The 144179-nt window shown below is 32.4% G+C and overlaps 9 protein-coding genes, 4 long non-coding RNA genes, 1 other non-coding gene and 1 pseudogene across 22 annotated transcripts; 4 read left to right on the forward strand and 11 right to left on the reverse strand.

Moving 5' to 3' along the window:
* The first annotated feature begins 3739 nt into the window (after positions 1–3739).
* Positions 3740–5061, forward strand: LOC101267973 (short chain aldehyde dehydrogenase 1-like). Its single transcript, XM_004252550.4, has 2 exons — positions 3740–3875; positions 3956–5061. The coding sequence occupies exons 1-2, from the start codon at positions 3838–3840 to the stop codon at positions 4761–4763; spliced, it is 846 nt and encodes a 281-aa protein (XP_004252598.2). The 5' UTR covers positions 3740–3837; the 3' UTR covers positions 4764–5061.
* Positions 5062–7096: 2035 nt separating this feature from the next.
* LOC138340653 (uncharacterized) lies at positions 7097–7662 on the reverse strand. Its single transcript, XR_011213373.1, has 2 exons — positions 7532–7662; positions 7097–7407 (listed from the first exon to the last, which is right to left on the reverse strand). It is a non-coding gene; the product is annotated as an uncharacterized lncRNA (long non-coding RNA).
* A 2595-nt stretch (positions 7663–10257) lies between these two features.
* On the reverse strand, positions 10258–14115 carry LOC101259223 (light-harvesting complex-like protein OHP2, chloroplastic). The gene is made up of 2 exons (XM_004252521.5): positions 11944–14115; positions 10258–10679 (listed from the first exon to the last, which is right to left on the reverse strand). The coding sequence occupies exons 1-2, from the start codon at positions 12297–12299 to the stop codon at positions 10565–10567; spliced, it is 471 nt and encodes a 156-aa protein (XP_004252569.2). The 5' UTR covers positions 12300–14115; the 3' UTR covers positions 10258–10564.
* Positions 14116–21545: 7430 nt separating this feature from the next.
* Positions 21546–27518, reverse strand: LOC112940432 (uncharacterized). 2 transcript variants are annotated; one of them, XR_003244619.2, is made up of 2 exons: positions 26912–27497; positions 21546–22230 (listed from the first exon to the last, which is right to left on the reverse strand). It is a non-coding gene; the product is annotated as an uncharacterized lncRNA (long non-coding RNA). The 2 variants fall into 2 exon arrangements; XR_003244621.2 differs by lacking the exon at positions 21546–22230 and adding an exon at positions 26577–26813 and having other exon boundaries at positions 26912–27518.
* A 1096-nt stretch (positions 27519–28614) lies between these two features.
* Positions 28615–36428, reverse strand: LOC101258927 (uncharacterized). Its single transcript, XM_004252520.5, has 3 exons — positions 35958–36428; positions 32984–33064; positions 28615–29465 (listed from the first exon to the last, which is right to left on the reverse strand). Exons 1-3 carry the CDS (start codon positions 36114–36116, stop codon positions 29073–29075), a joined length of 633 nt encoding a protein of 210 aa, XP_004252568.2. The 5' UTR covers positions 36117–36428; the 3' UTR covers positions 28615–29072.
* Positions 34446–34592, reverse strand: LOC112940544 (small nucleolar RNA snoR135). The gene has a single exon (XR_003244877.1). It is a non-coding gene; the product is annotated as a small nucleolar RNA snoR135 (small nucleolar RNA).
* A 3853-nt stretch (positions 36429–40281) lies between the features above and the next one.
* Positions 40282–45395, forward strand: LOC101258633 (UDP-rhamnose/UDP-galactose transporter 6). The gene is made up of 6 exons (XM_004252519.5): positions 40282–40847; positions 41708–41945; positions 42444–42628; positions 42712–42912; positions 43925–44086; positions 44780–45395. Exons 2-6 carry the CDS (start codon positions 41816–41818, stop codon positions 45083–45085), a joined length of 984 nt encoding a protein of 327 aa, XP_004252567.1. The 5' UTR covers positions 40282–40847; positions 41708–41815; the 3' UTR covers positions 45086–45395.
* A 934-nt stretch (positions 45396–46329) lies between these two features.
* Positions 46330–60416, reverse strand: LOC101258346 (protein GIGANTEA-like). 5 transcript variants are annotated; one of them, XM_004252518.5, is made up of 16 exons: positions 60187–60416; positions 59470–59574; positions 59091–59181; positions 57050–57121; positions 56891–56945; positions 56645–56787; positions 56245–56516; positions 55613–55668; positions 54525–54765; positions 54296–54446; positions 52506–52703; positions 50842–52386; positions 49442–49510; positions 48527–48745; positions 48234–48326; positions 46330–46967 (listed from the first exon to the last, which is right to left on the reverse strand). In XM_004252518.5, the coding sequence occupies exons 3-16, from the start codon at positions 59175–59177 to the stop codon at positions 46665–46667; spliced, it is 3504 nt and encodes a 1167-aa protein (XP_004252566.2). In that variant the 5' UTR covers positions 59178–59181; positions 59470–59574; positions 60187–60416; the 3' UTR covers positions 46330–46664. The 5 variants fall into 5 exon arrangements, with proteins under 5 accessions (XP_004252566.2, XP_069148621.1, XP_025884281.2 ...); XM_069292520.1 differs by having other exon boundaries at positions 56245–56513; positions 60187–60367; XM_026028496.2 differs by having other exon boundaries at positions 59416–59574; positions 60187–60351.
* Positions 60417–76786: 16370 nt separating this feature from the next.
* On the reverse strand, positions 76787–82583 carry LOC101258046 (S-adenosylmethionine carrier 1, chloroplastic/mitochondrial-like). 3 transcript variants are annotated; one of them, XM_010316169.3, is made up of 13 exons: positions 82510–82583; positions 82265–82304; positions 81209–81310; positions 80462–80548; positions 80107–80179; positions 79525–79615; positions 79098–79151; positions 78929–79024; positions 78730–78819; positions 78337–78388; positions 77739–77800; positions 77573–77653; positions 76787–77151 (listed from the first exon to the last, which is right to left on the reverse strand). In XM_010316169.3, the coding sequence occupies exons 2-13, from the start codon at positions 82293–82295 to the stop codon at positions 77047–77049; spliced, it is 924 nt and encodes a 307-aa protein (XP_010314471.2). In that variant the 5' UTR covers positions 82296–82304; positions 82510–82583; the 3' UTR covers positions 76787–77046. The 3 variants fall into 3 exon arrangements, with proteins under 3 accessions (XP_010314471.2, XP_004252565.2, XP_019067219.2); XM_004252517.4 differs by having other exon boundaries at positions 81209–81313; XM_019211674.3 differs by lacking the exon at positions 82510–82583 and having other exon boundaries at positions 82265–82440.
* Positions 82584–84374: 1791 nt separating this feature from the next.
* On the forward strand, positions 84375–111713 carry LOC109119107 (short chain aldehyde dehydrogenase 1-like; annotated as a pseudogene).
* LOC101256750 (uncharacterized) lies at positions 88950–94528 on the forward strand. 2 transcript variants are annotated; one of them, XR_739001.4, is made up of 3 exons: positions 88950–89220; positions 89384–89479; positions 94265–94528. It is a non-coding gene; the product is annotated as an uncharacterized lncRNA (long non-coding RNA). The 2 variants fall into 2 exon arrangements; XR_011213443.1 differs by having other exon boundaries at positions 89384–94528.
* LOC109119047 (uncharacterized) lies at positions 94985–99423 on the reverse strand. The gene is made up of 2 exons (XR_011213444.1): positions 99075–99423; positions 94985–95524 (listed from the first exon to the last, which is right to left on the reverse strand). It is a non-coding gene; the product is annotated as an uncharacterized lncRNA (long non-coding RNA).
* Positions 103963–107836, reverse strand: LOC104645140 (uncharacterized). The gene is made up of 4 exons (XM_010316218.4): positions 106291–107836; positions 105494–106148; positions 105334–105408; positions 103963–104160 (listed from the first exon to the last, which is right to left on the reverse strand). Exons 1-3 carry the CDS (start codon positions 106804–106806, stop codon positions 105368–105370), a joined length of 1212 nt encoding a protein of 403 aa, XP_010314520.3. The 5' UTR covers positions 106807–107836; the 3' UTR covers positions 103963–104160; positions 105334–105367.
* LOC138340521 (uncharacterized) lies at positions 111569–114097 on the reverse strand. Its single transcript, XM_069292249.1, has 2 exons — positions 112581–114097; positions 111569–112175 (listed from the first exon to the last, which is right to left on the reverse strand). The coding sequence occupies exons 1-2, from the start codon at positions 114095–114097 to the stop codon at positions 111569–111571; spliced, it is 2124 nt and encodes a 707-aa protein (XP_069148350.1).
* Positions 114098–128891: 14794 nt separating this feature from the next.
* On the reverse strand, positions 128892–130887 carry LOC138340707 (probable carboxylesterase 120). The gene is made up of 2 exons (XM_069292645.1): positions 130074–130887; positions 128892–129490 (listed from the first exon to the last, which is right to left on the reverse strand). Exons 1-2 carry the CDS (start codon positions 130591–130593, stop codon positions 129027–129029), a joined length of 984 nt encoding a protein of 327 aa, XP_069148746.1. The 5' UTR covers positions 130594–130887; the 3' UTR covers positions 128892–129026.
* Between the last annotated feature and the right edge of the window lie 13292 nt (positions 130888–144179).

A 144179-nucleotide genomic window follows, 5' to 3' on the forward strand; every position in this document is an offset into this window, starting at 1 on the left:
GTTGGGTTGACTTACCTTTTGGTAGGGAACATAGGTGCCATCACGACTTGCAAAATTTGGGTCGTGACAGTATGAGGACCAATATCATACAAAGATCTTTTGAGTGTAAATGGAGAGAGAGCCCTGTAGTACTTTCAGAGAATCGGTTGAGAAAAGAGGATTGTTACATTGTGATAGTAGTTTGATAGAGTGTCTGTCTAAAGCCGCATGGTATTGGATGCATGTAGTTTGAGACATTTATTTGCTACCTTGAAAATGAACCATTTTCGTTGTTAGGGTCAAGTTGCTTCATAGTTAAGGTCTTAACTGACATCTATGAAAAATTTCGGTAAAAAGTCAGAATTCTTGATCACAAAAAAAAAATGGTAGACATAGTATATGAAAATTGACAAAATAAGAGTTTATCTGCTCTAGGCTCGTTTGATCTTGAAAATGGATCGTTTCGACCGTCAGGGCCGACTGGCTCCGTAGCTAAGGTCATAACGGATATTCATGAAAAAATTTCAGCAAAAATGACGTCGACATTCTGGATAACCAAAAAATATGGTAAACTATAGCACACGAAAATTGGAAAAAGGGGGTTTACCTGCTCTGGGCTCGTTTGACCTTGAAAATGATCTGTTTTGGACGTCAAGGCCAACTAGCTCAATAGTCAAGGTTTTAATGGACGTCCATGAACAATTTCGGCAAAAATGACACCAAAAAAGATGATGAACTATAGCACACGAAAATTAAAAAAAATTTGGGTATTACCTACTCTGAGGCTCGCTTGACCTTGAAAATGAGTCGTTTTTGTCATCAGGGTAACTAGCTCCAAAACTAAGGTCTTAATGGATGTCCATGAAAAACTCTGCCAAAAATGACATCGGAATTCCGGATCACCAAAAGAGATGATAGACTATAGCACACAAAAATCGACAAAATAGGGGGTTGACTTGCTCTAGGCTCGTTTAACCTTGAAAGTATGCAATTTTGACCGTCAAGGACAGTTGACTCCATAACTAAAGTCTTAATAAATGTCTTTAAAAATTTATCCCATGACTTTTTTATCTCAAAACTATTTATTCTTATCTTTGACACGAAACAAACTCTTAACTTCTTATCTATCAAGACAATGGATTCCAACCGCCAAGATTGATAGTGATAGAAATCGCTAAATTAATAACTCATTATCCATGAACCAACCTTTTTTTCTATTCAATTTTGGACAAAACTATCATATATGTTCAATACTAGCTAATAAGTCTAATTTTCAAAGGTTTAATAATTAGCACCCTACACCAATATCCATTTTAGTATGAAGCCCAATATGAAATAACACATGGGCAACGACTTATTAGGTAGATTAAGGTTATTAATTGTTATAATTGGCCTAAAAGCTAAGACTTAAAAGTCAAAATAGAATATTTAAAATATTCAAACCGATTAATACAGTTTAACCTAAAAAATCTAAATCAATCCAAGTTTATTTTTATTGGATTATAATTTTTCTAATTAGAAAATCAAAAAATTAAAACTGAAATTTTCATATTCAATTGGAAAACAATCTCCTACACTTTAAACAAATTGGAAGTGATCGAAAATTAACACATACACAATAAAGTATTCTTTTTTTTTTCTATAAAACACTTTTTTTAAATAAAAAAAATAATACCCAAACACCTCAATTCTCAAAAATAAATCTTTTATTCATCGCAAATTAATAAAAAAGAAATTATGTAATAAATTATGATTTCTTAAATTTATTTTTGTTGAACCAAATTCATTGGAAAAATCACGTTAACGCACATAAATTCACATTTTAATACATAAGAAAATTGAAAAATTATTTTGTTCTAATTAATTTTGAATTATCATAAGAGATCATTTGTATGAAAAATTTTAACCTTACGTCTGTAGGCTATAGCCACCAAATTCACGTGCTTTTTTAGTTCCCAAGTTTATAAATATGACAATAATATACTAAAAGAACTTAACATAATACTCAAATCATAAATACATTTTATATTATTAAGGAAAATGTACTAGTTAATTAAAAAAAGTAAAGTAAATTATAATATAATTAATTATACTTTGTTGCTAATGGTGTATTAATTATATTTTATGGAAATTAGTAAACTTTGGTGTCCCTAACTATTGCATAGCTAGACGAAAAATATAAAATCATTCATTGCATATATGTTGCAAATACATAAACATAATTTAACCTAGAAGAGAAATTATTAGATATACAAATTATATTCAAGTTTGTTAAATTCATGTAATGGATAATAAAAAGTAACCAATAGAAATAAGGCTCAGAAATCATGAAAATTCAATGAATTTTGAAAGATAAAAAATTGATCATATGTATCATATTCTTTTAAGACATTTTCTTTTTCTTTATTTGATTTCACTAGATTTCATATCGTTTGTCATTTTCTATATTATTTAGGGAAAATATCCAAGTACTTCCTCAATCTATGCTCGAAATTCCAGAGACACACTTATACTATGCTAAGGTCCTATTACCCCCATGAACTTATTTTATGTGTAATTTTCTACCCCTTTTTAGCCAACGTGACACTAGTTCAAAAGAAAAAGTCAACCATCGTTGGGCCCAAAAGATAGTGCCACGTAAGCTAAAGAGGGGTAAAAAATTATTAATAAAATAAGTTCAGAAGGTAATAGAACCTTAGTATAGTATAAATGTGTCTCTGAGATTTCGGGCATAGGTTGAGGAGGTACTTGGGCATTATCCCTATTATTTAGCTTGATTTTTCAATAAAATCTCTGTTTTAGAAAATGTTAGAATAATTATAATTAAATAATCTTATTAAAATAATCCATGAGTACTTCCTACGTTTGTGGACCTCCATTTTATTACCAATCACAAACCATCAAATATTTTCATCTTTTCATCATAAAAAATATTTTATAGTAACTTCGATATACAGATTATGTAAAGAAAGTTCATGAGGAGAAAAAAGGGAACAAAAACAAAATATAATCACACTCCTTCCGTCTATTTTACTTATTCACTGTACTAAAATTAGATGTCCAACAATACCTGTTCAATTTTAAAAATTACTAAATAATTAATTATTTTTATATCTATTTTATCTTCTCTATTAAATATTATTCAATAATATCTAATATATTTCCCAAAGCTTAAATTTAATATATTATAAGCATATTTGGATGCAAATAGGGGTAGTTATTCGGGTTAATCAAATTAAATATAAAAAATTTAATTTGAATTTTCAGTTTTCAAATTGAAGAAATTAGAATTCAAATAAGTTTGGTTAACATATTTGAATTTTAGACTTTAAGCAGCTCTATTTTATAACCAACCACAAACCATCAAATGTTTTCATACTCATTGTCTAACTCTAGAAGAAATAAAATTAATTGTTTTTTTTCTTTCTTTTTTGTAAAAAAAAAAAGGATAATGCACAATACCCCTCAACTTATGCCCGAAATCTCAGAGACACATTTAAACTCTATTAAGGTCCTATTACTCCCTAAACTTATTTTATTAATAATTTTCTATCCCTTTTCAGCCTAAGTGACACTATTTTGTGGGCCCAAGTTGGTTGACTTTTTTTTTTCAAGCTAGTGCCACGTGGGGCGAAAAGGGGTAGAAAATTACTTATAAAATAAGTTCAGGGGTAATAGGACCTTAATATAGTATAAGTGTGTCTCTGGAATTTCAGGCATAGGTTGAGGGGGTACTTGTTCATTTTCCCTAAAACTAAAATAATGGGGTTAAGTGCAAACGCACACTAAATAATTTTCGTATAAATAGAGACTCTAAATTATGTGAAAAATACACAAAGAGCTTTCTAGTTTGAGAAAATGGCCAACTCTTCTTTTCAATCTCCAATAGCCAAAAAGTTATGTTCTTTTCTTTTGCCTATTCATATTATTGTTGTTTGAAAATAGCAATAATTTACATTTGAACTTATTTTTGCAGGCTAGAAGGTAAGGTAGCAATTATAACTGGTGGAGCTAGCGGTATAGGAGCAGCCACAGCTAGACTTTTTGTTCAACATGGTGCAAAAGTAATGATTGCAGATATTCAAGACGATCTTGGAAAATCATTAGTAAAAGATATTGGCACAGAGCAAACAGTTATCTATGCCCATTGTAATGTCTCGATTGAATCTGACGTTAAAAATGTTGTTGATGCAACAGTTGCCAAATTTGGTAAGCTTGACATAATGTGCAGTAACGCTGGTGTATCAGGTAAGCCAATTACAAGCATTCTAGAAGTAGATCACGATATAATTAAGAACGTTTTTGATGTAAACGTTGTTGGTGCATTCTTCTGTGCAAAACACGCTGCTAGAGTGATGATTCCAAATAAGAAAGGTGTCATTCTTTTCACGACAAGTGCTTCTACCGTGGTCTTTGGTACCGGTGTCCCGCACACCTATGTATCCTCAAAATGTGCAGTTTTAGGGCTCTCAAAGAATGTTGGGGTCGAATTAGGAAAATATGGAATAAGAGTTAATTGTGTTTCTCCTTATTGCGTTAGCACACCATTAGTAGTAGATGGATTTGGAATAGAGGAACAAAAGGCAGACAAATGGTTTGAAGAGGCAGGGAATTTGAAAGGAGCTTTATTGGATGAACAAGATGTAGCAAATGGAGTGTTGTACTTGACAAGTGATGATTCAAAATATGTGAGTGGACATAATCTCATACTTGATGGTGGATTTAGTACCACAAATGTGGCTTTAACTGAGGCCTATAAGAAGTTATTTCCATCAAATGATTGATCACTTCATTCTAGTGTCCGATATCAAGGTCGATCAGATCGATTATAAGATAACTAAAGCAATACCTTGGGCTATATCATGAATCTGTATTAATGAAAATAAGGAATAAAGAGCTAGTCCCCTTTGATCAATTGGATTATAGCTCGAAATAAAGTTACATGATTGATTCATGTTTCTTTCTTGTGTAAGTTAAACTAATGTTATACTACCTTAAACTTAATATGCTTGGTTGTGTTTTATATTTGATGGATATGTAATTAATAAATGGAAAAATTATGTGTACTCTTTTCGTTCGGAATTGTTTGTCATGTTGCACTTATCGAAAGTCAATTTGATTAATTTTCAAAGGTAAGTTAGATCACATTAATTCGATATTTTAAACAAAAAAATTAGATACCTTAAAACTATGTGAAAAGTACAATAAATTATAATTTTCTGCATATTAATATGATGAAAAAATACATCTTAAAATATTAGTCAAAGTTTTTATAATTTAACTCTAAAAAAATATAAACCATGACAAACAATACCTGACGGAGGGAGTACTACTTAATACTCATCATAGCTATAGTTTGCTATAACTACCACTCACGACTAACAATTTACATTTATTACGTGGGTTGACTTCGAGTTTGTATAATTAGCCACGTTTGTATATGTATAATTCGCCATAATATATAAATATATGTATAGTATAAATTATCTAATCGACATACATATACAATTCACATGTCTCCCACTCTTTGTCCTGTCTCGCTCGCCTTTCTTCTCCCTCTTCCAATCTCGCTTTTGATATATACAAATACATATGTATAATATATAATTATCTAACCGATATACATATACAATTCACCTCTCTCTTTTTTTTTTCTCTCTCTCGCTTGCCTCCCTCCTCTCTCTTCCAGTTGTGCTCTTCTCTTTTCTCACTATAACATGTTGCTACGAATTGTAATTATCAAACTATAACTATGGAGAGTAATTAAAGTATTTTTTATAGCTATATGTGAAAATTTCTCATAATTAATTCAACACAAATTAATTTGAGCTATCAAAGTAGATTGAATTAATGAATAAACGTGTTACTATGTTTATTTATTGTTTGCCATTATTAGTGGTGCCACCCAATCCTAATCTAGGTGTTTCTTCTCAAGAGACGAGTTTTATATATATATATATATATATATTATTTTAATTTTTTTGAAAATTGAGAAAATTTGGTTTGCTAGTCTATTAACTGAGCTTGGTTAGGTTCTTCACATGCATATAGGTTTATATATATATATATATTTGCTAAACGCTAAAGTGATGTAGATCCACTAAATGCTATGGTTATGGTTCATTAGATTTTTACGGATGCATGTACAAAAATTTGGGGTAAAAAGTTTTGGCTTTTCATATTCCAAAAAAATCTTTAAAAATATTTAAATTCACGTATCGTCACATCCAAATACTAAAAAAGCAGTGTGGATTCTGTAGAGGCTATGTATATGGCTAGGTCATTATGGATGGTCATACAAAATATTAGGTAAAAAAACCTGATCAATCATATTTTTAAAAATTCAAAGACTAAAACATATAAAAATCAACTAAAAATCAAATTTATATTCTATGACCTCTAAATAACCAAAAAAAAGTAAATTGTGAAGGTCACCCCGTTCATTTTACCCTCATATTATATACTCATTGATGATGGGCTTTATACGAGTTTTTAATACTTTCAATGTGCAAAAGAATGGTGGATCATCAGACCCTAATAATCTCAAAAAAAAAAAAAAGAATAATGCTCAAGTACCTCCTCAACTTATGTCCGAAATCTCAGAGACACACTTATACTATACTAAGGTCTTATTACCCCTGAACTTATTTTATAAATAATTTATTACCCCTTTTCGACCTACGTGGCACTATTTTGTGGGCCAACGATGGTTGACTTTTTTTTTTTCAAACTAGTGCCACGTAGGCTAAAAAGGGGTAGAAAATTACTTATAAAATAAGTTCAGGGGTAATATAACCTTAGTATAGTATAAGTGTGTCTCTGGGATTTTCGAGCATAGGTTGAGGGGGTACTTGTGCATTATCCCAAAAAAAAACATATAGATTTCAATGTATATAAGTATGTATATATTTTTAAAAAATGAATAGACACTTAATTAGGCACTCATATTAAAAAAAAAATTAATTGTGAAGCTGGTTAAGTTTGCCTCATAATTAAACTATGCTAGTACCAACACAACTTTTATTTTACTTGCAAATCAAAACAAAAAATTATAGTTTAAAAAATGCAGCTCTTTTTTGTTGGATATCGATTTTCCTCAAAATAAACATATTAAAAATTACGTAAAATATCGGAAAATCAAGATTAATCTTTGAAGTTCCGTCTATCCATTAAAATTCAATCAAACATCAAAGACATAAGAAGAGTAAATATTATTAAATAGTAATATTATGCATAAAAGACTCGTAAATTATATTAAATCACTATTATATGGTGGTGGTTTATCATGATGTCTACTTGGTGAAGGATGAGCTGGTGCATAGTCAATTACTATTGAATCATCAGACTGAATATTATTTGTATTTTTCTCCATTTTGAAAACATCAATTCCACTTGTTGATTCAATTTCTCTTCTTCCAATTCTTGCTCCTAATTCATATAACCAAAAAAAAAAAAAAGAGAATGAAAAATTATAAGTTATTTAATTAACACTATATTATATACATGTTAGGAAAAAATTATGACTCATGAAAAAAAAAAGTGTATTATTTACCTTGTGTTACAATTAATATAGAGCATAACACAAAAATGGTCTTCAAAAGAACAATATTATTGGTGGTAACATTCTTCATCATCAGAATTATTGTTTTAAAATAAATTTTGAGTAGTGATATGATATTATTTTTGCACCCTTTAAATAGTAAAATATGTTGACAAATTCTTAGATTTATTAACCAATGGTAAAAGGTCGGTTACAATAAATTCTCTCACAATTTTCTATAAGAATGGTTTTTTTTCCCTTTTTAGTCTGTTCAAAAGGAAATTATTTTTTTAATATTTTAATAATAGTTTTTTTTACTTGACATATTTATGGTAATAATTTTTTTTCTTTTTTTAGTCTATTGAAAAACGGATGAATTTTTCATAATATTTTAATTTTAGTTTTTTATATGACATATTTAAGGTTATAATGATTTTTTTTCTTTTTTAGTTTGTTGAAAAAGGAATGATTTTTTCTTCTTTTTTTTATAATACTTTAATTTTAGTTTTGTACATGCATGTTTAAGGTCACAATAATTTTTTTCCTTTTTTAGTTTGTTTGAAAATGAATAATTTTTTTCTTTTTTGTTAATACTTTAATTTTCGTTTTTCACTTAACATGTTTAAGCTCTTAATGGATTCTTTTCTCTTTTTTTTTTTACCTTTTTAGTCTGTTTGAAAATAAATAATTTTTTTATAATACTTTAATTTTAATTTTTCACTTAACATATTTAAAATCGCAAAATTAAAGAAAATCACAAATTTTAATTTTTATTTGTTCTACTTTTTTTAAAAAAAAATTTACGGTAAGCAAGAGTTAAAAAAAAAAGGAAGGAGTCAAAATCTCTCAATATTTTTCTCCAAAGTATGATAATTTTACGAAATCCTCTTTTTTTTGTTTTCACTCATTATTCATAAAATTTGATTTTCTTTATTGAGATTTTTGTCAATTTCTTTTTGATATTATATTTGTTCTTTCTTCCAATTCAAATCATGTTTAATAAATTAAAAGTTATTATTTTCTCTATTAAAAAAGTCTCTGATTAGTTGAAGATAATAACTCCGGATTTAACAATCTATATAATATATTGAGTACATTTGTTGCAATATGAAAATATATCAATATTATACAGTTGAATAATTTATTTTTAAATACCGCATATCATACCAAATTAATACAATAAGACCAATTTCAAAAAGATGTACGATTTATGCACTAATAATATTAACTTAAATTTGACACCACATACAGTACAGAATTTTAATTATAAAAATTTAGACACGAAACTAGTTTATAAATCACATTTTCAGCCGTACACACACGTTTATTAGTCAAAAATAAAATTATTAGACAGAATCAATTTATATACATGAATAAATTATTACTCAATCAATTTATATACACTAACAAAATGTTTAATCAAAAAGGATATGTGTCCAGTATTGATCAGTTCTTTTTTTTTATATGTTAGGCGCAATGTTTCGTTAGATATATGAAAATTCAAGTTTATATTATCAAGGGAAAGGAGTCAAAAATATGAGTCCGCAGTCTAAAATGTATAAAATATTAATAAAATTTTTAAAACGGTATATAAAATTTTAGATTAACCAAAATAGTAAAATTGCTGGAACAATAGCAATTTCTTCCACTGAGAAAAGCAAAATGGCTGCTACTGCAGCGATTTTGCAAAATGTGATTTTCTTTTTTTAAAAAAAAATCAAATCGCTACCTACACAGTGATTTTCAATTTATTTTTAAATAAAAAAAATTAGAAAATCGCTGCCAAGGCAACGATTTCCATTTTAAAAAAGAAGCAGCGATTTTCTAATTTTTTTTAAAAAAATGGAAATAAATATGGAAAATCGCTGTCTAAGTAGCGATTTGAATTTTTTTAAAAAAAAATCCCATTTTGAAAAATCGCTGTAGTAGCACCGATTTTGCTTTTTTCGGTGAAGGAAATAGCTGTTGTTCCAGCGATTTTGCCGTTTTGGTTAATATAAAATTTTATATACCATTTTGAAATTTTTGTTAATATTTTATACCTCTTAGGCTCCGAACTAAAAAAAAAATTGACAAACATAATAATTTTATTTATTATTTAAATATAATTAGACTTAAATATTTCAAATATTTTGGGTTGAGCTAATATTGAAAATTTAAATAAATAAAATAATTAACTAATTAGTTAAAAAAATCTATTCAGCTCAATTAAATTTAGGTTGATGATGTTTTTAGATCAAAAAGTGAAATCAACGATATTTTTTAACCATAAACAAAGATAACGGGTAATTTTAGCCAAAAAAAAATAATGAAAGGGTATTCTTAAACATTTTCTAATTGGTTAAGAGTATTTTTGGCTCTTTTCCCTATTGTTCATATTTATAAATTCTGAATTAATTATTCGCATCTTTTCCCTATTGTTCATATTTATAAATTCTAAATTAATTATTCGTACCAAATGAATTGTATATCACAAATTTTTAGATCTATTGACCATCGTGTTAGAATGTTTGCTAACAAAATTATTAATTCACTTATTATTTGTTATTTCCTCAAAAAGATTATCTTTTTTTTTTTCATATCATAATAATCACCTATACTATGCTATTTTATTCTAAAGGTTACTCGAGCTGAAAAGTGATATATATATTTGGGTAAATTTAACAATATGTTGCTTAATTTTTAGGCTAACCAACTCATTTTAACCAAATAAAATAGTCATACTCTAGCAATTGATCTACTATCCTACACATAAAACCTCTTTAATATATGCTAAAAAAAATGTCCAAAAATTTCTTTATATGGTAAACAAATGTCTTTATATCGAAAATGATAAATGCTTTAAAGTAAAAAGAATTTGGAATAAGAGATGGAGGTAGTGGCCTGTGGATCTACTGGCCCGGACGCTTGAATCTATTCCACCGCAAACAACCGAATATACTACTGCAGGATCTTCCGCCGCTTTTGTTGTGATTCCATTTTCCTTTGACGACAAAGAAAGTGGAAGCGTCACCCCTGAATGAGCTATGCAGTCTTTCAAAAGTCTTATTCGAAGTCTAAAATACCGAAATTGGAGAGAAGGATCCTAAGTTGATCCACAAAGTCAGAACCCGTTGCATACTCTGTCAACATCCCCACAGCAAAACCAAACATCGCCCATCTGCTCAACCGATGATTATGGACAACAAATTAGAGATTACGAATAATTTTCATAGCAAATGTAACTATTCAAATTCCACATACATGTTTGTGCATTAACCAAACTAGCATTAATTTCTGCAACGGTATTGTTTCAATAACACCAGCAAAAAGTTTAGTGTAATTAGCACGAGCGAGTTAAGAGAGTGACAAACAAGATGGGAGAGAGATGAGAGCGCGAGATTTGTCTTTGTATTCTACATACATGTGAAACTACTCGGATGGAGTGTATACAAAACAAATTAACCTAATTTTAGTTTCATATATTGTGAGATACATGTATCTTGACGTACCAAAATCTAATACGATTCATAATATTACAACATGCGTATATTTATGCAATTAGATTATATACTAGTACGACTATTGTAGGTTACCATTTAATAAAAAAATTTGGTTCATGGGCCGACCTCGCTCAAGCCTCAAGGGCTAAGGGTGGCTTGAAAAATCATATTTTAACCCTACCCCAATAACGAATTGAATTGGACCGGCCCTATGGACTAAGTCCATTTTGACGACTCTAATTACGCGTAAATGATTGAATTCGAATCATGATCTATCTAGAATTCCATCGTTCAACTATGATTGTCAAATGGAATGATATTAGATTCTTAAACGTCTATATCCATATGCGAAAGGTAGGTACTTAACACTTAACAAAGCTAGTAGCACATAGCCATACAGAGCGAAGCTTGGTTTGTTGAACAACTTATCGTAAAATTATATGTTATATATAAGTTAAAAATTACTTTTCATCCACATATACTAAATGTACATTCAGTAAAAATTTTGATTTCGCCACTTATAATACATGTGCTATGTCATTCTTGTAAGTCAACATGTATATCCAAAACAATATAGCATCATATACACAAATGGCACATTAATTTAAGGCCAAAACCATACCAAAAAAACTAACCAAAACCAAAGTAATATTAACACATCCAACATCAAAATTGGAGCAAAATAGAAAGACAGTTACATCAAACCTTAAGTCTATAATCAACCTCTTTAATTTTACTTCGTTTGCTTTAATTTATTTGTTTAATTTTAACTTGACATAAAATTCAAGAAAATAACGTTATCGTCTTAAATTAAATATGCGTAAAATATAAAAAAAATATCTATTAATCTTTAATCTAAAAAAGTTAAAATTTAAAATTGCCGAAAAAAATATTTTTTAAAAAAATTGACTTAAAACAAACAAACTGAAACGGAACGAATACCTTCCATTAGAGATTTCATTCTTGGCAATAAAACCAAAGAATGGGCCTTGATTAGCTTCTTCAAGTTTCTTCTGTCTAAAATACCCTTGAAGTTCCTTAGCCTTTTGCCTCTGAAATTCAAGTGTAATTACATTTTTACCCTCGGAAGTTGTCACAGCCACAGGCTTAGTAGGGGCAGTAGTAGTAATAATTGGTGGTGAAATATTACTAGGCTTAGGTGGTGATGGAGCAATTGGTCTTCTAATTGGACCTTCAGCTTGAGAATTTCTTATAGTAAGTAATGTAGGGTTTGTTGAATAAGAAGGGTAATTTTGGAATTTAATACAAGGGAATGTATATGATGATGCCACTGACATTTTATTGATTTTTTTTAATTGTCAGAAGAAGAAGAAGAAGATAGTGTTTGGTTTTTTAAGTTTTGTTTTGTTATATTATCAGAAAGAAAGATTGTATATGGAATATACAAGTGTTTTGTGGATAAAATGTGGCCAAGTCTCTCATGTTATAGTCAACTACTTTGTCTAGTCACAAATCAGAATACTTGTAAGGGAAAAGGAAAAAAATATATGCTCGAATTATCATAAATAGTACGCAGATATTCTTTGTCATATTTTTGGGATATTATGTTATTGTCGTTCTACTCTTTATACATATTAACAGACATACACGTGTCATAATCTTATCAACTGATTCAATATTTATTAACTATCGGACCAATGTTACGTGTCCGTATAGAGTAAAGGGTACACATGCTCTAGTTTTTGAACGACAGAAGCACCAATATTCCAAAAGTATGACAGATATGACAGAAAATATCCATAACCATTTACGATAATTTAAAGGTATATTTATCCCTTTTCGTTTATATAATATGATTTACTAAATGTTTTTTTATCCTTAACTTTTTAGATTTAATAGAAAGAAAAAGACTTCACAACTTGGAGAGGATAAAACCCTCAAGAATAAAAGAAATATTCATTATGTTACATAGATAGAATAGCATAAACATAATCGATAAATAAATTTAATTTTAAAATATCTACTGTACCATGATGAAAATCACTCGGAGCTTTAAATGTTTTAAAAACACAAGCCCATAAATTAATCCTAATAGGAAAGGAAACAATAAATTAATCATAAATGAAGGAATATTGATTGTATTGAAGTGTTAAGAGAATACATGGGAGATATATATATGATATATAGGAAGGAGTACTAATCCTAATAGGACTAGGATTAAGGAGTACTAATCCTAATAGGACTAGGATTAGTACACAGTAAATACTAATATTATTTTATACTATTTATTTAATACTATCTGTTATTATCCCCCCTCAAGCTGAGCTGAGCGGAAGCGAACGGAAGCTTGGAACTGAGGTAATCGTGCTGTCGGCCCGGGAGAGGCTTGGTGAGAATATCAGCCGGTTGTTCTTCAGTGGGTACATACTGTACAGTCATGGTGCCGGCCTGAACTTCATCGCGAACAAAGAGACAATCGGTATCAACATGCTTCATTCTGGTGTGTAGGACGGAATTCTTGGCCACACAGATGGTTGATTTGTTGTCACAATAGAGAGCAGGAACAGTGTGAGTGGCGCGGAGTTCGCGAAGAATATATGTGACCCACATGGTCTCAGCAGCAAGAAGAGAAAGGGCGCGGTATTCAGCTTCAGTCGAGGACCGAGAGACCTTCGGTTGTTTTTTGTACACCAGGAGATCAGGTTCGGCCCCAAAAAAACGAGAGACCCCGATGTAGATTTTCTGTCATTTTTATTATTCGCCCAATCTGAATCTGAGAAACCCCGAAGCTCCAAGTCCCCGGGTCGAATGAGTAAACTACGACCAAGAGTGCCAAAAATGTACCTGAGAATGCGTTTTAGACAATGGTAATCATGTTCACTTGGTTGATGCATGCGCTGAGCAACTCGGTTGACAGCAAACTGGATGTCAGGACGGGTAATGGCCAGATACTGTAGAGCCCCAATGAGGCTGCGAAAGTGGGTGATATCGGCAAAGGGGGTGTCGGCTCCATTCGTAGAGAAAAAGACTGCCGTCGGTGTTGGTTGACTGGTGGATTTTTCCAGTCCAGCTTTCTGCAACAGATCTCGAGCATATTTGGACTGATGAAGAAACAAGCCGCTGCCTGTCCGAGAAACCTCCATTCCCAGAAAATAATGTAACGAGCCAAGGTCCTTCATTTTGAAGGTAGTATGCATAGCTCGAGTGACATCCTGAATGAGAGCTGCAGTAGAGCCTGTAATAATGATATCATCTACATAGACAAGAAGAATGACTGTACCGTGTTGTAACGACCTGTTTAGTCGTTTTGAACAGCAAATTTTATTTCTGGAAAAACAGGCTGAGACGACGGAACCCACGACGGACCGTCATGCGCACGACGGACCGTCGAGGGGTCTCGTTTCAAAACACTTAGAAATTCTGAAATTGAGTGCTGAAATCGACTCTCTGAACTCTGTGACGGACCTGCAGGACGGACCGTCACAGGCACGACGAACCTTCGTGATCCGCCGTTTCAAAACACTTCAACTCTTGAGAATTTGGTATAGGGAACGATTCTCGGAACGTCGTGACGGAAGTGCAGGACGGACCGTCGTAGGTACGACGGGCCGTCACAGACTCCTTAAGGAAATCAAGTCTCTGACCAACCTGCATGACGGACCGTCGCAGGCGCGACGGGCCGTCACAGGTTGCGTAATCCCAGTCGGAGTCGGATTTCTGGTTAAGTTTTAAAGGGGCGTTTTGGACTATTCCTGCTATAATTATATATTTCGTGGGTTTATATTAATAACTCAATTTCTTGGGGGATAAAAGAGGTAACCTTGAGTTAAATTGTGGGTTATTATTGTCATCTTTTACACTTAATTACATGTTAATTAGGGTAAAAGAAAGAGGGTTTGAATAAGAAAAATATAAAGAACAAAAAGAAAAGAGAGGGGATCGAACGAGAAAAAAGGGAAACGAAGAGGATAGCAAAGAATCTTGAGGAATTGCTTGCTTGATCATGAAATCTTCGGTGGAGGTAGGTTATGGTTTCTCTTACGATATTCGTAGTAAACTCTTAATAGCGAATGATATGTATTGATAATATTGTAAACCCTGCTATGTGCTTAATTGTATGCTTCCATGAATGTAATTATATAATTGTGATTATATAAGCATGATGAAGTTATTGAATCCCAAATCTTGAAAAACCCTAATTCTCTTTGTTAATGATGAGGCCTTGGTATAAAAGAAGGTTTGATGAACTAAAATAATGAGATTGATGATGCCTTAGTAAGAAAGAAGGCTTGATGAATTGATAGAAGGAGATTAGGGGATCGGGTGCCACGTTCCGGTACCAGGATAGAATTAGTGGATAGGGTGTCACGAACCGACACATAGAATTAGTGGGACGGGTGTCACGAACCGACACATAGAATTAGTGGATCGGGTGTCACGAACCGACACATAGAATTAGTGGGACGGGTGTCACGAACCGACAGGTAGAATTAGTGGATCGGGTGTCACGAACCGACACATAGAATTAGTGGATCGGGTGTCACAAACCGACACATAAAATTAGTGGATCGGGTGTCACAAACCGACACGTAGAATTAGTGGGACGGGTGTCACGAACCGACACATAGAATTAGTGGGACGGGTGTCACGAACCGACACATAGAATTAGTGGATCGGAGTGTCACGTACCGACACAAGAGGACTAATGAATATGAGGGAGCGGAGTGTCACGTATCGACACAAGAGAAATAAAGATAATGAATCTTGAAAGATGTTAATATACTCAATCTAATGAACATAATTCCCAATGAGTATGGTATTGAGGCTTGAGTCCTCATGTGTGAACTTGACGGTAATTGATTATGACATACTACTTGCTGTTGCTACATGTTGAGTATTATAATTGATTTTATGATATTACTTGGTATATATTGATTTCTATTTTGAGTTGGCCGATCATATCTACTCAGTACCCGTGTTTTGTACTGACCCCTACTTTTATGTTTTTCTCTTGTTTAATTGTGGAGTGCAGCAAACGTGCCGTCATCTTCGACTCAACAGTAACTCTAGCCAGTCTTCATTACTCCGGATATAAGGGTGAGCTAATGCTTCTAGCTTGGACTGGATCTTCCTCTTCATGTCTTGATGCCTTGAAGTTCCGGCATGGACTAGCTTTTATGTATTTTTAGCTTCTTAGAAACTCTTAGATTTAGTAATTTGAAGTAGATGTTCTTGTGATGATGACTTCCAAATTTTGGGAAATAATAGTTATTGAATTGGTTTTTATTAATGAGTTTAAGTCTTCCGCATTACTTTATGTCGATAATACATTGAAATGTTAAGGTTTAGATTTGGCTGGTTCGCTCACACAGGAGGGTAAGTGTGGGTGTCAGTCGCGCCCGATTTGGGTCGTGACACGTGTGCTGAATGTCGAGTAAACAAACTCGTGTCGTGTACGCAACACGTGAAGCCGAGTCCCTGGAGTAACATTTTCAGACGTGTGTACCAAGCACGGGGGGCTTGCTTGAGCCTATACAGAGACTTCTGGAGTTTGCAAACATGTTGAGGGAAGCGGGGATCAACATAGCCCGGTGGTTGCGTCATGTAAATAGTTTCATCAAGCATGCCATGAAGAATAGCATTGGAAACATCCAACTGATTGATGAGCCATTTTTTGCGCACGGCGAGTGACAGTACTAGGCGAATGGTTTCCTGCCGAATAACAGGACTGAATGTCTCGGAGTAATCAAGCTCATACTCTTGATTGTAGCCTTTAGCAACCAAACGAGCCTTGTACCTGGAAATACTGTCATCTGCATTGTGTTTAATTTTGTACACCCACTTACAGCCTACTGGGTGCCGCCCATGGGGCTTAGGTACAAGAACCCAAGTTTTCTGATCAGTCAAAGCCTTAAACTCGTCATCCATAGCATGACGCCAATAAGCATTTTTTGAGGCAACAGAGTAGGTTGTTGGTTCACTATCGGGAAGGGGTGTATTTGGTAGTATGGTAGCCTGAAAGGTTTTGGGTTTAAAGATATCGGCTTTGCCACGGGTTAACATGGGATGAGTATTAGGGGGTGGCACGGGCGGTGGTGATTCGGGGGTGGCCGGGAAGGACCCAAAACAGATCGGGCTGGAGATGTTGTGGGTATGGGGTGGTTCGGGTTGGTTGTGAGTGTGGATGGTGGTTGCGGGTGTATTGTGGGTGACGGTCGAATGGGTGATGAGGGGTGGTTGGGTAGTGGGTGGAGGTGTGGGGGAAGGTGGTGAGGGACCCTGTGAGTATGTTGGAAAAAGGGGAAGGACGCCAATGAATGATGTATTTGTGGAGGAGGAAATAGACTCGTACGGAAACTCATTTTCGACAAATTTGACATGACAAGATATGTAGACTTTATGAGTTTGTGGGTCAAGACAGCGATAACCCTTAGAGGTAGGATGATAGCCCAAAAAAATACAAGGACGGGATCGGGGTTGTAACTTGTGAGTAATATGAGGGCGTAGCCAAGGGTATGCAAGACACCCAAAGATGCGGAGGTTGGTATAATTGGGAAGTTCTTGGTAAAGGAGTTGATAGGGTGATTTGTTGGAGAGGGTGTGACTGGCATTCTGTTAATGAGGTAGTTTGCGGTGGCTAGAGCTTCTACCATAAAGGAGACAGGGAGATGAGATTGATGTAGAAGAGTAACCACTGTTTCAATGAGATGGCGATGCTTACGCTCAACCACCCCATTCTGTTCGGGAGTGTATGGACAGGAGGTTTGATGTATAATTCACAGGGATTGCAGAAACTGGCCAAAGATGTTATTTACATATTCCTTTCCATTGTCACTTCGAAAAAGTTTAACATGAGAATTGAATTGTGTTTTGACCATTTCTTCAAAAGTGACAAAGGTGGTGTATGCCTGCGATTTGTGTTTTAGTGGGTACAACCAAGTGTATTTTGTAAAATCATTCACAAAACGAATATAATAGCAAAAACCAGCAAATGAAGGAACAGCAGTAGGACCCCATAGGTCAGAATGAATAAGTTGAAAAGGTGCAGTTGTACGCTTCTCAGATAAAGTAAAAGCTAATTTATGAGATTTAGCAATTGAACAGGAGTCACAATTGTTTACATGAATGGAAGAAACACCTAATTGAGACATTAGAGAATTTATTATTTGAGTAGACGGGTGACCCAGACGACTGTGCCACAACAGACTGTGCCATCAGCCGAAAGAGCCACCGGAGCCACAGGAACGCTTTCTGAAACTGGGTGGGCAGACGAACTTGTGGCAGGAAGAACGTACAGACCATGCTCACAGGGGCCCTGAAAAATCACCCTCTTGGTAGTATTGTCTAGGATCTGAAAATCTTTAGAGGTGAACAAGAGTGAGCAATTATTGTCTTTTGTGAATTGGTGAACTGAAAGGAGATTGGTTTTAATAGAAGGGACGTGGGTAAGGTTACCTAGGTGAAAGATAGCGATGGGGGTTTTAATGGTACCCGTGCCAGTGTGAGAAATATTAAGGGACTCACCGTTGCCAATAGTAATACTATTAGAGCCATGATATGAATTTGGAGCGTTAAGCTTGGATAGATCAGAAGTAACGTGCATGTTGGCCCCAGTATCCAACAGTCATTCAGAGGAAGGGCCGGCTTGAGATGCATAATTGGCACGGTTATCACTATTTCGGCTCTCCTCATACCGAAACCAGCAACGAACAGCGGTGTGTCCTGTTTTCTGATAGATTTGACAAGTTGGACGATCCCGCTCGTAAGTGCCCTGCCCGCCGCTGGAAGATGACTGCCCGCCGCTGCCGAAGGAGTGCAGGCTGTTGTTGCTGCCGTGCTGCTGACCATCGTACGGCGGACGACTGTCCTGCCGACCGCCGCGCCCGCGGCCTCCGCTGTTTCTGCCGTAGCCGCCGCGGCTCCCCTGCCGGCCGGCCGCCACCACGCCCCCCGCGATAGTTCTGGCTTGCGGTGAGGGCGGTGGCCGGCTCCATAACAGCGGCTTCTCGGAGAAGAAGTTTGTTCTCCAGATTCACGTTGATTTCTTCACTTTTTAGCCACGAGGGGAGAGTAGCCAGGTCAACGGGCGTTGGACTGATTCGAACCGCCTGTTTAATGGAGGAGTAAGCTGATGGGAGCCCCCGAACGACGCACATGACGAAATCTTTTTCGGGAATGATTTCATTCACGGTGTCGAGGGCTGTGATGATGGTGGAGACCTCGTCTAAATACTCCGTCATAATTTTCGTGCCTTTGGTAATTGTGTGGAGACGATCACGCAATTGAAAAATATGAGAGTGGGAAATTGATGCGTAGCGTGTTGCGAGGGTCGTCCATAGGGCTGAATCAGTTGTGTAGGATCGGACTTGTTTCTAAACCGTGAGAGAGATGACCGCAATCAAACATGATCGGATCTGGCCATCCACGGCTTTCCAGGCGGCATGGGCCGGATTGGTTTTTTCTGATTTGTCCGTGGCGGTGATGACTGCCGGCGGCGGTTCTGTGCTTCCATCGACGTATTTGAGAAGGTAATTGGCCTCAAGGGCTGTAAGAACGGTGATTTTCCATGTAGGGTAATTTATGTGTGATAATTTTTCGGGAATCGGGGCATGAAGATGCCTGAGAAGGAGTTTAACGCCAAAAGGAAGTGAATCGAGAGGATCCACCTCGGTTGTCATGGCTGCCGCCGCCCAAGAGAAGAGAGGGAACGATCGGTGCCTTAAAGAGAGAAAAAAACTAGAGAAAAGAAGATCTAGGTTTTCTGGCTCTTGATACCATGAAGGAATATTGATTGTATTGAAGTGTTAAGAGAATACATGGGAGATATATATATGAGATATAGGAAGGAGTACTAATCCTAATAGGACTAGGATTAAGGAGTACTAATCCTAATAGGACTAGGATTAGTACACAGTAAATACTAATATTATTTTATACTATTTATTTAATACTATCTGTTATTAATAAAGCTGACCATTTAATTACCTCACATTTCATTGATATTAAATTAAATTATTGTGCCCACGTAAAAATCAACATAAAATTTTTGAAAATCAATACATTTTAAACTGAAAACAAATCATCATAGGAAGGTTTCAACGTATTTCCTTTTCTTCAATTTATGTGGCATTCGTTTTTTATTAATGAATTTCATAAAGAGATGGAATAAAATTATTTTATAACTAAAAATAAATTTAACTCAAAAGTGTTTGATTTATCCTTAGTTAGATTATTTATATCAACACAAATTTTAGACATATATTAGACAAGTTTTAAAAGTTTTCGTATGTGTGTTCGCGTGTGCCTATAATGTATGTATGTGCATGTGTGCGTGCTTTATGTGTTGTTTTTATATTTGTATTTTATTATTTCCTTATAAATCCACTAGTATAAGTTAAGTATAAACTACATGATTTGTCATGTCATTATGAGATATTCACAATTACACACATATTTATCATGTAATCTATCTAAATAATTCTTTAAAAAGTTGAAGTATCAAGTTGACATTAAATACTAATTAAGGGATTATATATGCGTTTAGTAAAAGATAAATAAAGAGGGATTAATTGTCAATTAATATAATTGTGAGGGGTAAAATTAAATTTTTCTAAAGTTTAAGCTTTTTTTGATCTATAAAAGCCTCACTTTCTTCCTTTATTCTTCAAAACCCTAGTTTAACTTAGTCGCCACATTCTTTTTCTTGCTATGTAAATGACCTTCATGTGCCCTATAACATCTTTCATTTTTTATTGAAATTTTCACTCGTTACATTATTTTCTATGCAAAGTAAGTTTACACTCTAACAGCCCTATAACATCTTTCATTTTTTGTTGAAGTTTTCACTCGTTACATTATTTTTTATGAAAGTAAGTTTACACTCTAATGGCCCTATAACATTTTTCATTTTTTTGTTGAAGTTTTCACTCGTTACATTATTTTTTATGAAAGTAAGTTTACACATTAGAGTACACAGTAAAATACAAGTTGCAAGTCATTTTCAGATACATAAGCAAATACTTAATTATTAGTTATCATATGTATCTGTAAGTGTTTTGCGACTTCAATCCTAATAAGTGTTCATGAATGAATTTCACTTGAAACTTTTCCTCTTGAATTCTCTTCAATATTATTGGTTATTGCTATTAGATTATTGGGTTAATGAATTTTTAATGTTTTATAATAAACATTATCAGGTTGTCGACTCGATTTTGATTTTATAATATTGAGTCACTAAATAAACCAATAACACATAAAGATAATAATAGTTTTTTTACTTTACCCCTTCATAAATATTAAATATATTGTGTTGCACTCTGTTTAAATATTAAATACCACTTTGCGCTATTATTAAAATATTAAATATTCAATATACTACAATTACTTCGCCCCTACGTAATTATAAATACCATGTCACAGTTGTATGGTTCTTTTCATGTTAGTTATTGTTATTTTTATTTTATGAGCATTATGTAAAGTTATAGTATTTTTCTGGCACATTAAATTATTGGAAAAGACGTATATTTGTTTTAATGAGCATTTCCTTATTGTTTGAACCGAAAATTAAACTGTTAAGTACCAAATTGATAAACCAAAAATTCATGACAAATATTTATTGATTTAATTATTAATTTAGCATATTTAAAAATTAAAAATTAATAAATCACACCGATAATACATAAAATTCAACCGATACACGACCCATTAAAAAAAAAAGGGTAGAATGCTTTGAAATAATTGTAGTTGTATAGCCTTCTCTAGAATTTTAGTAAGCCCTTTCATAGCCTAAATAAACAAGAAAAGGGAGAGGTCCTCTCTACATTAAGAGATGTTTTAATTGACATTTTTTAAATAACTTATAATTAAAATATGTAATTTTGATCCCTGAGCTAACAACTATTAAATAGATAACATAATTAGTGTAATGAAAAAAATTAAAGAACAAAAAGAAAAGATCTAAATTGATTTTACAGTGAAATAATATAAAGTTACTGGAAGAACAAAGATCATTAGAAAAATAGGCAAAAAATAAGGTTTGGAATGTAATAAAAAGGCCCACCTCATCTATCATATATTTTATTTTTTATTTTTTTAAACGTATATCTTTTTTCTTTTCTATAGTATATTTTTTAACCACAGATTTTGTTAAATATATGGTATCTATCAATTTAAAAGACCAAAATCACACATTTCAATTAATAAGTTAACGTAGCACCTTAAAGCAGCCGTTTGTATATTTTACTTGAACACATCAATTAGGGTTGGTACCTGTTGAAGAATTTGAACCATTCGAATTTGAACCATTTAAAAGAAAATTGACAATCAGTTAAAAGTGTTGTGTGTAATACACTCATCGTGACATGACAAATTAATGAATTCACGACAAACATGTGTAGTTTTGAGCGGGAAAAAATAAAAACTATTTTGAAACCATGAACAACTTTCAATTCGTTCACAACTTCAATCATATATTAATGGAGTATAGAGAGATTTATAATCAAAGGGAGGAATAGAGTAATGTGAATATCCATTTTTTCGGGTTAATAAGATGATAATGACTGCGAAATTTTAAAGAAAATGGAGGTCGATGTAATGGTGTTCTCCAGATGAAATCGACAATGGTAAGGGAGAGGTAAGGCCAAGTGGTTTGTGCTTGAGACTTTCATGTTTGAGTCCTCCAGTTCGAAATACCTTTCCAGCGAAAACAAGATTTGTCTTCTGAGTCGAGGTCGTCCCACAAGATTTTAATACATAAAGATTTTTAAAATGCCTAATTTAGCTTTTTAAAAGGTAAAAATATCTAACCTTTTTTTTTAGGAATATTTTTATTTTTCTATTTAACATCATTCTACTTTTAATATATTTAGCATTAGTATGTAGTATAAATATATTAGTATTAGTATAGTATGATATGCTTATTATTTAATATTCAATTCATTATATATTTTTTAACGTTAATTTTGTAGGAATAAAAATAGTAATTTAATTTTACATTGCGAAGATTCCAACTCTCTCGATATAATATGATTTACTAAATATTTTTCTATTCACATTTTTTACTAAGATTTAATAGGGGAAAAAAAGATTTCAAAATTCTAGAGGACAAAACCCTGAAGAATGATAGAAAAAACAAAAATAAAAGCGATCAATATATTTAATTTTAAAATATCAATTTTAATATTAACAATGAAAATCACTCGAAATTTAAACAAAATTTTAAAAAAATACAAGTGAAAAACAATAAATTAATCATAAGACTGAGCATTTAACTATCGTTCACATCTCTTTCGGTATTAAATTATTGTGCCATGTAAAAATCAACATCAAATTTCTAAGAATCAATACCTTTTAAACTGAAAACACATCATTATAAAAAAATATCAATGTATTAATTTTTATAATTTATGTGGCACTTAATTTTACTAGTAAATTTCAGAAATAGTGGAATGGGATCATTTTATGATTAAAAATAAATTACTAAAAAGTGCCTAATTTATTCTGAATTAGATTATATAATAGATATATATATATATATATATATATATATATATATATATATATATATATATATATATATATATATATATATATATATATATATATATATATTTTCTAATTTTCTTAATAAATTCACTAATATAAGCTAAGTATAAAACATGTGATTTGTCATGTCGAGGAAGCTAATTACTTTTTGTGTGTACGTGTGTGTGCGCACGCCTCCTCGGTATGACAAATCATGTGTTTTATACTAGATTCGCTAGTATATGCTAAGTATAAACACCTAACTTGTCATGTCGAGGAGGCTAATTGTGTGCATGCTTGCGCGCTCATGCCTATTCGACATGACAAATTATGTGTTTTATACTTAGCTTATACTGGTGAATTTATAAAATATTTTTACTTTTATTATTTCCTTAGTAAATTCTCTAATACAAGCTTAGTATAAAACACATAATTTGTCATGTCAAGGAGGCTGATTATGCATGTGTATATGTGTGTGATATGAATATATCATTAATACTTGTATCTAAATAATCTTTTAAAAGTTGAAGTATCAAGTTAATAATAAATACTAAATTTAAAGGGTTATATGTGTTAAGCAAAAAAAAGGAATAAAAATAAAGAGGGATTAATTGTCAATTAATACAATTGTGAGGGATAGATATAAAATTTCTTAAAAATTCAAAGCTCTTTGTGATCTATAAAAGCCTCACTTTTCTTTCTTTATTCCTCAAAACCCTACATTTCACTTGGTCGCCACACTCTTCTTTATTTGTCAAAACCCTACATTTCGCACTCTTTTACTCACTACGTAAATGGCCAGTTTTTATGAAAGTAAACTTACTCTCTAATGGAATTACATTATAAAATGCAAGTTGCTAGTCATATACAGATACATTGTTGGGTATGTAGCAAGAATTGATGGAAAATATAGGGAAGGTGAGGAATTTGAAAAGTTGAGAACTTGAAGAGTTGGGAACTTGAAAAGTCCTCTTATGCTTTAATGAAAAAGCAAGTGTCTCTCATCGGTAATGGAAAGAAAAATAGGAGAGTTAAAATACATAAACACTCCTATTAATTGTTAAAAGGGTTGGAAAGAGGGACCCCCCTCGCGCCGTCGTCGTCGTCGCTCACTTTGGACAAAATTTATTTTAATTATTTATTTAATTAAATGGCCAAAAATTATTTTCAATTAATTAGTTGATGACAGAAGTTAATCGAAATGTTTTCAAGTTTTTAGTTAACCCGACCCGACTCGAATCCGCGCGCATGACCTGTTTTAATTTCCGTTATATTTAAAATTCCCGCCATGACTGTTCTGAAAGATTGCAACTTTCAGGAACAGTCAATACTATTTGAAAGTTTGCAACCTTTCGTTAATAGTCGTGTCAATTCTGAAAGGGTTGCAACCTTTCAGAATATATTCTTCGTGCCTATAAATACCACTTAGTCTTCAGAATATTTTCCAACGAATTTTCTGATCTTCCTTCTTCTTCAAAACACATATTTCTTCGTGTACTTTCCTGCTGTGGATTGATTCGCTGACAGTAGAGTTTTTGGTATTTACACTCTACGCTGATTAATATCATTTTACCCTGGGAGGTTATATTCCAAATCAAACCTTGAATACTAGAGGGGAATAATTTCCTTAAGGGTACACTGTGAATTCAGTGGACTTGATTTTCTTCCAAAGTAAAAAGATTATTACAGATTCTGGTAAATTTTACAGATTCAAGTATTTTTGAGAAACAAATTTCTGTTCATCTTGCTTACTGGTTCTATAAATTTCAGTTAGTTAGTCTTTCTAAACAATTTACTACAACCAGTAATTTCTAATTTTGATAACACAAATTGAATAACATACATAAGTAAACACTAAATTATTATATATAAATATGTATGTTTTATCGAAAAATGATTTTTCGAAAAGAGTTTGTTTTATATTAGGTATTTCCGACTTTTAGGAGTCGCCACTTAATTTTTAAGGAAAATTAAGAAAACTTGTTTCTAAACAACTTAAACAGAAAAAATTGTTTTGATACATTTATTAAGGGGTTCGGGATTCCTATTAGCGTCTTAGGAAGGTTTCGAAAAAGCACCTAAGACGCTCTGCTAACTTACGATTTTCCAGCGATTAACTTATTTGACTATTTTTGTTTTAACTCTTGCGAATCTTTAAGTTGAACTTATTAAAGTTTCATTTAGACAAATTACAAGTTTTGCAACATTTATTGCTTTAATATTCCGTTAAAGTTAAACTTTTTAAATTTTAACTCTAAACAAATTTGTGAATTGACGTTTTATTGTTTTTTGAGATTCAGTCTTAATTTTTGAGTTCGATAAAGCAAAAGGTGTTCGGCGGGGTTAGAGTTTTCTAATCCTAGACTAACGGCACTCAAAAACAAAAAGTAAACAAGTAGCGAAGAGAGATAGAGAGAGAGGGAGAGAGATTTAGGTCCAAGTTTTCGGGTTCTGTTCGCCTTGATTTTCTACATTTGCCCGTTTTGACGAATTGACTCGGATGAAAGACTTTCGAGCCTTTATGACTCTCAAAAGTGCAAGACCAAAATAGAGTCCCAAATGGACTCGGGAGAGAATTTCCCATGCAACAGAAAAATAAAATAAAATAAAACAAATTAGTAGACGGAATACGGGTTAATAACACGCATCTTGAATAAGACAAGGATAAAATAAAGTATTAGGAAGTCGAACTAAGAGAGACAACAGAACAAAGACTCAACATGATTCTCGAAGAACCTAGACATAAACAAAGAGTTCATGACAAATAAAGCAATAATGGTGACTTGCAGTGATACGCACCATCACTACTTAACAAAGATGCAAAATGAGCGACAGATCTTATAGCACAAACATGCTCCAACGATAAACTACCACTACTTAATTTAAAAGAACGAAACAACACCTATGATGACCCTAACCAACAAACAATACTCGTCAACAGAATCGATTTTGCAAACAAATAGGCATGGCTTTGACCTTCTTAGCAGAGGCCATCTAGGCAGAAATAAAGCACAGAGACAAGCAAACTGGGAATAGAATGAAGATAAGGAGAGAAAAGGCCAACATGGTTATACGAACATACAGGCCAACAATTAGAACCAGCTAGTTTTATGTATTCACAAATACAAAATAACAAAATGTACAGCCGGTAGAATTCGAAATTATCAATAGAGAGAGATTTCATGCTTCATGGCTGAACGGCGATTTTTACATATGTTTTAACAATGGATATTGAACCCGGATCCAAGAAAACATCAAATTATCAACGAGATCGGAAACACACAAACTCACAGACTAACAAACAAATCTCATCACTGACTTGCAGCTAACTGTAAGTCAAGAACATAAACATAAGCATCTCACACAATCGAGAGTCAAACAACAACATATTCGGAATAAGATATGCTTGAAACGGAAAGAGTATTACCTTTTTCTGGCGCAGCGGAACAGAGCCGATGCGAGCTGGAGAGCGACGACTTCACGATCAAAACTGAAAGGCAAGCCCCGTTTCGGAAATGCTACTTCCCCTTTTCGTAGTTTCAACTCACTGTTCTCCTACAGCGGACCAAAATATTTTCCAAGATTTCTCTCAACCCCAAGTTTTCCAAACGAAAATTTTCCAACCAAAAACGTCCAACCAAACATAAAGGGAAGCCAAATCTTTTCTGAAAATTTTTTCCAACCAAAAGCTCCAACCGTTTTGAAGAGAGGTGGGGGTTTATATAGGAGAAACTAGGGTTTTCGTTAGGAGGGCGGGGTTCCAGGCCCATTTCGAATTTCAAATTCGAAAAATCTCTCCAAAAGCTGAAGAATTGCACGAAAAAGGGAAAGTGGAGGGTCGAGATGAAACGATCGTCCCGTTGTCGCTAGGACGAAGGCTTGCTGCCAGGCCTGCGAGCGTACGAATCGCAGGAGGAAACGGCTCGCGTGGGAGAGAGACGCGGGTTTGTTGGCGCGTGGGATGGCTTTCCGTTTTCGGGTCTGTTCTTCCGCATTTTTCACGTCTGTTTTCTGGGAAATTTTGTTTTTCCTCTGAGAATGGCGTGAGGTGTGTGGGTATTTGGGGAAGAAGAAGGGAAACGGGTTTGGGGTTGGGTATTAGGTGTTGGGTCGGGTAAGGAATATAATGGGTTGGGTTTAAATGGAAGTGGGCTGAGGCTAATAAAGGGGAATTTGGGCCTGAATGGAAGGGAATAAAATGGAAGTGGGCCGTCTGATTATGGAATGGAAGCCCCAAATCTGGCTCTTAATAAAAATTGGCTAATCCCACTTTATTTAGTAAAATAATTTTTTGAATTCTTTTCAATGTTCAGATTGACTTATGCTAGTTATTCTATTGTGATAGGTCTATAACATTTTATTTTTACGTTATGAAAAATTGAATCGAATATTATTTCATATACAAAAATCAAGTGTATACTATCAATATTTATAATTACTGTACTATTTTCCATGTCAACAAAATCCTATATCACAAATTCTTAGATCTGTTGACCATTAGTCAAAGGTTGATTAAGTTATATGAATCATTTTGACTTTTTAAAAAATATCAAAGTGTTTGTGAATAATTAAATTCAATAACATGTTTGTAAGGAAATTAACTTTTTTTTCTTTTTTATCAAAAAAGAGTCTCATACTATTTCCTATTTCACTTTCTTTCTTTTATATCAAAAAAAAAAAAATACATATCTTTTGTTATTATTTTCAAAAAATTACTCAAGTTGAAAGTAATACATATTTAGCTAAATTTTATGGCATGACACTTGAATTTTTGATTTAATTTTTAAAATGGTAAAAACGTCTTAACATCTTAACAACTTTTTATAGATATCTTTATCTTCAACTTTTGACTTAAGTAAGACCCCACTTTTAATATCTTTAGTATTAGCATTTAATATAAGTATATTAGTATTATAATGATAATTCAACTTTACAAGCTTTCACTTTCAATGTAATATAGTTTACTAAATGTTCAACAACTCGAACCTCATTCTTCTGCAGTTGATGTTACGGATTAGTTGCACTCTTCAGCTTTAGTTATACTCATTTTTAGATTGAATAGAAATGAAAAGACTAACAATGATAGTAATTCAACCAAAGATAAACTTCAATGCATAAAAGTAGGATAAATTACAAGCTAAAAAATTATGCTCTATTTTCACTTAGAAATATCTCTGTTTACACTGGCATAACTTGTAGAATCATTGGCAAATTGGTCTAGGAAATATTGCATTCTGCTACTTTGGTAGAAAAGCAGAAACATAAGCAACCAAACGACAACACGACATCGATCACATAGTTTGTTAACTAATGAAACAATTCACAAATAACACAAATGATCCAAAACAAGACTAGCTGGTCTGAAAATAGGAGTGTATTCAAAAGGTATGGTGTTCATGGAAGGAGCATTTTATCGATGAGCATTTGCATAACGATATTGATGTCTGGACACTTCTTGTCTCAAGCAGCCAATTTCATGATCTACTTTTACACCTTTAACACTTGCACAACAATAGACGTCAACTTACCTGAGCTTGCAGTCTGACCACTCTGGCATGCCAAAAGCCAGCTTCCAAAACATTATGGGGTCAATAGGTAGAGTCATGACCTGGACTATCAGAATGCATATCCATGGATGCATCGACAGAGTTATAACCATTAGAATCTCTATTTTGGTTTTGGGAGTTAGTTTCATTGTGTCTGGTAGCATTTGGAGGTTGAGCATTGTTCGCAAAGTGACTCCCTTGAGCAATGTGATAATTTTGTAGGCTTCGACGAACAGGGCTTGAAAGAGCATTCGAGAAAACATTGTTCTTTGGTTGCTGATCATGATCAGATCGTAAGCCATGTCCTGGAGCGGCTACGCCAACTGGTCCTGGAGAGACATGAAACCCTGAGTTTGCAAAGTGCAACGGTTGGGAATGCTGAGGCGGTGGCCTAGGAGACATCGACTGGTCCTCTCCATTATAATCCAATTCAGACTGACAAGATAAAGAAATGCATATTTAGATACATCAAAACAGGGCTGTCAATACCAAATAAGGACTGGACGTATCCATTATAAGAACAATCAATCTTTGTAAAAAAATGGCAACCAGAATGGTGAAATAGACAACTAAAAGAAACTACTACCCAACTTCCATAACATCAGTGCACATTGAAAGAAAGCAGGACACAGGCTTTTATCAACAAACTACAATATAAAAAGATCTCCACAAGTTTGATCCCCATGAATGGCCAAAAGCTGAGCCAAGATAGATTTAAGCATGTCAAGAGCCACTTCCATCATCACACTTCTGCCCATTGTTTCCTTTTTTTTTTCTTAATAATTTTCCCTCAACCAGATAAAATATATCAAAATTATTCTTGCAATCTATAACACAGTAATCAGTTAATCTCAATCAAAGCACTCTTTGAGAGATAACAGTATTCACACACAAAAGAAGTTATAAGATCCACACAAGATTTAAACAAAATTCTTGAAGACACAAACCCCCAAAGCCTAATGTGGAAGAAAATAATAAATTAACCATCTGGGCGAGCAATTTAATCGCAGTTCACATCTCTTTTGGTATAAATTATTGTCCCGCATAAGAATCAATATCAAATTCCAGAGAATCAATGCCTTTTAAACTGAAAACACATCATCATGGGGAGATTTCAATATATTCCCTCCGCCCAACTTATGTGGCACTTTTTTTGATGAAGTAAGATGTTGTATTAGGAAGCAATCAACGAAATGCAAATTACATACACAAAAATATTGTAACTCCTGAGAACAAAAACACCTATTTAATCAGGGGTTAACCACAAGCAAAAGAATGGTCGTTAAGCCATATTGAGGGAGCTAATGAAATCTAAGAGCGGTAATATATCATTTACAGGGACAAATTGCTCCAATGGAAGAGACTAAATAAGGCAAAAGGATTTCAAACTGCCCATTAAATGTGGTATATGGCACTATTTCTTTGATAGTAGTCTGCCCCAAAAAGTTTTACTTGGAAACAAATTTATCTTTAAAATTTACCCTTAATAGATTATTTATATAGACACAAATTCTAGGCATATTTTAAGACTATAAGTTCCAAAAGTCTTTTTGCGCACTATTCTCTATACTATCGAAAGCTCTAGAGTTCCTTTACTTCCATTTTGCCCACCATATACTAGCTGGAACAATTCTACATTTGTCTCCGTTTTTGGATTACTTTCCTGCTTCCTCCCAACTCTAGATTGCTTATGTGATCTTGGGAGGCATGGTCCATGACATACCCTTGAGACTCAGGAATAACCTCCATAGTTGGTCAGTGATCTTACAGAGTAGAAAAAGATGGTTAACTACCTCAGCAGTTTCCCACAAAAGAAACATCTAGAACTGTAGAACATAATGGTACCCCCCTCCTCTTTAAGTTGTCTTGAGTCAGTACAACTTCTTTGGCTAAAAACAGACAAAACATGCCACTTTGAGTGGGATTTTTGACTTTCATATTCCTCTCCATGGCTAGTGATTTTGAGCTTTTTGGGGTGGTTCAGCTAGTTGTATGCACAACCCACCTTAAAACTGCCTTTCCACTACAAAATGTCTTGACCCCTTTCCAGTCCATTAAATTGCTCGATGGACTTGAAAAAATCAAGACCAGACTTAACCAAGGTCAACCTACCACCCCTAGAGAGATATTGTGATTTCCATCTTGCTAACTTCATTTCACATTTCTCAACCACATTGTTCCAGACTCGTTTAGTGCTAACTTCATCAATCATGGTTTTGCTTGAGAAACACCTAGAGCGGTTGGTAATAGAGAACCATCTAAAAGCGTTGTCACTGAAATTTTAGTTTTAAAACATCTGTTATCTGGGACAAAGAGTGATGATTTCTCGAGACGTCTTTTTTTTATGACAAGGGAAACCCGCAGCCGCTACCTTTTGGGTGCTCATAGGGTAAAAACCCCGCTCCTATGCAATACTCACAAACCACATAGGAGAGGTGTTCACTACGTTAGCCCGGTGTGATGAGCTCGACCCAGAAGGCAAACCCCTTGCTTTCGTTGGCAAGGGGTTTCGAACTTGAGACCTCCAACATGGAAGTTCCACGCTCAAACCACTGGACCACCCTGAAGGGTGATTCTCCAGACTTTAAGCATAACAAATTTAACGAGATTAAGCTAACAATCTGTCTCTGCTACTTATTATCCACAAAGACTTCTGTAAGCTTCCTGCAAGAAACTAAAAAGAATATCCACTAAATAAAAGCAAACATCAATTCTCGTTGCCACTGAAAATGTCCTACACCTCAAAAGGGAAGGCAGAAGGTTCCCAGTAAATTACAGTTCCGTAAAGAGCACCTATTTCAACCATTACAGAGAAGTAAAATGTCTGTCCAGGACTCCTGGCTAGAAAATTAATAGGTGGTTCTCAAATTGAGTATGATCCAGGTGGGTGGGTGGGTGGGTGGGGTTCCTTTTGTTTGATCAGTGAGCAAGATTTATTTGTTGTTTCAGTGCAGAAAAACTTAAACCTAAAAAAACAGATACGAGTAAATCCAAATAGAAGTCCCTTTTACGGATACAATCTAGACTGTAATCTTGAGTTTGAAAGTTGGCGGAGACACTAGAGCCACCGATGGAAGACAGTCACATTATCATCCATAATGTCTTGGTTCTTATGAAGTGTGACACATTCACTCACTGAAAAATAAAGCCAAATGTTCCAACAACATATTGCCATCATTCTTTGAATCTCTAATGGTTTCTACCTCAAATGATTGCACACAGGAAACTACAGAGGAGCCATTTCTTTCTCACTCTCTCCTAGAAGTAATTAGGCATTTGCAAGAAAACTCAAAAAGTCTCAACTGTATCTGTAGCTGCTGCACTGATTCTGGATGACCAGATCCAGAGAATCTTTGGGTAATAGGAATCTGGGTAGTACCTAAAATCTCATGCTCTTTAATACCTGTACTTCTTCAATAAATTTGAATCCATTCGCCAATTCCAAATATTCGTTCTATAAATCTTCCCCAAAAAAATTAAAAAGTCAGATTTGGACATTCTCCATAATAGTAAAAATTGAGATTACAACTCCTCAAACCAAACGAACATACTACTGCTTATTGTTTCTGGGATTTCAAGATGAAAATGTTAATTAACATACAAAATAAAGTTTCGTTCTTTTTGTCGGTAATCTACACTATCTACCCTCAAAAGAGCAATTTGAGAGTTTGTGAAAGTGCCAATTTTCCAATTGGCCGAAAAAGAGATACAGAATTGAGACTCCATGATTCCTTTTCCCTTTCTTTGGTGGGAAAGGGATCATGAGGTAACTCGTGGAGTAGAAAAGATCTAGATCAAGCTTTCAAGAGTCTATTGATCTTTTAAGGAGATAAGCAACTCGTCTGTGCTCTATGCTAAGAAGTCGAAGCTCCATAGTATCAACACGAAAGGAAAATCAAACATATCAACCATGAAAAAAGGTGGCTACATTATCAGGATAATAGAAAATAAACCTGAAGGTAGTTCATTATGTCAACAGTTGTTACTCTGGATCCACCCTCTTGTTGCCTCAAGATCCATTGATACAGTTTTTCCTATTGAAACAATGTGAGATTAGTATCATGAAACACCATCAAAAGAACAATATGCAAAGATTCATCAAAAAATAGAATCCTGACAAACAGAAGTAGAATAATTTAAACATTATATATCACATCATGTCTTCCTAGGAAAAAAAAATGAAATGGAATGGAATAACTACATATTAAGTATCAAGAAACAATTCACATGTGCACAGTCCAATCAAGATCCATAGACCTTTTGTTTCTTCTTAACACTCACAATTGTTTCAATGATTACATGCCAATTCAGCATCGAAAGTACTTACAAAGGGATTGAGTGGCTCAACCACACTTGCCAATCAAGATAAAAAACATTTACACATGGTGAATGCTCTCTCTATTATGCAATAATCTCCTGACCCTCTAAATTCCAATTGTCAAAGAAAAAAGAAGATGGCATTCTTCTTCGGATAGCCTTATTCTCCGTGCTGAATCCTCTATAATCTCCAACTAGTGATGGTCTTTGTTCTCTGGTTCACATTATTGATCTATAACCAATCCAAAAGAAAAAAGAGTGCGAGATTTCAAAGCTATGGAGTGACCAGTGTTCTCAAAGGCACGCTTAAGCCTTAAACCGAGGCTCAAAACATGTTGAGCGCTTCGCTTAGTGTCGCTTTATGTGTGATTTAGTGTCACATCAAGGTTCTAAGGAATACTTATCCTTGCCAATGAGCCTCTGTTGAAGAAGCGACACTAACAAATTGATATTTTACATTATCATAATTTTTTTTCAATTTCTTTGATCATATATTTGTCATTCATGTTTATAATTATTAGTTTTGAACAAAACATATATATTTATATTTTTGTTCTCCCTTTACGTTTTTTCCATTAAAGCTCATGCTTTATTAAAGCCTCACTGAACCTTAGAGCTCTTTTGCGCTTTTCACCTTTGATAACACTGAGAGTGACTATGCAATGCATCAGATTATGGTATGCGTTCTCTCCAATTCTATACACAAGCTATACTTATTCACTGCAATCTTCTTTTCCTTGAATTATATGCTGCTAATATTGCATTTTACACCACAAACCAATCAAAATAAAGCTCTTCCACAGGTGCCTTTGGCATTCCATAATTCTTCCCTGCCTCCTTTCTATCCCCCATCATAGCAAACCTCCTGCAGGACACTCATACACCTGCGAAGAAATTCCTCAATTTCCTCCAATGACCAGTAGCCTTGGATAAGGCCATCTCACCATAGCATCCTGCTAATCACTACTTCAAGTTCTGTGGGAACGCTTATTCTAGAATTGTTCTTCTACACCTCTCCCCAAAACTAAATCTCCGTTCCACTTCCCAATATGAATCCTACTATTTTTTTGAGAAAAAAAAAATGGTAATTGAAAACAAAAATGTGGGGAAAATGATTGTTGAAAATTTCCAGTAAACAGATGAAACAAAACTGCCCATCTTCCCAAAAAATCAGTTTTGCAGAGAACACTTTCGAGCAAAGCGTATTTATAATAGCACAATGCCGATACACACAATCCCTGCTTTACTTTACTTTTTTTGTCCAAATCCATAAATTCTTTTTTAGAAAAAAGAAGCAGATTTGTTCATATAAAGTTATGAAAACTATAGTTGAAAAGAAAAAGAAAGCAGAAAATTAAGTTCAAACTGTTACTATTTTTGGATAGGCGAACTCACTGTGTCCAATATGATTCCTACATACTGTAGAACATATTTCATCCTTTCATAAGAATATCAAAACTGAATTTTGGCAGCTAACTGTATAAGAATTCCTTACTTCTTATGTTAATGACTTGAAGCGTACGGTTTGAACTTTAGCGTAGAATGCAACTTGGATCCTACTTCTTTCGTCCTCTCTTTTATGATGGTGGTGTTCTAGCTGTTTGAGCACACATTAATAGTTTGAATGATTTTAGCTAGCTTGTGTGCACACTGCACAGTAATACTCAATTATTGACTTGCTAATGGCATAAGCACCTAAAATCATTCTTAAATTAATCAATAACTTGCTAAACCCCATGCTTCACCATGTAGGAATGTAAATGCAGAATGAGGTTGATGAGTCACCAAGGGAACAAATTGGAAAAATCACTACTTGGTTCCTCCTAGAAGATTTTGGGGTAGGGTTCACCAAAAATCAAAAGAAAAAAGAATGCAAAGCTCCAAATCCATACAATAATCAATCAACTATGACTCAATTCTTGGAGGAAAAAACACCCATGTCTCAGAGCAAACTAGATGGTATTGACTATAATCCTCATAGTTACTTATTTTTCATAGTAACACAACTCTCCTCCTTTACTTTGGACCTACTGTACTTAACAAAACTCACATAGACAGAGTTAAGCATTTCAAAACTACACAAAGTGGAAAAAAGACTATTCCTTGGAAGTGAATCGACAAATGACCCAATCCTCAAAAGTTAAACATATAAAATAAAAAAAAATAAAAAACTATGCCTCAATCCAAGCTGCACCCAAGTGCGTGGCCTAGTGGTCAATAATAAAGTTATTAAGAGTCATGAAGTCTCAAATTCAAAAATCAACGGAAACAAAAACACTAGGTAATTCTTCCCGTCTATCCTTGCCTTGATGGATAGAGTTAGTAGAACGTGTCAGGTATCCCATGAAATTAGTTTACCGGATACCAAACTAGTCGGTATTGGCTGTAGAAATACACATAGTAATCCCTACTTTTCTACTGCATTTCATCCTACAACGACCCTCATACCTTATCCATACAAACTATACTTCCCAAACCTCAGTTCAAATTCCAAACTAAACAACAACAAAAAAAAACTATACCCAGATACCGAAAATCAAACATAAAACTATACAACCAACAACGAACAATTTTTTACAACATATCAAAAACGAAAAATTAAAAAATTACCATTCCATGGCGTTCACCGGAGAGGAAGGAAAGTTTCTGTTGGTTCATAGCCTGAGTATAAAGCTGAGAAAGGGAATTAGCAGCGCTACAAAAAGTCGAATACATGGTTCGATCCACCTCATCAAGGCTCGATGCTAGAGACTTCCTTTTCTTCCCCATCTTCAATCGCCTCCTCCTAATCCCTTAACCTTATCTTTTTCAATCGGTTTCGATAACCCAAAAGAATCTCCGGCGAATTTTCGGTAGATTTCGACGAATTTCACGGTAGAGGTTGGTATGAAATTGTATTTGTAAGCAATTTGAGGTGCGAAAAATAGTAGTCGGCGTGGATTATGAAAAGTTTGGAAGATTACATAATTTCAAATTTTACTAAAAAAGTTTGCATTAGTTTTTTTTTTTCAAATTTGTATAAGCAATATAAAGTTTAATTTTAAATTAATAGTTTTTTTTAAAATAAAAAACATAAATAGCAAGATTTTGGAGCTTAATTATCATATTTAACATGTTTTTTTATATTTATCAAACTTATCAATATACTTTCTTTTTTGTGATAGGCTACCTTAGAAAGTTGTATTAGAGATTTAATACAAAAGAATAAATCGCTTGATCTTCATTTTTATACATATCTCTAATTCAAAAATAGATTACAAGATTAAATTGTTTTTTCTTTAATGTCATTGAACAAGAAAAATCTACATTAATTGATATGTAAACGATCATAATTATCTTAAATCTGCATTTGATGGTAATCTTGATTGATTTCTATTTAGGAGATTCAAATTGAGCTGTTGAAAATTATAAATATATACATCAAAATTGTGATTTTCGAATTGTGTAGTGTCTCATTCGTTATTATTGTGTCATTTATCCATAATGTCAAATATTACCATTTTAATTCGATATTTATAATAATAAAATTGAAATTTCTCTCAAAATTTAAACTAGTTGACAATTTAATTATTAACTTTGAGCAGATTCTCAATTAAAGTACCAAAATCTATTGGGTAGATTACTAATAATGTAATTGGGTGGATTCCTATAGTTTAGGCAAGTGATTAGGGATGATTGTTTGTTTTAAAAAATTCTTAATTAATCATAAAGTCAATCATTTGATTCATTTTTTTTTCCATTTTATTGAGTTTGGTTTGATGATTGCTATTTGAGTTCAATTGAAAGGTAAAGGGTATAGAGTATGTTGTTGCCCATAAACTCAATTAATTTGTGATAATTCACATTTTTTTTTCTTTATTTCGATTTTAATTGTCTATTTAACAATTTATCATTATTAAACAATTGTGGAGTGTATGTAATAATATATTTTACATGTGTTATATCTATAACATATTTACTCAATCACTTAAATAAATAAATAAATAAATATATGTTATCTACCATGTGTTATATCCAAGTATATCATTTATATCTACCATGTACTAGTTTATATTTGTAGCTACTCTTGAGTGTGAATAGTTATTAAAGTTATCAAGTTAAATGAATTTATATTGTTCAAAATTAAAGTGTCATATGTTGAATAATGCACATCAAAAAACATGAGTACAAGATTATGTAAAACTAGATCTTGGTGACATGAGTCAGGGACGAAGCTACGTAGAATTTAGGGGTTTATTCAAATCCTTTTCATGAGAAGATTATATTATATATAAGATCAAATTTAGAATTTGATATATATAGCTTGATTTAGTGGTTAAGAGGTTTAAAATTTATTCAATTGTTGCGGGTTTGAGTTCAATTTGTATTTTTTTGGGGCAAACAATATAAATTTCACTAGTTTAGGTCTTAATTACAAATATTCACGGTAGTTTCAAAATTACTTCTTCTATCACATTTCATTAATTGGATACATGTATCTCGAGAATTGACAAAACAAGATACACGTTTAATAACGGATTGTAACTAAAACGCTTAAATATTTAAGGAGGAAATTAAATCACTCCTTTAACAACTCTTGAATATATCTAGTCTAACGACTTCTAAAAAAAATCTAATTTCTTCCATTCATTTTCTAACAATAACAAAGTGAACAACTTTTCTTTTCTGAAATTTGATTTGTTTTCAAGAAATATACTCAAATATATATATATATATATATATATATATATATATATATATATATATATATATTAGCTTGGGTATGAATTTTATAATTATATTAGATTTTATGTCCCGTAATTTTTTCATAAATTTATTAGATTCGTTCATCATCCATTATTATCAGATATATAAAATTTTAATTAAAAACTTTGACCCAACTCAAAGTCTAGAACTCAATCTTTAAATGGGAAAATTGTATATAATAGCAAACCAATAAACTAAAATAAATGGAGTAGATAGAGTTTGATTTAATTGTGCTTCATAGCAAACGTTTGCAAAAAATTGTCAGGCGCCTCTCTCCCAAATATCTCGCTCGCCACTCTCCTCCAATATATCGCTCGCTTCCTCAGTCTTTATACAAACATAAGTGTATAAAAATTGTTTCTAATTGTATAAAGCAAAGAAAATTGTATAAACACATATATTTTGTTTCCCTCTCTCCCCTCTTCCAGATTTCGCTCGTCACTCTCCCAAATATCACTCTCCACCGTCGCCTTTCTCACTTATACAAACAGAAGCGAAATGTATAAATTGCGTTTCTGTTTGTATAAAGCGTGAGAAAATTGTATATACACGTGCAAGTACATATATTTTCGTCCTATACACTTATAATTATACAACAAAAATACCCCCTGCCCAGTTTCTTTTGCCTTTCTCTCTTTCTCGTTTTATACAATTTTCAAATTGTATCTAATTTCTCTCTTTCTCGTTTTATACAATTCGATTCAATTGTATATTCCTTGTCAAGTCTCTTTTATCTTTCTCTCTTTCTCATTGTATACAAATTCAAATTGTATATAATTGTTTTATATCTTATAATAATACAATTCATTTTATACACCTCATTTTTATATAGGTCTCTGCCCAAGTGTCTTTCTCTTTCTTGTTTTATATACTTCGTTTTATACAATTTGCTTCAACTGTATATGTATAGCGAATTATACAATTTCTATATTTGCTATGGAACGCAATTATGCAAACTTTGCTATAACATACAAATATAAATTTTTTATTTGCTATATATAAAAAGTTGCCCTATTTAAATTAATATAAAGAAACTAAAATATTTTAAATAAGATATTTTATTTATTCAATCTTGTCATTCAAGAAATATTATTATACAAAGTTATTAAAATCGACACATATCTCATCTCAAACAATAATAAGGCAGCAAAAATGGAGTTTCTCATATAATACGTGTGAGTTTGATCCAACTAATGTCAATTCCTTTTCCTTTCTCGTTTTGGTAAAAATTTGCTTTGTATTAAATATTATATCAAATCAATAAATATAATATTAATTTTCAAAATATAAAATAAAATTATTTTAGTGAAGGTGAAATTTGTCTATAAAATCTGATGTAGAATTTATGGTCAAATAAATATTTGAAGATAATTTTTCAAAATTTATGATCAACATCGAAAAAAGGTGTTTTTTTTTAAAAAAAAATAATAGCAAAGCTTGCTTTTAAGAAATTGTTCCCCTAAATACTTTTAGAACCGTGACTAAATACGCATCGTGACATAATACTGACAAAAAAACTTAGTAAATTGTTCTTTCAAACAAATCTTATAAAATTAATTTTCAAAAAACACTTCTTAAAATGAGCAGAGTTTGAACAAATAAGCTATTAATCATAATTAAGTAATGTATTTATTTTAGATATAAATACAAATATATATTAGTAAGCATTTACCCTATACTTGTCGAGGGGCGAGCCAATTCGGAAAGGATAAAATCAATTGCGGAGGGTGGTGGGGTGGGGTGGGGGGTGGAGGGGCTTTGCTTTATTATGCGGAATAGGGGGAACTTTTATTTTGTTATATCATCACAGCAATGGTACATGAACCTTGTAACGCTTTTTATATGACACAAGTATATCAACATCAACTGTTTTGTAGATGGTTTTGCAACACGTTATTTTAAAATTTCAGTGAACTCGACTATAGTTGATTAAATTGAATAGATGTATAGGGAGAATTCACTTCGAAGAGACTTTTGTTTTGGAGGGTTGGGAGGGTGGGAGGAGGATTTCAATCGATCTGGATTTAGAAGATTTTAAACTGACTTGTGTAGATATAGTTGAGCTATTACACACAATTAATAATTCACCCGACATTATCTATAACAATCAATCTCGAACCACTAATTTGAAAACTTGAACCGTACGAGTTCAATCCAACAAAACTCCCAACAACCTCTACTTAGGCTTATTCGAGTCGATCGAAAACCAATTCGATCTACTCCGATTCTAAATCAACCCAACTCGTTTAACAAAGTTAATTTACCTTTTTACTTTCTTGATTACTCAAACTCACAATGTCTTTCAATACTTCGTTGATTACTTGACCAATCATTCAATTAAACGTGAGAAATCTTTACCATCCGAGCCAAAAAACACACTATGAAGCACATGGACCAAGTTGGAAAATTGTACATTCCTCAACTCCCCCACTATACCCCTACCACCCACCACCCTCTCCATCATCTTTGATACATGTAAACACAACATGTCATACACTTGATACAGTTGTGTGTGTTTTCTTCAACTTCTTTCACTTCTTATTTGTCAAAAAAAATCTACCTCACAAATCAATCAAAACTTCCTTCTTTCTTCCCCAATTCCTCCATTTTTTTGCTTACATTCACACAAATACACTCCAAAGTTTGTTCAATTTGGTTATATATATACATATATACGTATAGTAGAGACCCAGTTCGCACGTTAAGATCTGCATCTAAAACGCGTCACTTTCATTTCTCCTTACTTCTCAACTGGTGAGTTCAATTATTCACTTTTTTTTTCTTTGACAATTGGATGTGTTGTTATTGCAAATGTAGATCTGTTGAATGATTTATGAGAATTTTGATTCACTGATTGCAATTTAGGTTTTTGGGAATTTAGATCTGAGAATAGTGTTGCGTAAAAGTTTTGTTAAATTTTGAAGCAAAGTGTGGATCTGCATCTGTGATTGATGCAAATGCTGCGATTCTAGTGATTTATGTGATTTTTAATCTATTTTTCACTGTGTTATTGGATTATACAGGTTGAAATGGATAATGAGGATTCATATAGTTAAATCTAACTAGTTTGGGATTGAGTTTTAGTTTTCTTGATAACTGTGGTGTCCGGCTGGTAACTTTGTCTACCGTATGGGAAGAGATCACCTAGTGTTTTGGTCTTTGCTGGACTCACTTCATTGACCATTAGGCCACGCTCATAGGTGCTTGTTGTATTCATGAGTGATAGAGTTAATTTAGTTCATTTGGGTTGCATCCTTGAGATTTCTTTGATCTTTTTATGCAATTTGTGATTTTTACTAGCTGATACTGCTTTTCGACTAGAAAAATAAAAACTAGTTGAAGAAAAGAAGGGGAAAGAGGAGTTATGATTATGGTAAATTGTGGTGGAGTTCCACTAAAAGTTTGTTTTATACTTGATCGTATGGTGAATTGTTTCTTTCTTTTCTTGTTGTATTCACTTTTCCCTTACTTTTAGATCTTATTAGACCATTGCAATTATGGAAATGTATTATTAACTTCATTGTCTTACTTATGCGATTGGGTTATAGAAGGGAATTGTTTGTTTGCTTGATCTGTCTGTTGTGGATCGTAATGTTTTCTTCTACGTATCGTAGGTGGGAAGAGCAAATAAAAGATTTGGAAATTTTGATGTAGAAGTGTGAATGCTTCTATTTGCTGCTTGGAGGGTAAAACTTGTTTCTGGCAGCAAAAAATAAAGGCAAATGGCTCCTTCAAGCAAGGCTAATAAGAAGGCTGCAGGTGATGTGGCTGCATGGATGTTCAATGTGGTCACTTCAGTTGGAATCATTATTGTTAACAAAGCCTTAATGGCTAACTATGGGTTTTTCTTTGGTAAATTTCTCCGCGATATTCCATCACTTTCTCAGAACAGCATTCCTTTGTATTAAGATTCCAGCTACATTGGTTGTATCTATTAATTTCAATTAAAAGGAATCTGGCTATAATATCACGAAATATACTATTCTGAACTCTATAATCTACAATGTTATAGCTATATGCATTGCTTTTTTAAGAAGGAAAAAAAATAAAAAAAATGAGTCTGATGGGACATTTAGCACCAAGAGAAACGCATGCTTCTTTGAACTGAATCTCACAATTTACAGGAAGTTCAAAAATTACTTAGCGGATATGAATTTAATACTTGTCACATTGAAAAGAGACTCTAAGACAAACTTGAACTTAAGCAGGTTTACAGCACCGGCATTTTCATGTAAAAGCTAAAAAAAAAATTTTGCTTGTTGGACAATGAAGATTTGACATTACTATACACTTTTTTCAGTCTTTCTGTTATATGATTGTTCTAGCTTTTGATTACAACAATCTTTGCAGCAACAACATTAACGGGGATGCATTTTGTTACAACAACTTTGATGACGATTGTTCTAAGGTGGCTCGGGATCATCCAAGCTTCTCACTTACCCCTTCTAGATCTTCTAAAATTTGTACTGTGTGCAAACTTCTCTATTGTTGGGATGAACATCAGTTTGATGTGGAACTCGGTGGGATTCTACCAGGTAATTCTACCGCGCATCACATTCATCCTGCTCTTCTGATTCTGTTGAGAACTTCAAATTCTAATCTCCATTATCATTCTCAGATTGCAAAGTTGAGTATGATCCCTGTCTCCTGCTTACTAGAAGTTTCCTTTGACAAGATCCGCTATTCAAGGGATACAAAGCTGAGCATTGTTGTGGTACTCCTAGGGGTTGCTGTATGTACAGTTACGGACGTGAGTGTTAATACCAAAGGCTTCATTGCTGCCTTTGTAGCTGTATGGAGCACTGCTCTACAACAGTATGTAAGTTGTCTTGGCAATTTATTAACTTATGCCATCTTGGAAAGCTTGATTTGATCAGTTGAATAACACACCATTACACCGAGGGAATAGATGCACCATCAATAAGGTGCAATTTGATTACCGGATTAGTAATCCAGGTATTATAGCACAAGGGTCCAGTTGAGTGTTTTAGGTACTCTGTTAGAGTAACAGTTTGGAGATCCTATGATTCAAATCCAGTTATTGTACTAGGCGTGAGCCCATCTATTCTTGTCTTAGTGCGAGCACAGTTTACTTGGAAACTTTATTTGTGGTTGTAGCAGGCAGTTTAGTGGATTGGTTGAGTTGCATGCCACTTAAGTTGGAGACAACAATTGTGAAAAAGTAGTTATGCAAGGATTCTAATAATTCAAGATTAGTTATATTAAATAGTGTACTTGTAAACTTTTTAGTTTTAGAAAACCTAAAGGTTTTGTAAGAATTCCTAACTTTGTTTTTATGCAAGTTTTGAATTTTGTTTATGTTTAAACATAAACCTCCCTACATTAAAGGCATTTTTGTGCTTTGCTGCTCTTATCGAGGTATTGCTTCTGTGCACATTTTATTTAACATTATATACCCTATAGAACATAAGTGGGCTCTTGCTGTCCTGCTAGATATGCTGGTATTGCGTCTGATGAGTTTTATATAGGAAGCCAAAGGTTGTATTAGCAACACAAAGTTGTAATAGTAATATAGAGTTTTATATGGGAAATCACACTCTATCTTAGTCAATTTTTTTGGACAAGTAAAATGAAACGTTTTATAGATAATGCAAAGTTTGTTAGGAAACAACAAGACCTAAGCCTCATCTAGAATTGAAAACTTGTTTTTTGGAAAATTCTGTACAACTGGTCACTTCTGTGCTTGACTTGGATTTGAAAAAAATAATATTTACTCCTATTTTTTAGTCTTCTAGTTTTCTGAAGCTCCTCTTTGAATGTAATTGCACTTGGTCAAAAACTGATATCTGCACTTGGTTTTGTATATGCAGTATGTTCATTACCTTCAAAGGAAATACTCCCTTAGTTCTTTCAATTTGCTGGGACATACTGCACCAGTTCAGGCTGGAAGTCTGCTGCTATTAGGTCCGCTTGTGGATTATTGGTTGACCAACAAGAGGATTGATCACTTTGACTTCACATTTTCATCATCGGTTAGTACCTCACTCTTGAATTGTTGTTTGATTTGTTAATTCTTCATGAAAAATGGTAGTGAAAAGTCATTCTTATGTTTGCAAGTTGCAAGCTTGAACTTCTTAGGTATATCTTTTGTCTGATACTTTGATGTATGTTTATATTATTTCACTGTCAAAAAGTTGTGAATCTGCAATATTGATGAATTACGACTTTAAGATGCACCTGTCAAATCACAAATGCTAATTGTTATATGAGATTGCTTATTTCGACCCACCAAAAAAGTTGTACGTATAGGTTCCAGATTTTGCTACTGCTAAATAAAAAGCTGATATAGAACATTCAGACCAATGTTCATCTCATGCAACACTGTTATTTTCAAGAGAGTAGGATTTAGTGCTCACCAATGTATTTTTGAAACCTGTGTCATGTGATCAGAGTGTATAAGTTAATTTTTGCCATCAATTGAAAAAAATATCTTATTTCCCCTGCCTATGTTGCATCTCTGTTTTTTTGTAAGTGGATGATGGACCTCGTTTGAATAGAAAACTTTGTGCTCTGGGTTCACAAAGAAAGTTTAGTGGAGATTAGACCACCAGAGGAAATACTCTCAGTTATGAACAATATTCTGTCTGTATGGGTTTTGACTTTTAAATCCATGCTTTGTTCTATACATGGTACCTTACACTAATATAATAACTCTTTCTCTGCAGGCATTCATCATTCTTTCATGCACTATAGCAATAGGCACCAATCTCAGCCAGTTCATATGCATTGGAAGATTCACTGCTGTTTCATTCCAAGTTATCGGTCATATGAAAACAATACTCGTTTTGGTACTGGGATTCTTGTTCTTTGGGAAAGAAGGTCTCAACATACAAGTGGTAGTTGGCATGCTCATAGCAGTTTGCGGAATGATCTGGTATGGAAATGCCTCATCTAAACCTGGTGGGAAAGAGCGTCGTAGCCATTCAATCAAGCATGGATCAGATTCGTCACAAGCCGATGATAAGGTGTAAGATTTTCTAGCATTGAAGCTGAAACAGAAAAGATAAGCAAAAAAACAAAAAAACAGAACTTTTTATAGTCAGCTGACTCTACATACACAGCTCCTTCGATCGAATTAGATTTTTCTTCATCTTATAATTCATCTTTTTGATAATATAACATTAGTAAGAAAAGATTGAGACTTGGGTATAGAGCTTGGTTTCTTTCGTTCTCCTTTTCTATTTGATCAATAATTTATAGTGAGTGATGAGTTTTTTCTCTCTCAAGGAACTATTGGTCGACATTAAAGGTGTGTTTGGTTGGAAGAAAAATATTTTTTCATGATCTTTTGTTAAGTGTGTATTCGATCCTTCCAAGATTGTATTTCTTAAGTATGAGCAAAGCTACTCGAAAATACATTTTTAAAGTCGTAGCTACTCGGTTTAAGCTCATCTCATGTTATCATCGTAACAAGAAAAAAAATATGAAAAAGGAGTCGAGATTAAAAAAAACAAAAAGAAGAAGATTGCATGGCATTAGCCCATGCAACTTTTGTTATATTATCATATGTGGAGCCATCAAAAATAGGTTTGGTCTGCGAGGTCAGCCCAATCCGCCCCTATTTGGCCCGTTGATCCAGCCCACAAACTTCAGAGGCCAGCTTGTGGATTATTAATTTTAAAAATATTTTATATATATTTTTAACAGTGTTTTATTTGTCAAGATTTTATTGATAAATATTTTGAAAATAAAAAATCAAGTCTTTTGCAATATCATAAATATCATATCGTATGGTGAATTATAGATGAAGATGAACTTCTTAAGGAAACAATATCACATGTTGATTCAAATATGTGATCGAGAAAAAGGAAGGGAAAACGGAGTCGTAAAACTTTAATTAATGCGTCACGTAACATTTAGTAATTTAGATTTATTGAGTATTTAGGTTGCCTGGTATTGCTGGAAATCTTTTAAATCAGCTAGTTTTGTGGAAGAAATGGTGGAATGATCAACATTTATCTGCTAAATCTTACGTTGACTATTATGTGTTTTTGTAAATATTCACCGAAATGTGTGATCCATAAATGTGTTTTTGTATATATTCACCAAAGCGTGCGATTTATAAATAAATTTTTGTATGAATTATTGTCGTGTTCATAGACGTCAACGTTCAATACTCTTTTTTAAGAGAATAATATTATTTATTTTTTGGTTGAAGGGACAACCCGTCCCGACAGTGGCCCGCTTAGATCAACAAGGAAATGAGAGGAAAACAAAACTGAATAGATGACTTTTTATCTGCTGAATGTACAATACAAAGTAAGAAGGTTATTACATGACAGGAAAAATTCAATTCTAAAGCTGAACCAGCCTTTAGTGGGTCACTCAAAATATTAAACAACTACATCTACTTATTTCCACAAATCATGTTTGTATTTGGAAGTACAACAAACACAATCTGTGCCAAATGAAAAACAAAACAAGTGGAACTATCTACATGCCATTGTACAACAATCACAGGACTCTAAAATATATTTTCTAACTGACTTTTACAAGATAGGTATGGTATGGTACAGAGAGACCTAATATATGCCCCAGAAAAGTGAGTTTTCAGACTGATATAGTACAGCCTAATTCCCTAGCAGCAGTATCAAGAAATTGAGCAGACATTCCATTTTCAAGCCGGCTACTAGCTTCACACATCAAACACTTCTCAATATCCGCTTTCCAGTCAATGATGCTTATGCTAAGGTACTGATAAGCAGGATTATGGATGGCATTAACATCTGCTGCTTGTTTGGCACTTGGTTTTACTGAACCAGCATACATAATGTCACGAAGAACTGATGTACTGAGAGCACGGACATGTGCACTTGGATGAGAAACACAGCGAACTGTGGCAGGCAAACGACACTGCAATGTAAACCTAGTTAGTGTTGTACCTAAGTTTATCTTATCATTAAGTGCGAAGTAAAATTAAAGAATATAAGATAAACTTTTTTCATCTTAAGGGGGTGTTGGTATGGAGATGTATTCCAATTTTCTCATGTTTGGTTGGTCAAAATGATGATATTTGGGAACATACTCCACCTCAGGATTGCAGTTGGTACTTTGTACTGGAAGAAGGAAGAAGTTGAATTCTCTTAAAGGGTTGATAGTGCACTGATATTAAGGGGGGATTTACCAACTAACTCCTAATGGCTCATACTCAATGTCAAGTAGTTACAATGCCATGCTTGGTGATCTAAATAGATTGTCTGAAGCTGAACTGGTTTGGAGTTCAATCATGTGGGCTAGCCAGAGACTGATGGTTTGGTAGGCATAGCATGACAAACTTTTAACCAAAGAAAGGCTGCGCAGACAACACATCCAGTTGATGATGATGTATGTTGTTTATGTGATGAGGGATAACTGAGACTCATCAGCACCTATTTGCAGACTGTCAATGGACAACTACTGTGAATACTGCTTTGGCTACTTGAGTTGGTGAATCTTCACCACAGAAAACTGCGAAACGAAGCCTGAGCTGGATGAAAAGAAAACGCGGAGAGAGTTTAAGCAGGAAGTTGTAACAGCTAAAGTATGGTGCTTTGATATACTATACTTAGCAAGCTAGGAATTGGAAATTTTTAGGAAATTAACTGTAAATACTGAGTTTGCTGTGACGCATACAAAAGGAATCTAGAGTTAGTTTCCAGCTCCAGGAAGGCTAGGAACCGTCACATGCTGATTCATTGACTCTGGAATTATTTTGAGATGCTGTTTTTTTTTGTTTTGCTGGTTCCTGATGTCTACATGCTCTACTCTTCATAGAAGACAGCTGAGATGCTAGATGCTCTTTATTTGTAAATATTTTTGGGTGTTATGGTGATATTCGCAGTTCACTACCCAAAAAAATGAGAAAAATAATAACTTCCCTAATGGAAGTAAGATAAACAAGCTTCACAAGTGACATTCCAAGTTCATACTCTTCCCTTTCCTTCCCACAACCCCCAACGCTTGACCATTCCACTCCCCATAGTGTTTTGCTAGATTACATATAAATACTTTTCGGACTATATTTTTGTAGCTTATTTACTAAACACTAGAAAATAAGTAAGATACCCACTAGCTCTTCCTTCATACCAAGCATACCCTTACTGATCCCAAATTTGAACCAAGTCTAGAAAAGAGTATCACCTTCAATAGGTTTGTGAGGCCATCAGCAACTGATTGTCCAGATTCTCCCCAGTCAAGTACTGGTTGAATTGCTCTAGCTGTCACTTCCAAAAGCTGCTCAATTTTTTTTAAGGGGCAAGGATGTAAATATATCAGAAAATACAGAAGATATTGAATATGATGAATCAATCATCTATTCAAGTACTCACGAAAATAAAGGAAGTCGTAGCTTTCTGAATCATAGATTCATCAGGTGAGAAATAAGTAGTATAAAAGATGTTACCTCTAAACCAGAAATCTAAATATGTCATTACCTCTAGCTGTGGTAAGGTGCATGCTTCTCCATCGACAAGCATCCCATCTGTGGCCCGTAAAAGGAGGTCAGGGTTACTAGCCAGAATTACCAAAGATTCCGCTATATCATGATTCCTTATCAGTTCTGCGATCAATTTTACTATACGTTGGTTAATTCTCCACATTTGCTGACCAACTTCATCATCTTTAGCAATCCATGGTTGCAATTCCCTCTCAGCCTGACAAGTAAAGTTTGGCAAGAAAGTGACCAAACAAATATTGTGATGAAGACCTACTTACACCTAGAAGCAAAGCGATGATAACTATTAATGCATGCAAGTCTAAGAAACCCTGGAACCGGAAAGGTACTGTACCATAAACATAAATGTATTTGCCATGTGATAACGCCAAAAATATGACAGAGAAGGGAAAACTTCCAGAAATTGCCCCTAAACTATTCGGAATTGCTCAATTTTTTCTCCATACAATTTGGGTCCGTTATTAATACCCTTGCCATAAGCAAATCATCCTATATTTTTTCTTTTAATTAACGGAACTCCAACATGAAATAGGTGGACTCCATGTGTCCAAATTATTTGTGAAAAAAGGTCCAAGCTTACCCCTTGTCTTTCAACTTTAGTTTAAAATTACCCTTGGCGTTTTGTTAGGAGTTAAGGAAAAAAAAGACTTTTTATCCTAATGCATCAGTAATATTAGACCAAAAGTTCATTGGAGGGCAAAATTTCTCAATTTCGGATAGGACAAGGATAGACTTGTTTCTTTTCCCTAGAAAAGAATGTAATTATTTGAAATAGCAGGTGTATCTGTTAAGCCATTTGGATCCAAATAAATATGAACTGTGCATACTAGCTGCAGCCTAACAAAAAATGATCATGATCTATAATGACCAAATACAGTTAAAGCGAAATCTGGACCTGAAGAACAATTGCTGTTGCAGCTTTTCCAGGTGCCGCTGATACAACATTGCATAGTGCATCAACCACCTGTAGTTATGGAAGACTGTTAGCACCATATAAAAAGCTACTAAGTATCTTGTGTATGCAGATATATAATGCAAAAGCAACATGTGACTAACTTAATTATGGACATTCTTCATGCTATCACACAAAAACACTGCATAATAATCGTAAAAAGCAACATTTTCTCATTTTGGCTCCCAATCTAACAAACTCAGTTTCTGCCATCATAACATTTTCACCTCCTACATTCAAACAGTACAATGATTTGCTTATTATGCCGCCTATACAGTTCTAATTAAGGTTGTTGGTAGTTACTGCTATTTTGGGCGTAAATGGTTTTTGTGGATGGGGTGCATGCGGAGACGGAGTCAGGATCTGAGGTTTATGGGTTTTGAATTTGGGACACCGACCTCAAGCTAGTACCAAACTGAGGTACGAGTACCAATGTTCAATATATATATTTAAAAGTATGAACCCTAACTTTTCATTGAAAATCACATTTTGGGTTTGCATTTGTGTAAAAGAGGAAGAAACAATGTTCTCCTTTCGTTTTAGAGAGGAAGTGCTTTTTGCTTTTTTCATTTGTTAATCTTATGTTTGTTTTTAAAAAGTTTTAAAAAGAAATTTGCATATAGCAAAAAGGAAAAAACTGATGCGGGTTCATGATTCTTTCTAAAAAGAGAATCAGGAATATAACTAAAAGAGAAAAAGAACCAACACAAGTGGGTTCCGAGAACCCACATCTTGGGAATCAGAGAGCTTTGATTGTCTCTTCTTTACAACTGAACTGTCCACATACTGGGTATTCTAATACAAATATAGGGTCTATACAAAAGTTATTGGGTTCATATGAACCCCTATGTTACAGTGGCCGAGTGCATGGCTTGAGATAACAAATTCATATTCATAGAGAAACCTATATAGAAGAAGAGATTGGTGCTACTTATGATCAAACAAGTAAAGGCCATATCATTCTGCTGTCTCCTTTGGCATGAGCTTAACATGTTTTGAGGGAGGTAACGTCTGTTATTTTTCTTTTTAAAAAAAGTTTCAGGAGGTAAATTAGGCGAGTGACCAAATAATGTTGTTTTGAGGGATTTTTATTCTACATGAAAAATGGTTTTCACATCTTTGGCGCCAAAACCAATGACCAACCACCTTTTGAAACTTTGAGCGAAGCTCCAAGCAGGAACACTTGCGGAAAATTCCAAGCTATGTCATTGGCATTGCATATAGCATATGTTATCAGGGATGTTGCTTCTTATTTGAGGATGAAATCTTGTTTCTTACCAGACAAATGCCACAGGAAATATTAATTCATTAACAGCGATTAACATGAAAAAGTAAGAAGGTACCTGTCTCCATCCTTGCTGGGCGGAAGTGCTTTCTGCAATGGGTTGTGTTTCAGGTGATGCAATCAACTTGTGCCAGAGCAATGAGACAACAGAAAAACACAATTCTTGTTTGTCTGCAAGCACTGATTTTAAAAGATCTTGTGCATTGCAATTAAATCCAAAATGCCTGTCCTTTGTAAGAAAATTGGCCAAGTCTGTAGCATCCAAGGAGAAATTTGCAAACACTTTGCTGATGGTGTACCCAGCAAGCTCACTAGAGTGTGAACTTGAGTCTGAAGCTTTCTCACACACAAGTGAACTTCTACGATCATACGAATCTTTACACAGAGGTCCTGATGGTTGTTCTGATGTTAAGCAATTACGACTTGTGTATTTATAATGCTTTTTCCCATTCAAGCATCTAGGTCGCTCCTTCAGAAGTGGTACATGTATTAGATAAGCTTCCAATGGTTCAGCCTTGTTGACAATTGATGCAACAGTTTTGCTATGAATATCAATTAGGTTATAAATTGACGATGCCCTGGAATGAATTTCATTATCCCACTTGCACCGTATCAAAGAAGAAAGAGAGTGCATGCAGGCCTTGGAGCGTTTAAAAAGATCAGAAATATGAGCAGCTACCATAGCTGCAGCAACTATCTCATTTGAGCTGAAGCTCCATGAGGTTCCAACAGAAGATGGTTTAAGAGAAAAAAGTGCCTCTAAAATTTCCAACATCCTCCGAGTATGAGAGACGGCAGAATGAATCCCATTTCGTAGCTCAGTAGATGAATCACTTGCAGGCTTGGCTTCATCCATGATGATTTTTGGATCTGGATAATTAGGCCCTCTTGAAATCATACTGAAGAGCTGAAGCTCGCAAGAAAGTCCACAGACAGAAGCAAGGACATAAGAATCAAATGCTGCAACAGGCCCTTGTTTTTTCACTTTCTTACTCCCTATTGGTCTTTGTTTTCCAATGGTTGCCTGAGTGTCTGCCCCGATTTCACTAGGTGAGTGAGTATCTTCACCTTTAGGCCTTTTATTCCCATTTGGTTTTGCTTCATGACTGACACATACTGTTAAGATAACAAAAAGTAGTCGAGATGCAAGCTCAACAGAGGCACATGACTCCAAGAACAATGAATGAACCATGGTTCGCAGTTCTGCCACAGCAAGATTTTTTAAGGCAGAGCCAAAAATATATCTGGTTTTTCTGGTTTCTTCTCTAGAGGAATCAGGCGGGAACGTTCTCTGAAGAATTGCTTCGACGGTCGCAACAAATATTTTCATAAGACAAGTTTCAGATGGGCTCCCACGAGGAAGATACTCAAGAACCTTAAGAAGGGGTATATACAGGTTCCATGACAAAATGGGTGGTTGTAAAGGGGTGGCAACTACAATCTCAGGGAGATCAACTGCAGATGAACTTAAAGGAATCAATCCATAAGCAGCTTCCCAGATGGTACATATTCTCCATTCAACCTCCGGACCATGAGCACAAAGCATTGATGCAATCCCTTGGGCAGTGGCTTCTACTGTGGCTTCTGCAGCAGTCACTTCTCTCTGAAGAATAATAAAAATGGTAATCACATACGCCAAACATATATATCCAAATAAAAGAAGAAATCCACAGAAAGAACTAGCACATAGATAAACTCAACAATCATAACTGACGGATGTACCTGCTTTTTATTACATGAAGTGTCGCCACCCAGAATTTCAATTTCTTCAATTTGCCTCAAGGGGGGGAAAAGCAAAGCAGGTTGAGAAAGTACTCGGAAAAGTAAAGCTGCTGCAGAATCTGCAGCAATTCCTGCTCTCATGGACATGGCAATTCCAATTGCACGCAAGAAATGCAAGTGCATCCAATTCCTAGGAAGCTTTGGCAATACATAAAATGTTAGGAATTCTACCAAAAGAAGCTAAAAGAAAAAATTCCACTAATGTAGGATAGAAAGGTGTACTCAAGCAACACAACCAATCAAATTCTTTAATAATTAAATACATTTTTGCGGAGAACAATTCAGAGATCATAGTTTATACAAAGGATTTCAAGGATAGCTGAAAGCGACAGAAGTTCACTACAACAAAACAACTCAATAAGAACTATATGCTTCAATTCCAAACTAGTCGGGGTTGGCTATGTTGATTCTCAGTATCAATTTGGTACATTTAGGACCATTCCATTCTAATAACAGTCTCTCTGAAACTAGAAATCCTCTCTATATTCTACTGACTAGAAATCTATATTTAAGAGATTTATCATATAGAATCACTCCTACCAGAAATCGTGATCAAACCTCTTGCTCATCCCTGAACTAGTTTCATATGTAAAAAGCTTGGCACTAACTTGACAGAAGGTATCATAAATAACAGGCACATGGAAGATTAGAGGTGTGCTAACTTGGACTATAGTCTCACAGAATACCTTGTACATGTTTATATAAACCCTACGTGTAAGACACTCTCCTCGTGCATTTGGTCAAAATCTTCTCTCATATCTCACATATATTATTTGTAGTATAATTAAATTATACCCCTCCGGCAGTTTAAACACTTCATTTTAGATAAAACTGTTTCAACATGGTACTAGAGTATGAAGAGCAACTTAGTTCAACAATCAAGGTACCGCCACCAACAATAACAACTATGCCTTAAACCCAAGCTAGTTGGAATCAGCTATGTGAATCCTCACTATTTATGCCGCTTCAGTTAGACACATGTCTAATATTATCACCATCAGCAATAAAAAACAAGAGATAATTACAGTCAAATGTCTTTCGGTGATCCAATTTACAAAATAGTCAGCAAATGTATAAGCTTTGTGTATTAAGTAAAAATTAAGTTGCTCGGACTCTTCACTTTTGGTGCCGCACCAGTGTCGACATGACATGGGTGTGGGTGTGGGAACAGTACCCGATCTGGTCAACCGGTTTTGGGTACTTTGATTAGAAATATACATAATTAGTTTTTGTATATTTCGGCTAGCGTCTGTAGTTAATTTTGGCCTACGGGACAAAATTGGAAAAAGCCCAAAAAATTCCTAAATTGGTAAAATGAAAATCAGACCAACAAACGAAGGACCAGGTTGTAGAATGTAAGTAATAAAACAAAAATGTCCGTTGCTAACAACTTAAGCTCTTAGAGAGGCAACTAAGACAATTTAACATACAGGAATTGGCTATATATCAAGACTGCAAACAGTGAATTCTTTATGTCTACATGTCTACAGATATGCTCCTTTCGGACAAGAAAACATAGTAGTTTGGGGCAAGTTTATATAAAATTCATACAGAACAATTCTATCTGTGTGTTCCAACATAGTATAGATGGTTAAAAAAGTACAACCTTACAGTTGTATAAAGAACCACAAAGAAAACAGAGAATGAATATAAATTGCTAATATGTTCCGACGTATAGCAGATTGATGCTCAAATATCACAATACTTTGACAGAAAATTTTTAAACTTACACGCAGACCAGATGCATAATCCTCAGCTGCTCGCAGAAGTTCCACTAGTTGTACCGCAGCATCAAGTGCATCTGGAGCCCAAGATGGTGGAGCTTCTAAAAGTCCAACAAGAAGCCTCTGTGTGGCACTTGGAGTTGCGATTGCATAATATCTAATCCAGAAACAGAAGTTAAAATGAGTCCTTTATTCAAAGATGTAAAGTTAAATTAAATCATGCTCTTACTCTTACCGATGAAATAAACGTGCATATGGCTCAAGTGGTGGTAGTCCTGCAACGAGGTGCTCATCCATAGGCGTTGTTGGAGGTGGAAGCAGAAGTGCAGGAACAGCGGCTGCAGTCAAGGTAGCAGTCTCGTAGCGAGAAACTTCCTCATCACAAACACTTAAAATAACGCCAGCACCATTAGCAACAGCCCACCTTGGAGTTGCAGGCAGTAGTTGTGGATGCTTCCCAGACCCATGAGAAGCAGCTAAAATAAACTTTCAAGTCAGTAACAATTCTGTTGCGATTCTAACATATGAAAACACTTTAAATTAATATCTTAGCCTTCTACAAGAAAGTTGTGAAACTCGGTGTCTAATAGGAGGGACAAGTGGAAGAAAATGAAGAGAAACAAAGCAAATGTATGTTATCTATTGAGTTATATTACTTCTCCTACATAGATTGTGTAAGAGCTTCCAAATTATTTATTAAGGTTTTTAGCTATTCTACTCAGATTCACATAGTATGACATCCTTTGGTAAGCCGATTCACCCACTAGTGAGTCCATGCTAGAGTTGATGTACGAATCTTACGCAAAAAGGTATTGACTATTCACCCATATATTTTTCTCAAGTAAGTTGTGTAGGGGCTTCCAAAGTGTTGTAAATATCTTGGGAGTTTTTCACGCAGTGACTTAAGGATTTAAGGGTGAATGCTTAGATTCTTTCACATAATCACAATTAGCGGAAATTGCAGTGGCAGTCAAGGACAACTGTTCCTCTTTCTTATTCTTCTCAAGAAACATAATCTAGAAAAAGAAAAGGAACTAATGTTAACGTAAGGAAGATTATATTTCTTTTGCAAGACTTGGTAAGAAACATGAACCCAGAGCAATATTTTCGCAAGCTAGAGGATGACTATCATAGGGCAAGTAACTAGAGGACACTAATCTATTACCACTTTTACCCAGCATGAAGACTTTTTGCACTGATTTTCAAGCATGTTATCCATGTCCACGGGAATAGCACTAAGGTTGCTAAAAAACTAAAAGTTGTAAGTGAAGGTCTAGAGCCATAGACAGGAGCAAGTATTTCATAAAACAGAAGTCCACATACCACTTGATGGGGGCTTGAGATCTCCAGCAGCATACTTTCCCATAACACCGCCACACCTGCACAAGCATGAAACATTTCACAGCAGTTAGCAGGATTGTGTAGTTTCCGGTTATCCTTTTTCATCAGTCTCAATCTCTACAAGTACCAATTTAGAGAATCTCAATGAAAAATATTCTACGTCAATAAAATAATAGTAATGAAGTTCTTTAATTTGAAGAGCACCAAAAAGAGGATAAATGTCAACTAGCATTCGAAAAATTCTGAAGGAATCAAATGGACTCGAAGCTGTATTACTAAAGGAGAAAAGTTCAGAAAAAAAGAAGCATTCTGAAGTCTATTAGCGGCTTTACACACAAAGCATTGATAAGGCCGGGGCTTCAGCGAAGAAAGGTGCAATTGAAGGGAAATAGTACACACACACTCTAAGACAACCCAAACCAACATTCCCTGAGTAATCAATGGGCAACGTGCTAAACCAAGACAACCAGATGCAAATGCCCACTGTCCAGTACAAGAAAAAAGGATACAAAATACTCCTATCAATGAATGCTAATGAATTTTTCCTATATTCTTAATGAATTTTAAAGTGCAATGGAACATCTAACCTGCAAACAACATTGAGAGATGCTTACCAGCGGAAGTAATCGCTTCTAATCCCTAGTGGTGCAGCAAGCAATATATCAGTGATCCACGGAGACAATGGTCTCAGCAGTTTTCTCTCATGTTGTATAGAGGGCACACCAGGTTCACTAGAGGAAGATTCACTTGTTGAAGTGTGGCTTCCACTGGTGCTTCTATCTGTTCCTTTGTCCTGACGATCAACTTTGAAAATCGGGCGGTTGTAGTGTGTTAGGATACGTAAAATCTCTCCACATGCAAGAGCCCATTGTTCAGAATATTCCTTCTGTGTTAAAGGGTTAATGATTAGTAGTGAGACTCATATTATGATATTCAAGATGGGCTTCAAAAATATCATAGAGTAAAAAAGCATGATGAGATTAGTTAAGTTAATTTTTTAATGAATCTGCATACCTCACTGCTTGAGCAAACCAGTGATATAAAAGAAGCAAAAGGTGGACTACTTTTATCATACTCCAGTGTTCCATCAATGATGCATGAAATAATTGGATGAACTACAGCATGCCCATGCTCTGGGTGATGAAGAACAAAAGTTGCTGGCAATTATAACAAACAACAAAATATAGAAACAACTCAATCAATCCTCACAAGTAGGTGGAAGCAATACTGTAAATGCTAAATAATAGGTGAGAAGAATACCTAAAACATCATCAAAAAGTCTGTTCTCCTTCGATGGATACCGGTTCCTTATGAGCTGCCAATTATAACACATGTAGTTAGTTTAGAGGGAAGAATGAACACAACTTGTTCAGATATTGAAAATTATCAACAGAGATGGTTACAGAATTTACTGAATACCTCAGCTATATCTTCAGGAAATTGTTCTGATGTGAACTGACCAAAGTATTTAACATAAGCGGTAATTTGATCCTATGAAGAGAATATAAAAGTAGGTTTGTCATGAGTGAAAATTCAAAGGTAGTCTATAGAAATTAAACAAAAAAAGCAAGAAGTCTTTCTGGCATAAAAAATTTAAGACGATAATGCAATAGGACTAATTCAACCCAATCTAAGTCCAGACAAATAGCATTGGAAGGTCAGATGCTGTTTAAGAGATCTTTCTTGAAATTTATTAAGAGTTCTGATCTTCAAACAACTGCAACCTTCCTGATGTAAGACCGTTCAGATTATGTCCCTTCTCATTTCGCACCATTTGCTTCCCTTGTAAGAAGCACATTTTTTCGTCTTTCCTCTCTATTTTATTGAAGAACCGCTATACAATTGAGTTTTTTGTTCCTTTGTTAACATTTTCCTTATTGAATATTATGCAGTATAGGCACCCCTCAAAAGAAACTTCTTGTTCATTTGTTTGAAGTATGTTCAGACAGCACCAATCCTGATTGTAGAGTCCTGCACCCTTCTTTTCCAATTTCCAAGTACAAGATGAAGGATGTAGTTTCACTTGCTTTGACGTGAATAGTCATATTACCCACTGGTCAAGAGTATCAACTGATCAAATTGAGACTGATAAACAAGATTTCACAATGGAACATGCACCACATAGAATGATGGAGTACGTATCTTAAGTAGAAAGAAGGTTGGGAAGACTAATTGAAGAACCTAAATCTCTCCCCAGGGTGATCAGAGCAAGTACAGTCTCTATGGGTACAAATATCACACATGAAGGGGCATGAGTTTAATTTTTATTTTTTTGTTTTATAAGTGCTCAAACCAGTTTGTGCGCATCTCGACTAGATCTGCTGTAGCATGTCCAGCCCACAAGTAACAAGCACGGTTTTGCAAATATAATCATGCCACCAAGGTTGGAGCAAATGAGCCCATACTAAGTACTGTAAACAGGATTTCCAAACTGTTACTCTGGAGCCTCAGCCACTGGGTCATCCTCATGAGGAATTGGTAGTCCATGAAACGTATCTCACATCTAAATCCTTCATCCAACCTCCTGTTTGAGAAAGAATAAAGCATAGTGCAATACTTGCTTTTTGTAAGACTATTTGGTTAGAGATGCTCCTCACTGTCTTATAAAACCAAGACTAGCTATTAAACATTTATTATATTCCCACCAGAAAAGTAACTCTTACTCTCGGACGCCATTTCTTTATGGGCTTAAAAGTAAATGTTACCCCATGCACTTAAATCATACAACGTCATTGTTTCCAACTTCAGTTAAAAGTTACACATGCAAATCCTTCATTATCATAGACATGCTGACATCCTAAATGGTTGGAATCTTAATAACAGATTCTGTCACCACTTTTAAAGAGAATCCTCTTAGCTAGAGTTAACACCAAGTATCCAGGCATTTTACGTGGTGTTGGTACAAGAGAGGCTTAACGGTTACAACAGAATACAACTACAAAGGCCTTTCAAATATAAATCCAGATAGTTGCAGTATGAGCAAGTTGTTTTTCTGCAAGAGAGTTGCGCAAAGATTATTCATGCTGTTTGAGTAGTCTCTTGTGACTTCATCTCAACCTCATTAGTTTGTGATTGCTAAATTTGGTACTTCTAATCACGTACAGAGTGTTATTATTTGCCTGCATGGTTCGCTAGTTGTGGTATGGTCTCTGGATAGAGCATACCATCGACATTCTGAAAGCCATTTGATTTTTTTAAAAAACAAGTTTGAAGAAAGTAGTCTGTCTATCTTATATAATGGAGAAAAGTGATAGGCATTTTACATGACATTCTTCAACCTATATTTAATCAGATTGGAGGGCCTCTTTTGTCAAATGCAACAGTACGTTAAGGTCAGCTACATTGTATTCCTCCTTTGTATACCCTTCTACCTAATCACACATTTTCTTCAATTATCACAAGAGTTGAAACTTGAAAGATCACCATAGCTAGTTTAAAATGTCCCTAACAAGCAACGCACCTTCCGCTGCTCTGCAGCTTGTGGAGGAACCCAAAATAATGAAGAGAAATGAAGACTATCAATCCACCTTTCGCTTGAAGAAGCCATACAACTGTTTGACAATCAAAGAACTTTAGTGATTCAGAAAATACTACATATCAAGGATCAAAATATCATAATTCAACACATTTGGTCCCCAATCCGAGGATGGTCCAGCTAGTAAGGTTAATGAGGTTCATAAATTATACAGTTTATACATAGTTAAAATTATTTCTTTTAACATATATATATATAGTAAATGTTGAACCCCCAAGACTTTATCATATGTTTACTTCATATTTTCAACCTCCTTAACGAAAATTCTGGCTCGCCACAGGATCCATATATCAAGAAAAATCACCTTAGAGCTTCAAGCTAGTCCCTTTAATATTATAACCAGCTTATGGCAGTTGTAGATTTCACTATTTTACTGTGCAGAAGACAATAATAAAATACCACTTTTATCCTGCAAAACCAAAAAAAAAAAATTTAAAAAAACCATCATAGTGTTAAACAAATGCACAACAAAATTAATATCTTTTGAAAGCTAAAAAGGACCTTTTTTTTCTCCTAAAAAAGGAACAAATTTTCCCCCATTTTTTTTCCATTAACAGAAAAAAGTGTTCGCAGTTCATTTCACTTATACAAATCATCAACAAAACAATAAAAATCCTCAAAATTGTTACACAAATGCACAAAATTAGCACCTTTTGAAAACTAAAAAAAAAACTAGTAATTCATCAAAATGAACCATTTTTTCTCATTAACAAAAAAAAAAAAAAGTTCAACCCAAACAAATGTGTACTTTTTTTTATTCGTAAGAAAAAAAAAATATATATATATATATACACATCACCCTCCATAGAAATCAACCCAGAAAAAAAATATTCTACAACCAATCCTCTAATAATAACCTAGTACAAAACTATTTATCAATTTTTTTTAAAAAAAAAAATTAAAATCAACCTTAAATAACAAATACAGCTTAACATCTATAACATGAAGAAACCCAGAAAAAAAATGATGAAATTAATTAGAACAAAGTTTATTTTAAATAAAAAAAATTATATAAAATTACCGGAGATGTGAATTGAGTAAACTGTTGAGGGTAAATCTGGAAAAAAATGAAGGATTTAAGTGAAGATATTTTAGGGATTTGGAGAGAAAAAAAAAATACAAGGAGGAGAAGAAGAGTTTTGTGAAGAGAGAAAAAGATATGGAGCAGAAAGAAGATCTTTAACTCTGTTTTCTCAATGCATACGTGGCGATGATATTTTCCTCAGATCTTAACAGGGCCATGTGGCAAGCAAGTGGACTAATTGTTTCAATCATCACATATACGTATCCTCCGCGTCAGATATAAGGTATAATAATCTTAAGATTAAAATGTACGACTATTATTTTATTTTGCATTTAAGTCTATTAGTTATTGTGAGATTGGAATAATATATGATTAAATTAACTTATTTCGAAGTAAGATGTTTTTAACTGACTCCTTATTTCATGATGAGAAATTTTGAGATGTGATGTTGGAGATGTAAATAAAGTCTCATATTGATAGTTAACTGAAAAAGAAAAGTAGAATGGTAGAAATAAGCCAAATTGCCAAGTATTTAAATTTAAAAAAAAAAAGTTTAAAAAACAATTGAACTTATGACTTTTAGTTTATAAGATATTTTTTAAAAAACCAATCTTAACACACTTGTAATTTTAGTGTTTGTAGCATTGATTTTGTAGTTGTTTGAGAACTTGTAAATGTTTGTGCACATTGAGTGAGACAAGATTAAGAATTTTTGCGATAAGATGAGAATTACTTTAGTGATGGATAAAATGAGGAAAGTGGGATTAAGATGAATTTGACGTATGAAGATGAAATGTGTATGAAGATGTTTAGTAAGAAGGTATGAGAGGTTGAATATGGTGGTATGCGAAAATGTATACATAGACTTAAGAAGTATTGAATAGAGGCAATTAGATAGGACATGGTGCAACTTCAACTTACCGGTTGAGGACATGATATTAGATAGAAGAGTGTGGAAATCACAAAGTAAAGTAGAAGATTAGTAGTTGATTGAGTTTTTATTAACATTTTAGCTGGATTAGACTTATTCATGTTGTTTATTGCTTGCCATATGTTAACTGTCATACTGATTTTGTACTATCAGTCATTGTATACTAGTTTCTATTTTTGATTGTCCGATGATACCTACTCAGTACATGTTGCCTTGTACTGAGTCTTACTTGTGTTTTTCTTTGTTTTTCATTTGTGAAGTACATCGAGTGTACCAATGACTTCGACTTGCCCTTAACTCTAATTAGTCTCCAAACATATCAGGTTCCAGGATGAGATATTCATTCAAGCTCGTGTGGTTCACTTGGTCATGACAAGATGTCCTTAGTTTTCGGACATAAACTATTTTATTTATTTATTTGTATCTTTAATACTCGTAGACTTAGTATTTGAAGATTAGATGTCCTTGATGTAATGACTTTCAGATTTTGGGAAACAATATTTAATAAGATTTTAAACGTCCGCATTATGATTATATTTTGTAAGTTGGGGTTAAATTTGTTGGTTCTTCTATTTAGGAGATTAAGTGTGGTACCACTTATGACTCGATTTGGATCGTGACAGTCTGGGAGCACCATGTTATCGTAATATTAGCCTTATATGCCTAATTTCTTGCTTTTGATATCTGATATCATTGTTATCTATTGTGTTTCAATTAGCGCATTATTTCATTGTTATTGTTATTTTCTTTTTATGATGGATAGTTTGTACTATTTTTCTTATTAATTAACATGTTTTCTTCATTATCATATTTCTTATTTCATAAATTTTGTTTTGTTGCATATGAGTTGAGGATCTTTCAAAAATACATGTTCTACCTTCACGAGGTAAAAGTTTAGATTTGTATATATTCTATCTTTTTAAACCTCACTTGTGAAATTATATTAGATATTTTTTATTATAATTGATTAATAATTTATTAAAATAAATAAATCTAGAATATAAGATTTTTTTATTTTTTTTCTACAAAAGAATAGAAGAAGAAAACAAGTTTTGTTTTCTTTATGTGAATCCCCAAAGAAATCTAATAAATAATAATAGGTACTCTAACAACTTTGAATTATTTTTTTTTGGTTAAAGATAACTTAAATTAAGATATAAAAGTAGGACAAAAACCTGAAGAAGTGAAATTAAAAATACTTTAATTGGGTGAATAAGTGTATAAAAATGCATTAGGAGTTGTTTTGAGGGATATTTTGGGGAGTTAGGAAGCTGTCAACCTTAGGTTAAACAGAATTATTAAGTATGCTTTAAATTAATTAAATACAGTATGTGCCAATAATTAAAATGAGAACATTGAATATTGTGAAACTTAAAAGAGTATTTTTGGTAAGCAAATAGTAATAAATTATTATTTCAAGAGTAGTCAATATAGCTAAAAGATGATATGTATCTCGTGGAATTAATCGAGATACAAAAAAACTAATTCGAATATGATAGCAAAAAAAGTTGTTCTCTATTTTGTATACTCAATCCCAATTTATAGAATTTTATGGGTACAACAGAAATATAATGAAGTTATCAAACATATAAAGGAAGCAATGCACTTAGAGAACAAAATTACAATATATTTACACTAAGACATTGCATATATTATTATATTAAATTAATAAGTATACATACATAAACTAAGAGGATTTTTCTATTGTACAACTTGGCTAAATTGTAAATATTGTAAGATATATTTACAAAAGAAATTCTTCTACCAAAACACAAAAAAATAAAAATATTTCTCCAAGTAGGGACTTTAAATAATATTTCTCTTCCATAGACCATAGTCAACATCAATATTGTAAATAGTAATTTGTGGTTATTATAGTAAATTATGATGTTAGTTCTTATTATATCTTAATTAAATGTAAATTTAGATTCCTCTACATGTGAATCTTCACAAGTTCACTCAATTATTTTAAATTACACCATCTAATTATCTATATGTTATGTTTTGTTTTGTTTGTATTATTACTTCATATCTAAAAGGTGATATAATTTTTAATGATCTAAATATAATATCAGAAACTAAAAGTCACATCTTAATTAATTAAATATATATACTTAGTCACATATCATTAGAACTAAACTTAGATTCTTTTAATAATTAATAACACTCTTATTCCTATCGTAAAAAAAATTTAAAAAATCTAGTTGACTTATTGAAAAGTAGGTGAATGCATCTCTCTAAAATATGATATACTAATTACTACTCATACTTTGGTGAAACCACTCAACTAAAGACACACAAGGTTTTAGAATTTTTTTTATATATTACTCCATCGTCTCTTTTTATTTGTCCACTTTTAATTAACATATATATTAAGAAATAATTAATAATAGTAATTTTATCATTTTATCCCTATTAATTATAAAGTAGATGAAAAGTTCTACATTTTTCAAAGTAATTAGTCATTTAATCAAGGATATAATAGGTGAAAAAATTATTTTTTCTTAATTTATCAAAATGAACGAATAATTAAGAATAACTATAAAATAAAAAGTGGATAAATAATTAAGGACGGAGGGAGAACTTTTTTAAATATTTGTAGTGCTTGTAAACTTCATCATGGGAAAAAGATTGCTAAATTAAGCTAATAATTGTAGAGGAAATTGAGAGAGTGTTGTGGCTATCGGAAGTTTTATTTTGATTCAAATTTTATTTTTTTGCGATTTATAATACGATTCACTTTTTAAGTTAAACTAAATCATTAGCTAAAAATAATTCTCGAAATAATACTTTTTATTGAGGATAAAATCTTGATTGAGTATGTTGATTTTCGTAACTTTTAAAACTTTTAATCTAATATAGTTATTTTTTTTCTATATCTATTTTGGTCTGATTAGATCTTAAAGGAGCCTTTTCAAGTTTGGGTATCTAATAAATTTTAAAAATGAACTTGTCCATACTTAGTATTTTTTTTTTAATTTTTAATTATAACATAAAAGCACATAAAAAAGGTTTCAAATCATATAGCAGACTTCTAATACTAGTGTTTGACTTGTTTCATATAATGGGAATAAAAGAAAGTGAAATTCAATTTCTATAAGTATTTTATACGGCCTTATTAGTGGCATCATTTGGAAAGATTATAGCATAATTATTTGTATAATTTACCTAAATCCCATATATTTGAGATTAATTCGAAAAAATTTTTATTGCTCCTGTATTTATTTCTTCATTGTCTAATAAATTATGAATGACATATTACTTAATTTTTGTATGAAAGGGAATATGAATATATTCGAGAAGATAGAGATATATCAGAGAATGAATTTTTGTAATTTTTTTATGAACGATAAAAAAATTTAAGATTATAATATCTTAAATTATGTATTAATATATTTTTATCATAATTATTATACAAGTAAAGTGACCACATTAACTACTACGTATATATACACCTATCAATTATTATTAAGTAGTAATAGATAAATCATGTAAAAAATACATATTTTTCATTAATTATTCTAATATAGATATAATTTAATATCTAACTATTGATAGTCAACAAACAAAAAATTGATCGGGCATGAGAGAAATATCTAGTAGATATTTACATAAAGGAAAGTTAAAAGTGAGTTGTATACAACAAACAAACAACTTGATTTTATATTCCAAAATAATATTCCCTCCAATTCAAAATAATATTTTAACTTCTAAAAATTGGTCCAAAATATTTGATAATTTTACAAAATCCAGAAACTAATTTAATTACCCTCCCCCCTCCCCTCTCCCCCCAAATTTACTTGTAATTCCTAATTCATTATACAAATTTGATGATATTTATATTAATGTTTTTTATAAAAAAAAACAACAACACAATTTAGAATATTTTAGCCAAAATCTCTCTTAATTTTTAGGTCAATAATTAAGCTTAAATATTTAGTGTATATTTTTTTTTTACTTTACGTGGACCAATTTTCCATATTTAAATCTTCTAATTTTTCTCCTTTTGGAATTAAATGTCTCAAATTTGGTGGACCTACTAATGGTGCTCTTCATAAAATCATGCACATGGACTCATAAGAATATTCTTGTGAATACACGTTTCGAATTTTAATTTGATGATAAGACATGTTGTTTGAAATAATTAGGTTTACACTATGCATGAATAATATATTTTATTTATATATTCGAGATATAATTTATTTTAATATATACAACATTTGAACACATGATAAGATATATATGTTACGTAGATAAGAAATATACTTTAAATATGTCATCTCAGATAAATATTAAGCGAGTCTCGTAAAATCTTAAACATGTTTCAATTGAAGTTAATATGTAAAAGTAACATACTTCAAGTGGTTAACTTATATATTAATTCAGATTATGTGTATTTTTTTCTTTCAAAAATTTCAATCTCGTTCTTAAAATTTGTCTAACAATTTTCTTTTCACGATAACTCTTTTTATGTATAATTGAGACTTCTCTATACTATTTTTGGTCTCCCAATTAATATTTGTTATTTAATTAAGTCTTCCTATATTCCTAATAATCAATCTAGTCAAATATTATTTGAAGACTATCTAATAATATTCTTCTACGATTATATCTTGTTGTAAAGCATTTGAACCTATTTTAACAAAATGAAACGACCGTATTCTTAATCTTAAAACAAAAATCATAATTAATATATTTTAGTTAAAATACCTCTTATAAAATTCCTTAATTCGTGTTTTCATATCTATAAATCTAAAATACTAGGTACTATACACCAAATTTAAATCAATTTTCTGTGTCCTTGGATTTAAAATCTCTCACATTTGGTGGGGCTATGATAGTTCTTGATGAAATCATGCATGTCATCATAGGAATATGTTGTACATTCACCTTTCGAATTCTTATTTGTTGAAAGGGTATATGTTGTTAAAATTATTTTTATGTTCTTTCTATAGTTTCTATTCAACCGTTTGGTAGAGTATATAATAATAATAATACTTAATATAGTGTATTACTTATATTTGAATATGTTACATAAATGTGCTTTTTAATTTGGATTCAGTTGATATTTATATTCTTTATAATTTTGGGTGTGCATAGACAAAAAATTATATAAAACGAATATGTCTTGCGTGACGTACTACATGATATAATATGTGTAGGATGTCACATAAGACATAAAATTATCATGTATGACATTATGCAAGACGAATGTGTTTGTTTGTTTAATTTTACACAAGTTAAGTGCTTACTTCTGAACATATAAAGTTGGAGGGTATAGATGTCAGGTAAAGATAAGTTGAAGGACATTTTTATGTATTATGTTTTATATTTTTGTAATAATTATGTAGAGATATATTTCTTATGCATTAATTGATTTGATTTATTCAAAATAACATACATTGCGTATCTTTTTATTAATACTCCCTTCATGCATTTTCAGTTGTCACTGTTTGACTAATTGACACACTCAGTAAGTAAATAATTATTGACATATATATTTTATCACACTATCTCTATTAGTATTATGTCTTGAAAAATGTTTGGGAGAATACTACTTAATAACATGAAAAGAAATTGTTTTTTCTTGATATGTCGAAAGTGACGAGTAAAAGTAAAAATCTATTTTAGAAACAAGTCATGACAAGTAAAACGAGGGAATATTTATTTACAAAAATATCCTCCATAAATATGGTGGGAAGGATGTAAAAGAAACTCGATGGACAATTGTGTCTTTAACCGTGCAAATACATGTATTAAATCTACTTGCATTGTTAATATCATATATTTTCATATATTAGTAAACACATGTCACAATAAATTACTGATATAAAAAGCTAATAATGCATACATTATTTCTTCTAATACATGAAAATCAAATGATCTCTAAAAGTATTCCCCAACTCACGTTATTTGTCATAATTTCTAAAATTTAAACTATTTGTTACTTTAAAAATTAAATACAATTTTTAGTTTATTTTATCTTAAATAACAATAACTATTTTTAAAAACTACGAATAATTTGAGATGAACTTTTCAACACTATCTTTTGATTTATACCTACATATCATTGATATCCAATCTTAATCGAGTCTTGTTATATTCCTCATTATTTTATCATATTATTTGGGGAAAATCTAACGATATTCATTTCATAGTTCTCTTTATTATTACTCTATAACTCTTCGACAAGATAGTTCTTTCATATTTGTTAACAAAATGAAATCACGACACTCTTATAAAGGCGACTTTATAGTCAAATGATCTTAAATTCAAGACATTTGATTAAATAAAGAAGTACTTACCACTTCACCGTAACTATCGTTAGTTACGTTATATCTTTAGTACTCGCTCAATATTGTGGCACATCTGGAAAGAAGGGAATGCATCTTTGAAAATGTCCCTTTCCACAACCTCTTTTCCTCTATCTAGCAATGTCTTTTGGAATATTGATATCTTGTTGGAGTAGTATTTTCAAACGAAATATTGTTTCAATCTCTATAAAATGGCATCCTCTCAAAAGAAATTCAATATGCTTGACATTGATGGGTGCTTTTCCAATGATAATAATTAAAAAAAAAAAAAAGCATATGAGGTTGTCGACATCAAATTTTTGTAGGACTGTCATACGAATTCGATTTCAGTTAAAGTTTCATTACTGAATGTTACTTTACCTTAAATTCTGGTTCATATTTACCTAAAGAGATAATATATATTCTCTCAATTATATGATCAAGACTTTTCTTGACAATCAAATACATAAAAAAAAGATCTACAAAATCATTTTTACAAGAAGATCAAATAAAATCTTTAAAGGTCCAAAGTCACATCTTTATGAATTCTATGGAACATAATAGTTTTTTCTATTAAACAATAAAAAATGCATAAATATGCCCAAATATCACTTTTAAAACCTAATTATCAATACTAGGTGTTAATGTTTTAATATTCAGAATCAATGAAGTTGAAATCATGATTTTGATTAGACCAACAAAATATAATGTTTTAAGTATAGTGAGTGCCTTCTTAGGTCAAACGCAAACATATTTTTTTTTTAAAAATAATTAATGGACGAAAATGAAAATAGCTTTCAACTTAAGTGAAAGTCAAAAGGAGATGCTTTAAAATATTAAAAGTTAGCTCATTATTGTCAAAAGTAGTCAACTAGCACTAAGAGTATTAATTTTAATTTAATAGATTCATAAGTCTTACACTATCTCCTCCAAAAGTTAATACCATCCTAATCAAACCACAATTACAAAAAATAAAAAAAATTAGAATATAACTAATAGTCTAAAATGTCAATGGAACAATCTAGAAAATAAAAAGTAAAAATGCCACTAATTGTCTAAATGCCAATCACAATCCAGAAATATGGAACAAGAGAAAACATTCATGATGTGGAGAATTATCTTACACAAATTATTTTTAAAAAATATAAGTTTATATATATACGTTATTCTAAAAATAATCTTTAATAATAATTATTTATGATAATAACTTAATTATTGTTAATTATGTCTTTTTAGAGAAAATTTATACTTTTTATAAATATTTCTAAAACGTTTATTAATATTAGATTTAATAAAAATTAACTAATGTCAATAATATTTTAATATTATTTTTTCGTACATAGATTTATTATCGATAAAAACTGTTCAATTATAGTAAGATAAGGTTATTTATATATATATATATATATATATATATATATATATATATATATATATATATATATATATATATATATATTAGTAGAACTTACCGTTACTCTCAAATAAATTTTCTAAAATTTAAGGTTAATTTCATTTAATAAAATATTATAAAGATAACAAATGTCGAAGTGATATAATTCCACAATAAAAAATTGTACTAATCATCTAAATGTCAATGGAACAATCTAGAAAAACATGGAACACGGGAAATACATTGTAAAGAATAATTTAAATTATATATATATATTAATATAATAAAAAAAATACTTATATTTGAGTATAACATAATTCTGATAATACTTTATTATATTTTTCATGAAAAATATTTTTTCAAAATACTTTCTTATATGGTAAAAATAATATATGGCTATTAAACAATAAACGAAGGTCAAATGAGAAGAAAATATAAAGTAATAATGCAATCACATCAATTAATCGTTATAAAAAATGAAACTTTTTATTATTATTTAATAACGAATTTAAACTATACGATACAATAAAATGTCGGTGACTTGTCTAGTATCAATGGAATAGTCTAGAAAATATGTGGAACGAAAGGGAACTTCCATGACTAAGAGAACTCTAATACGTAACAAACTTAAATTTTTATTATTTTATTAATAAACAAATAATATGAGAAAACGTCAAACAAAAGTCGGCACCGATTAATAAAAGTATAAATTATAGTTAATTAAGTATTAATTAAAGTCTAATCTTGTAATGTCGTGGCAACCTATTATGTGCACACGTGGAGGACATTTATTTATTTAATATTTTTTGCCTCAATCGTGGAATCAAACTTAAGCAAACCAATCAAAATATTTTTGGACGGTTGGAGAGTGAAACAATGGGTAAAATAATAAAATCATATAATATATGGTGGGGTAAATATCTAAAGGAAAAGGGTTTTTAATGATCAACTTTACATCTTTTTAAAAGTTTGTGTTCGAAATGATAATTATGAAAATAAAGAAAGAATTATTATATGTTTTGTTAGTCATTTTTACTAAGAAATTATAAATATATTGATTTTGTTAACATATTACGTATTGATATCAAGTACGTGAAGTTTGGTCATATCAAGTTTATAACTTGAGTAAAAATTGACCAACATGAGTTGTGATACATTGGTTGAAGTGATACACCCTTAACTAGCTGTGTTGGGAGCGTCACCTTTGAATATACCCTGTAATGCACAATCCGAATTCATTCGAAACTCTAATTATAAGATGGAAAACCAAAAAACAAATAAGTTCATAACTTAAGTAAAAATTGTCTAAAGTTAGACTTTGGAAATAAATTAAATAGCAATACAAAAACAAATATTTCTACACTTTACCTATATAATATTACATAAACAAATGTGAACATATAAACAAAATTTTGAAGTTGTTAAAAGAGTAAACAAGATCTAACAAGTTTGATCCAATAGAAGAAAAGTCCATAACTTGGCTAATTCTATCTGTTACCTTACTATTATTGGGCTTGGTTAAAAGGTTTCTTCCTGTGAAAGCTGAAGCCCACTAAATTCTTCTTGATTACTATCCTTTTTTGCACTAAATAGTGATATTTATTTTCTTAAAATATAATAATATTTAGGGAATTTTTTCAAAATGTCAATATTTTAATATTTAAGTGGGCTCATTAGCAATACTTTCAATATTTACTAAAAATATCAAATTTTAGTTTGTTATGAATCTTATTTATGTTTTTATTATTTGTTTTTATTTAAAGAATATAATTATTTAATAACAAAAGGAAGAAAATCAAAGGAGAGAATATGTAAAAAAAATAAAAAAAATACCTCTTCTCCAATAAATTGGTCTTCTTCAACGAATTGGTCTTCAATTTTGGTGGGATTTTGCACATCGACGGATTCAGACATTTTTTCCCGTCGTATATCCTCTTTAGATTAGAACCGGAACTTACATTGTTGTTTAATTCTTGAGTGAAAAAAATTAAATGATGAAAAATCGAAACCTACATTGTTGTTTAATTCTTGAGTGAAAAAAATTAAATGATGAAAAATCAGAAGAATTTTGATTATTTTATCCAATACCTCTAGTAACTCTCTTGAAAACGTCCATTTAAGAGACAATTATGTAGTCTCAAACCCTAAAAAATGTTTTAAGAACAACAACTAAACAAAAAAACTAAAAAAAACTCTAAAATCAGTAAGTAAATAAATAAGGAATCTGAAAAACATAATACCCAAATCATTGTTAATCTTCAAATCAAATCTTGCAACGAAATTTAATGAGAATAATAGAAAATATTAATATATTGAATAAAAAAATCTGTGGAATTGATTGGAAAAATGTTAGAGAGAAAAATTGTAAAAAATAGTAAGAAAAGAAAAAAAAATCAGGAGATTTGATTAGCAAGAAAGTAGGAGAGAAAAATTGATAAGCTTATAAAAATAAAAATAAAAATGAAAATGACATTAATATCTATGTAATCTATGATAGAGAAAAAATGGTATAAATAATGAGAGAGAAAATACTAATAATACCAGAATAATTATTTATTTTTAAATAATAACATTTTTGACATGTTTACTAATATTATTAAAATATGGATGTTATCACTAAATAAGTTGATTTTATTGACTACTTAGCTAAATTTCCCTAATATTAATATTTATTCTTCAAAACATTGCATATATGCATATAAATATAATATAAATAAGACCAAATACATAAACAGATCCCTAAATTTGTTGGATTTTTTTCCTCGGGTACTTCAACTACGTCATTTTTCTATTGATTATTGAACCACACATAATTACTATTGGCTGATTTTGATCGGCTTTTCTATTGTAAGTGTCTTCAATTGTGTTCAAATTGTAATAATTTTGATTAAATGAATGAAGACAAACTGTGTTATCCTCATTTATTTTCTAATGTGTTTAAATGACTTAAGTAAAACACAATTATTCTTTGAACATTTTCACTATCAATTGGACTAATGAGTTGTGGAACAACATATGTATCATCTATCAATACCCCTCACAAATATGGTTCTACATCAGCCAACAATGTTTGTTTAAACGGAACAAATTATGGGGGTTCAATTGAAAATAGGAAAATGACGTAGTTGAGGTACCTGAGAGAAAAAACCCAATAAATTTAAGGACATGCTTATGTATTTGGCCTATAAATAAATTGGTATATTGTATATATTGTGATACATCGAATATACTCCAATAATATATATATACGTGTATATAAGAGTTTTATCTATATTTCTGAAATACGTATATCAATATATATGTACTACAAAATGAAAATATAGCTAGATTTTATAATTATTTAAAAATAACATTATAAAATATAATTATTACATTTACACAAATTTTGTTCAAATCATTGATCTTCGGATTATTTATGACATTGATCTGAAACAAAAACGAAAAATTTAACCTGTCCATGTTAGCAAAGAACACAATTTTGTAAGTAGCCTGAGACTGCATCAACAACAAAAGTTGTGTAGGACTCCTTAATATGTGGAATTGTGAATACACTAGTGACAATAAATAATATTATCGATTAATAAAATTAAACTGTAATTTTATTTTTATTCATTTTGTGCTACTAATTAATTTCTAGGAAACGTAAACAAAACAAGATTTGTGAAGTAAAAAAATTTCTAAGGTGCAAATTAATAAGCTATCACTTTTATTTATAATTTTTTTTAAAAAAAAATGAATAACAAATATGAAAAATGCTATGTAATTCTTTTTCTTGTCTCAATAATTTCATAAACAAACACTTAAATACATCAAATTTTCTCCAACAAAATAATATTAAGGTAAAGCATAAGTAATCTTGATAAACAATTACATAAGTTCTGTACTATTTTGATGTAATTCAAAATTGAAAAACATCCATAGACATCTGCTATGCATGCTCTCTTCGTCAATTTATTAGCTATTTTTTTATTTTTAAAATTCATGCTAAGTAAAATTTAATTAAAATTTTAAATATGTTGAAATTATATCAACATAAGAAATTATTCCAACTTATAGTATTTTTTCATAAATAAACTTTTTCATAAAATTTAGATTCAATTAAAAATATATTATAAATTATAATTTTTATCATGTTAATATAATAAAAAGATATATTATATAGCTTGAATTTCAATAATATTGAATAATCATTTATATCGATGGTGAGAGAATTTATATATGTAGGTCTCTATGGATGTCTTTTTATACTTCGGTTACATGAAAATAGTGTCAAAAACACACCTTAATTTAATTTTTTTAAATAGATAGTTATTATAATTTAAACCTGAGTTAGTATTATAATATTTTATCTTTATTTGATTTTTGACAAATGAACTATCAAAATAATATTGAAATTAAACTACAAAAACGGAAAATTGGAGAAATAATGCGCGCAAGAATATTTATGTGCTTCATTTTTTATAGTTAGTTAATAAAGATACATTTTTATATTAAATAACCGCTCTGTTTATTATTATTTGTTCGGATAAGATCATGCATATTATTTAAGAAAAAAATTAAAATAAGGTACAATTTGACTAATGTAACCCTACTATTAATCATTTGAAAATGATTTGTGCTTTTTGAAAACGGTAAAAATAATTTTTTTCACATGAAAATAGTATTGTAATTTTAAAAGTAACTTTTCTCACAAAGTTAAAGGCAGAATTAGAATTATTTCTTGATCATTTAAATTAACAATTAATTTTGGAAAACCATTTTTAATATGCTTGACAAACAATAGTGAACGGTGGGAGTAACAGTTTAACTTTATAATTCCTAGTTTATCCTTAATGAAATGAATTATACTCATTCAAACACTTATCACTGATTTTACATCACAAGTTTCAAAAATTATTCTTTCTTTTCTTAAATTTCATATCGAGTCAAACTAACTTATCACTTATTTTACATCACAAGTTTCAAAAATCATTCTTCCTTTTCTTAAATTTCATATTGAGTCAAACTAACTCATATAAAATAACGAAAAGAGGTGATTCTTTTGCTTGTTTTGTTGAGTGAATATTAAGCAGGTTTCATGGAGATGGAGGGAGATGCCCAAACCCAAAAAATGTTTTAGATATAATGGTCCCAAATTGGTTATATCATTATAGTATATGTCCCCACATTTTTTTAATAACTCCAACCTGCAATCTTGTAGTTAAAAGGCCTAAATTATACTCTTTGTTTGAATATATATAGCATAATTTGAATTTCGAGATTTAAATAAATTTATAATCGTAGATTTTTCATATATATTTTATATTAATTATTATGACTTATAATATATTTTATGTAGTTTACAAATATTTAAATTTCATTTAAAAAGAATTGAAGATTTCATGATACGCAAATTTCTGATCAAGTTTATATTTTTTGACTTTCAAAAAACAAAATATGTCACTTAAATAGATACATCATCTCAATTTACATGTTCATGAATCATACTTATAATTCAATTATATTGTTTTAGATATAAAGAAATATATATATCCCAAAAATTTCATCATTGATATATTAATGGGAAAATTGTATATAATAGCAAACCAATAACCTAAAATAAATGGAGTAGCTAGGGTTTGATTTGATTGTGCTCCATAGCAAACGTTAGCCAAAGTTTGCCATGCGTCTCTCTCCCAAAAATCTCGCTCGTCACTCTCCCATTTTCGCTCGCCACTCTCCCTCTGTTCGCCTCTCTCATTTTATACACACAAGTGTATAAATTCTGTTTCTGTTTTGTATAAAGCGAGAGAATATTGTATATACACATGCAAAACATATATCTTCGTGTTATACACTTAATTATACAATTTACAAACATTTTACTTCAATTCAATTGTAGACAAATACAAATTTTATACAAATATTGCAGAGAAAAAGGCCAACGAATTATACAATTGCAATGAAATACAATTTTCTCTAGCTTTATACAACAGAAGTGTATATATTGTGTTTCTGTTTTTGTATAAAGGGAGAGAAAAACATATATCTTCTTCTTATACACTTATAATTATGTAATATACATACATTTTAATTCGATTCAATTGTATGCAAAGCAAATTTTATAAAATATTGTAGCGAAATAGGCAGCGAATTATACAATTGTGCATTATACAATTGCAGTGAAATAGGATAGCGAATTATACAATTGCAACGAAATAGGTCAACGAATTATACAATTTAGGCCAATGAATTATACAATTGTATATGTATAGCGAATTATGCAGTTTTATGTTTGCTATGGAGCACAATTATGCAAACTTTGTTATAGCATACAAATATGAATTTTTTGTTTGCTATATGTGAAAGTTGCGCTATATTAATTCTATATAGCAAACATAATCCAATAGATGTCAACGTACCCATCGCTGTTGATTATCTTGCATTAATTGATACTTCTTCAATCCTCTTTTATATGTTATCCCTTTCTATAAATAGCTGGTCCATAATATTTGTAATTTCATACAATCAACGCATAAATTACAATATTATTCCTTTTTTACCTTTGTGAATTATTTGCCTTGAAAAATATACATTTGACCAACTTAGAAAAGCTAATTAAATAATTCATGTTCATTGGTTAAATTAATTAATCAAAATAAATTAATTCATATCAGTGATTGAAAACTTGAGTTCCAAAATAATTATATAAAGGTAAAAGGATAAAGTTACATCATTTCTTAAAGCAAATGCAAAGTAAAAATGTGACATATAAAATGAGACGGAAAGAGTATTATGCTAATATATAACTAATACATGAAAAGTTGTTGTATTAGCAATGCAAATATTTTTAATGCATACTAATATACATTAGTATGGTTAAAGACACAGGTATTCTCTATTAACACTTTTTACATAACTACTCTCAACTTTACACCCCTACCATCCATCCAACCCCTTAAAAATTGATTTTTTCATCATTTTATTGTGTAATTGATTGTATAATTAATATGCAGTGGTGATCCTTTATTCTTGGAATCATTCTAGATGCAAATGCAGATAACACTTCAGTAGTAGTGGCAGGTTGGCATAGAATGAGCTATGTATTTCCTAATTATTCGGTAATTCGTTCTCTATTACATATTAATAGTCTATTTGGCCAAGCTTTTTGGATAGTCAAAAAAGTAAGATATTTGATCAAGTTTTTGGGAGAAAATAACTGCTTCTGGGGAGTAGCAATGACACTTTGTCAAAACTAAAAAAATATTTTTTTGAAAAGTAGTATGGAAAAGCTTGGTATTTGTTGCTCATAAGTGTTTTCGAAATTTATTGAATCAAACACAAACTGTTTCTCACTAAAAGTATTTTTTATGAGCTTTATAAGCTTCAGACGAATACTTTCAAACGCGTCATTATGAATTTGGAGGAGACTCATCCATGTTGAAGAACAACTCAGATTTAGCTGGAAAGGTGATTGAGTTTGTGACTTTCACCAAATAATCCAGATGGAAAATTGGAAAGTCCAGTTCTAAATGGTCCAAATGTGAAGCACATTTATGATCATGCTTATTATTGGCCTCATTATACAGTAATTCCAGCTCCTGCTGATGAGATCTTATGATTTTCTCCGTGACTAAGCTTACTGGTCATGCCGGATACAGATCTGGGTAATAAGAAAAACTCTTCAAGTGAAAAATAGTCGTCGTTTTGGAGTTTCAAATTCCACAAGTGAAACTCCACAACACATTATACGTTGTGTCTTATAGTTTGATTGTAGGATTATTATTGTAGTATTGTTCTATTACTATCTGTTGTTTTTGTTATTTTCTGTTCTCTCTTGTACTTCCATTACGTCTTTTTCTAAACTTTTTAGTCTTGAGCCAAGGGTCTATATAGGAAACAACCTCTCTACCTAACCTGGTAAATGTCCGTGTACACTCTAACTTCCCCATATTTCACTCTGTGTGACTATACTAGATATGTTGTAGTTGTAGACCTTCCTAGATTTTCAAATTTTGTTTCATAAAGTATAATAGTTTGAGAATAATAGTGCAGAGATAATGAAATGCAAACTGCACAACATTGACTCAATTCTTCCTGCATTACACTAACACCCCGCCATACATTGCCCACAATCAACAGGGTTCAACCAACAATAATTCTCTGAGAAATGAAGAAACATTTCAAGAGAACTGTGTCCAGTCACGTAGTTACGATGTACCTGAGACAGATTGATAGTCCAAGTTCGAAGGATTCAAATTCTAATCAACAGGCTGTTTTGCAGCAACTAGTTTCTTTGTCCTTTCAAGAACACCAAAAAATATCGATCCTCCAATACCTATCCAAAGTACTCGTGGCCCTATTCCCTGCAATAGTAAAGTATTAGCTTAACAAGCTCGATCGTCTAAGTTATATTAACTTAATTGTCAACATTACATATAACATCACTTCCCAAGGAATTCTCTGCTGAACTCTATTGCAATATAAAAACTCCTAGTGCTTTTTATATGAAATTGTTGAAGAGAACAGACGGCATCTCAAATTTTAAAGGGCAGTCTTGATGATAAAACACGATAAAAAGAGAGAATGATCGAGAATGATGCTTCTATCATATATTATGGCTGACAAACTCACAAGCTGTTACGAAAATTGATAGCCAAATCAGTATAAGAAAGTTTATCCGTCATCTGCACTCTTCCTTTTGGAGGGACTAGAGAAAAGTTGTATCATAATCACTATGTGTACAACCAAACATATGCACATAATGTAAGAACACGAAGTCACTACCTTAAAAAGAGTAGAGGCTCCTTCATCTCTTGCAATAGTTTTAACACAATGCAAAATGCCTTCATACTGCTTTGCTGAACCCTGAAAACGTAAAATAAACATAAGTTTTCAATAATGAATTAGCAAGAGAGAGAGTTGCAGTTAGAGAGACCCAAGGGCACCAAACCTGAACCATCAATCTTGTTTTTATCACATCAAGAGGAGTAGTTATAGCTCCTGTTATTGCACCTGCAAGAAATGAAAGATTCAAATGTAACAGATCTCTGAATAACAGAAATTATTGCTGTGATATTATTAAGATTCAAATGTAACAGATCTCTGAATAACAGAAATTATTGCTGTGATATTAAACATATAATCAGAAGAAGAATCTAGAAACAAGCTTTGCATATTGTCTCTTTGCATTCATTTCCAATTGATTTCTAATAGGAAACATACTTTACCACCCAAGACACTACAGCAGATGAAGGACCACTTTCAAGTGAAATGCAACGCCAAAATTCTCCTTTTAAGAAGCGTATCCCCACTAACATAGATTAGCTTAAAATCAATCCTCAATCCATGAAATATTACATAGACCGTAAGCAAAAGGCTCTTGTGATTCATAAATATGTGTCATGTTCATGCGTATAAAGATATTTGAAAAAGTATGTTGATTACACACTGATTGTTTATTTTTAGTGAGGGATTTCCGCAGATATCAGTGTACCAGTCAAAAGAGATGATATCATGGATATTGGAAATAATCTAATACATGTGATTACCTGCAAAGGCACCAATCATTGCATTCTCGGAATCTTTAAGGTCCCTTTTGGCCTGCATAAGAAAAAAGTATGTCTCTTTTCCAAGAATATGAATGTAAAAACAAGTCTTTGTAAATTTATGAATAGAAAGAAGAGTTCATTATAATCATTTGGACAAGTTATGTAAATTCTCTTGTAGTGAAAAGCAGAATGAAATTGAGCAGTTCCAGTTCAATGCATAAAGAAAATACTATAGATGGATGAAATATTTCTGGTATACTGGTGCTTCAATTTTAGTTTACTTAATGTGCACAAAAGAAAGAAGGGCTGAGTTGTACTCTAGCTCTGCCCCTGGGTTATATCGAATTTGATTAAAATTGACGACGTGTAAGCATCTATACAGAACCAACTTACAGCTAACTTATACCCCATCCGCAGCTGCTCGTATAAACAGAACTGGACAGCATCAAATGGTAAGTCTCGCAGTAGAAAAGAACCATACCCCTGCACTCAAGAAAGAAAACAATGGGTTTTCAAGAGCCTGGGCAAGGAAAATGTCATTCAACATAGATTCAGGTTTCTGCAAAATTCTGGAAAAAAAACCCCTACTCACAGCATAAAGGCCTCTAAACCCTTCCTTAGCAACAATGAGTCGAACCGCATCAGGGGCAGAAGAAAATTGGCCAGTCTGCATCCTTTGCTTAACTACCTGTAAGTTATTCATACCTTAAACCGGTGAAGCAACACCAAAACGTTGGATGGAACAATTAGGCTTTCATTACCTCAGTGGGTACACGAACAATAGAAGAAGCAGCTCCGCCAATAGCACCTGCAGTCTAAATTGAGTGTAAATAAACGTTTATACTTCGATAATTTTGAAATGTGGGACATTTCTTGCTGGCCCTTTTCTTAAATTATTCAATCTAAATGCATAGATAATTCGAAAATTAGAAAGGGACAATTTTAAATTATCTTCTATGCTCACATAGATGTGTCAATTTAAATATAATTCCAGAAATAAGAACGAATTTTGCGTGAGAGGTTCAAAAAGTTATGTTCCATCTCCAGGATTGTAGCTTAAACTAAGATTTTATATAGTTATAGACTATAAAGTGCAGTTACAGATTGCATGGACCCAGATCATTGAATATCTTAAGTAAAGTATAACAAAATAAGGGTTGCTGACATTTTATCAGTGGCAATACTTACCAAATGAGCCAAGGCACTAAGGTTTTCAGGGAAGCTGTCAAGCAATTTTCTCTTTGCAGGTTCATATACACCAACAAATATTGCCGATGCTCTGCAAAGAACAATGTAATAATGTTAATCTTGTTATGCATAACAGAGCAGTATGAAATTGAAAATACAAGAGTAAAGAAAACATAGCAAATAATTGAGAACGCATTACAAAACATTCAGCTAAGAAGAACAGTAGCAGTAGCAAAATGCAATAACCGAAGCAAAAGAAACAACGGGTAATAACAGAAAATGAGAGAATTGGGATTAGTTATGCTGGTATTGTATTTTCTCGACTGTTTGGTTTGTAGTATTAAATGAATATGGTGTATTAGAATAGGAATAGTATCCCACATTATTAATGTCATGGTTTACTATGTATAAGAATGGTACTGAATAGGCATTATTTTTTCTCATACTTCCTATCACACGACCCCATAAATAATTGAGAATGACCTGAGTGTAATTTTTATAATGCACAATGTGCATTGAACAAGAAATTCATCCATGGAATCAAATTCATAAAGTAAAGTACTTTAAATCAAGACTACTTACGGTAAGACTCCAACTAGATTTCCAGCCAATCCTGAATAAAGACCTTTCAAAATGATCTGTCCTCCACCACGAACTGCCTAACATTAAAACATGAACAACTGGTCAAATAACTAGTATAGTATAAGAGATGACAAGATTCACTTAGCTGAAGTCCCTGTATAATTAAAATCAAACATAAGGAAATTAATACTCAAGTTGGAAGCCTGATGGATGAGAAATAAGAGTCTTAACGACTCAGAGCCAGAATGTCAAGTAAAAAGACTTTCAGATAGTTAGTATGTGGTAAAAAGATATGTAGTAGGAAGAAGGAAGCATATTCATAGAAGATATTCACCAAATGTTTAAAAGAATAAACCTGCTTGAAGACGAGTTTTAATTGTATCAATTGGATACAAAGCAGCTTCTACAACAACACCAGCAGCAGCTCCAGATACAGCTCCCTCTAAAGAAGTCCAGAGAAGATATTACAATCATAAAGGAGAGGTAAATGGCCAAAAGCCAAAAGCCAATATTTAGAATCGGTCACTAGAAATGTACACAATACCAAAACCAACACAAAAGAGAAGGCTAAAACACAAAAGCTGCTGGGATATAACTCTCAACTAATCTACCTAGAGGGAAATAACATCAACCGTGTTAATCTACAATCCAGAAGAGCACTTAAAGGTGTCATTCAGCAATACCATCACAGATTTGAATCACCAGATGAGAAGTAAATTAATGCCATTTTTCCAAACTATGTGCCGAATAAGATGATATCGAGAACACAAAGATACCAGATCAAAAATATTGACTTCTGAGATGATTTCAACGACAATTAAATATGCTTCTTTTCCAGCCTTAAAATGCCTCAGTCTTTTCAAAAGCCACTCAAACATAATGTACCTCTAACTTTTTTTAATAGAATGAGCTTCTAGTCGATAAATATATTGACTAGAACTAGGAGCGAAATTCTTTCCTCAGATCTGCTATTTTCATCCTTACTTTTTCAGATTCATATTAAAAGGTTCAGTGATTCTCTAGTAAAGCTAAAAGTCTTGATCTAATCAGCAAGACTCTAGGAAATATTGTGGTAACTTCCAGAGCAATTAGAAGAACTTACCATACAATATGCGTAAGAGATCAAACGGATTCTGTTGTTTGCTGATTGATGCAATAGCTTTTGACTTGTGGTGGGATTTGAGTGCCTCGAAGTTCAGTCTATCTTCTGCAAGAGGAATTTTGTATCATCAAAAGTGGCAAAACAGAACATCAATTGTCTGATTTATCTAACTTTTTCAACAGCTCAGGAATCATTTGTAAACAGGTAAAAGGTATAAGAACAATGATTTTGCAAATGAAAGTAGCCAAGTGAAAAAGAAAAGCACACACGTCAACCTAACCGATGCTTTGAAATATAATTTCTTTTTCTTTCTTTGTTATCTATATTTATTTAACTAAATTATTCTGTACATACTTAGTCAATTCTATGGTGATGATTCTATGATCAACTTAATAGTTATGCAGATACAATGTGAGGTTTTTCCCCAGAGATGCTGCCTTTAATTTGTGAAGGCAGGTGCAACTGCCTCAACTTTTCTTAATGAGATTCCCTATGATGAAAACTGGCACTTGTCAATCACTCTCGTCAACAAACTCTACTGCTTAGAGCACAATGCAGCTAATGAAAATCCACTGTCAACAAACACATCAATTCTTTGTAACAGAAAATATATCCCGTGTTTTCAACTGAATGGAACCTGTCTAGCTTATACATATGATAATTTACTTTTTCATAATTATAACAATGAAACAGAAAAAAGTTTTGCTTATCCAGAATCCATTCACAAACTTCATATAGCTAACATAAGATCATCAACTCATCCTCATGCTGAACCGAACTTAAACCACACCAATTAAGCTTCCAAGTAGGCAATGTAAAAAATCCTAAAACATACTTTTAATCATTGCAGATACAGTAAAACTGTCAATTCAACTCCAATCACAAACATCATTTTGAGAAAATCATTTATACAAAATCCAAATCCACGACCGTCAACTCTTTTACAGCAACAATATACAATAACAATTCAAATTTCCAACAATTGCAGCGGAATGTAGATCGTAGACTCTTCAATCAAACTAACAAAACTAAGCTTAACATATAAATGATATTTACCTGGAAATTCCGTCTCCGAGTTGATCGCCATTGCGTACTCCTGAAGAAAAATCAGTAAAAATGCGTCAAAATTCTACTCTTAACAATTATGAACACATTTGTTCGTCGACTACGGCAGATTGCCCACTGAACTAATCAAATTGCAGCAACAAATAGTCTCCAACACCACAGCTAGCAAAAAAAAAACTAATAATTATGATTACAAAAATGTGTATGAACAGAGAAATAGTGCTTTTATACCAAACCTGTGAATGGAGGAGCTAATATGGCCGTGCATACAACACACAAAAGAGCAGTAGCCGATGCATTAGTTTTCAGGGGTTTAGTTTTAGAGAAAATGACAAAAATGGTCCCTCATATTTGAAGATAAATTCAAATTAGTCCCTTAAGTATGAATTCAACACTTTTTGACCAGTTTAGTTTGCCAAAAGTTTAACATTTAGAGTCTAGGAAAACATTTTATTGAACTGTATTTGACGGGAACTATACAAAAGGTATTTAATTCATCAAATTCTAAAATATGGAACACAAAAACTACATTAGACAATAAAAAGATGTTAGAAAATTAGTAAAAATCAAACAGTAAAAAATTGCACTAGACTTCAAAACAAAATTAGAAATATCGAAAATTATATAAAAAATTACTATTAAAAACAAGTAAAAAATCAATCGATGGAATCGAGAGACGTTATTGAAATGTCAATTATCTATTCTTAATTTTATTGTACGAAAATCAACGAATGGATCTACCAAATTTTTTCACAACAAAAATGAACGAAAATAATAGAAAAGGTTTTTTAAAAATAGGTAGTCGTTTATCGACTAGTTGCGCATAAAAGTTCCAAAGAACTATGATTGTTTTCTTAGTTTTATTTTTCAAAAAATAGAGTCCATCAATATTTTTAATGAAAATTAATGGAACGATGTCGGTTATCAAAGTGCAAACTGTAGTTGAAGAGTATAAATAAAAATAATTATTTTTATATCGATTCTATAATAAAAATCGAGATTAGTGTACGTTACATGTATTTCAAACTCTTTGTTTTTGTATATTTAAGATACTGTTTTTTGACATTATGAAGTCACACTATATTCCCTCGATTTTATCCTATCATCGATAGTATATGTCGATTTTGTTCCTCAATTTTGACCTTTTTTTCAGTAAGTGCAACTCTAAATATGAGTTTTTACTGAGAAAATTATAACTCATAGATCGTTTAACAAATAGATTTAAATATTCTATCAAAGACTAAAAGTAATAGTTATTTTTAACAAACTCAAATGATCAAAATTGTCAAGGGACCATTTAACGTTAACTTATAACAAATTTAAAAGACAAAAATTATTAAATCATATTTAAGGAGCTATTTTGGACACACCCTCAAACATAAGAGACTATTTTTGTCATTTGATGCAAATGAAAGTATAAAAAAACTATGGAGAAAAGGCCCAAAAATACTCCAATATTCTTTGTCTTGGTTTTAAAATAATCCTTATTTTATAAGGTGGAGCAAAATTAGTCCTCTAGTTATGGTATAAAATTACTGCACTTTTGATGTTTACTTAATAAAAATTGTTAAAAACTAAATATTCATCCACTTGATGAGACAATTTATCCAAAATTAAAAAATGGGGTGATATAGAAAAAATAGGATTTCATTTTTTTAAATGAAAAAAATTAATGGAAGGATGTTAGTTTTTAAAGCGTAAAACTGCAATTGAAGAGTATAAATAAAAACATTATATGTCAATTAATGCAATAAAAATAAAAATAGTATATTTTATCTAAATGATGAACTCTTTTTATTTTGTATTTGAGGAACTATTTTTTAACGCTATGAAATTTATTTATTTTTCCTCGATTTTTCCCTATAACCGCATATACATATATACATACTTCCACATATACTTTTTTTCCTTCATTAACTTGATGATCAAAAATTCCGAGAGAAACTATGCAATTTTATAAAAAGTTAAGCCCAAAATTATGTAATGATTCCATCACAAAAGAAAAACATAATTTAATTGCTATGCTTCAATATTTCCTATAAATAGAGGCTCTAAAAGCATTCTCTAAAGCGTATTAATAATAAGTGCTATATATGAGAAAATGACTACCTCATCTCTTCAATCCCCAATAGCTCAAAAGTTAGTTTTTTTTTTCATTCTTAATTTATAGTTCTCCTTTTTTATTTTTACTAATAAAATTTCTCTATATCTTTGCAGGTTAGAAGGTAAAGTAGCATTTATAACTGGTGGAGCTAGTGGCATAGGAGCAGCCACAGCTAGACTTTTTGTATAATTGCAGATATTCAAGACGATCTCGAAAATTCATTGATAAAACAAATTGGCACAGAACACATAATGTTTGTCCATTGTAATGTTGCGATTGAATCAGACGTTCAAAATGCGGTAGATGCAACAATTGTTAAATTTGGTAAGCTCGACATAATGTTTAGTAACGCTGGTACAGTTGGTAAGCCAATTTCCAGCATCTTAGAGGTAGATTACGATATAATTAAGAATGTGTTTGATGTAAACGTTGTTGGGGGATGATTCCGGCTAATAAAGGAGTTATTATTTTCACAGCAAGTATGGTGACAGAGTCTTACATTGATTCGCCACACAAATGTGGCTTTAACCGGGGCTTATAAGAAATTGTTTCTATCCACCAAATAAGTAAGGTCAATTTGTTTTATTTTGATCCTTAATATTTTCTGTTCGATTGGAATGGTTCTTAATGTATAACAAATGCTACTACAAAATCACTTTTGCTTTTTTTTTTCCTCTGGCTAATAAGATATTTTATTTTGTCACCTCTTTTACCTATCCAGGAATTCAATAGTAATTCAAAAGATTATTCTATTTGAAAATCTCCAAATTTATGCTTATTTTTAATTCTCCGAAGCATTTTGTTCATACACCAAGTACTTGACTATCAATATTTCAATTTTGTTTACAATTTATCAGCACTACTTGAGAGAATTCTGAAGCAGAAATTTAGTTCTCATGTCACATATGATGATTTACATGATGAAATATTGATAAACAAAACCAAAAAAAAGGCAGACTCCATTCCATAATGGGAGGGCCACAATAATTTTGGAGGTCGCATTAAAACAAAAATTGCCAAATCGAATATTGATGTATCTCAAATATAATAGTACCTTCGTTTTGCAAAGAATGACTTGGTTTGACTTCATGCGGAGTTTAAGTAAATTAAGAAGACTTTTGTATTTCGTGGTTCTAAAATAAAGTTATGTCAAATGTATAAAATTGCCCTTTAACCTTGTGACCTTAAACATGTCACGTGGAAAGCTAAAGTGAAAATATTGTCTAAAAAAAAAATATTCTTTTTAAATCAGACTAAAAAAAAGAATGTCATTTTTTTAAACGGAGGGAGTAATATAAATAATCTGGAATATAACAAGGGCTCGAAGAATGCACTATTTGGAGCTTTCTAAAGAATCATTTTTTTTTCAATTTTTACATTTAATTTATAGTTAAGCAAAAAATTCTAAAATTTATTAGTGCACTGATCATAAAATTTAGATTTTATAGGTTAGCAAATGATTATTCCAACTTCCAAATATGTGAGTGATACTCCCTTTAAGTTGAAGTATACTTTTAGTTATCTGGATTCGTGTTTCCGGGCTGTTTTAAGAGGCTAATCGATTGGGTATTGAGAATATTAGTGATCTTAAGTATTGGGGAAAAATTCATGGGATTTTAGAAGGGTTAGAGATGAAAATCGAAGAAGAAAAATTGAAAATTCCGTCTGATAGGCCTAGGGGCACCGCGCCAACCAGATCCCCTAAGGACAGAATCTGGTGCGCTGCGCCAGTTAGAGAGCTCGAGGAAAGTGTCTGTCCGTCAGGCTTTGGCGGCCCGCGCTTCTCAGAGCACCAAAATCACCTAGAGACCCCATTTTCCCTAATTTTTTCGTACTAGTTCCTAAGTGACGTACCTATGTTTCTTAGTTGATTGTAACACTCTAAAGTACACCAAAACATCATGAAAATCATCCATAAACATCAGATCATGATCCTTGAATCCATACTCCAATTCAAGGAAAATTAAGATCAAAGTCAAAGAAGTTAAAAGTAAAGTCTAAAAGTTAAAGAGCAAGTTAAAAGTAAGTTCTTAAAGTTTTAAAGAGTTTTAAACAAACATTTTAATTTTGTTTTAAGGCTCAAGATACAAGTTGAGCAAAGATCAATGAGTTGAGTTAAATCTCAATAGTTATAAAGGAACTAAGTATTTCCTAAGAGTTAAGTTTCAAGTAAAGCAAAGAGTAAAGAGTGATTGCATTTCTCAAAAAGCTATAAAGGAACTAAGTAGTCCCTAAGAGTTACAAATGTTCCACAGAGCCTTTGGCTAGTTTTAGAAAAAAAGGGAACTATGAATTCCAAGAGAGCTTTTAAAGCTAAGTTTGAGCAATTACCTCAAACCAAAGAAGACGTTGTTTTAAGAACACATGAGCTAATATTTTGGGAGTAGTATTGAGCACTGATATGGGGGCGCGAGTTCATAACAACTCAAGTCTCCATAAACCATGTTGCTAACATGGACAGAGAAATGATCATACTTTTTAGATGATTCCTTAATACTTTTTAGCACAGACTAGTGGATCCACTTAGTAGTTCATGTTCTATACCGACGGCAAGGTATAGAGCGGTCCTCTTTCAACATGATGTAAGACGTTGTACAACCGCTTATGCTCATGGTGATGGTTATTGGTTAAAGAATCGCTCACAGAAACTAAATTACTTTCATTATAAGTAAAGTTGAGTTTGTTATCAAATTATCTCTAACGAACTAAGTTTTTTACACTGTTTTGCAAGTTTTATTTTATATATATATATATATATATATATATATATATATATATATATATATATATATATATATATATTGCATGTGTCCTTACTGCTTTATGTTGAGTTAATATTTCATGAGTTGAGCAAAGCCAAGATAAGTTCTTCTTAATCCTTTCAAGCTTTAAGTTGTTGCTCAGCATTACAACTTGCATACTCGTACATTCAATGTACTGATGTCAGTTGGCCTGCATCATCTTATGATGCAGACGCAGGTAACCAGGATCAGCACCCAGCGCCTCGTTGATCCAATTGAGCATTCGTAGTCAATGGTGAGCCTCCTTGTATTCTGGAGGCCACTTTTATTCGCTTTCTAGTATTTTATTTCTAGGATGTTGTGGGGTCTGTCCCAACATCCATCTTAGTATTGTGGAGACTTCATAGACAGTCAGGTAGTTAGTTTGAGTGTATTTTTTTAACTGCAGATGTTTTTCTATGAGAATTTGAATGCCATTTTGGCCAGACTATTGTGTATTAAGTATTTTTTTCAAGAATGTTTTTATTTCATATTTGAGCTAAGTTAAGTCTTATGCTGAGTTAAATAAGTCAGACCAAGGATTCGTCAAGACCAACAATGGTCATTGGGTGCTGGCCACGTCCAGGGTGTAGGCTCGGGGCGGGACATCGGCGGACTCCATGCGGGTCTGCCCATGTTTTTGATGTTCACTCTCTCAAAGAGAGTGAAATACACTCACATTGTCAACTAAGCATTTAGGGAGATAATTATTACTATTATAAACAGTTAAGGTGGGTGATCTCTTGTAAAGTTAAAGTATATGTGTAGTTAAAAATCCAAATATAGATTAGGGGGACTTTTGACCATTTTCTCCTAAATTTATAATAAATAGTATATATAAAGTCTCTTTCAATTATTTATTTGTCCTTTACCAATTAACTCAAAATTAAACTCTAAATAATTTAATATATTACAAAAAAAAACTAATAATAAGAACTCTAAATTGTCAAAGAATACATATGTTGAAAAGAAAGTTGTTTCGTAGTAAAAAAAATCTTTGCTTTCATTATATTGCAATTAGTTAAGGAGCATTTCTATATGAGAAGGTTTAATTCAAAATTTTGAGGAATAATATCAGTAATTATATTGAATCTGCACAAGTTATTGGATCATTATATAATACTTTAGGAACTTTATTTGACTCGATTTTGTGTCTCATATATAATGATATGAAAAAGGATAACTCTCGTGCAAACATGTCTAAATTCAGATATATTCTTTTCTGTTATAATTCAAATAATATCTATAAATATATATTTACAGGTGCATGCAAATTAATAAATTTGGGTGTAATTACCACTATTAATTCTAAATTATTTGTAGTTTCAAAAGCTTGAAACTTAAAATCGTGTTCACAATATGTTAGAGGACCCAAATGTGGTATGAATTAAATATAATATATGCATAGTGATTTCTTGCATACATGTTGAATTAAATATGAGTTTGATTAGTTAGAAGAAAGGTTTTAAAATCTTGATTTTAGTATAGTTTTTATACCTATAGTTAATTTAGTTAACAAATAATTAATTATTACTATGTTAAAACTGATCGTGATTGCAGTTGGCCATAACAATTGGAATTATGTTTACAATTTACAACAATTTGATTTTCTTTGAAAAAAATTAATTTGGAGCATCAAACTCTTTTTATTTATTAATAGAGTATGTACGAGCACCGGCTAATCCAAAACAAGGATTAGCCCAAAAAGAAAAAGCCCAACCCATTAAAATGAACCTTTAGGTATTTATAAAGAAACCTTAAAAAATAACGGTTCATAAATTTGTGCTCCTCTTCAGTGTCCCCAATACTGCTGCTTAGAGCTTTGTGGTATTCCACCTTCCTCCCCCATTTGTTGTGGGTCATTAATCCTTTTCTGTTCTTCTTCCTAGTATCATCCTTGCTTAGCTTGCAGCGATATGTTTTTGTATTTTGTTCTTCATTTATTTCCCTCAATTTTTGACTTCCTCCATTTCAATGATGGAGACTTAATCCGGTGATGTAGTGGTTGCCTAAGATAGTTCATGTAGAGGTGCCTAGTACTGTGGTTTGACTCTCAATTCCTTGTAAGTAGCTAATGTTATCTCATTTCTTCTTCCCTTGTTTGTTGTCTTTCCTAATCACATTTCTAGATCTGAGCAGATCTAGGTGAATGCTATTTTTTCAAAAAAAAAAAGTGCTTTGATATCTTTATTTTCCAATTCTAACCAACAAACTTTTGTTTGTTAGGAGAGAGATGCTTTGGTTGGATATGTTCCTCCAGTAAGACTTGATGCTGCATTTTCTATGTGGAATCTAAAAAAGAGTTGGTCGTTGATTCTTCAGGTTTTTCCTTTCTGATGATATTATATAAAGTGACTAATTCTTTTTATAAACAAAGAAGTAACACTTTTGATCTAGCAAATTTTGAATAATTGAAAAGAAATCTTCAATTATGTATGAATATTGAGCCAAATTATTTTTTGTTTCAAATCTTCTGAAACCCCCATTTTCATGATATATACTACTGTTTAATATTATGTAATAATGAAAAAGTGTTCCTCTATGTTGTCATTTGCTTTATTTCTCTAGGTTGTATTTTTAAATTAGGTATTAGCGGCTTTTCTAAGTTAATAATCTTTCTTTCGTTGCTGGGAAGTTCCTAGTAGGTGAAAAAACATTGTTGTCCAACCCTTTCAAAGGCTACATTAGTAAATTAATTTGCTAATTAATTTCCTTTCTGAAAACATGTTGAAGTCTCACATGACATAACTGAGCTACATACTTAATGTGTCCTATTATAGTTGAAATCTACCACAGACCCAAATTTAAGAAAGAACTCGAATAATGCCTAAAGAATCAATCTTAAAAATCATCTTATTGAGGCTCATAGAAACACAATGATAAATGACCTTTTGATTGTAATTGCTCTACCTCAATATCTGTTGTCTAATGAATTTCCTCCATTTGAGCATATATAAGATCTCATTTATGATTACTTGAACAATAACCATTGAAACTCTTGTTTTGAATTTCCTCCATTTGAGAAAAACGTAGGTTTATAGTTTCGAAGCAAAATCACCATGTTTGGCCAGTTGGTAAGTACTCAATTCATAGAATAAGTGATTTTTCCTAGTCTTTAGATACATGAGCTCACCTTAAAAACAAGATATTGTAAGACAATTTCTTCCTATTCTTAAGATTATTTCTCATTTTTCATAAATACCACACGAACCGGGATGGATAGTATGGCCACATTTGACATCGGTAACTTCCTTTTTAGACTTGATCCATGTTTTCCTCTTGATGCAGCAAAATCCTGGTAGCATGATCAAGCCGCATGCGACTTGGTATAGAACTGTCACAATTTTGTTGATATTTTGTATGTCCATTTGACTCTTGAATCTCAGACTCAATCTTGAACACATTCCTCGTTCCTCTATTCCGACTTTGAAGCTCCATAACACTTCAAATTTTCTTTCAAACATGCTTATTAGTTGTAAAAAAATTATGCAAAGAAGCACACGTCATAAGCACATAATGATTATAATAATGATTAAATAATGGTAGAAAACACATGAATACTTTATAACAACTAAATGTATCTATTTTATACTGTATGTCAGTTACCATATTTGTCATCCTAATTCATTTATTTTATGTTTTAAGTCTTATTTTATTTTTTAATTTGTTTGAAAAGAACTTCATGTTCGATATTAGTAAAATCTTCATGATTTATTTTTTTTGCATTATATATGCTTACCATATATGTCATGGTCAAGATTACTAGAGGAGTTTCATCCTATTAGGAACGTAGATTCCTCTTTAGACTATACTTTTACCCTTTTTTGCTTCTTTACTTAAAGTTATTTATTTTTTTGGCTCCTTTATTTATGTAATTTATTAGTTTCTTCTTTGCTGCAATGTCTCATATCTATACATGTTGTCTGCATTCACGTGAACCACATTAAGTTTATTAATAATCTGAACTATTTATCTGTTCACCTATTTCTAAACATTTTTTCCTTTTTTGATGATGATAAACAATGCAACATAGTTTACTTTGTAAAACATCAAAATACTTTGTCAATCATCAAACTACATACTACTGTTATATTTTTATAGGACTAAAATATTAAAGTTACCTTTGATAGGAATAGCTTCGCACCAAAGTGACCCTTTTCTATATGAATCTTGGTTAATCAACCCAATCATTTTTATCACATTCATATTCACATCTATTTAAAGAGGAGATGGTTGCAAAATTAGAAAATTTATCCTACTTTGCTGGACCAAAAAACTTAAAAACATGTTCAACTAGAGATACTTACATACTTTTATTCATTATCATCATTTCATGTTTTACTTTTCTCTTCTTTTACGTAAAACAGTAGCAGTTGAATGATGGATTCAATCACTTGGAGAGCTTCATTCTTGTGTCGCTCAATATCCCACTGCGCTGCTCTCTTTGCCTTAGTTTGATTACTGACGTCTTCTACCTTATTTTGTGCAATTATATGAAATGCTTTTTGTTTTTGTTCATCATTTTTCGCGCACTTCTCATCTTATTCAATTTTAGCAACCTCTTATTCTAATTTGCAAATCATTTTCTTGCATCTTTTATTTATATCTTCAAATGTTCCTTTTTCTCTTTATCCCTTTTCATAATTTCTTGAGTATGTTCAATTTCCTTTCCAATATCAATTGCATGAAGAATAATTTTCAGACCTCTTTTTCCAATTCTGAAACAGAACATATCTCCGTCTCTACAATAAGTAAATCATATTTATTGTAAGCAGTAATATTCTTGGCATCTTCATAAAATTATCTATAATCAACACCGATCTAATTCAATGTGGATAAAACAAAATTGACAAGATAAAACATGTCATTCACGCTATAAATAGTCGTCCATAAGTGAGAAGAGACAACATCATGGACTAAACTTCATCGGTCAACATTATTTTTAGTTATTTCATTTATTTGACTTTGAGAAGAAATAATTGTGTTGATGACTCCAGTCTTAATAGTGGATTTAGGTTTAACTTTTTTCTATTAAGACCGGAGACACCAAATCCAACATATTATTTCCAAAGATAAATACATGAAATATCTAGAAAGTGTTGACTGATAAAGTCCAAATTATGTTGGTGTCACATCTCACTTTTGAGATGACTACTAGAGTAGATGATATAATTAATTATATAAATTCTGCTTTCTCCATATTGAATTGGATATTATGGTTCATTACACGTAGATGCCAAGAACATGATTGTTATAAATATGATTTACTCATTTCAGAGACATAAAGATATGTTTTCTATTTCAAAATTGGAGAAAAAGAAATTTAGATGATGTGCTTCGTGCAAATAATATTGAAAAGCAAATAAAACACATCCAAAAAAAACAAGGGAACATGAAGATACAAATAAAAAATGCAAGAAAATTGATTCATATATTGAAAATGAAAGATTGTTGATATTGACCAAGATAAGAAATGCACAAAAGATGATGAACAAAAACATTGAGTAACCTATAGGATTACACAAGCTAAGGTAGAAAAAGAGTGGTGCACAGTGGGTTATCGAGAAACACAATAATAAAGTTGTCTAAGGGATCGAATTAACCACTCAACTATTACTTACTCATGCAAAAGAGAGAGAGAGAGAGAGAGAGAGTAGAATAAATTATGAAATGATGATAATTTTTACTAGTACATAAGTTTGTCTAGTTGAACACGTTTTTAATTTGTGGGTCTAACAAAGTAGAATCAATTTTTAAAACTTTGAAACCACATCCTCCTTAAATAGAACTTAAGCTGAATTTAATAAAAATGAGTGAGGTTGATTAATCAAGGTTTGTATAGAAAAGTCCCATTTTGGAGCGAAACTTTTCTTAACAAAGAAGACTTAAACAGTGTATTCCTAGGAAAATGTAATAATTATATCCTTATTTTTTTATAATCAAACACTTAAGTCTCTTTTAAAGGGACAATCTTACACAAAAATATTGTTCCTCCTTCAAAGTAAATTTATATAATTGAAGTTGAGGATTGTGTCGAACTGTTGTTATGAATTTTACACATATATATAGTTTTACTTAGAGCCTGATTGAATTGACGTAAAAGTTGGTTAAACCTACTCTTAAATCACTTTAAACTTTTAAAGTTATTTGACAAGGTTAAAAATAACTTGCATGCAAACATGTCTAAATTCAGGTATATTCTTTTTGTTATAAGCTAAATAATATCTTAAAAAATATATTTACATGTGCATGCAAATTAATAAATTCAAGTGTAATTATCACTATTAATTCTAAATTAACCATAATTTTCAAAAGCTTCAAACTTAAAATCATGATTAGAATATGTTAAAGGACCCAAATATGATATAAATTAAATATAATATATACATATTCATTGCATGCATAGATGTTGCATTAAATATGAGTTTGATTAATAACAAGAAGGGTTTAAAAATATTAATTTTAATATAATTTTTATATCTATAGTTAATTTGGATATCTTGCATTATTATGAAACATCTTTTCTGAATTAGGTTAACAATTTATAAGCATTTGATTTTTTTTTTATAAAAATTAATTTGGAGTATCAAACTTTTTTTACTCATTAATAAAGTATGTACAAGAATGGGCCAATCCAAAACTAGGATTAGCCCAAAAAGAAAAAGCCCAGCCCATTAAAATGAACCTTTTGGTATTTATAAAGAAACCCTAAAAAATAAGGGTTCATAAATTTGTGATCCTCTTCCTTAATCCCTTTTTCTTATTCTTTCTAATATCATTCTTGCTTAGCTTGTAGAGGTATGTTTTTGTATTTTGTTCTTTATTTCTTTTACTCAATTTTCTACTTTTTCCATTTCAATGATGGAGACTTAATCTGGTGGTTTAGTAGTTTCCTAAGATAGTTATTGTAAAGGTGCCTAGTCTTGTGGTCTAGCTCTCAAATCCTTGTAAGTAGCTAATGTTATCTCATTTCTTCTTCTCTTGTTTGTTGTCATTCCTAATCACATTTCTAGATCTGAGCAGAGCAAGGGGAGTGCTACTTTTTCAAAAAAAAGTTCTTTGATGTCTTTATTGTCCAATTCTAACCAACAAACTTCTTTTTGTAAGGAGAGAGATGATTTGGCTGGATATGTTCCTCCAGTGAGACTTGATGCTGCATTTTCTATGTGGAATCCCAAAAAAGAGTTGGTCGTTGATTCTTCAGGCTTTTTCTTTTTGATGATATTTTATAAAGTGGCTAATTTTTTTTATAAGAAGTAACATTTTTTGATCTAGTAAATTTTCAATAATTGAAAAGAAATCTTCAATTGTGTATGAATATTGAGCCAAATTATTTTTTGTTTTAAATCTTATGAAACCCCATTTTCATGATATATACTACTGTTTAATATCATGTAATAATGAAATAATGTTCCTGTATGTTGTCATTCTCCTTTATTTATCTAGGTTGTATTCTCAAATTAGGTATTTGCAGCTTTTCTAAGTTAATAATCTTTCTTTCATTGCTTGGAAGTTCACAGAAGGTGGAAAAAATATTGTCGTCCAACCCTTTCAAAGGCTACATTAGTAATTTAATTTGCTAACGAATTTTCTTTCTGAAAACATGTTGAAGTCTTGCATGACATATCTGAGCTAGGTACTTAATGTGTCCTATTATATTTGAAATCTACCACGGAATCTCCCAAATTTAAGAAAGAACTTGAATAATGACTAATGAATCAATCTTAAAAATCATTTTATCGAGACTCATACAAACACAATGATAAATGACCCTTTTAATTGCAATTGCTTCTTCCTCAATATGTGTTGTGTCATGAATTTTCTCACTTTTAGCATATATAAGATCTCTTTTATGATTACTTGGAAAATAACCATAGGAACTCTTGTTCGGATTGTCTTACATTTAAACACTTGCCGGCAGGTGATTTCCAGCTGTCAGCTAAAAAGAAAAACTTAGGTTTATTGTTTTGAAGCAAAACCACCATGTTTGGGCAGTTGGTAAGTACTCAATTTATAGGATAAGTGATTTTTACTAGTCTTTAGATACATGAGCTCACCTTAAAAACAAGACTATTGTATGACAATTTCTTCCCATTCTTAAGATTATTTCTCATTTTTCATAAATACCACACGAACCGGGATGGGTAGTATGGCCACAGTTGACACCGATAACTTCCTTTTTAGCCTTGATCCATGTTTACCTCTTGATGCAGCAAAAGCCTGGTAGCATGATCAAGCCGCATGCGACTTGTTGTAGAACTGTCACAATTTTCTTGATATTTTGTATGTCCATTTGACTCTTGAATCTCAGACTCAATCTTGATCACATTCATCGTTCCTCTATTCCGACTTTGAAGCTCCATAACACTTCAAATTTACTTTCAAACATGCTTATTAGATGTAAAAAAAATTATGCAAAGAAGCACACGTCATAAGCAAATAATGATTATAAAAATGATTAAATTATGGAAGAAAAACACATATGAAGACTTTATAACTGTTCAATTATCATCTATGTCATCGTGATTCACTTATTTTAAATTTTAAGTCTTATTTTATTTTGTTAATTTGTTTGAAAAGAACTTCATGTTCGATATAAGTAAAATCTTCATGATTTTTTTTTTGCATTATATACGCTTACCATATATGTCATGGTCAAGATTACTAGAGGAGGTTCATCCTGTAAGAAACTTTGACTCCTCTTTGGACTATACTTTTACCCTTATTTTGTTTCTTTATTTATGTTGTTTCTTTTTCCGCTCCTTTATTTACGCAATTTATTTGTCTCTTCTTTGCTGCAATCTCTCATATCTATACAGGTTGTCTACTTTTATGTGTGGGGATTTGGTTTACATAATTGAGTATATATTAGACAACAAATAGTGAACCAAGTTGAGTTTATTAATCATCTAAACTATTTATATGTTCACCTATTTCCAAGCAATTTCTCCTTTTTTGATGCAACATAGTTTTCTTTGTAAAACATCAATATACTTTGTCAATCATCAAAATACATACTATTGTTACATTTTTATAGGTCAAAACTATTAAAGTCGCCTTTGGTAGGAAAAACTTCGCACCAAAGTGATACTTTTCTACATGAATCTTCTTTAATCATCCCAATCATTTTTATCACATTTATATTCACATCTATTTAAAGAGGAGATGGGTTCAAAATTTGAAAATTGATCCTACTTTGCTGGACCCAAAAATTGAAAACATGTTCAACTAGAGATACTTACATACTATTATTCATTATTATCATTTCTTGTTTCACTTCTCTCTTTCTTTTACGTAAAACAATAGCAGTTGAGTGGTGGATTCAATCACTTGGAGAGCTTGATTGTCGCTCAATATCCCACTATACTACTCTCTCTGCTTTGTTTGATTTCCTTGGTATGAATACTGACTTTTTCTACCTCAATTTGTGCAACTATATGAAATGCTTTATGTTTTTGTTCATCGTGTTTCGCGTAATTCTCATCTTATTCAACTTTAGCAACCTCTTATTCTACTTTGCAAATTATTTTCTTGCATCTTCAAATGTTCCTTTTTTCTTTATTACTTTTTTGAATTTGTTGAGTACGTTCAATTTGCTTTCCAATATCATTTGCACGAAGAATAACGTTTAGACCTTTTTTTCCAATTCTGAAACAAAACATATTTTTGTCTCTACAATAAGTTATCATATTTATTATAAGGAGTAATATTCTTTTCATCTTGATAAAATTATCCATAATCAGCACGATCTAATTCAATGTGGACTATACAAAATTGACAAAATAAACAATGTCATTCATGCTATTAGTCGTCCATAAGTGAGAAGAGACATCAACATGGACTTAACTTCATCAGTCTAATATTTTTTTTTAGTTATTTAATGCATTTGACTTTGAGAAGAAATAATTTTTCTGATGACTCTAGTCTTAATAGTGGATTCATGTTTAACTTTTCTATTAAGATAGGAGATAACAAATCAGACACATTCTTTTCAAATCTAATTACATGAAATGTCTAAAAAGTGTTGACTGATGAAGTCCAATGTTGGTGCCACATCTCACTTTTGAGATGACTATTAGAGTGGATGATATGATTTATAATACAAATTCTACTTTTCTCCACATTGAATTGGATATTATGGTTCATTCTACGTAGATGCCAAGAGCTAAAAATATGTGCTCTGTTTGAGAATTGGGGAAAAGAAATTTAGATGATGTTCTTCGTGCAAATAATATTGAAAGCAAATTAAACACAACCAAGAAAAATAGAAATTAAATAATAAGGTAACAACTGAACATAAAGAGACAAATAGAAAATGCAAGAAATTGATTCATGTATTGAAAGTGAGAGGTTGTTGATATTGAACAAGATGAGAAGTGCACAAAAGATGATAAGAAAAAAAATTGAATAACCTATAGGATTGCACAAGCTTGAAGTAGAAAAAGTCATAAATCAAACAAAATTACTAGAGTGGTGGAGTGGGATATTGAAAGACACAAGAAAAATGTTTTCCAAGGAATAGAATCAACCACTCAACTATTACTGGCTCATGCAAAAGAGAAAGAGAGGGTGTAGTATAAATTATGAATGACGATAAAGCTTATCAGTACATAAGTTTGTCTAGTTGAACAAGTTTTTAATTTATGGGTCTAACAAAGTAGAATCAATTTTTAAAACTTTTGAAACCACATCCTCTTTAAATAAAAGTTAAGTTGAATTTGATAAAAATAATTGGAATTGATTAACCAAGGTTTGTATAGAAAAGTCCCACTTTGGAGCAAAACCTTTCTTAACAAAGAAGACTTAAACAGTGTATTCCTAGGAAAATGTAATAATAATATCCTTATTTTTTATAATCAAACACTGAAGTCTCTTTTAAAGGGACAATCTTACACAAAAATATTGTTCCTCCTTCAAAATAAATTTATATAATTGAAGTTGAGGATTGTGTTGAACTGTTGTTATGAATTTTATACATATATATAGTTTTACTTAGAGCCTGATTGAATTGACATAAAAGTTGGTTAAACCTACTCTTAGGTCATTTTAAACTTTTCAAATTATTTGACAAGGTTAAAAATAACTTGTAATAAGTTAAAAATGTCTTTAAAAAAAAACTAAAAGCCAAAAGTAGGTCTCTCCCTATTTTTTATTTCTTGATTTAAAAAATCATTTTAGTTTGACTTTATATTTTTTTTAACTTGCAAGCTACTTATTAAGCCAATCCAAATATGCTTTTAATTAAGACTACACGTGCGCATACACACAAAGATCTATATGAAAATTATTGTACTACTAAAGTCTAATAGTATGATACTTAATGACATATTTCAAATCGAGTAATAATATCATGAAAAAAGCTAGATATACACTAAATTAACCTATCTCTTCACTCCCTTGTAAAAAAAATGAACAAATCATCCAAAATATTAGTCATCCTAAGGAACCACACTTCCTCAGTTTGTTCTTGACTAAAACATCACCACATATATATTGCTTTAAACATAAACACAAAATAGCAATAGACTGTAAAAGCAACAAATCAATTATTACCAACTTAACATTTAATAAAACTACAATAGAAATTAAAGATTCATCACCACTTAACAAGGACATAGCTATGAATTCTCTAAAGTTACAATAAGTAATATCTTTAAAATCTTTTTCAACCATGAATCGGTCACTCCTAATTAACTTGGGAATAAGAAAACATTCAATTTACTATATTATCGAAAAACTAACAATGAAAACACTAAACAAAAATATCTATTCATAATACAAATGTAAAATTATTCAGTTATATTGAAAACTATAAACAAAGGCTTGACTAGAATTGTTGATAAAGTTTTAAGAGTAACATGTAAAACCTAATTTAATTTAAGTTACACTTTACTGGAATTAACATATAGGATGTTACCTGAAAGATATCTTTGAACTAATGAATATGTTTGTTCTTACTAGGATCCAATTTGCAAGTCATCTACAAATACATCCTTGAAAATATTTATCACTTAATGCCATTCGAGTAACAACGACAGGCTCATGAAGGTCATTCACATACTAAAGAAAAGGAGAGTGACGACTAAGTGAAATATAGGATTTTGAGGGCTAAAGAATGAAGATTGAAACTTTTATAGAGCAGAAAAAACCTTACACTTCTTAAATTTGTTTAAATATAACTATATTATTTGTTAATTAGTCTTTGTTTAATTATGACTAAATGTATATATAACCCTTTAAATTTAGCATTAAATGTTAGTTTGACAATTAAACCTTTTTAATAATTATTTAGAGATATCTTCACTTGATAAACGTGTCTCCTAAACATTTCACGCTAATATAACAAATCACATGTCTAAGACATGTACTATGTTTGCTAGGAAATTGTTTAATAGCTAGTAAAAAAATAGTATATTTTACCTAGATGATGGACTCCTTTTATTTTGTGTTTGAGGCCCTATTTCTTGACGCTATGAAGTTCGTCTATTTTTTCTCGATTTTGCCCTATAACCGACATAGATATACACACACTTTCACATATACTTTTTTTTTTCTTAATTAACTTAGGAATTTGATGATCACAAATTTCCAAAGAAACTATGCAACTTTGTAAATTGGTAAGCATATTTCCAGCATCTTAGAGGTAGATTACGATATAATTAAGAATGAGTTTGATGTAAACGTTGTTGGGGGATTTTTTTTTTCGCGAAACATGTTGCTAGAGTGATGATTCTGGCCAATAAAGGAGTTATTATTTTCACAGCAAGCATGGCGACAGAGTCTTATATTGATTCGCCACATACCTATAAAGCGTCAAAGAATGCACTTTGGGACTCTCAAAGAATGTTGGAGACGAATTAGGAAAATATGGAATAAGAGTTAATTGTGTTTCTTCTTATGCAATTAGCACACAATTTTGACCAAAATGAGCTATTTTTAAAACCAATTCACCAAAATAATATGTTTTTAACTTTTTTCACAAAACTAGTATAAACGTACTTTATGGTAACGTTTTAGGATATTTTCATTATAAAAATTCAACGGACAAAAAGTTAACGGGTTGGCGATGTTAAACGCATAAACATAACTGCGAGTAACGTTTTAGGTTTAAAACGTTACTCAAGAGTACGTTTTTGGAGAATCCAATCACGGGCCACTGACTCCAATCCTGCAAAGGCGGAGTCAAATCATTAAACTGTAAAACGTTACTATGAGTAACGTTTTACACTTAAAATGTTACTTTGAGTCCCGTTTCTTAAGAATCCAATCACGGGCCTTCAACTTCTGCAAATTTAGAATATATTTAGCTATAAAACGTTACTCATAGTAACGTTACTCATAGTAACGTTTTACCTTAAAAACGTTGCTATCAATTACAACAATCTATTAAAGTCATATTCCTCCATTTTTCAAAACTGACCAAAGTGACTATAAATAAATGTTGTTGTAATTTTTTTCCATGTTCAAATATAATTCAGCAAAATTTTTCCTGTATGGTCCATTTTAAAAATAATATTCAGAAAATTTCATCAGGTATGAATTAAATAAGTGAAGTTTATCCTTTGTTATGTTCTTATTATAGCTTTAAAATTATCTTTCTAATTTAATAATATTGTTTTAAAAAATAGTTTATCTTTATGTGTAGGATTAAGATGACGAGCTTTGAACATAGTGTGATGGTTGCTTTGTATTGGGGTGGAAAAATAACTACGGATATGAACGGATTTAGGTATACTGAATGTGCTAGAACGATTATTAGCATGTCGACTTCAACTACCTATGTTGAATTGGTTGGATTGTTACATGAGAAAATGGGAACATATAGTGAAAATATTCATATGGATATTTCCCAGAAATATCCATGTTCAATTCAAGGTAACAATACAAGGTTCATTGAGTTTAAAATTGAGAATGACCAATCTTTGTTACAATTTCTTTTCATACCTCAAAAATTTGCGGATAAGATTGATATAAATGTTTTGGAGATGTATGTAAAGACTGTATCGACAGGCCAAAATGTTGCATTTCAAGTTAGTGGTCATCATGGTTATCACATGAATTTGTTGGCTCAAAATTATGGCCTTACCACGATCAATCAACCTCATTTTGTAGAACCAATTGTTCAACCATCATTTCAACAATTGTTGATGCATGATCATCGATCATTTGATGAAGGCTCAAGTAGTCAAATGCATATTGATAATAGTCACATGGAATATGAGGCTAGGTAAACAACAAATCTTTATTTTATTATATTTTAGTCTAACAATTTAATAAGATAATTTTTATTGTAAGTATACACAAATTATCTCTTATAAATAGAAGAAATAATATTTTAGAATATTTATTATCGCTTTTAAAACAAGCTTGTATATTTATAATTTTGCTAGAATTTGACTAATATTTTTTTTTACAGAGATATTGATATCAACGTTGATCTATATAATGATGTAAATGCTGAAATTAGTGATGAAAGTTCGGAGGAAGATGAATCTCCGAAAGATGGTGATGAAAGTGAACCTGATGAAGATATCGATGATATTAGAGATTTTTCTCAAAATGGTGTAAATCTTCATAATCATGATCAGGGTGTGTCTCATGACATACCCTATTTCAGGACATTAGAGAATGAGGAAGACATTTTTATGTTTACATGTGAATCTGAGATGGAATGTCGTTCCGTTTGTTCTGAGCAAGCAAAAAAAGATTTAAAAAAAGGTATGCTTTTTAGTAGTAAAGAAAAGTTGAAAATGGCTATAACGATTTGGAGTTTGCACAAAAATAAGGAGTTCAAGGTGATAACATCTACCAAAAGTCTATGGGTTGTGAGATGTAAGTTTTATAATTTATTGGGTTGCATGTGGTTTCTTCGAGGACGACAAGTTGGAGATAAACTTTGGAAGATAGGAAAATATGTTGAAAACCATAGATGTGAGACTGAGGGGCTTTCTAGCGGTCATGCCAACCTAAATACCAATTTGATTGCATCACTACTTCTAAATCAAATTAGAAAAAATCCTAAGTTCTTGGTGGTAGATGTCATTTCAAAGGTTCATGAAAATTTTGGTCACCAAGTGACATATAGAAAAGCATGGCTTGGACGTCAACGCGCATTTGAATTGGTATATGGTGACTTTGAGAAATCATTTAGTGACCTACCTAAATTTTTTGCAGCTTTTCAACACTTTAACCATGGAACAGTTGTGGAATGGAAACACGAAGAGTCTATGAGTTCATCGGAGGTAAAAACTTTTAAATTTGTATTTTGGGCTTTCAAGCCATGCATTGATGGATTCCAAACATGTCGCCCAGTTATTTCACTAGATAGAACTCATATTTATGGAAAATATGAGATCAAATTATTAATTGCTGTTGGAATTGATGGAAATGATAACATTCTCCCTTTAGCGTTTGCTATTGTAGACAAAGAATCAAAAGAGGCATGAAAATGGTTTTTTAGAAATTTGAGTGCACATGTGATAAAAAGTAGACAAAATGTATGTGTTATATCTGATAGGGCAAAAGGAATCTTGACTAGTTTGCAGGAGTTGCGGCGATTTCAAGAGCCTCGAGTCTTCCATCGGTTTTGCATAAGACATCTTAAGAGCAACTTTCAATCTAAATTTCCAAACAAGGACCTCAGCAGATTGATGTGGAGGGCTGCTTCAGCCCATCAAGTAAGGAATTTTGAGTCCATGATGTGGCAAATTAAAGAAGAAAATATCGAAGCATATGCATACCTCATGGAAATTCCCTTGGATAAATGGACTGTTAGCCATGATGATGGAAAAAGATGGGGAGTGTTGACAACAAATCTTTCAGAGTCATTCAATGGAGTGTTGAAAAAAGCACGAGGTTTGCCTGTCGCTGCTATGATTAGACTTTCATTGGAGCAAACTATTGAACGGTATACCCGTAGGTCTCAAATAGCACACCAACTTGCAGAGCAAAATGAATTATGGACCGGGAGGTTCAAAATAAAGTGGGAGAAGAATTATGAAAGTTCAAAGAGGCACTTTGTTTTTTATTGGAATATACCCACAGGAGTATACGAGGTTAGATCTATACAAGTTGATGGTACCGGTGGTAATCCACATTGTGTTTCACTAAATGAAAGAAAATGTGATTGTGAAAAATGGGTTAATCTGCACTTCCCGTGTTCACATGTCATGAAGGTAACTGATAGAATGGGAGGGCTAGCTAGAAATTTTGTTAGCGAGCATTTCACAATAGAGAATTATGTTGCAACATATTCTGGGTCATTCTCACCAATTGGTCATGAGTCATATTGGCCATCTCCAAGTTTTACAATGACAAGTAATGAATTCTATCGTCGTCCTAATCGGACAAGGACAACTAGAATACATAATGAAATTGATCGTAGTTCTACAGTGTATGAGCGAGCTTGTGGATTATGCAGGCAGACAGGACATGATAGGCGTCAATGTCCCAATCGTAACTAAATTTAAGTGAATAATTGTGGGTCAATGTCTAATGGTGTTAATTTTCTTTATGTTATCTAATGTAATGTGAATTTTTCCAGATTGCTAATAAAGGAAAATTATTAATGTTAATTTCCAAATTTCCATTAATATTAATTTCCTTTCAATTATTAGTGCATAAAGTTATCTACTACATAAGCTTAGAATCTTAGAGGAAAAAACTAACTTAACTTAAAAATTCTCACATTACTAATACTCAAATAATTCAAAATTTCATATTTGTTGCCAACCTTGGTGATTCCCAAGCTGCCAACCTTGGTGATTTCCGAACAAAATTTCATATTTCAATCATTAGTGCATAAAGTTATCTATCACTTTTCACAAACTTGAAGTTACATTATGGAATACTTGAAAAACACAAACTAAATAGAAAATAATTGAAACATTCATGTATTCATAGATCATGTTGCTTTACAAAATAATTACTAGTAGCTTCATTCTTCACAAAATATCTCTACTATTCACCAAGGGTTATCCAGAATATCAACAAGCTGCATCAACCTAAGAAAAAATGATTAAGAAAACTTTGATGAGTTACATTCACCAAGAATCTCAAAGTTAAAGAATATAAATATCAACTAAAATTAAGTCAAACGATATATTTATATATTATGCATGCCTATTTATAATATAAGAAGCAGCAATTCAACTGCTTCAAATATATGCAGAGGGTGTAACTAATTAAACTTTTCATCTTTCCCATGAAATTTTTAGTATATCCTTTAGATTCCATCTGCAGTGTATGTCAATATGTCACTGACCAAAGATTTTGTCGAAAGAACAAAAAAAATTATAAAAAAGACGTGAAAATGTTGTTATATGAAGTCATTATGGAGCTATGTGCATTGAATATAAACACATAAAAAACAAGTGGATAAAACTTTCAAATACAAGGAACACAAGTACGAAGTCTTGTCTTTATTTTCTGTATGGGATGTTTGACAGGTATGAAGGATGCAAATACAAGGAACACAAGTGAGGTTGAATCAGATGTATCTTCCAAAAAAATTATACAAGATGATGCACTCGATGACGAGAACCAGACCTTCTGCCATGTTGTTGAAAAGTCTAGATGGAGTTCAAGCAGTAAAATGCCATAGATGATTCGTGACAAATGTAAGAACAGGGACTCAGAGGATGATTCAAAGAAAGACTTGGTTTCAGCAAAGAACCCAGAAGCTTATATTTCCGATGTGTCAAAGCAGAAGGGGAGAGTCAAAGGAACAAGTCCTTGCAGAGTAACTAAACAAGCATGATACATATCACTGTTTCAACTAATCCTTTTAGAAGACAGACAAAAAGACATCTTTGTGACTCAACTTCACCAAATGAACAAATCATCTCAACAACTCATTAAAAAAACCCCAACTTTTTATCTACCTTTCACCATCTCAGAAGCTTAAAAAAACTCAAACATCCAGAATCACTGTCCCTTCAGATTCAAGAAAAGTTGGTGTCTTTTGTTTTTTTTCCCAGATTGATAACAAGCCTGAACTTCTCAAAGAAAATCAATTTGCAAAGACAAGACTGTAATTAATGTTTCAAAACCAAAAGAGAACTGTCATTGTAAGAAAATATGATTGATTCCTTAGACACACACAAAACACTAAATTTCCTCATACTCCAAAACATGGAAAAAACAATAATTTAACAAGGAGTACCAAATTTGGATACCTGAAACCTCTCAATTACAGTTCTTTGTTTCTCGTTACTTTTTTTTTCTGCCATGCTGGTAAAGATAGTGACTCCCTGACAAACAAGAATAATTTTCAGTTTTTCGACTAAACAGAGGAGCATTTATGTCAAAAAAATAAAATAAAGATGTTAATAGTACCAGTCCCACAACGCTTAGGAAAAATCCTACGCTTCTCCTTCGCTGATGGTTCACCACATTCATTTGCATTCTCCACTTCATTGTTGGAGTCCTCTAAATGATTAACAACACCAGGGGTCTCAATGGTCATTGGCAGCCCAGGTGATGAATTAAAGTTGGGGGCATTCTCAATATGTTGAGGTCGAGAACCACCAAATACATTCTCAAGTGATGAAAGACTAGAATTCCTTAATATTTGTGATGCCGTGTATGGAACAATATCAGTATTTGTTGGTTGATATGTCATACCTGATGCCCCGAGAGTGAATTCTTGAGTTTGGCCCCTTGAAATGGAACAAAAATCACAAGTTGTGTGATCATCTTCGGAGACTGATTCATCCATTTCAATAGGTGCTCGTCCTTTCTCAACAGCACGAGCCCTCCTACCGCCAACACCACCTTTTCCTCGCCTACGAACCGGATGATGTAAATGATCATCGTGTACCTCATCTCTTCTATAATCGGCTTGTACATTAATCCTAGCAGCCTCGTGCACATATGTCAAGCACTTTTCTCCTTCATTTCGGACCATTGCACGAAATATGTATAAATCCTCCATTGATGGCTGATCACCAAGGGCTTTTGCTCTATCAACCATGGAATGAATATGCCGCACCTACACAAAGATCAAACTAAAGCACTTATTTTATATTTTTTAAGAAAAAGCATAGGTAACAATTTTCCAAGTCACATTTTTCGAGAAGAAACAATATTATCCTCAAAAGATAAATCACAAACACACTAAATCTAATACATACCATTGTTTCATATGTCGTTGAATTGCGCACATAACCTTCTTGTTGTTGAGGACGCTGAGTAGGATTACCAATAACAAGACGAGTAATGCGTCTAAACCAAATAAGGTAAGGGTCGTCATATCGAAGTAATTCACGATTGACCGGAGCATCACAAACATATTGAAGTCGTTGGTTCCAAAGAGGCAACCATTGTGCATGCTCCAAGTTCCAATTTGTATTTCGTCTGCCCCTACGATCATGGTGAAAATGTGTGGCGTCAAATAGAAATGGAGTTGGTATCGTTTGTTTTAATCCAAATTGTCTCATAACTCGATCAGGCAAGTGAACCTCAACGATATCCCAACAAAAAATTGGAGCTCTTACACGCCATATGTCTCGTTCAATTCGACAATAATCAGGAAGACTCTCAATTAAGTCATCCGAATATGGTTTACAAATAAAGTACATAAAGAAAAGTACATGAGTTTCAACTACAATATATACATAATTTTTTAAATAAAAACAGTATAACATCATACCTGATCTTCTGTCATGGAATCAAGTGCATCCCTAAAAACTTTCAACACATGCTTAGTGGTATCAGTCCAACTAAAATGTGCAAACCATCTAGTAGCACGTGGACCCCTAGGTAAACAAGCAAGAAAATTATTTTCGAAGTCCCTTTGTGCTTTACCTGAGGTCTGAGGACGGTTACTCTCTCCCATGCCCATATCTAAACATAATATATAAATATATAATTATGATATTATAAACTAGAAGAAATATTTATAAAGAATTGATGTAATTATTAAGTATACCTGAAGCAATGGTAGAAAGCCAGCTATCTCATTTTGGTTACTCTGTGAGGCCTTACAGAGAAAGCGATACAAGCACGCTAAGGTCGCACTACCCCAACTGTAAGAGCTAACTACATTGAGATCCTCGAGCATAGGAAGGTACATAAGCTTTAGATAGTTGCCAGATGTATCTGCCATCATCATACCAGCAATCATCCAAAACATGTAACATCTAGCCATTTGATCGATCATTTCTTGTGTTGTCAAGTCAGGTAACTGTAGTTGCTCGAGCATATGCGCATTAAGTGCAGTTACCTTGAGGCTACTACGGTTGAAGTCTTGAGGACGTGGAATAAAACATAACAATCTTTGACAAATATTTTGCCAATCCCCTATGGTCCTTATCGACTCATCACCAAGTACTGGATCACAATTCACAGGTAAACCATACAACACTTCTACATCTTGCAAGGTGATTGTCGCCTCACCCGTTCTAAAGTGAAATGTATGAGTCTCGGGATGCCATCTCTCTACTAGTGAAGTGATCAAGCTACGATCAATAGAAGATCGATTTGATCTATAAACACCATATAGTCCCGATAATTCAATCATTTCTAAGACTCGTGGATGAATGAGATATTTCTTTACGAGGTCCCAAAATTTTCCATCACACCTCCTCGTATTTAAAATCATATTAACACTTCCATTCCATATATCCCGTGACCTATGAGTAAGTTGTTGAGTTAGTACCAATGGTTCAAGTGGACCGGGATCCAATCGATATGCACTATAACCAGTCATATACGTATCTATTAAACTGAAAAATCCATATGAAAGTACATTAAATATAATTGTTAGTCCAAAATATAACAACCAAATCAAAGTAATGTAGTGTCACCAAATGTTTTATTAAAATATTGAAAAATAAACTCAATTTTAGTAGAAGCGCATTGCAGGTCAACCTATTATAGTCTTCCTTCCATTTTCACACGAACATCTTTTTTCTTTGTTTTTCTTTTAATTGTTTCTCTTTGCATCAACAAGATGCATGAATTCAAAATAAAAAACAGAACATGCAGATTAGAATTTTGTGAGTGATTATTCTATATAACCAAAACGATATAAATACGAGAAGATAGAAATTCTAAAATTCAAGCATTCCATCTACTAGTTTGTAAGGGGGGAAAACATACCTCAAGGCTCTAACACAGGAAGTTAACTTGATTCCAAGCTTTCCAGAAGATTGATAGCCGCAATTTAACAAGAAATCCCCAAAATTGATTTGGAAAACTATTGCTACCGTTTATCCACGAAATGAAATTTTAATCCATTCATTGTCTTCCTGTGTTTTTGTTCTTCCACGCCTCCTCTTCGTCCACAAATTACCGATCGAAAATGGAATTATGGAGCTTAGAAAGTGAATGGCGGCTGCCAATTTTTTTTACAGTGAAAGGGGGAAAGGGGTGAAAGGGTTTAGCCTATATCTTGGAAATTAGAATTGCTTAGCAGATAACCTTAAATTTTAAGTTAATAAGAAGTGACGTCGTTTAGTGAAAGAAAAGGGTCATGTCACGTTTTAACATAAAAATGTTACTGCCAGTAACATTTATTAAGTAAACGGCGTTAATTTTTTTTAAATCAAATAAAGTCTAAAACGTTACAATAAAGTACGTTTATACTATTTTTGTAAAAAAAATTAAAAACGTATTAATTAGGTAAATTGATTTTTAAAATAGCTCATTTTGGTCAAAAATTCCAATTTATGTTGAACGCGCTCGGAATAACTTAGAGAGAAATGGCAAAGAAATGGTTTGGTGAAGGGGGAAATTTGGAAGGAGTTTTATTACATGAACAAGATGTAGAAAATGGAGTGTTGTATTTGGCAAGTGATGATTCTAAATATGTGAGTGGTTTGAACTTAATTATTCATGGTGGTTTTAGAACCACAAATGTGGCTTTAAGTGAGGCCTATAAGAAGTTGTTTCTATCCTCCAAATAAGCAAGGTCAATTTGTTTTATTTTGGTCCTTAATATATTTTGATCAATTCTCCGAAGCATTTTGTTCATACACCAAGTACTTGACTATCAATATTTCAATTTGTTTACAATTTATCAGCACTACTTGGCATAATTCTGAAAAAGAAATTTAGTTCTCATGTCACATATGTTGATTAACATGATGAAATATTGATAAAAAAATAAAATAAAATAAAAAAGCAGACACCATTCCATAAAGGGAGGGCAACAATAGTTTTAATGTTCACAATAAAACAAAAGTTGCCAAATTGAATATCGATGTATCTCAAAGATTATACTCCCTCCGTTTCATAAAGAATGACCTGGTTTGACTTGACATGGAGTTTAAGTAAATAAAGAATACTTTTGAATTTTGTGGTCCTAAATTAAAGTTATGTCAAATATACAAAATTGCCCTTTAACCTTGTGACCTTAAACAAAATAATTCAAATGTGAAGTTCCTTGATCTTCACCATGTGAGAACCTTCAAGATGAGAGAAGATAACAGGAAGAAATATAATGTTTGAGTATATTCCACTTGATATCAAAATGATCTGTACATATTGTATTTATACATCTTAGTAACAAACTCTAACTAACTCTAACCAACTTTCTAACAATATAACTAACTGAAAATACTAACAGAATACAACTAACTCAAAATACTAATTAATGAAAAAATATATTTTATTCAACATCCTCCCTCAAACTGATGATTTGAATACATCCTTCAAACTCAGTTTGGTCATTAAGTGTTCATGTTGTTGCCTGCCAAGACTCTTGGTTAATACATCAGCCTGCTGTTCCTTAGTGGAAACATAATGAGTCTTGATGATACCTTGTATAATCTTGTCTCTCACAAAATGACAATCAATGTCAATGTGCTTAGTTCTTTCATGAAAGACGGGATTTGCTGCAATCTGAATAGCAGCTTTGCTGTCGCAATAAAGATATATGAGAACCTCAACACTGATTCCCAGCTCTTTATACAAACCAATCAACCAAGTCACTTCAGCCACAACCGAAGCCATACTTCTAAACTTTGCTTCAGCAGAGCTTCTAGCTAATGTTTCTTGTTTCTTTGACTTCCAGGACACTACAACATTGCCAAAATTTACTAAGTATCCTGTGACTGACCTTCTACTCTGTAAGAAACCACCCCAGTCAGAATCACAATATGCCACAAATTTTTCAGAGCTGTCTGAGGGCATTAGAAGACCAAGACCTGGAGCATTCTTCATATATTTCACTACTCTTAAGGCAACATTCTTGTGAGATTGTTTGGGACTATGCATGAATTGACTTAGCACTTGCACTACATATGCAATGTCAATTCTAGTCATAGTAAGATATAATAACTTTCCTACTAGCCGTTGATATTGAGTAGGATAAACAAGTATTGTATCTTCATTTGTAGAACCTGCTTCCTTAGTTATAAAATCATCACAGTCAACTGATGTAAGCTTCAGATTTGTTTCCAAAGGTGTGTTAACTGGTTTAGTGCCACGTAATCCGAACTCACTAATTAGTTCCAATGCATACTTCCTTTGGCTCATCACTATTCCCTTTTGTTATCTAGCAAATTCAATTCCTAGAAAAAACTTCAATTCTCCAAGATCTTTCATTTTGAACTTTAGCTTTAAGTCATTCCTTGTTTGTAGAATCAAGTCTGTATTGCTTCCTGTTACCAACAAATCATCCACATAAACTAAGACAATTACCAGCTCTCCTTGAACTGTCTTGGTGAATAAAGAATAGTCAAAATTACTTTGTGAGAAGCCAAGTTGTACCAATGCATCTGTGAGTTTCTTATTCAATTGACTAGGTGCCTGTTTGAGTCCATAAAGAGACTTATGTAATTTGCAGACAACATGCTTCCCCTCCTGTCTGGCAAAACCAGAAGGAACCTCTAAATACACCTCCTCCACTAAATCCCCTTGAAGAAAAGCATTATGAACATCCATATGAAAAATAGACCAATGTTTAGCTGCTACCACAGCCACAACCGACCTGACAGTAACCATCTTAGAAACTGGAGAGAAGGTCTCAGTGTAATCTAACCCCTCTTGTTGGCTATAACCCTTTGCCACAAGTCGAGCCTTGTACCTTTCCACAGCTCCGGAAGATGTGTATTTAACCTTGAACACCCATTTACACCCAATAGGTTTCTTTCAAGCTAGTAATTCAACTAAACTCCAAGTGTGATTATCCTGTAATGCTTTAATTTCAGATTGCGTAGCAGCAACCCAATTGGGATCTTTAATAGCCTCAGCATAAGAAGTGGGTTCTTTGATGATAGAATAGGATGCTAAAGCAGCTCTAAAGACAGGTGATAAATGATCATAACTGACCACATCAGATACTGGATAACAACAGTTGGCACTTCCTTTGCTTTTAGAGACATAGTCATGCATTCACATAGGCGGCTTAGTAGACCTGGAAGATCTTCTAACAACAGGTACTACTAGAGATTGTACTGCTGAAGGTTAAGAGGCAGAAACATCACCCATAGAAGGAACATCCATAGAAGGAACATATGCAGTAGAAGAAGGAGCAGGAACACTGAAGGATAACTGATTATTATCCTGTATATGTGAGGCCTGAAGTTCATCTTCCTTTAGAGAAAACAAATGAGAAGGAGAAGTGGAAATTGTCTTAAAAGGAAAAGAATTTTCCTGAAATAAGACATCCCTACTTGTCAAAAATACTTTGGACTCCAAGTCATACATAGTATAACCTTTTTTAGACACTGAATAGCCAAGAAATACTGCAGGAATAACTCTTGGAGAGAATTTGTCCACCTTTCTAACCTGAGTTACATATCCCAAACAGCCAAATACTTTCATGTGAGCTAGAAAAGATGGGTGGCTGTGAAGTTTCTCAAAAGAAGATTTATCTTGAATGATGGCAGAAGGCAATCTATTAATTATGTATACAGCAGTGGTCACACAATAACCCCAAAACTTCAATGGTACACTAGCCTGAAATATGATAGCTCTTGCTACTTCTAAAATGTGTCTATGTTTCCTCTCAGCCACTCCATTTTTGTTGTGGAGTGTAAGAACAAGAACTTTGATTAACAGTACCAAAAGACTTCACCAATGCATTCATTTGTGAGTTAAAGAACTCACACCCATTATCAGTCTAAGACACTTCACAACTGAGGAATAAACAGTCTGAACTATAAGCAAAAAATCCTTAACAATAACAACAACTTCAGCTTTAGAAGATAGTAGAAACAACCAAGTATATCGAGAATAATTATCAACAAGAGTAAGAAAGTATTTTTTTCCATTATAAGTAGGAACTCTATAAGGACTCCAAACATCACCATGAACTAATTGAAAACAACAATAAGATGTGGTAGTGCTTTATGGAAAAGGCAGTCTAGTTTGTTTTGCTAAAGGACAAACATTATAACTCTTGATACATTTGTCTCAATGTGTAGAAGTAGGACAAAACAACTTCCTTATAGTGGCAGAGGAGGTGTGACCCAACCTCCTGTGCCAAAGATTCATACTATAGCTATCAGAGTCTATAGACGAAACTCCAAGTGATGAAGGACAAGCACTAGTAGCTACAGCAATAACAACATTTGCTGTAAATGCTTTCTTATGACTTGATTGGAACACACACAAGCCACTTTCTTCTCTACCAATCCCCTTCACCTTGCCACTTGAGAGATACTGAAGAATACAAAAATCAGGATAGAATAATACATCACACTTGAGCTCCTTTGTCAGTTGAGAAACAGACAACAAATTGTATTTGAACTCAGGAATATGCATGACATTGATTATCTCTTGACCAGGAAAGAGACATGATGACCCTGTGTGAGTTACATTAACTACATTACCACTAGGCAGATGAAATTTTCCTAGACCATTCTTGTTTACTGTTGTATTGTGGGATAAAAGAGCAACTGAGCTAACCATATGATTAGAAGCACCAGAATCCACTATCCGCTTAACATCATATGCAGTGATAGTAGTACAAGGGATCATACCTGCTGTCAAGGCTACATGAGCAGCTTCAAAATTTTCTGAATTAAGCATTGTAAAGATTTGGTTGTATTTTTGCTCAGTAAATTGAGGAATAGCACCAAATGCATCAGTAGAACCTTTGGACATGTGAGAAGATCCTGCAAAATTGGCAGATGGACATCCAAACTGATTTCCACTATCACTACTATCAGTATGACTACCTGCATTAGGATTGCCCTTGCTAGTGTCATTGTCCTTGAGGTATGACCCTGCTTTCTTCTTGAATTTATAATCTGGAGGATATCCAATTAACTTGTAACAAACTGCTTTTGTGTGACCTGTAAGATGGCAATGATCACCGTAAAGATCACTTCTTCTGCTTCTGCCCTTGTAAGAGGAATTGTTCCCCTTATAGTTAGTGCGTACATTAGAGTTTCCTTTGCCACTAAACAAAGTTGTCCCTTCAGCAATTTCAGAACTGTAAGAAGAAAAACTCAGAGATCTTCGACTTTCCTCAGAAATGATCATAACGTATGCCTTATTAATCGACGGAGTAGGAAGCATCATCATGATGTGATTATTGGAATGTGAGTAAGACTCATTGAGACCCATAAGAAATTTAAGAAGACATTGATACTCGAAGTGTTCCACATATTTCCTAGACTCAACACAATTACATCCAGGACATGGCATTAACACATCAAATTCTGCCCATAATTCTCTTAGTTTTGAAAAATAGGTCAACACAGAAGAAATTCCTTGAGTAAGCGTAGAAATTTGTGAATGAAGGAAGAAAATTCGAGATCTATTAACCTTATCAAATCTTTCTTGGAGATCAGTCCACACCTTATATGCACTCGTAGAATATACAATTCCACTAAGTAATTCAGTACATACAGAATTCATAATCCATGAAAGGACTATAGCATTACATTTCTCCCACAAATCATGAAAAGAAACATCAAATTTCTCCTTAGGATATCGACCATCCACAAATCCTAACTTGGTTTTACCCAACAGACTAATTCGCATTGAGCTACTCCATAATGCATAATTCTCAGGGCCTATTAGTTTAATCGAAATTAGGGAACTACCTGGTGTATCATTGGGCTGAAGAAACAAAGGATGATGTTGATCGATTGTTCACATAGTAGGCACAACTCAAGCTCCAATTTTCAGATCTGCAGGTGAACTAGTATTCACCATTGTTGAGGATGCCGAATTTTTCAAATAGGAGAATTGAAAATAGCAGTGAAACGAAGAAGATGTGAGACGAGAAACAGAGATAAGATCAAAGGAATATGAGGTCGATTACGCCAGCTCTGATACCATGTGAAGTTCCTTGATCTTCACCACGTGAGAACCTTTAAGATGAGAGAAGAGAACATGACGAAATATAATGTTTGAGTATATTCAACTTGATATCAAAATGATCTGTACATATTGTATTTATACATCTTAGTAACAAACTCTAACTAACTCTAACTAACTTTCTAACATTATAACTAACTGAAAATACTAACAGAATACAACTAACTCAAAATACTAATCAATGAAAAAATATCTTTTATTCAACATAAAATTACATATATTTATTGAAAAAATATTAAGAATAAAGTTTTAGTAATAGATTTTGATGTTCACTTTCTGAGAGTGAAATACACTCACATTGTCAACTAAATATTTAAAGAGATAATTCTTACAATTATTAATAGTTCAGGTGGGTGATACGACTCCCGCAAAGCTAAAGTGTATGTGTAGCTAAAAATCCGAATATAAATTAGGAGGGCTTTTGACCATTTTCTCCTAAATTTAGAATAAATAGTATATATAATGTCTCTTTTAATTAAGTATTTGCCCCGCCAAATAACTCAGAAATTAAACTCTAAACAATTTACTATATTACAAAACACAACAATTAATATTTTCTGCGTTTAAAATAGAATGACCTAGTTTGATTTGGAACGGAGTTTAAGAAAAGAAAGAAGACTTTTTAATCTTGCGGTTCTAAATCAAAGTTATGTCAAATGTACCAAAATACCCTTTAATCTTGTGGAATTAAACATGCCATGTGGAAATTTAAAGTTAAAGTGTTGCAAAAAAGGAAAAGAGACATTTTTTTTTGAAATGGAGGAAGTAGTAAAAACTCTAAATTGTCATATGTTGAAAAGGAAGTTGTTTCGTAGTATTTAAAATACATGAATCTTTGCTTTCATTATATTGCAATTATTTAAGGAGCATTTGTCTATGAGAAGGTTTAATTCGAAATTGAGGAATAATATAAGTAATTATATTGAATCTGCACAAGTTATTGGATCATAAAATAATACTTTAGGAATTTTATTTGATTCGATTTAATGTGTGACATGTAATGATAATGAAAAGGGATAACTTTCATGTAAACATGTCTAAATTCAGATATATTCTTTTTTGTTTAAGCTAAATAATATCTATAAAAATATATCTACATGTGCATGCAAATTAATAAATTCAAGTATAATTATCACTATTAATCGTAAAATAACCATAATTTCAAAAGCTTCAAAATTAAAATCGTGAATAGAATACGTTAAAGGATCCAAATATGATATAAATTAAATATAATATATACATATTAATTTCTTGCATAGATGTTGCATTAAATATTAGTTTGATTGGTTAGAAGAAGGGTACAAAAATATTGATTTTAGTATAATTTTTATATCTATATTTAAGTTATATATGTTGCATTATTATGAAACATCTTTTATGAATTATGTTTAAAATTTATAAGCATTTGATTTATTTTTAAAAAAAATAATTTGGAGCATCAAAATCTTTTTATTCATTAATAAAGTATGTACAAGCATGGACCAATCCAAAACTAGGATTAACCCAAAAAGAAATAGCCCAGCCCATTAAAATGAATCTTTAGGTATTTATAAAAAAAACCCTAAAAAATAAGGGTTCATAAATTGGTGCTCCTCATCCTTGTCCTTCATATTGCTGCTTGGAGCTTTGTGGAATTCCACCTTCCTTCACCATTTGTTGTGGGTCCTTAACCCCCTTTTCTTTTTCTTTCTAATATCATTCTTGCTTAGATTGTAGAGGTATGTTTTTGTATTTTGTTCTTCATTTCTTTTCCTCAATTTCCGACTTCCTCCATTTCAATGATGGAGACTTAATCTGGTGATGTAGTGGTTGCCTAAGATAGTTCTTGTAAAGGTGCCTAGTCTTGTGGTCTGGCTCTCAATTCTTTGTAAGTAGCTAATGTTATCTCATTTTCCCCCTTGTTTGTTGTCATTCCTAATCACATTTCTAGATCTGAGCAGGGCCAGGTGAGTGTTATTTTCCAAAAAATAAAATAAAAACCCTTGATGTATTCATCGTCTAATTCTAACCAATAAACTTCTTTTTGTCAGGAGAGAGATGTTTTGGTTGGATATGTTCCTCCAGTGAAACTTGATGCTGCATTTTCTATGTGGAATCCAAAAAAGAGTTGGTCGTTGATTATTCAGGTTTTTCCTTTCTGATGATATCCTATAAAGTGACTAATTCCTTTTATAAAAAAAGAAGTAACATTTTTGATCTAGTAAATTTTGAATAATTAAAAAGAAATCATCAATTGTGTATGAATATTGAGCGAAATTGTTTTTTTGTTTCAAATCTTGTGAAACCCCCATTTTCATGGTATATACTATTGTTTAATATCATGTAATAATGAAATAGTGTTCCTCTATGTTGTCATTTTGCTTTATTTCTCTAGGTTGTATTCTCAAATTAGGTATTAACGGTTTTTCTAAGTTAATAATCTTTCTTTCTTTGCTTGGAAGTTCACAGAAGGTGGAAAAAACATTGTCTTTCAACCCTTTCAAAGGCTACATTAGTAATTTAATTTGCTAATGAAATTCCTCTCTGAAAACATGTTGAAGTTTCACATGACAAAACTGAGTTAGATACTTAATGTGTTATATTATAGTTGAAATCTACCACGGACCTCAATATCTGTTGTCTCATAAATTTCCTCCATTTGAGCATATATAAGATCTCTTTTATGATTGCTTGAACAATAACCATACGAACTCTTGTTTTGAATTTCCTCCATTTGAGAAAAACATAGGTTTATAATTTTGAAGCAAAACCACCATGTTTGGTCAGTTGGTAGGTACTCAATTCATAGGAGAAGTGATTTTTACTAGTTTTTAGATACATGGGCTCACTTAAAAACAACACTATTGTATGACAATTTCTTCCCATTCTTAAGATTATTTCTCATCTTTCATAAATACCACACGAACCGAGATGGGTAGTGTGGCCACGGTTGACACCGGTGACTTTCTTTTTAGCCTTGTTGTAGAACTATCACAATTTTCTTTGTATTTTGTATGTCCATTTGACTCTTGAATCTCAAACTCAATCTTGATCACTTTCCTCATTCCTCTATTTTGACTTTGAAGCTCCAAAACACTTTAAATTTTCTTTCAAACAAGCTTATTAGCTGTAAAAAAAATTTATGCAAATAAGCACACGTAATAAGCACATAATGATTATAATTATGATTAAATAATGGTAGAAAACACATATGAAGACTTTACAACAACTAAATGTATGTATTTTATATTGTATATCAGTTATCATCCTAAATCATTTATTTTAAGTTTTAAGTCTTATTTTATTTTTTAATTTGTTTGAAAAGAACTTCATGTTCGATATTAGTAAAATCTTCATGATTTATTATTTTTGCATTATATATGCTTACCAAATATGTCATGGTCAAGACTACTAGAGGAGTTTCATCCAATTAGGAACGTTGATTCCTCTTTGGACTATAAGTTTATCCTTTTTTGCTTCTTTATTTTAGTTGTTCATTTTTTCGCTCCTTTATTTATGAAATTTATCAGTTTCTTCTTTGCTGCAATATCTCATATCTATACATGTTGTCTGCATTCATGTGAACCACGTTAAGTTTATTAATCATCTAAACTATTTATATGTTCACCTATTTCCAAACAATTTCTCCTTTTTTGATGATGATAAACAATTAAACATAGTTTACTTCGTAAAACATCAAATACTTTGTCAATCATCAAACTACATACTATTGTTACATTTTTATAGGACTAAAATGTTAAAGTCACCTTTGATAGAAAAAGCTTCGCACCAAAGTGACCCATTTCTATATGAATCTTGGTTAATCAACCAATCATTTTTATCACATCTATTAAAGAGGAGATGGTTGCAAAATTAGAAAATTTATCCTACTTTGCTGGACTCCAAAACATACAACATGTTCAACTAGAGATACTTACATACTATTATTCATTATCATCATTTCATGTTTTACTTTTCTCTTCTTTTACGTAAAACAGTAACTGTTGAGTGGTGGATTCAATCATTTGAAGAGCTTCATTCTTGTGTCGCTCAATATCCCACTGCACTGCTCTCTTTGCCTTAGTTTGATCACTGACGTTTTCTACCTTTTTTTGTGCAATTATATGAAATGCTTTATGTTTTTGTTCATCATTTTTCGCGTACTTCTCATCTTATTCAATTTTAACAACCTCTTATTCTAATTTGCGAATCATTTTTCTTGCATCTTCAAATGTTCCTTGTTTCTTTATCCCTTTTTTGAATTTCTTGAGTATGTTCAATTTCCTTTCCAATATCATTTGCACGAAGAATAACGTTTAGACCTTTTTTTCCAATTCTGAAACAGAACGTATCTCTGTCTCTAAAATAATAAATCGTATTTATTATGAGGAGTAATATTCTTGGCATCTTCATAAAGTTATCCATAATCAACACGATCTAATTCAATGTGGACAAAACAAAATTGACAAAATAAACCATGTCATTCATGCTATTAGTCATCCATAAGTGAGAAGAGACATTAACATGGACTTAACTTCATCAGTCCAACATTTTTTTAGTTATTTCATGCATTTGACTTTGAGAAGAATAATTGTTCTGATGACTCTAGTCTTAATAGTGGATTCATGTTTAACTTTTCTATTAAGACCGGAGATACCAAATCAAGAACATTCTTTCCAAAGCTAATTACATGGAACGTCTAAAAAGTGTTGACTGATGAAGTCCAATGTAGGTGCCACATCTCACTTTTGAGATGACTATCAAAGTGGATGATATGATTTATAATACAAATTCTGCTTTTCGCCACATTGAATTGGATATTATGGTTCATTCTATGTAGATGCTAAGAACATGATTGTTATAAATATGGTTTACTTATTGCAAAGAGATAAAGATGTGTGTTTTGTTTGAGAATTGGGGAAAAGAAATTTAGATGATGTTCTTCGTGTAAATAATATTGAAAGCAAATTAAACACAACCAAGAAAAATAGAAATTAAATAATAAGGTTACAACGGAACATGAAGAGACAAATACAAAATGCAAGAAATTGATTCATATATTGAAAATGAGAGGTTGTTGATATTGAACAAGATGAGAAAGTGCACAAAAGATGATAAGCAAAAACATTAAATAACCTATGGGATTGCACAAGTTTGAGGTAGAAAAACTCATAAATCAAACAAAATTACTAGAGTGGTGCAGTGGGATATTGAAAGACATAAGAATTAAGTTTTCCAAGGAATAGAATCAACCACTCAACTACTACTGTCTCATGTAAAAGAGAAAGAGAGAAATAGTGTAGAATAAATTATGAAATGATGATAATTTTTACTAGTACATAAGTTTGTCTAGTTGAACAAGTTTTAATTTGTGGGTCTAACAAAGTAAAATCAATTTTTTAAACTTTTAAACCACATCCTCTTTAAAGAGAACTTAAGCTGAATTTAATAAAAATGAGTGGGGTTGATTAATAAAGGTTTGTATAGAAAAGTCCCACTTTGGAGCGAAACTTTTCTTAACAAAGAAGACTTAAACAGTGTATTCCTAGGAAAATGTAATAATAATATCCCTATTTTTTATAATCAAACACTTAAGTCTCTTTTAAAGAGACAATCTTACACAAAAATATTGTTCCTCCTTCAAAGTAAATTTATATAATTGAAGTTGAGGATTGTGTCGAACTATTGTTATGAATTTACGCATATATATAGTTTTACTTAGAGTCTGATTGAATTGACGTAAAAGTTGGTTAAACCTACTCTCAAGTCATTTTAAACTATTGAAATTATTTGACAAGGTTAAAAATAACTTGCATGCAAACATGTCTGAATTCAGATATATTTATTTTGTTATAAGCTGAATAATATCTAAAAAAATATATTTACATGTGCATGCAAATTAATAAATTCAAGTGTAATTATAACTATTAATTCTAAATTAACCACAATTTTAAAAGCTTCAAACTTAAAAATCATGATTAGAATATGTTAAAGGACCTAAATATGATATAAATTAAATATAATATATTCATATTAATTTCATGCATAGATGTTGCATTAAATATGAGTTTGATTGGTTTCAAGAAGTGTTTAAAAATATTGATTTTAATATAATTTTTTGATCTATATTTAATTTGGATATCTTGCATTATTATAAAACATCTTTTCTAAATTATGTTAACAATTTATAAGCATTTGATTTTTTTTATGAAAATTAATTTGAAGTATCAAACAATTTTTATTCATTAATAAAGTATGTAGAAGAATGGGCCAATTCAAAAATAGTATTAGCCCAAAAATAAAAAGCTCATCCCATTAAAATGAACCTTTAGGTATTAATAAAGAAATCCTAAAAAATAAGAGCTCATAAATTTGTGATCCTCTTCCTTGTCCCCCATATTGCTGCTTGGAGCTTTGTGGAATTCTACCTTCCTTCCCCATTTGTTGTGGGTCTAATATCATTCTTGCTTAGCTTGTAGAGGTATATTTTTGTATTTATTTCTTCATTTCTTTCACTCAATTTTCTACTTCTTCCATTTCAATGATGAAGACTTAATCTGGTGGTTTAGTAGTTTCCTAAGATAGTCTTGTGGTCTAGCTCTCAATTCCTTGTAAGTAGCTAATGTTATCTCATTTCTTCTTCCCTTGTTTGTTGTCATTCCTAATCACATTTCTAGATCTGAGCAGAGCAAGGTGAGTGCTATTTTTTCAACAAAAAAAAAAGGTTTTTTGATGTCTTTATTGTCCAATTCTAACCAACAAACTTCTTTTTGTAAGGAGAGAGATGATTTGGTTGGATATGTTCCTCCAGTGAGACTTGATGCTTCATTTTCTATGTAGAATCCCAAAAAGAGATGGTCATTGATTCTTCAGGTTTTTCCTTTTTGATGATATTCTATAAAGTGACTAATTCTTTTTATAAGAAGTAACACTTTTGATCTAGTAAATTTTGAATCATTGAAAAGAAATCTTCAACTGTGTATGAATATTGAGCCAAATTGTTTTTTGTTTCAAATCTTCATAGGATAAGTGATTTTTACTAGTTTTTAGATACACGGGCTCATCTTTAAAACAAGACTATTGTAAGACAATTTCTTCCCATTCTTTAGATTATTTCTCATCTTTCATAAATACCACACGAACCGGGATGTGTTGGGTTATGGGTCTTTTTTCCCTTCCTATGTGGATAAATAAAAGCCCTATTTGGACCAACCCATTTTTGTCCATAAGCCCATTCTTATGAGGCAAATTTAAGCCTATTTTAGGTCTTATTTTCAGATTTTTTAGAGAGAGTTTTTCAGCAGCCAAAAGAGAGAAAAAAAGAGAGAAATTCGTAGTCAAAAATCCAGCCATAACAACCAACTTCAAATTGTGATTCCCGCTTCGTTTCTTGTCCGATTGAGCTGATTTTTGGACAGAATATTATCTTCATCTCAATCTTTGATTAGGAACTGACAGAGTTGGATTTGGTGGTCTGCAACTTCAGTTTTGATGTCGTGAACAGTAGCTGCGAAATTGGTGATTTTGCTCCTTTAATTCTCTAGATTCTGTGCAATCTTATTTTGTTGTTGCTCGTTGTTTGGCACTTTGTTTTGTGGCCAATTTTGGAGAACAATATTGTAACTCTTGGTGATTATAGTGGAGCTTTTGGTCCCGTGGTTTTTTACTCTTCACATCGAAGGGTTTTCCACGTAAATCTTAGTGTCTTGTGTGATTGGCTTATTATTGTCTTGTTATATTTGTTTGGTTGAATTACTTGCTGCCTTACTATCATATTGCTTGTGGTTGTTTGTTTTCTCTTGGTTCAAATCGAAAAGGAAAAGTATAGACTTGGGTATTCTTCCGCTGTTATCCTGTTAGGCATTCTTTGTTAGTGCCTTGTCTTTCCCAACAAAGTGGTATCAGAGCATTGGTTATTGTTGATTGTCGTTTGAACGATGGAGGCAAACATGAGAAAAATGATGTGTTTAACTGGTAGTAACTATCATATTTGGAAAGGCAAGATGAAAGATCTTCTATTTGTCAAGAAGATGCATTTACCTGTGTTTGCTTCTAATAAGCCCCAGTCTTTGAATGATGAAGAATGGGAATTTGAGCATCTGCAGGTTTGTGGCTATATTAGACAATGGGTTGAAGATAATGTTAGAAATCATATTGTGAATGAGACACATGCCAAAAGTTTGTGGGACAAGCTCGAGACACTTTATGCTTCGAAGACTGGCAACAACAAGTTGTTCCTATTGAAACAATTAATGAATATCAGGTATAAAGAGGGCACTCCTATTTCTGATCATATTAATGATTTTCAGGGTGTTCTTGACCAGCTGTCCGGAATGGGTGTAAAGTTTGATGATGAGATACAGGGACTTTGGCTTCTTAATGCTCTGCCAGACTCTTGGGAAACTCTTCGAGTTTCTTTAACTAATTCTGCTCCCAGTGGTGTTGTAACCATGGAATATACTAAGAGTGGTGTCTTGAATGAAGAAATGAGAAGAAGATCTCAAGCCTCATCTTCTTCAGCTTCACACTCCGATGTTTTGGTTACTGAAGATAGGGGGAGAAACAAGTCCAGAGGTCAAAATGATAGAGGTAAAAGTAGAAGCAAGTCAAAGTCTAAATACAAGAATACTACATGTGACTATTGCCACAAGAATGGGCATATCATGAAATATTGTTACAAGCACAAGAGAGATATGAGACAACAAAAGAGAGAAGGCGATAATGAAAATCGTGTTGCTGTTGTTGCTAATAATGATCTTCTTGTTTCTTGTGATGAAAATGCCATTAATCTTGTTCGTGATGAGTCTAGCTAGTTTGTGGATTCTGGTGCTATTTCTCATGTCACGCCAAAGAAGGAATTATTTTCTTCTTATACTCCAGGTAATTTTGGAACGTTGAAAATGTGCAATAATCATGAAGTTGAAGTTATTGGCATTGGGACAGTTTGTTTGGAAAGTAACAATGGTTCCAAACTAGTTCTTAATAATGTCAAGCATGCTCCAGATGTTCGCTTGAATTTGATTTCTGTGGGATATCTTGATGATGAGGGTTATGTTAATACACTTGGTGCTGGCCAGTGGAAGCTTACTAGAGGTTTGATGGTTGTGGCCCGTGGTGACAAGTTGTCTAACTTGTATGTATTTTAGGGCTCCATGTCCAGAGACTCAGTAAATTTGGTGGAGAATGATACTTCATCAGAGTTATGGCATAGAAGGCTGAGTCATATGAGCGAGAAGGGGATTGATAGTTTGGCTAAGAAAAATTTGCTTTCTGGAGTGAAACAAGCAAAGTTGAAGAAATGTGTTCATTGCTTAGCCGGTAAACAGAAAAGAGTTTCTTTTCAGAGTCATCCGCCTTCAAGAAAGCTCGATTTGTTGGAGTTGGTACATTCTGATTTGTGTGGTCCTTTTAAGGTAAGATCTCATGGTGGTGCACTTTACTTTGTGACTTTTATTGATGATCATTCTCGCAAACTCTGGGTATTTTCTTTGAAGTCCAAGGATCAAGTACTTGATGTGTTCAAGGGTTTTCAGGCCTTGGTTGAAAGACAAACAGGGAAGACATTGAAATGCATCCGCTCAGATAATGGTGGTGAGTATATTGGTCCTTTTAATAGATATTGCAGAGAGCAGGGTATTAGGCATCAGAAAACTCCTCCAAAGACTCCTCAGTTAAATGGTTTAGCAGAGAGGATGAACAGAACTCTAGTTGAGAGGGTTAGATGTATGCTTTCAGATGCTAAGCTGTCAGATTCCTTTTGGGCAGAAGCACTTAATACTGCTGCTTATGTTATCAATTTATCTCCTGCTGTTGCTTTAGATGGTGATGTCCCTGACAGAGTTTGGACTAGTAAGAATGTTTCTTATGATCATCTTAGAGTCTTTGGGTGTAAAGTCTTTGTACATGTTCCTAAGGATGAAAGGTCAAAGTTGGATGTTAAAACTAGGCAGTGTATCTTCATTGGTTATGGTCAAGATGAATTTGGCTATCGTTTCTATGATCCTGTTGAGAAGAAACTTGTTAGAAGCCGTGATGTTGTGTTCTTTGAAGACCAAACAATTGAAGATTTTGACAAAGCTGACAAGGCTGATTTTCAGACTAGTGAGAGCTTAGTTGATGTTGATCCAGTTCCTTTGACTATTGCACCGGAAGAAAATCTTCATAATGATGAAAATCAAGTTGATAATGAAGATGGTGATCATGTTCAGAATGACCGGCATGATGTTGTTGATGCTCTAGTGCAAGATGATGTGGTTGTCCAACAACCAATTATAGATGCTCCAGAGAGTTCTCTCAGACGATTTAGTAGAGAGAGAACTCCTTCATCTCGTTATTCTCCCAATGAGTATGTACTCTTGACTGACGGGGAAGAACCTGAGAGTCTTGATGAGGCCATGGAAAGTGAAGAAAAAGAAAGGTGGTTTGATGCTATGGAAGATGAGATTAAATCTCTGCATGATAATCATACCTTTGATTTGGTTAAGTTACCTAAAGACAGAAAAGCTTTGAAAAACAGGTGGGTTTTTCGGGTGAAACATGAAGATGGTAATACAGTTCCACGGTACAAAGCTAGATTAGTTGTCAAGGGATTTAATCAGAAAAAGGGAGTTGATTTTGATGAGATATTCTCTCCAGTTGTGAAGATGTCATCCATTCGTGTGGTTCTAGGCTTGGCTGCAAGTCTAGATTTAGAGGTTGAGCAAATGGATGTTAAAACTGCTTTCCTCCATGGTGACTTAGATGAAGAAATTTATATGGAGCAACCGGAAGGTTTTGAAGTCAAGGGTAAAGAGAATTATGTTTGCAAATTGAAGAAGAGCTTGTATGGTTTGAAACAAGCTCCCAGGCAGTGGTACAGGAAGTTTGGTTGTTTTATGAGTCAGCAGGGCTTCAAGAAGACTTCTTCAGACCATTGTGTTTTTGTGCAAAAGTTCTCTGATGGTGACTTTATTATTGTGTTGCTTTATGTTGATGACATGCTTGTTGTTGGTCATAATACTTGCAGGATTCAGAAGTTGAAGCAAGAGTTGAGTAAGTCTTTTGCTATGAAAGACTTAGGACCAGCAAGGCAGATTCTTGGCAGGCAGATTGTCCGTGATAGAAAGGCCAAGAAATTGGTATTATCATAAGAAAAGTACATTTAGAAAGTACTTCGCAGATTCAGCATGGACAAAGCTAAGGTTGTCAGTACACCTTTAGCTATGCACTTCAAATTGAGCACGAAACAGTGTCCTTCTAGTGATGATGAGAAGGAAGATATGAAGAAAGTTCATTATGCTTCAGCTGTTGGTAGTTTGATGTATGCGATGGTTTGTATAAACCGGATATTGCTCACGCTGTTGGAGTTGTTAGTCGTTTTCTTTCTAATCCGTGAAGAGAACATTGGAATGCTGTGAAGTGGGTTATGAGATATCTTTTGGCACTTCTAGTCTGAGTTTGTGTTTTGGTATAGGGAAGCCTATTCTTTGTGGTTATACTGATTCAGACATGGCTGGTGATGTTGATACTCGCAAGACTACTTCAGGGTACTTGGTTACTTTTGCAGGGGGAGCTGTGTCTTGGCAATCTAGGTTGCAAAAATGTGTTGCTCTGTCTACTACAGAAGCTGAGCTTATTGTTGTCGTTGAAGCTTGTAAAGAATTGCTTTGGATGAAGAGATTCTTGGGGGAACTTGGTTGTGCTCAAGAGAGGTATGTGCTTTATTGTGACAGTCAAAGTGCTATACATCTTGGCAAGAATTCTACGTTCCATGGTCAGTCTAAACACATTGATGTAAGATACCATTGGATTCGAGATGTGTTGGATTCTAAGTTGCTTGAGCTTGAAAAGATTCATACAAATGACAATGGTTCCGATATGATGACTAAAGCTTTGCCAAGAGGGAAGTTTGAAGATTGTTGCATGGTCGCCGGGATGGCGGTCTCCTCCACATAGTCGTGAGGGGGAGAATTGTTGGGTTATGGGTCTTTTTTCCCTTCCTATGTGGATAAATAAAAGCCCAATTTGGACCAACCCATTTTTGTCCATAAGACCATTCTTATGAGGCAAATATAAGCCTATTTTAGGTCTTATTTTCAGATTTTTTAGAGAGAGTTTTTCAGCAGCCAAAAGAGAGAAAAAAAGAGAGAAATTCGTAGTCAAAAATCCAGCCATAACAACCAACTTCAAATTGCGATTTCCGCTTCGTTTCTTGTCCGATTGAGCTGATTTTTGGACAGCATATTATATTCATCTCAATCTTTGATTAGGAACTGACAGAGTTGGATTTGGTGGTCTTCAGCTTCAGTTTTGCTATCGTGAACAGTAGCTGCGAAATTGGTGATTTTGCTCCTTTAATTCTCTAGATTTGGTGCAATATTATTTTGTTGTTGCTCGTTGTTTGGCACTTTGTTTTGTGGCCAATTTTGGAGAACAATATTGTAACTCTTGGTGATTATAGTGGAGCTTTTGGTCCCGTGGTTTTTTACTCTTCACACCGAAGGGTTTTCCACGTAAATCTTGGTGTCTTGTGTGATTGGTTTATTATTGTCTTGTTATATTTGTTTGGTTGAATTACATGCTTCCTTACTATCATATTGGTTGTGGTTGTTTGTTTTCTCTTGGTTCAAATCGAAAAGGAAAAGTATAGACTTGGATATTCTTCCGCTGTTATCCTGTTAGGCATTCTTTGTTAGTGCCTTGTCTTTCCCAACAGGATGGGTAGTGTGGCCACAATTGACATCGATAACTCCTTTTTTAGCCTTGATCCATGTTTTCCTCTTGATGCAGCACAAGCCTGATATCATGATCGCGCCGCATGGACTTGTTATAGAACTGTCACAATTTTCTTGATATTTTGTATGTCCATTTGATTCTTGAATCTCAAACTCAATCTTGATCACATTACTCATTCCTCTATTCCGACTTTGAAGCTCCACAACACTTCAAATTTTCTTTCAAACATGCTTATTAGTTGTAAAAAAAATTATGCAAAGAAGCACACATCATAAGCACATAATGATTATAATAATGATTAAATGATGGAAGAAAAACACATATGAAGACTTTATAACAACTAAATGTATGTATTTTATACTGAATATCAGTTATTATCAATGACATCGTGATTCATTTATTTTAAGTTTTAAGTCTTATTTATTTTTTAATTTGTTTAAAAATAATTTCATGTTCGATAACAGTAAAATCTTCAAATTTATTATTTTTGCATTATATATGCTTACCATATATGTCATGATGAGGATTACTCGAGGAGTTCCATCCTATAAGGAACTTTGACTTCTCTTTGGACTTTACTTTTACCCTTATTTTGCTTCTTCATTTAAGTTGTTCCTTATTTTGCTCTTTTATTTATGCAATTTATTAGTTTCTTTTTTGGTCCAATCACTCATATCTATACAGGTTGTCTGCATTCATGTGTGGGGACTTGGTTAACCTAATTGATTATATATAAGACGATAAATAATGAACCACATTAAGTTTATTAATCATCTAAACTATTTATATGTTCACCTATTTCCAAACAATTTCTCCCTTTTTGATGATGATAAACAATGCAACATAGTTTACTTTGTAAAACATCAAAATACTTTGTCAATCATCAAAACTACATACTATTGTTACATTTTTATAGGACTAAACTGTTGAAGTCGCCTTTGGTAGGAAAAGCTTCATACCAAAGTGACACTTTTCTATATGAATCTTGGTTAATCAGCCCCAATCATTTTCATCACATTCATATTCACATCTATTTAAAGAGGAAATGGTTGCAAATTAAAAAAATTATCCTACTTTGCTGGACCCCAAAACTTAAAACATGTTCAACTAGACATACTTACATACTATTATTCATTATTATCATTTCATGTTTTACTTTTCTCTTTCTTTTACGTAAAATAGTAGCAGTTGAGTGGTGGATTCAATCACTTGGAGAGCTTCATTGTTGATCAATATCCCACCATACTACTCTCTCTGCCTATAGGATTGCACAAGCTAAGCTAGAAAAAGAGTGGTGCACAGGTTATTGTGAAACACAAAGAATAAAGTTTTCCAAGGAATCGAATCAACCACTCAACTATTACTGTCTCATGCAAAAGAGAGAGAGAGAGTGTGTAGTAAAAATTATGAAATTATGATAATGTTTATTAGTACATAAGTTTGTCTAGTTGAACAAGCTTTTAGTTGTGGGTCTAACAAAGTAGAATCAATTTTTAAAACTTTGCCACCACATCCTTTTTAATAGAAGTTAAGTTGAATTTGATAAAAATGATTGGGGTTGATTAATCACATGCATGGTTTTCATAAATTCTGTTCTTGTCTTATTGAATATTTCAAATTCAATAAATTTCAAAGTCTAAATTTCTCACCAACATCCATGCGAAGGATCAGAAAATAATATCATACATATGTATGCTTTGCAACTAATTTTTGGGTGATGATATTATGTCTTTAAACTTACAAATTTAGTAGATATTAGAACTAACTCAATCCTAGAAACTTTTATTCATGAGAAAAATATAACAACTTAAAGTAATCTTACACACAAAGGAATGCATACTATACACTCCTCTCTTATTTGCACAAAAGGAAATATAACAAAACAAACTCAATACTTTTAATTTTTAGTAGCAGATATGAGATCCCTAATGGCATCAAATAAGACTGCAGCCTTAGATGGCTCAAACAACTCAATAACATGGTAACCATCTCCAAAGAGCTTGAAAGTTTTTACACCTTTCTTTTCAATAAAATCAGCAAAGTTGCGCGAGGCATCGATTAAAGGATCTTCAGAGACACCGGTGACAAGGATCCCCCAGCCTCGTGTGATCATATCATCTAAATGCTTTGACCCTCCGTTAAGTAATGGGTTGGAATATTCATGATCATGATCTAGTGTTCCTTTTGGTAAGGACAAGTCAAACATCTTATCAATTGCTTGAAATGGCAAAGTTGGATCATCTTTTAGCTTCTCTTCAGATTCTGTCCTATTTTTTCCACTGAAATATGGTTGATGCAAGATAAGCCCTTTGATCTTCACTGGTTCTAGTTTTTTGTCTGAAAAAGATGCTACGCGTAACCCTGTAGGTAAGGGTGACAAAATTAGCCCATAAAATTATAATTAGTTCAATACATATAAATTTAGACGGTTAATAAAAGGGATGTACTCTAATCAAAGCTAGCTAATCTCCTTATTATTCCCTCCTTACCTAATATATAGTTTGATTGAGCACATAGTTACAGAAACTTAAAAGGAATACTTTACAATGTTATCAAACTAACCTTAAAAAGAGTACACCTAATGTAGACTTCTTGCCAAATAAGTGGGACTCAACAAGCATAAACTATTTGACAATATTGTTAAATATTTGTCAACAAAGAAAATGTGATATAACTCTTTTTTACTGATTAAAAAGAAAACTAAATCATATAAATTGAAAGAAAGGAAGTAAATGATACCGTTATCCCAAACCTTTTTTGTCGTAAATTTACGCCACCAGTTTGAAAATACTACACATCATGATATTTTAATTTGAAATCATAAAATTCAAAAATTTAGTATCCAGTTAAACTAAGATACTTTGTTACTATAATGAACATAAATATATAGAGAATTGAATGTATCAATTTTAAATCTTGAATCCAAATAACTCTAACAAAGTACCTGCATGGTAAGCCAAGTTTCCACCAGAACTTGATCCAAAAAGATAAACATTACTCAAATTAGCATAATTTTGAATCCATTCATCTTGAGTTGATTTAATCCAATTTAACCCATCTATGGCATCATCGTAAGCTGCAGGAAGTCGATTTTCAGGGGCCAAACGATATTCAAGGGCAATAATCATCGCGTCAAGTTTCTCAGATAGTTGTTGACAAAATAGATCCGAACCATAACTATTAACATGAAAGAAGACAAAGCCTCCGCCATGATAGTAGAAAATAACTGGCAATTTATCATCGTCATGATTTGCAATTATTCGTCGTGGTACGTAGATTCTCATCCATGTTTTTTTATTGCTGTCTAGGTCTACATCCTTAGATATGACTAAAGAAGTACCATTGGGATCAAAATTGGCTTGTGTGAGGGGTTCAGGTTGACGTTTAATTGTATCATTTGGTAATTCTTCAATGTTCAAAAATGGATTGTCAAAAATTGGACGAACAAATTTTTGGCTAGACATAATTATTGATCACAAAAATATGTATTATAGGAAGTTAGCTATATATTAGGGGTTATATATAAGAAGAAGAAGAATATTACTGACAAGTGACAACTAGGAATTATTATATTGAAAATTGCAATAATTATGTGTAATTTTTTTTTTTTGAGATGCAATGAATTCATATTTTTCTTACTTTTTAACTTGTCTTTCTTTATCTCACTCCGTACTCTCTTTTCTCGTTCACATCTCTTCTTATGTATATGTATTTCAGAATATATCTGATATCTCAGATATATGTATCTTGTGTGATTTACGTATATTTTGTGGAAGAGAAATATATATAATATCAAGTTATTTGACTTAAGAAATGATAGTTGTTTTTCTTGACTTTAAAATATTTAAGGAATTTTAAGTTTGATTTTGATTGCTTAAATAAATTCAAGGTAGGCTGCAGATCCAAGTGTTGATGATATTCCTAGAGCTACATTATAAAGAGAGAAATTGAAGTTCAGTCTGGGGCTGGGGTACATTCGAGAATAACACTCTCAATAAAAAAAATTCATATAGATTCAAAGCTTGAACTCGACTCAATACCTCTTAATTATATGCACTTGTAATTAAAGTTGGTGCTTGTGAAATATTTTATGAAAAGAGTTATGAAATGGAGTTGTGGTTTTACCTTCATGAATAAAGTAAATTATAATTATACTGATGGACTAAATTCTTTATCCTATTATACTGATTGATAAGACATAATATAATTATTTTTTTTCGTATATATTGTTAATTGGACGAATTAATGATAAAGTAATTATGAGGTTTATTTGCGTAAAACTCCTCTTAATTTGTGCTTTGAGAAAAGTAGATATATTCATGACAACTCGAATTAAATACTCATGCAATAGTTATGGATATAATTATTGGATTGTATATTAGGAAAAATTGATTTACTTTCGAGAAGCAAGAAAAGTAGAAGGAAAAGAAATGTCAATTATAGTGTGCGATAAAAGAAGACAACATAAATGGATAACTACCACCCGTTCTGTCTCAGTTTACGTGATATATTTTAGATTTCGAGATTTAAATATGTTTATTTTTATCATAAATTTTTTATGTAACTTTTAAATATTTTGAATTATCAATTACTGTAACTAATACTTTTTACATAATTTATAACTATATAAATATTAAATATCTTACGAATAAATTTTTGATTAAATTTAAACTATTTAAATCTCTAGAATTGTATCACATATAGAGTGAGTATGCAATTTGATTAAATAATATATAAGTTCACGTATCAAAATGTAAAGTCTAAAGTGAAAATATTTATTTATGGTAGATTTCATTTGATTAGTAGTCGTCTTTCTTGACTATGATATAATAATAATAATGTGGCCAATATAACATTTCATTTTCATTCATCATTCATAGTCCTATCTCTTGACTTAATTAATTTACTCTGCTTTTACTATATTAAATTTTCGATTTTTATGAGGCGCAAAAGTCACTGAAAGAGAAAAAATCAAATTGAAAATTTATATTTCTCGAATAAATATATTCGTGCTTTACACGGTCATTAATTTATGCGTAACTCATAACAATTTTACTATTTTAGAAGCTTATAATTATATATATGTTAGTTTGCATTATTAACAATTTTATCAAAATTTGGTGCGTTCAAATGCATGTATCTCATGATACATGAGGTCAAAATTAAAAGTGTAACCTGTTCTTGATATACTGTACTCAAGTGAATTTGCATGTATTTGAGATATCTAGACAGATCTCGCTCCTACTCTCATATCTCGCTCGCGTATGTATCTGGTATCCCAGATATATGTAAATCATGCTAGATACATGTATCTAATGTGTATTTAGTCATGTAATTTGCATATATATCTGTGACAAATAGACAAATCTCGCTCGCTTCTCTCCTGTTCTCGATTGTCTCTCTCCCTATTTTTGTGTATCTAGTAGCAAAAAAATTATATGTATCTGACTTGAAGTCATGTATATGTAAATACATCTTGACTCGAAGTTTGGTATAACATTATTATATAATTAAAATAAAATATAATTATTTCAAAGTATGTATGTTTGTGTAATTAGGTAGTTTTTTCTGCCATAATACTTATTTTACTTTTTCATGATAGTTAATACACGTATTTTAGCAAAAATAATTAAATTGATAGAAGCCAATGTGATGCTTATTAAATTTGTTGAAATTTTATACATAAAAATATGTTCAGCCATTTAAACTTGAAGGCAACTTGCAACATCAATATAATAATAACTCATACGAGGTAAAAGAAAATCTTCCATAATGAAGAAATAAAAGTTAATTAAATTCCAAAATATCTTACCAAAACTTTATTAATACGTTTATTAGATTCAGGAGCGAAGCTAAAATACTTATAACGTGAAAAATAACTTAAAGTTCCTATGGACTCTTTCCAAGTATTAATAATAGAAGCGTTTATTGAAACTTATAAGGAAAAAAAAGATTAAAATTAATTGATATTTCACAGAAAAAAAAAAGTCATCAAAACAATTTACTACTACTAAAATGGAGGAAAGAAACAACTTTTCCATTATAAAACCAAAACTAGACAGAGTTGGTTATTATATATACTATTATTATCTATATTTTAAAAATATTAGGTGTCTTATTAATAATTAAGAGTTTTCTATTATATATTTAAAAAAATACACTTTTAGATATATACGTAGTTTTGCTACCAGATACATTAACGTAGAGAGAGAGGCGAGCGAGATGGAGAGAAAGGCGAGCAAGATTTGTTATGTATCTCAGATACATACGAATTACTCTAGATACATACTAGATACAACATCTACATATCTAGTGTGATTCACTTGTATCTGGATATCAAATACATATGAGAATGGCGAGAGAGATATTTTATATATATAAAATACATGTAGATCCACTTGGATACACTATGTCTAGAATAAATAACATGCAAGTTTAACTCATGTATCCAAAGATATATGTATTTGGACACGTCTAAAAAAAGAATGACTTAGTTTTCTTTTTTAAATTAAAACATTAAAAATTACTATTCCCTCCGCTTAAAAAAGAATGACTTAGTTTCCTTTTTTTGTTTGTTTAAAAAAGAATAACTCGAAAATTACTCTTCTTCTACTATTCAGACCTAAAATGCCTTGACGTCAACCTTTTTGAATCTATTTTGCCCTTCATCTTTAACAATCTAAATAATAACCTCAATTAACAAATTAATTTATGACGTATCACTATCCTATTTAATTAACGAGTATTTGTTTAGTCAAATATCTCAATTCTCTAAACTAAGAAAATTGTCTTTTCAAAAGGAAAAAATAATACTGCCAAAAACCTTTGCCAAATCTCAATTTGATGATTTCTTTGGGAATAAGCTTTATAAAGTAGTATACTTATTTAAAAACAGATTTTTTCTTGGTAAGAACCTATCCAGATGATGTCAAATTTAATATAGATGGGTTTTTTAATTATTATTTTTATTTTATTTTAAGGAAAGTGACAAATTAATTGGCATTGATGAAGGTTGAGAACAATTGTTAGCATTTTAGATCTATCCACTTTAGTGTAGCAACAACAATATTGCAGATCAAAAACTTACAAATGCAACAACCAATGGTTACCATACTACAATAAAAATGATAATTCGCGGTATTGAATTTTTAATTGGCGCTAAATATATATTTTTAGCGACAATTGTCACTTTTTGTATATGTCTCTAAAGCCTTTAGCGACATTGAAACTAATGATACTTAACTAGTACCAGTAAAAACTTTAACACTCTTTCTTAACTTAGCGTTCAATAGAATTGTAATAGAAAGATTCATTACTAGTTAACAAGGACACATATATTTATGAATCACTAAATTTAGAGAAAATGATAAAATACCCTTCGATTTATATTCAAATTTTTAATAACACACTTATATTATACAGGAGTCTTATTATCCCAATAAACTATTTTAAAATGGACTCATTACCCCCTTGAAAGTTGATAACTAGCCATCTGCCTTGTGGTGAGGCACACGCCTTGACACGCCTTCAATCTTTTTGCAGCCCTAATTTTTTTTTTGAAAGATTGATTTGAGAAAAATATTAGGGGATACATTGTGGGTCTTCTTTTTTTTAATCTTCCTCACAAGGTGAATTTGTCGGGCCTCCATCCTTTTCAGCATTCTCATATGCGAAATAATCGTTACCACCTCCACATCCACCTTTATCACCTCCCTAATTTACATCAAAATTCACACCTTTGCACATCTTTATCATCTTCATTTATAATATCTCCAAGTTGTTCATGATTTCCAACCCCATTAGTTTCATCATCACCTTCCTCATGATTTTTTCCTCCTCTAATTCTTTTTATTTATTTAGGTAGATTGATTTTGCAAGAGTATTACATGACTTTGTAAATTTATTTGCAATCAACAAAAAAGAATTCAATAAAAACGGTGGTGGAAACAACGACTATGGCGGTGGAAAGTCTTATTTTAGAGGTGGTGAATGATGAAGAGATTTGTTTTATATTGCTATGGAGAAGAGTAAAAATAAATAAAAAACATAAATAATTAAAAATGCATATATTTATTAAATAAATTATATATAAAGTTTTCGTAATAATTTTTAATGAGTGGCGGATCTAGAATTTAAACATTATGAGTGCTTTGAATGTGGAGGAGTGAAATTATGAAAAATAAATGTTAACAATAACATTCAAACCCTGGTTCAACAACATTAAAATAGTCTTAAGCACCCACCCAAAAGCCATTACGCTAATTTGATCATTTATTCATTGGGTGCTTTATGTTAATTTTATACAAATTTCACTTAATTTCTACATCGATATATATATTCTGTAACAAAGTTTATAGGTGCGCGAGCACCCGACTGTAACATCTCGTAAACCGAAAAATATCTTGGAAATTTCCCAAGTGTAAAAAGTTAGTCTTTGGTCATTTTTCAAACTTCCATAACTTTTAACTCAGGATGAGTTAGGGTTAGTTCTTAATATGGTTGGAAAGTCCTTGAAGAGATCTTTCCAACATTGTCAAGTTTGAGCATTTTTGGTGTCGTAAAAGGGATATATGACAATCGGAAGTTGGGATGTTTGATTGAGGAAAGTCCAATACGAATTTTAGTAAGTGCAAAATAGTCTTTTCGCCCTACTATTTCCTAATTTGTTTTAAGGGTTTATTAGGAATAAAACTAAGTGTTAAGTCAGTTTTAGAAAATTGCAACACGCTTAGGGCTTGGGAGAAAAGAGTAGAGAAGAAGTATAAAGGAGAAAAGACCAAGAATTCGTCAAGAACACCAAGATCTTCGAGTTGAATTTGTTGGGGGTGATCCCTATAAGGTATATGAGATCGTTTTGTGTTGGGTTCTTTCACCCACACATCAACATGTTTAACTCAGTGCATTTAGAGTAGATTGAATGATGGACATCGTAGTTCTTAATAAATAATTGTTGAATTCTCGTTGTTTGAGTTGAAGTATACTTTTAGTTGTTTTGATTCGTGTTTCCGGGCTGTTTTAAGAGGCTAATCGATTGGGTATTGAGAATATTAGTGATCATAACTGTTGGGGAAAAATTCATGGGATTTTAGAAGGGTTAGAGATGAAAATCGGAGAAGAAAAATCGAAAATCCCGTCTGATAGGCCTAGGGGCACCTATCCAACAAGAGCCCCTAAGGACAGAATTTGGTGCGCTGCGCTAGTTAAAGCGCCCGAGGAAGTGTCTGTCCGTCAAGCTTTGGCGTCCCGCACCTCTCAGAGCGCCAAAGTCACCTAGAGACCCCATTTTCCCTCATTTTTTCGTACTAGTTCCTAAATGATGTACCTATGTCTCTTAGTTGATAACAACACTCTAAAGCACACCAAAAAATCATGAAAATCATCCATAAAAATGAGATCATGATCCTTGAATCCATAATCCAATTCAAGAAAAATTAAGATCAAAGTAAAAGAAGTTAAAAAGTCAAGTCTAAAAGTTAAAGAGCAAGTCAAAGTAAGTTCTTAAAGTTTTCAAGAGTCTTAAACAAACATTTTAATTTTGGTTTAAGGCTCAAGATACAAGTTGAGCAAAGATCAATGAGTTGAGTTAAATCTCAAGAGTTATTAAGGAACTAAGTAGTCCCTAAGAGTTACAAATGTTTCACATTTTGAGAAAAGAAAGGAAGCTAGATTTCCACAGAGCCTTTGGCTAGTTTTAGAAAAAAAGGAACTATGAATTACAAGAGAGCTTTTGAAGATAAGTTTGAGTAATTACCTCAAACCAGAGAAATAGTTGTTTTAAGAACACATGAGCTATGTATTTTGGGAGTAGTATTGAGCACCGATATGGGGGGGGGGGGGGGGGGGAGAGTTCATAACAACTCAAGTCTCCATAAACCATGTAGCCAACATGGACAGAGAAATGATCATACTTTTTAGATGATTCCTTAATACTTTTTAGCACAGACTAGTGGATCCACTTAGTAGTTCATGTTCTATACCGACGGCAAGGTATAGAGCAGTCCTCTTGCAACGTGATGTAAGACGTTGTACAACCGCTTAAGCTCATGGTGATGGTTGTCGGTTAAAGAATCGCTCACAGAAACTATATTACTTTCATTATAAGTAAAATTGAGTTTGTTATCAAATTATCTCTAACGAACTAAGTTGTTTACACTGTTTTGCAAGTTTTATTATATATATATATATATATATATATATATATATATATATATATATATATTGCATGTGTCCTTATTGCTTTATATTGAGTTAGTATTTCATGAGTCGAGCAGAGCCAAGATAAGTTCTTCTTAATCCTTTCAAGCTTTAAGTTGTTGTTTAGCATTACAACTTGCATACTCGTACATTCAATGTACTGATGTCAGTTGGTTTGCATCATCTTATGATGCAGAGCAGGTAACCAAGATCAGCACCCAACGCCTCGGTGATCCAATTGAGCATTTGTAGTCAATGGTGAGCCTCCTTGTGTTCTGGAGGCCACTTTTATTTGCTTTCTAGCATTTCATTTATAGGATGTTGTGGGGTCTGTCCCAACATCCAGCTTAGTGTTTTGGAGACTTCATAGACAGTCAGGTAGTCAGTTTGAGTATCTTTTTTTAACTGCAGATGTTTCGCTATGAGAATTTGAGTGCCATTTTGGCCAGGCTATTGTGTATTAATTATTTTTTTCAAGAATGTTTTTATTTCATATTTGGCCTAGGTTAAGTCTTCTGCTGAGTTAATAAGTCAGACCAAGGATTTGTCAAGACCAACAATGGTCATTGGGTGCTGAACACTTCCAGGGTGTAGTTTCGGGGCGTGACATCGGTGGACTTCATGCGGGACCGCCCCTATTTTTATGTTCACTCTCTCAAAGAGAGTGAAATACACCACATTGTCAACTAAACATGTTGGGAGATAATTATTACTATTATAAACAGTTCAGGTGAGTGATCCCTTGTAAAGTTAAAGTATATGTTAGTTAAAAATCCAAAAATAGATTAAGGGGACTTTTGACCATTTCATTCTAAATTTATAATAAATAGTATATATAAAGTCTCTTTCAATTATGTATTTGTCCTTTACAAATTAACTCAAAATTAAACTCTAAATAATTTAATATATTACAAAAAAAAACTAATAATAAGAACTCTATATTGTTAAAGAATACATATGTTGAAAAGGAAGTTGTTTCGTAGTATAGAAAATACATGAATCTTTGAAAAGGAAGTTGTTTCGTAGTATAGAAAATACATGGATCTTTGCTTTCATTATATTGCAATTAGTTAAGGAGCATTTGTATATGAGAAGGTTTAATTCAAAATTTTGAGGAATAATATCAGTAATTATATTGGATCTGCACAAGTTATTGGATCATAATATATTACTTAAAGAATTTTATTTGACTCGATTTAGTGTCTCACATGTAAATATATGAAAAAGGATAACTCTCGTGCAAACATGTCTAAATTTAGATATATTCTTTTCTGTTATAAGCCGAATAATATCTATAAATATATATTTACAGGTGCATGCAAATTAATAAATTTGGGTGTAATTTTCACTATTAATTCTAAATTAACTGTAATTTAAAAAGCTTAAAACTTAAAATCGTATTTACAATATGTTAGAGGACCCAAATATGATATGAATTAAATATAATATATACATAGTGATTTCTTGCATACGTGTTGCATTAAATATGAGTTTGATTGGTTAAAACAAAGGTTTGAAAATCTTAATTTTAATATAGATTTTGTATCTATAGTTAATTCGGATAACTAATAATTAACTATTAATATGTTAAAACTGATTGTGATTGCAGTTGGTCATAACAATTAGAATTGTGTTTACAATTTACAACCATTTGATTTTCTTTTAAAAAAAAATTAATTTAGAGCATCAAACTCTTTTTATTTATTAATAGAGTATGTACAAGCATTGGCCAATCCAAAACTAAGATAAGCCCAAAAAAGAAAAAGTCCAACCCATTAAAATGAACCTTTAGATATTTATAAAGAAAAACCTAAAAAATTAGGGTTCATAAATTTGTGCTCCTCTTCAGTATCCCCTATACTGCTGCTTGGAGCTTTATTGAATTCCACCTTCCTCCCCCATTTGTTATGGGTCTTAATACCTTTCTCTTCTTCTTCCTAATATCATCCTTGCTTAGCTTGCAGCGATATGTTTTTGTATTTTTTTCTTCATTAATTTCCCTCAATTTTTGACTTTCTCCATTTCAATGATGGAAACTTAATCCGGTGATGTAGTGGTTGTCTAAGATAATTCTTGTAGAGGTGCCTAGTCCAGTGGTCTGGCTCTCAATTCCTTGTAAGTAGCTAATGGTATCTCATTTCTTCTTCCCTTGTTTGTTGTCTTTCCTAATCACATTTCTACATCTGAGCAGAGCTAGGTGAATGCTATTTTTTCAAAAAAAAAAAAAGTTCTTTGATGTTTTTATCTTCCAATTCTAACCAACAAACTTGTTTTTGCTTGGAGAGAGATGATTTGGTTGGATATGTTCCTCCAGTGAGACTTGATGCTGCATTTTCAATGTGGAATTTAAAGAAGACTTGGTCATTGATTCTTCAGGTTTTTCCTTTCTGATGATATTCTATAAAGTGACTTATTCTTTTTATAATTAAAGAATTAACACTTTTGATCTAGTAAATTTTGAATAATTGAAAAGAAATCATCAATTGTGTACGCATATTGAGCCAAATTATTTTTTGTTTCAAATCTTATGAAACCCTCATTTTCATGATATATACTACTATTTAATATCATGTAATAATGAAATAGTGTTCCTCTATGTTGTCATTTGCTTTATTTCTCTAGGTTGTATTTTCAAATTAGGTATTAGCGATTTTTCTAAATTAATAATCTTTCTTTCGTTGCTTGGAAGTTCATAGAAGGTGAAAAAACATTGTCGTCCAACCCTTTCAAAGGTTACATTAGTAAATTAATTTCCTTTCTGAAAACATGTTGAAGTCTCACATAACATAACTGAGCTAGATACTTAATGTGTCCTATTATAGTTGAAATCTACCACAGACCCAAATTTAAGAAAGAACTCGAATAATGCCTAAAGAATCAATCTTAAAAATCATCTTATTGAGGCTCATAGAAACACAATGATAAATGACCTTTTGATTGCATTGCTTCTACCTCAATATCTGTTATCTAATGAATTTCCTCCACTTGAGCATATATAAGATCTCTTTTATGATTACTGTTTTATCGAAAAAGTGGTTTTCGAAAAAAGTTTATTTTTCGACTTTTGGGAGTCGCCACTTAATTTTGAGAAAATTAAGAAAACTTGATTTCAAATAATTAAACAGAAAATTGTTTGAAAACTTTTAAGGGTTCGGGATTCCTATTAATGTCTTAGGAAGGTGTTAGGCACCTAAGACACTCCGCTAACTTACGGTTATCCGGCGATTAACTTATTTGACTATTATTTATTTTAACTTTGCAATTTTGAAATCATTAAACTTATGAGAAATTTACTTAGGCGAATTTTCAGATTTTAAAGCTCTTTAAGTTCAAACTAACTTAGAATTTGAATTTTGAACATGTTAGAGTTTTAAACAAAACTTACGAGTTGAAATATTTATCGTTTTGCGATTCCATTTTAGTTTTGAGATTTGATAAAATAGAAGGCGCTTCGAAGGGGGTTTGGAGTTTTCTAATCTTAAGCTAACGACATTCAAAATAAAACGTAAACAAGTAGCAAAGAGAGATAGAGAGAGAGGGGTTTGGGTCCAAGTTTTCGGGTTCTGTTCGCCTTGACCGAAATTGGACCCACCTGTTTTGGATTTTGACCCGTTCACCTGTCCTAATCTAAACAATACAAGATAAAATACAAGAACGTAAAAAACGACAAGGGCTTATGCCCATTACAAAATAAAATAAAGGAAAAGTCTTCTAGTGCATTTTTTCAAGTTCTTCAATCTTCAAGGCGTTTGGATGGGTTGACTCAAAAGGGAGCTGTGAGTCTTTACGACTCTCCACCAATGCAAAGGGGCGTGAGTTCATGACGGAACTCGAACGGATTCACATGCAAAACAACAAAGGATTAGTATTTACCGAACAAACGGATAACTCTTTAGGGCAAGCTATTAATGTCAAAATGTGACATCCCCAAACTTATCCATGAAATAAAATAACAATACACCAAGGAAGACAATATTCAAGAAAACACGTGTAGATGGAATGAAACTTAACTAAATGCGTCAACTAAGCATGTCTCACACAGGCCAAAAGAACATAACGGGACTTGCACACTATATAGCGACTAGAGAACAATGACTAATTTTCTCATGGCTATAGCAAATGGATAGAACATAAAAATGAAACAAACGAACATCCGTAACAAAGCTATGCTTCAAACTAGACGAGCATTACATTCATCCCAATACCCTCTACTGGAATCTACCATTTTCTCGGCACAACAGGTAGAACAGCAGAACAATAAGACGAAACACAATGGATAGACAGAGACAACAAGATTCCCTATTTTTTCTCCCCCTTTTTTTAGCAGTAGAGGAACAAACCCAACAAATAAAGAAAACTACATGAATATCATCTCTCGCGTAACATCAGAACCAGACGCGACTTTATCGACAACGATTAGATACTAACATGAGGAGAAATAAAGATGAAAACAAGGAGCAGCGGTCGAAGCATAGCAAAACCAAATGAGAAACTACATGTATATCAGATTCTGTAAGGACAGAATAGCGAAGCGCATTCGCAGCAAGACATATTTGCGAGGGGGGAGATTACCTCTTAGAGTGCGGCGAACGGGGGACGACGAGCAGGAGCGAGACGAACTTCCACACGCGAACCACGAACAGAGCCTGAACACCAATCCGATGTTCCGTCGATGACAGCAAGAACGAAAGAACTTTCCCAAGGCTTGAACTGTTCTTCGTATCCGAACGCCTCTGAAATTTTGATAAAAATCTTTAAATATTTAACGATTCTTCAATTCCGAAAATTCCAACCCCTCTTCTGAAGGAGAAGAGGGGTTTAAATAGAAGGGGAGAAAGGATTTCGGAAGAGAGAGGGCGGGAAAACGAATTCGAAATTCGAAATCATACAGCTGGTTTTTTGCACCCAAGGCTTCCAATCTCTGAAAAGAAGCCGAAATATCGGTCTGCCACAACCGCGAACGCAGGCCTGCCATCCGCCGAAAGCAGGTCTGCTGCGATGGGTGAAGGAGGAGACGTTGGGGTTGTTGGGGGTTCTGTTTTTCTGCGTTTTTGCAGGCTGCGATGGGATGGGGAGAGAAAGGGAAAGGGAAAGGGAAAGGGAGGGAGGTCGCGTGAGGGAGACAAGAGCGTGGGGAGATGAGGGAGAGAGCGAGCGTGGGGGAGACGCGGGTTTCGCGTCTGGGCCTGTTTTCTCTGCGTTTTCTGGTGGGGGTTCTGTTCTTTTCCAGAAACGTTGGGGGAAGAAGGAAGGGGAGGCGGGTTTGGATCGGGTTATTAGGGGACTGGGCTGGGTCGGTTTAATAAATAAAAGGGTTGGGTCGATTTTAGGTGGGCCGGACGGAGGGGAGTAATTGGTGTGGGCTGGATTAGGAATTAATCTAGTGGGCTGGCATGAGGGATTTGGGCCTGGGATATTTAAGTTAGTGTTGGGTTGAGGGGTTTTTATTGGGTTGAGGGGTAATTGGGCCTGGGGACGTAAATGGGGTTGGAATGGGAGAATAGGGCCTCAGAATTAGGAATACTTAAGATACACACATATACATATACATATATGTATGTATACATATATTCTATTTTCGCAAGATTTAAAAAACTAATTAACTTTAAATAATTTGAAAAACCCACGAAGCTCGATAATTAATTTATACCAACGCGGGTCAAAAATTGGGTGTCAACAACTGTCCCTCATTTTACTTGGGTTGATGCAAGCAACTCGAGGAAAATGAAGTTGACCGAACCAATTTTGACCAACTCCCTTCGCTTTTAAGAAGAAGGATTTGACAAAGAGTTTAGGAATTATGGCCGAACCCTTGCAAACGGGTCTCCTACATATCTCAGGCTATATGAGAATTCAGGCCACTTGTAGTTCGATAAGCTTGATTTACCGCACGATTTCAAAGAATCAAAAGCCACCTCGACACCGAATTATGAAGGTATCGAAATGCTCGAGAATAGAATTCGAGAGCGAAATGTTGGAATATAGCCGAGTTTTCAACATTGAATCCGCCTACATACCCCTAAACCTTCGGAATCAGGCTGTGTGTAGTTCGACTCGATCGTTGGAAAAGGAAAACTATTATGCTAGCTAACCTTCGGTTTTGGACGAGTGACACATTAAACGAGTATGAAAAAGAGGCTTGCAACCTCTTAGCCATGAATGTGGAGCTCTTCACATCCATAGGTAAGAACTTACACGGACATAATTTCCAAAGCTCTTGGCGCATTGTCACTCAGATTGGAAACTCGCCCCCGATAAAACAAAACTTCCGGACGCAAGACGGAAACTGACAGAAACTAAAGAAAAACCCGCATGTTTTGAGAGGGTGGTTCGATTGTGGTGGAAGTCGCTCCTCTGCTCGCGTCCTAAGAGTTTGACATTCCTCTTTAGACTATGTCCCAGTTCGCTGCTAAGAAAAAGTTCCACGTTGTGCTGCATCCTTTTTGATGTCGTCCGCACCTGTGGTTTTTGGAGAATTCATCCTTTCGGATGCTCTCGACAAAACTAAGATAAAACTCATTAGCTTAAAAATGCAATTAGGATGGGAGACAGTGTCTTTTTACCATGTCGACACTTCCTTGTTCTCCTCAATATTCGACGTCGACTCGATCGGTCTGACATCTAGCAAATACAGCTTATGCTTTGTGCTTTGTAAATAAAATCTTCAGGGTATTCTTCATTTGATGCTAAAATAAACAAATAAATGTTGATGCGATATTGATGTCTCTTTTGTTGCTATCTTCGATGCTCTTCTTGATGTTTTCTTTTATAAAAATAAGGAATGTGGTTGAGGCCAATGGATAAATATTGCTCTTTCTTTATCCATGTATGTCCTCTTGCGGGGCATAAATATCAT

The sequence above is a fragment of the Solanum lycopersicum genome, chromosome 12 (genome assembly GCF_036512215.1).
Source record: "Solanum lycopersicum chromosome 12, SLM_r2.1".
In the NCBI taxonomy this organism is placed as follows: Eukaryota; Viridiplantae; Streptophyta; class Magnoliopsida; order Solanales; family Solanaceae; genus Solanum; species Solanum lycopersicum.

Bases quoted from the DNA above. Each gene is read 5' to 3' on its own strand.
- LOC101267973 (XM_004252550.4), top strand. From the start codon at position 3,838: ATGGCCAACTCTTCTTTTCAATCTCCAATAGCCAAAAA. The intron at 3,876-3,955 runs GTTATGTTCTTT...TTATTTTTGCAG, and splicing joins CAATCTCCAATAGCCAAAAA to GCTAGAAGGTAAGGTAGCAA.
- LOC101259223 (XM_004252521.5), bottom strand. From the start codon at position 12,299: ATGTCAGTGGCATCATCATATACATTCCCTTGTATTAAATTCCAAAAT. The intron at 10,680-11,943 runs GTATTCGTTCCG...TCGGTTGAGCAG, and splicing joins AATGAAATCTCTAATGGAAG to ATGGGCGATGTTTGGTTTTG.
- LOC101258927 (XM_004252520.5), bottom strand. From the start codon at position 36,116: ATGGGGAAGAAAAGGAAGTCTCTAGCATCGAGCCTTGATGAGGTGGAT. The intron at 33,065-35,957 runs GTAATTTTTTAA...TTGTTTCAATAG, and splicing joins CCGGTGAACGCCATGGAATG to GAAAAACTGTATCAATGGAT. The intron at 29,466-32,983 runs GTTTATTTTCTA...TTATCTTGTCAG, and splicing joins ACATAATGAACTACCTTCAG to TCTGAATTGGATTATAATGG.
- LOC101258633 (XM_004252519.5), top strand. From the start codon at position 41,816: ATGGCTCCTTCAAGCAAGGCTAATAAGAAGGCTGCAGGTGATGTGGCT. The intron at 42,629-42,711 runs GTAATTCTACCG...TATCATTCTCAG, and splicing joins ACTCGGTGGGATTCTACCAG to ATTGCAAAGTTGAGTATGAT. The intron at 44,087-44,779 runs GTTAGTACCTCA...CTTTCTCTGCAG, and splicing joins ACTTCACATTTTCATCATCG to GCATTCATCATTCTTTCATG.
- LOC101258346 (XM_069292517.1), bottom strand. The intron at 54,447-54,524 runs GTAAGAGTAAGA...TTTCTGGATTAG, and splicing joins TATGCACGTTTATTTCATCG to ATATTATGCAATCGCAACTC. The intron at 48,746-49,441 runs GTCCAGATTTCG...TTTACTTGTCAG, and splicing joins CAACAGCAATTGTTCTTCAG to GCTGAGAGGGAATTGCAACC.
- LOC101258046 (XM_004252517.4), bottom strand. From the start codon at position 82,295: ATGGCGATCAACTCGGAGACGGAATTTCCAG. The intron at 79,616-80,106 runs GTAAGTAGTCTT...TGTTCTTTGCAG, and splicing joins AATCTAGTTGGAGTCTTACC to AGCATCGGCAATATTTGTTG. The intron at 78,389-78,729 runs GTAAGTTGGTTC...TTTCTTATGCAG, and splicing joins GGATGGGGTATAAGTTAGCT to GCCAAAAGGGACCTTAAAGA.
- LOC104645140 (XM_010316218.4), bottom strand. From the start codon at position 106,806: ATGATGTTATACTGTTTTTATTTAAAAAATTATGTATATATTGTAGTT. The intron at 106,149-106,290 runs GTATGTATTAGA...ATCTTTGTGTAG, and splicing joins CAACGACATATGAAACAATG to GTGCGGCATATTCATTCCAT. The intron at 105,409-105,493 runs GTACTATTAACA...CTTGTTTGTCAG, and splicing joins TCCTAAGCGTTGTGGGACTG to GGAGTCACTATCTTTACCAG.
- LOC138340521 (XM_069292249.1), bottom strand. From the start codon at position 114,097: ATGCGAATTAGTCTGTTGGGTAAAACCAAGTTAGGATTTGTGGATGGT. The intron at 112,176-112,580 runs GTTGGGTCACAC...GCATTGGTGAAG, and splicing joins ATGAATCTTTGGCACAGGAG to TCTTTTGGTACTGTTAATCA.
- LOC138340707 (XM_069292645.1), bottom strand. From the start codon at position 130,593: ATGTCTAGCCAAAAATTTGTTCGTCCAATTTTTGACAATCCATTTTTG. The intron at 129,491-130,073 runs GTACTTTGTTAG...CCTTACCTACAG, and splicing joins AAACTTGGCTTACCATGCAG to GGTTACGCGTAGCATCTTTT.